Source organism: Ptychodera flava, chromosome 9 (assembly GCF_041260155.1).
Source record: "Ptychodera flava strain L36383 chromosome 9, AS_Pfla_20210202, whole genome shotgun sequence".
Lineage (NCBI taxonomy): Eukaryota > Metazoa > Hemichordata > Enteropneusta > Ptychoderidae > Ptychodera > Ptychodera flava.
Window position 1 is genome coordinate 3979338 of NC_091936.1, and position 129639 is coordinate 4108976.

The window sequence follows — 129639 nt, forward strand, 5'->3', positions numbered from 1 at the left end:
TGACATATGCAAATGAGCAATGTAAAAAATTGTCAAAAACTCAAAAACTGCTTGTCTTAGGGCTTAGACATTTGACAGGTATATTCCCAAGTTTGTGCTAAAGTTCATTTGACTTGAATAGAGAAAAGTTTGTCATCTTGATTGACAGCTGAAGAAAAATCAACTTTTTGTTTTGTGTAAGTGCACAGTCCCTCCATATGGACGACTGTGAGTGAGCATTATCAAACACATATGATTTGACTTTCAAATTTGATGGAAGGCAGACAGATACTTATTCTTAACAGTTATGATCATTTTGATGTTTTTTAATAATTTAAGAATGAATGTTTTGGAAAATCTACAAAAATGGCCAGCAACAGGTGTTTGCCTGTGGAATAATGTCTACAAAGCCTTTCCCTTCCCCCTCCCCCCCCCCCCCCCCCCAACAAAACTGCAAAAGTATTGTATCACCATTTCTGCACTATAGTTCCCCCGTAATTTTGTTTGTGGAAATTTATCAGACAGGAAAACTCTAAACGATATGACTGTTTTGATCTTTTCTAAAGCCCTAATAGCTGTGAATGTGTAATAAACTGATTTCTAAATATTCTGAGTTTTCCAAGAGTTTCCTTTGAATAAGACCCATTAAAACTGAAAAAGTGTACAACACTGTCATAAATGTCGAAAGTGGCACACAAATTCAAACGCTTTAACTTCATTTTAGATTTCCCGCCATTTTCAAAAACTAATGTGACAGAGAAAATAAAGATTACAACAACAAAATGTTGGCCATCATGTGTTGTGCATTCAAGTAAATGGCATCATGCCTGTTTTTTTTATGATTACAATGTGTATGTGCAGGAAATACTTTGTTTTTTGTACTTTTCTGTAGGGGTTCCATTTTGTTAGTGCGGCACCCATTTATTATTATTTATGCTGTGTTCACAAATAACAGTTTGAGGGGGGGGGGAGGAGGCTAGAGGAACTGCGATTGAAATCTTTTTTTTTCAGATACCCCCTCAATACCCTCAAAATTTTTCAAGTACCCCTGTCTATATGATCAAAAATTTTTCAAGTCCCCCAATTATTATATTGCCGCATATTTATTAGGTATGGAAGACCGTTCATGACCTGCAACATGCGACCTACGTCTTTAAACTGTGATCTATGACCTAACCCTAACCCTAACCCTAACCCTACCCTAACCCTAACCCTAACTGCAGATCGCAGTTTAAAAAACTCGCATGTCACATGTCTTGACCGGTCTTCCATAATTAGGGATGCACACACAAAAAAATAAACATGTATTGGTCAGTTCTGCTTGCAGATATTCAACACTATCTGTTATTAGCAGTTTGTAGAGCCATATTCCTAAGGCAAGTACTTAAATTGGTTCATTTTTTTAAACGCATCAGTGGACTTTTTTGTTATTAGTGAAAGCCAACTCTGGCCAGGTTGATGGCACCTGCTGAAGAACACACAATATGATAATCATGAGAGAGTATGCAAATTGTGAATTCCTGGCTTCATTAGATGCTACTCATAAGTTTTACAAAATTGAAAATGCTGGAAGGTTAAAATATTCCATCAAATAAACGTTTTAATCTCTGAAATGTTTGGTGTAATAATGGCAAATTTGGTAAAATTAAATAATTCCTTTTATTCACACATTTTTCCATAAGAAACTTTACTGTACAAAGTTTTACTTTTTTGTTATTTTCTAAAAGAAAATGTGAAAATTTAGAAAATCAAGGATGACAACCCCATCTCGTTTCTTTAATGTGTGATTATATTCTCATATGCAAGAATTCAAAAATCCCTGATAACTTTCAAGTCTCCTGGTCTTCCATATGTTCCTCTCTGGCCTGATCTTATGTACAAGTATTTTTCACTGTCATGAGCATCACATGGCCCAAACTCTTCTTCAACAACTTCATAGTCAGATCTATCTCTGTCACTGCTGGTATTCAGTGACAGTGACACTGCCCGTAGGCAGTAGCAGGGCAGTAGCTGTATATAACTTTGATAATTTTGACAATATTTTTGTTCAGTTTATACAACTGTGTTCTTGTTCTACTCCCTACAGCATGTTGAGCTGTCCAGTATTCAGCTTGCCAACACAGCCTGTGAATATGTACCCCGCATTTGTATCATTGACAAATGACTTCCAGTCTTGAATCTAATTCAATTATGATCCAATATTTATATAAACAGGCTTTGTCACCAAACTCAATATTGTATGTTTCAGCATGTTGTAGAAAGACAGCAAGAAACTGTTTTTGATATATTGCCTAGAAATATTGAAAACATTATCAACATTTGCAGCTTCTACCCTGATACTAGGCCTACTTGTTTGTTTTTTTTAACGAAAATTCATAAATTTTAGAGATAAAAGTAATGGTTCTAGATCTTTTTCAATTATAATTAACATTAGAACAATTGGATGATATTAAAATGTTACTAAATTTTCATTGAATTACCCACCAAACTTTGGAATTGTAAAAAGCAAAGGAGAACCAAAATATTTTCAGGCCCCCCTACAGGCAGAGCAAAACTTTCAAGTACGCCCCTTCTACTACCCCAAAAATTTTCGAATCCCTCCTGAAATCCTCCAGCCCCCCCTCCCTCATTTCTTTGTGAAATGCGTAGGCATGGTCGAAATTAGCGAGCAGTGATACTTCTATACATGTCCTTCAGTCAGCACATTTACACAAACCAACTTTGATTTATATAAAAATAAAATCATGAAAATAATGCATAAAATTTGCAGCTATTTGGGCCTCAAATACAACAAAATTTGTTTGTAATAAGCTTATATATTTCACAAAGTTTCAGCTTGGTATAAAGTTAAACTTTTCTTTTAGTAAATTTAAAAAATTCCCGGGTTTTTAACCACTTTTCCCGAGATTCAACGATCCCATTTAAATCATGTTATTGTCACTTGTTAATTGATAACTCCCATAAAAAGAACAGAGAGTCATAAAAACGGTTCGTTTCCTTGTCACTGGCGCGCAGGTTCGCCTCTCGCAGTTCAAAAGACTGCTTATACACTCGGATCTAATAGAAAGTGCGCCCGCTAACGATAAAATTGCAATTTTGCCGCTGTTTATGTCTGTGTACGGATTTGAACGCGGCGCATAGCTGGTGATGTGATATTCAACGGCTATGACTGTTCTTCCTGGGGTACGTTATTGTAGATTGCTCGAATATTTGATGACGTACCGAATGGATAAGAACTTTCTGACAAAATGACTGAATCTTTCACAATTTTGCTTTAAAAACGTTAAACGCAAATACTGATGACGCATTCGGGATCCTGTACACCCCTCCGGCAGGGCAGATACATGGTCTGTACCAACTGCTTCTGATTAAATCTTGCCATGCGCAGTTCAATATCTCTCGAAGTTTGTCAATGAAGTTTGAAGTTTACAAGTAACGAGCAGGGCAGGGTAGCTCGCTCTGTCGGAGAAAATGGATATTCTCACTCCGGTAAGTGATCGATATGTGTTTTACACAACAAATACAGTTTATTCAGTAGAAGAAAGTGTCATCGGAGGCATAGGTACGTTTATGTAGGGTTCAGTGACGTTGTTTTCAAAGTAACGACCGGTACACTGACTTAGATGCTGCCGGCGATTGGAGATTCTGTGGCCAGCGTTTCTCAGCCTTTATGGTTTTCTCAGTCTCTGCCATCCGATCGCCAGCCAGCTAGCTGTACACGCACAATACAAGTGGCAGACGGTGTGTTCACACTTCACCTCTCTTATCAGCACTGGATAGCTATCTATATATGAATGAACGGCGCGTCAAACAATCGAAGGTGACGGCACGGTTTCGGTACTGATCACACCTCACACCGCCGCACCTACGACTTGTTTACGTGTTACGCGTTTGTTGACGTGTTTACCGAAGAACCTCACACCAAACTTGCGAATGTAAAGACGTTTTCAATAACGGACTTTCAGTCCGGATAGTCAACCCTGCGTAGTATCACACTACTTCTTAGCTGCACCATGCATGTTTGTTAACTCAAAAGTTGTACATATATTTCGTACGACTATGCGTACTGATTCATACGCCCAGGCGGCAGTGACACTTCAGTCAGTTAGTAGAGTTGTAGTTGTACGATAGAGTTTGGTCTGGATGATGAAGTTTGTAGTGAAAAGATGTCGAAGTAAGTCAGTCTACCCTATATCGTAGACTGTCGTTGCACAGTCCCTCCTATGTTTTAGCTACTATGGAACACCGGTAAAGAAATTCAATCTCAAAGTATGCTGATCAAAAGCTGGTTTCGGCTCGCCAGCGCAAGTCTAGTCTACACCTTTACTTCTCAACCGTTGTTTTGACTGGATCAACTATGATCATCTGTGGGAAGAGTTGTTACTTCCGGGCATTGTAAATCATCTATGACAGACTGTGTCTATGGCATTGCTGTGCGATGATTCAGTCCTACTTTTCAATGACCGGAATCACTCCCACTGCGACATACCGTCTGATATGCGTGGGTGTCCGGCTTTATTGGACCCCCATTGGACCATAAAAGGCCAAGAGAATTAGAGAGCGAGAGGGGGAAACAGATAGGAGGAGGCGGGGCCGATTATTCAAGCTCCTATAATTGGTGTGTATCACTGTTTTTATGTAGTTTGATATTTTATATTATTACGTATAGAGGTAATAAAAGTAAAAAAGTGGCTGTGTAAGGTTGTTTTAGTTCTTTTTTATTCACTTGAGGCTTCATGATCTTGTGACTGATATATGAGCCACTGTGAGAAATATCTGTTCTCGCAGTACGTTTATAGCATGAACAAAAATATCTCAATGATTGACAAATGTCCAGTTACCAAAAATTACTTCATTTCTTTATTTAGATTGCATACCACTGTACCGGCTTATTGATCAAAGTGGGGAATATATGTATGATATTGATGTTTGGTTTTGCATAGAACCTGGAGCGTTTCGCTCCAGGGTCTATGGTTTATGTCAATTATGGGAATGTTTTCTGATGCGTTTGCTAATAGCATGCAATTACAAATATTGATTTGGACTTAAAAGAAGAAAAAACCCTGTAAGGTCGAGTTTTACAATATTTTCCATTGACTTCTGATGATTCTAGCATCAAAACAAACCATTTTGATTATAAAAAAATTGACATTGACAGTTAAGTTTGGCAAATTGCAATATTATATGATTGTCTTTTCTCCCATAAGGTTAACAGAGTGATGATAAATTAAAAATCTTGTATAAATACGACATTGACCCGAGTCAAAGCAATTACTTATAAATATTTGCCTATGACCTTGTGTATTCTTTTGTATAGCTCAAGGTCATATTGTTATAATGAAAAAAGTAAACCCAGTGGTTAAAAGATTGATTGCATGCATGTAGATGGATTGGAGTTTCCATAACAACCTGTAAACTACTAAAAAGTATGATTTCAACGGTGATAAGAAAGTAGGAAAGTTGATTAGGAAATTTCATTGTGGATCAAGGAAGGCTGTTTGAATAATCTGGCATTATCTGTGGTGACAAGATTTCAAAGTTAACTTGAGGATGTTCAGTTCCTTAATCTGAACTAAAGTGTGGCACAGAGTCATGATTTTAATTGACAAGCATTATATAAACAGCGCTACAGTTGATGACAAAGAAGGTTCAGGTACATGTAGGTTGACTGAAGTACTGTAATGGGTCTAAATGTAGGCCATGTTGAAAACACCAGTTGGCAGTACTTGTGAAATCCAGAGTGGAAAAGGATGTTTATAATATGTGAACAAAAACACTCACACCCATAAAACTATTTCACACTGTTCTTTAGGAAGGGGAGGGGGCGTAGCTGCTATTTATAAAAATAATGTTGTTTACAAGTGTCATATGGATAGGGCACTCTGTGTGGGTTTATTGTTGCATTTCATTCATTTCACTATGATCATGTCTTTGATATGGTAATCATGTATACTGTATACCTATATATGCTATCAAGCCATGAATTGTTAACAATGGAAAAAAAATCAATATTTTGTCAGTTGAAGAATGTGTTATACACATATTTAAAATTCTAAATCTACTGGTATAAATAAAGTTAGTGTCAATACTAAGGCCTACATTGGTTTGAGTGTACAAAAAGCTTCATATCATCACTCTATAGCTCCATAATATCAGGTATATGATAAGAAAGTAAGATTGAATTTGCAACTACTGTAAAAGTTTATACATGTCTGATTGGCATTTGCCCAAACTTTTGAAGCAGTACCATAAGAAGACCAGTATGTCATTTACTTCATCACTGAACATATAATGCAATCAAAATAACATAGTCAACAGTTGGCTCATAGAGAGTGCTTGCAATTCATATATTGTAAACTTTCTTTTTTTTTAATGAAAATCTAGGACCTGTGAAATAGATCTTAACACCAGAATCAAGAATATCAATTTCACATTTAATTTGTATGTACCTGGCAATCTTTGGCAAAAATCCAGAAAAAAATCGTAAGAACATGTTAGTGCAATGTTAACTTACATATAAGTACAGGGTGAAATCTCAATACAATGCATAAACTCTTTGCAAACAGCAACTTTATAAAAGAGCAATTCAGCATTTGCCTCACCTGGAAAAGAGTAAAAGGCTTTGATTATGAAAAATTCATATGATTACAACTGTTATATAATCATAAAGAGCAACAATGCTAGGTTATTCACAACATTGTACTTATTAGTTTTAGTAATTATACAGAAAAAGGATTTCATCCGGATTTTACTTTGTAAAGGATTGTGAAAGTATGTGATAATATAGGTCAACTTGTTGAAAGTAGAAATGTATTGATTTACAGCATTGTTGACAGAACCAGCTGGAGTTGATTTTCTGTTTAGTTTTCTGGGTTTACGTTTTCTTGTCAGGTCCAGGGTTGTTGCAAACATTGCTGAAAAGACATATGTGTAATCTTCATGTTTGACATAGTGCAGCAAGTATCAAGGCAAGGAACTGACATGTTGTACAGGAATCAGCAGATTAGATTGACAAATGGGAATGACAAACATTGAATGAATAGCTGAGAGTTGACAAAAGCAGTGAATGAATCAAAGAATGCCATGGCTATGGTATGTCACAGTGAACCAATGTCAGTGTTTGGAATCTGATAGATGTGAAATTGATCCATATAAAATATAACATGACTTGTTTCTGAAGTATTCATATATTCTGATGATCCTATTTGAAATCACTGTAACTTTGTCACCATGCCCTGTATTGAGGAGATACCCATGTAGTGCTGGCTGTACCACTGGACCCAAAGTTACCTACAAGTTACGGTTGAAGGATTTATTGGGGTATCTTTAATTGAACACTTCTTCATACTTGTTTTTGAATATTATACATATTGTAAATGTAGCAATTGGTGACTGATCATTTTATCAATATCATACAATCTTTTGGCATTATGATAATATTTATTGGTCAATCTTGCTGTATAATTCCATTTGCATATGACATTCACTTTGCTTATGTTTATCTTAATGCAACCTGTCAGCATTTATTAATTAAAGAGAATCTGTTTCTTTCTCCAGTTATCTGATTTTGCAGCATTTCTTTTTATTCCTTTCTGCAATGGGGTACATGTACCCTCTATTTCAAGAAAAGAAACAACTTTTTATTACCTTAATTTCTGTCAACTTTGCTAAACACAAGTGGATTTGTTTTTCCTCATTTGGTATAAAAGCATCTGTAACTGTCATTGATTATGGCTCATTGACTGTCATGGGAGTACACTGTGTCTTGGGTTAGTCCATTCTGCATATTATTTGAAAACACTCTAGAAACGGAACTGATAGGCCAGTGTTTGTACAAAGTTATTTTACAAGATTTGTTAGTGCTGTGATCATGAAGTGTATGAACACTTTGACATTGTGTAGTTGACTAAGCAGTATTGAAAATAAATGAATGTTAATTTATACAGAATATATAACATGAATACATCAGATTGTCACAGAAAATCTTTTAAATCAATTTTGTTCAGAGTGGTTGAACAGTAAGGTATGACACTTGGCTGTGCTCATTAAAACACAGTGGAGGACGGTCAGAGGAACTGTGATTAAAAGTTTTGTAAGAGGATACACGTAGCTCTGACAACCTTGCTGGATAATTGTCGCACTGAAAGGAAATATGAAGGATTATGTCATTTCAACCTTGACAAATTTATCCTGTTCATACTGTTTTACCATCATTGCCAGTAGTTTATTTTACTCACCAGGGTTCATCTCTGAAAGCAGGATGTTAAAAGCTTGGTGCATCAGCCAGACAATGTAGTTTCATGGTCAAGACTGATTGTCATGGTAACAGGTTCATTGTGGTTCATTGAATTGAAATTCATGGCATGTCCTTTGAGAGAGCTTGTTGCATGAGCTTTGTCTGATCAGTGAAGAGATTGTCAAGATGGAAGGTTATTTTCATTGCCAAGACATCTCCTGTGTCTAGTGCTTCAGGCGCTGTGTCAAGACTTCAGTTGTTATTCTCTCTTACTAAAATTACCAGTGACAAAGAAGCTTCCATTAAATCAGATTTCTGTAATCCAGTAAAATTAATCCATTCAACAGACTGCAACAAAAAGTCTAAGTTTGAGACATTTGGCCTTTCAAATTAATAAGCAAAGCTGATAGGTATACAATGATCAGGGATGCTAGCCCTATGTACCGGTAGATGAAGAGGACCTCCAATACATGTATGATGTAGCCCCTGTGATGTAGCCCTGACCCGTGCTTCCATCTCCTAAAACGTACAGTGACACAAAGTCAAATCCATGCTCAAATGACAAACTTTTTAAATTTACATTGATTGCGCTAGTTATTATTGCAGTCTACCAGTCCTGTAATTAGAATATTTCCTGTTTTGTTTTTCAACAGAAAATAAATAACAAAAAGTACACATTGTTTCTTTCACTTTTCAGTTAACAAAATTACCTTTTAAGGAGCAAAAATAAAGCATGAGTTCTGATTAATATTAGCATCTCCATTTGCATGTTCTCCAAAGCTGCTGAAATCTTACAAAATTAAAAAGTCACTGAAATGCCATTTATGCCGTATTTTTAAAGACAAGTCGGAATGTTTCATTTGTAAAAGATAATTTTTAGAAAACATATGTCAATGTTGAATTGCTTTTTGAAAAATTCAGGCCAGATTAGGATGCAGACAGCAAGAGAGAGTTTGATTGCCCATAATTTAATCATTACACGTAGACAAGTTACAGACATTAATACAGGGGTAGGTTGGCCTTATTGTCAGCGCTGTCACAGTAGTTATTGATGTCCCTTGATGCTCTATGAAACAGCTATGCTATTAATGTCTCAGGCTAAATAGTTTGACACAGGTTATGTGAAAATAACTGTATATGGTATTGTAGAATGGTGGCCATAACCAATTGATATGGTCATAAATGTGTGCTTTCTGTGTATGGTAGAGGTGGTATTATTAGGTATGAGGTCATAGCATTGGATGGCTAGCAACAGTTCTATGGGAGGTGTAACAAACAGTGATGGCATTATGACTCAGAAAATGGCAAGAATTGAAACCATTGTTTTTTTGCAGGGTAAAGATGTGAAAGTGTCATGCACATTGTCAGGTGTTTGTTTCAGATAGGGTCAGATACATCAGTACATGACTTATTGTGTTCCAGATTTAGAAATCTAGGGCTAACAACAACCATCTAAGGGACCGTTCAGTTTTTACGGCCGGGGGGGGGGGGGGGGGGGGGCGGCAAAATCTTGTCGCCGGTGTTCAAAAAAATGATGACCCCCCCTGCATTTTTCGCGAAAAAATGATGACCCCCCCCTTTGTCAGACGAAAAAATTTGATGACCCCCCCCCCCCCCCCCACTGAAAAATAGCCAAAACCCATATGTCAAATTTACCCGCACGGTTTGGATGTGAACTCCGTACGCGGCGCACTTTATTCGTGTAGCAGAGATGCCAGTGTACAAACTTCTCAGCCACATCCATGCAAACGTCTGTTAATTAGGACGACTGTAAGGCAATTTTTAACTTCATTTCCATAGACAACTTATGTCCATGGACATTGCATAAAGTAAACTTCATTGGAGTGGTTCGCCAAAGGCAGCCCTTCGGTTAAGAGGGTCATGGGCAACCTTATTCTAGTGGGCAACCAAAGGTGGCCCACTGGTAAAAAGAGGGTCGATCATGGCCATTGCATGAAGTAAACTTTACTGAACAGGGCCGCTGAAGGCGTCCGGCCGTTAAGATGGTCATGGGGTATTACAATAAAGTCAATTTATTGTAGTGGGCCGCCGCAGGCGGCCCGCCAGTAAAGAGGGTCGATCATGGCCATTGCATGAAGTAAACCTAATTGGAGTGGGCCGCCAAAGGCGTCTGCCCGCTAAGAGGTCATGGGTAATACATAAAGTATATTTATTGTATTGGGCCGCCGAAGGCGGCCCGCCGGTAAAGAGGGTCAATCATGGCCATGGCATAAAGTGGACTTTATTGTAGGTATTATGTTTTGAAAATGTGGTGACCCCCCCTTTCCTACCAGTGAAAAAGTGATGACCCCCCCTTCTTGGATTCCAAAATTATGATGACCCCCCCCTGGATTTTGCCGCCCCCCCCCCCCCCCCCTCCCCGGCTGTAAAAACTGAACGGTCCTAATGCTGTTTGTAACTGATAAAGAGGAGCTGACAAGCTGGCATTTGAACTTCAAGTTTTAATCTCCTTGGTGACTCACCTTGTAATAGGTTTTTTCATATCTGGTAAATGAATTTAACCAATCATTGATGATCTATTCAGCCACTAGCTCTTGAACATCTGTGTCATTGACCCAGGGAATATCCATTTATCAGCTGTTTTGAAGCAGAGAGATTGCTCACTTGTATCTATCCGAGTATTTATATTTGAAAGCACAGCCGTTCAGTAGATTTGAATCACATGCAGTAGTATACAACAATCTGTATCTTCAACTGTGCTGAATTCCTCCCTCCTACATCAGACAAATGACCAACACATTTTTAATCTTTAGCCGTAATTGTTTATCTTTATATCTTTCTTTGCTGAATATGCCATAGCCACTTCTTGAATTTATCAAATGAAGAATTTTAAACTTGGTTGTTACATTACATTACTCTGTGTATACACAGGAAGTTTCTTTCTGGCGAAGTAAAGTCATCTTCTATTTCACAATCCTACAGCCATGTTAAGAGACCTGTGTGGGCTCTAAAATAACTGTGTCTATTGTTATGCAGACACATTGATAGAGGAGTGTACATTCTTTTGCAGTACATCTACAAACAAGTCAGGTTGCAAACGTATTCAAGGACAGTTAATATTCTAATTGCAGTCACTGTACATGTACATCACTGTCTACATTGAGACATTGTCATGCATACACATTGCTTTTCAGTGATCATGTCATAGCTACTGTACATAAACATACTGCAATGCATGATCTCCACTTCCTACATAACAGTCTCCTATCCTGATGATTGATTTATGAAAAAGGAATTTTAAAAATCTTACTATAATCAGGAAAACTACCACTATTGTGCTGTTTTACAAATAGTATAAGTTAATGTTTACTATGAATCAGAAGTTTGCAACATTATTTCTGCAGGAAAAAAGGGCAATAAAAAAAATCAAAATGATCTTGTCATTTTAAACCAGATTATACATGTTATATTGAATGAGCCGTGTGAAAAGTAATGTTTGGTCTTTTCTACCATATTTGAAACAACTCCAGTTTACAAATATTGTATGGTTCTATGGGCACCTATAAATGAAAATGGAGTGGGGTTAAAGGTCACTGATAGTACAGAATTTATATCTAATATTGTCATGTATGTGTATAATAATTGTCACCAAAGGGATTTTAACATGCCAAATTCCTGTTTTAAATATGCAGTTATACATTTATCATGCATCCTTCCATCAACATTTCAGTGAAGACAAGCTGCCTATTATGTTACCACTAATTTAGATGCAGCAATTTAGATTCAGTATGGTGTAAACTAATTAATTAATTAATTAGTATTGCCACTACCTTAAAAATCAATTGCAGGGAACATGTGTTAATTTATTCTGCTCATCAGAATTTTTCAGTCCAGATTAAGATTTAAATTTTTTATTACATTACCTTCAAATAAGCTTTGAATAAAGTCTCACTGTGTTTCTGATTTTATCAGATGTTCACCAGTAACAGCGTCTCATATGTTTCTAAAATGTACACTTCAATACTCTAGTGAAATGGATACCCCTAATCAGAGAAACTCTGTAATCCAGGACTGAAAGAAACTAAGGAAATATTGGAATTTGTTGATGAAAACTCCTTCCATTGAATAATGCCATCAGAGATTACAAAGTGATTGAACATTGATAAATATCTTAATCCATTGTAATCTTTCTTTGTTGATTATCCTTCTCATAAGACAAATATTTGTAAACAGATTTGAATGTTGAAACAACAAAGGTTCAGTGACTTCTAAAATAGCAGCTCCATTTCAGTTTGAGTTGAAGTCCATATTAGTTTTGTCATTTTGGTGTGTGGAGTTTATTTTTATGAAGTTTTCCGCTCGAACGATTGTGTATCCAAGAATCTGTGCGTGATGCCATCGTTAAAAGGAAATAATAAGAGAGTTCAGTTTTTAAAGATATCACAGATTGCACAGCCATCTGAGCCCACAATGCATTAGCCTTGCTGTGCCAATTAGACAGGCAATTTTCCAAACGACGTCTCTGTTTTATTTTAGCCATGCATGCATGGTTCAGTTGTGTCTAATCAAGTAATTTTTGTCAGACAAGATCAGTGGATTCATCTGAATGGATAGCAAATGATGTGCTAAACCCAGAGTATTTTCTGACTTACAGTATAATAATGAACGTTTTATCATCATTTCCGCATGCTAGATTTCAAAATTATATTTAAATATGTTTCTATTAACTTGAGTCAGAGAAGACTTACACAAATGGATACCTTACTTTTTTTACCTCATTATGTCAGCTGTATGTCCTTATGTAAAACAAATTGCATTTTTAAAGGCCTGATTCCCCATTCCTGAAACAAGTTAAAGTTTTAAAGGCACAATTCACTGATCCTCATTGTTACATTAGTAGACATTAACCTCAGTTTTGAACTCTATGAAGTGTTACGGTTTCTGTGTAGTTTCAAATCAAATTATATTTACATATTTAAGCTAAGATAACATTTGAATATTTCATGCCTTAATATTTTTTTATTTGTTCTTTAATTTGAGAACATGTTGATAAAGGCAGAGCAGAAAAAAAACTCATAACTTACTCAACAAGAAAATAAAAAAAGCTAGACATACTCTTCACTTGGAACACAAGTACAGAAAGTTTAAAAACAGTCTGAGGAAATCTTGCGCCAAAAGTTGCTGTGTCGTATTATATCAAAAGATAAAGCTGCTGCTGCTGGTAAACTATTTTAAACTCGGGAAATTGAAATTTTGTATCGATAATAAGCATCAGTAAAATTAAAAAGGTACCAAGAAATGCTGAACACACCTGTAGCAAAGTAATAATTGTCTGTATTGATGTATAGCACAATGTCAATGAGTTTGTCTAAGTAATGTACTTTGATATCAGAATAGCTTTGATTGATAACATGGACAGCGTAATGTTAGCTTTGTGGGTTTGTTATTAGTGCTCATATTTTATCAGGTTGATGGAATGTTTATCCACAGAAGTAATTACCTTCAGCCTTACATTATCCTTCAGCTGTTGTGATCAAAGGATATATGTACAAGGTACCATATCCATTTTCAAATTCTCATTACATTGTGGTGTGTTTTACAGTGATGTTACAAGTTTTGGAACATACATTGATTATCTCAGAACCTTGAATGACAAGGTACATGTAACTACATGTACCTTCAATGACAAAGTGTATGAAACTGCTGTCCCTTTTAATGTATAAAAAGTATTAATAAAGTTTTGGAGCTGGGTAACCGAAACACCATGACCCTTTCCTCATTGTGTTGTTGAAACAACACAGAATTCCCTTGTATGGGTGTAAGATGCGATTTTTATTGGCATTTTCAAACTTGTCATTGTTTAGTTTCACATTTGTACATTTTGAAAGTTGGCAAATAGACAAGATCAGAAATACATGATGCAGAATTTTTATTAATTCTATGTAAATTTAACAGAAGCTATAAATCTGGATGGAAAATTGTTGTACTTTTAATGGTTTGTGAGTATGTGTATAGCCATAAGACATGACGCCATGTCTTTTGAAATTGAATGAATGCATATGACTTATGGTCAACAGTACAGAAGCCATTATAGTTGTTGTAAGAATTTCTTACTTTGAACAAGTTTGTATGTTTTAGAGAAGGTCTTAATCAATTCAGAGTTTGTAACTTGTATTACTTTGTACAAGATTGAAGTGAGCAAGGTGGAATACTGTATGATGACCAAAAAAAATGTGTTGTTCTGAAACATGGGATAGAACATAAGCATAGATGACAACATTTTAATGCATAAAGTACATAATGTATGAACCATAGTTACAACGTATAGATGTGAGAATTCCAATGTCACATTGGAAACTGCTTTACAGCTTAGTAAAGCTAGGCAGACAATGCAAAGAAATGTCAGCTTTGATCGTAGATCTTATGAAACGAAACTCAAGTAACGAAACTACGATAGTTTTGTAGGTCATCTCAATGATAGATGTACACTGTTACCCAGTACTGTTCCATATACATGTAGTCCCATGGATTATTTGTAAGCAACACTAGTACATGTACTCCTAAATTAGATCTGGGTGTGTACCAGACAGGTCAAGGTCAAAGGTCAAGGAGTGCAACAAATATATGTTTATCAGAAGGTAAATGTTTTATCCAGAATAAACTATTCCAGGTTTTATAGGAAATGTTGAATGGTCACTCCTTGATAATAGCCCAAAATACAGCAAGGAGGAATCTAAGCCATGGCAATTTATTGAAAGTACAGCTCCAAAATGCGTAAAACCATCTTCATGGTCTAACCAGGGATTTCATTCTTATTCTCATTAAGACAGACTTAACTGACATTTTGAAGATGTTGATTCTATGGTGCATACACTGAAATATACATACACTGCAATACAGTACATCATTTAACATTTTAAGACTTCTGATCTCTCTGAAAAATCAAAGTGGCATAGCCACAGGGGTTGAAAACTCAAGGTGAAAGGTCGTGACCTGTAAGATTTGCCCATGCAGAGTAGTAGACCTTTCACACATAGTGGTTCATTCACTCCCTACAGGAGCAAATTTTTGAGGTTTTACAGTAGAATTGGATATAATTCATCGTCCTTTATAATGAGAAAAGAGAAAAATAGTCTACGCTTTGTAAATTTGAAATAAACTTTCACAATGTACATTTACCATGTGTAAAGGATTTTTAAGGCCTGTGTTGGCATCAGATTGTCTTGCAAGGAAATGTTACTTACTAAAATGTAGATTACAATTTCAATGGAAAACAAAAGGCTATGACACTCCATAATCCTTTTACAGACTAGAACAAACTTGATCCCTGGGATCAAGTTCCTGGCCTTTAAGGCAGTGTATGGAGAGGACACATTCAGAAAAAGTGAATTGTTCTTTGCAAACCTCCTTTTACAACGTATAAGTATCGTTGCGTCTTGTCATTGCCAACAGAAGGAATATGCTGTAGCATGTGTACATATGCATTAAGATAGGGTTGACCATCGGCACATGGGCACATTGGGGTGGGGTTGGGGCAGTGTAATTTGCTGGTCTGGAAGGGAGTTCACATGACTTGATGATATGACATATCATATCAGTATCATAGAAATGAATCAGTGAAACCACACCTAGCGTTGAGCAGTGCATATAAATATTACAGCTCAGACCTGATGGCCATCATAAGGCTTGCATTATATATGATGATGACTTTTTTCTATTTATAAACCATATATATTATGAATTTATTTTGTTTTTTGTGATCACAGGGGAATCATGTGTGGCTGTTTGATGACAAGCTGTGCAAAGCTGCCACTGTGGAAAAGGTTGACAATAATGAAGTAACGCTTTCAACCAACTATGGTGAGGTAAGTCTTACACTTGACCTTCAAGTCAAGAATACTATGTACTGGTTCTATGATAAAAGAAACTGACTGTTTGCAAAGGTTTGCAGATTTTCATCACATATTCTTTCAATCTTTGCTCAGAGAAAAGTAAAATTTTGAAATAGAGAAAATGGTAGCAGATTTTATTTTTAGCAGCAATTTGTGAATGTTCAGTGATAGATTTCTGACAGGAATCTAGTAATATTATTTACAATATAGATGCTTACAATGTAGTGTAGTGCAATTGGATATAGGTTTCATTTCTTAGTTGTTAGTGATACTCTAGCTACACCGTTGTATAGTTTATGCATTGCTGAGAGTTTTAAATTACAATAGGTGTGACCAAGATGCATGAGTTTCAATAGGACTTGTGGTTGCCTGACACATTGCTCACAATGGTTGAAACCAAAAACCAGCAATAAGCCCTGCCTTTTGCACATAAACATTTGCAGAAATGCATAGAGGGGTATCTGAGCTAAATGTCAACAAGCACACAGCTGTGAATGCCTGCTGGCCAGGTTAATATAGGTATGAGTCACAGTAGGTTGTAAAACAAAGGCCAAATGCTGTACGGATAAAGTATTGTGTAAAACAGAGACAGGTTGTAACGCAAGTTTGTAGTAGGTTTCTCAAATTAGACACAATTTCACTCCCTTAAATTGTTATTCTTTATAGTACCAGTATACATATTGCTTTCTTATCAGTGTTCAAAACAGTTTGTTGCATTTATTTGCAGAATAGAAATCCTATTTGAAGTACTGTACAAACTGGCATCTGACAGATGCTTTCAAACATTTGAATTCAATGTAAATTATTAAAGAGGAAAGAAATCATCAGGAAAATCTATAAGTCATGTTTATAGCCTTTGGCAAAATGCGATACCATTGAGTCCATGGTCCAATGGTTTCTTTAGTATTTATAATAAAGAGTAGCAAAGCAGGCCAGTGTGTGGATAGATTACTTGTATCATTACATTATATGGAATATTTGTCTGGACCTTACCGTTGGTTGGTTGCTTCATTCATTCATTCATTCATTCATGGTGGGATTGTAGAATTCTGTAAATAAGTGTGCATGTACTGTGTTTTGTATTTTTTAGAGACTCATCGAGCCAGAGATCTATGATACAGTAAAGATGCCATGCATTGTGTCAGTTATCAAATATCATAGACCATCGATACAAAATTTTTAATGGAATTCTTTTGAAGTAGAATTGGCAAACAACTGTACATGTCACAGGTTTTTTCAAAGTTGTGTGTTCTTAATCTGAATCTGGATCAGTCTATCAGTTAAAGTTGTTGAAGTTCTGGTAGATTTCTCAGTCTGTATATACTGGATGAATATTTCACGTATTTATTTGTAGCCAACCATTTCAGTAGATACTGACACTTTGTTGTCTTTGCTGCAATTTATTGTGTACTGTTACCTCAGTCAATGTATATGATGAAAAATATTGCATTGATAACATTTCTGATAAATACATCTATTATGATGCATATTCCTCCATGCATACTTTACCATTAGATTCTAATGTGTGCTTTATAATAACCATTGGCATCTACTGATAAGGTGAAGCAGTGCACATTAGGTCAACAATAAACGGCAAATAACTGATTCTATTGTGATGTAAATTGAGGTCATGCCAGGTCAGGTCATGTGGGAACTAGTACAAGACTGATGTTCCAAAACAAAGCAAATAATGACTACAAGGTTAAGGTGTATGGTATAAAGCTATTGAGGGTATTCTGTGTGCTATTTATACTAATCCTTGATATTCAAAGCCAATATTTCCTCTCAGAATGCAAAGACCATTGTTCTTTACCGTTCATCATTGTTGAAAACTTTTTATTTTCATTGTCACTGCAGGAAGATAATTCCTTCAGACAAAATTCTTGTTATCATGTCACTTTGACTGAGCTGAAATGTGATGAAAAATACAGGAAAAGGCAGACTGTATATTACTAAATTTTATTGGATTAAAAAAAACAGATAGATCATCAGATGATCCTTAGAAAATGACACTGACTGGTGTAAGTGTTGATGTTTGTGTGAAGTTTAATCAAATGATTTCAAGGCGAGACAGAATTCACCATAGCATGCTCAGTAAAACATTAGAGTAGTGTTGTATGCTGTTTAGTGATTACTTTGTAATCCATGCGGTGGACAGTTGTCTGGCTTTCTTTATCTCAATAATACTGCTACATGTATCCTCTGAGGATGTGTAAATGGAACCCCTAGCCAAGTGACACATATCACTTTCCACTCATCAGCATCTTTGCCTCTCATATGCTTGCTTCTCAAGGTGAAATAAATAGTTTGAATGGCACCCAATTGTATACTCTACAGTACAAGAAACATATTATTCGTACTATTTTTTGTACCTGTATCTTAAATTTTTCATCAGAAAGTATGAAGCTGTTTTTGAAATGACCAACCTAATACTAATTTTTTGTGTCATGTGTTTCCATGGAATGCTGCCAGTCAAATGTGAACTGAAAATTTAGATATGTTACCAAACTATCCACCCAGAAAAGTTTTGTATGTACACTTCTATAGAAGTAAAATTCCCCAATAATTCAATAAAGATTATTCCTTGAAGGACACAAAACAAGTTTGGATATAATACCTATAGTTTCTATTTGCTATTGCTGTACTCTGTGTACAAATGGAAAGTAAGACTGACCACAAGGGAATTGTGAGTATGCTTTACTATGCAATCAATTTCTCACTTGGTAAGCAATAGGCAATGCTGGCCACTCGTACTTGACACATACTAATAGCATTGAAACATGTGCCTTGGTAATAGGCAATTTTACATTTGGTAGTGTTTGGATTGCAGATCTGTAAGTGTCTAGGTACAGGTGTGTCCCAATTTCTATTGCAAGAGATTGTATATCACAATAGCATCATTCCATGTGTACTTCCGTGTCTCACATGAGGATTAACCTTCTGACATGTGTGTCATCTCTGCACAGCAAAGCCTGGAGTGATCCTGGCATTTTATATGGCACAGCTTTCTCTTGAACTGGAAAATGAGGAAAATCAAGATTGGTTTTAATGATAAAGATTTGCAATGTCTGTGTCCACTGGTGTAATCTTGCTGTTTTTCCCTGATATATAATATGTATATGTATGATGTATATTCTTTTGTAAGGAGACAGAAAATTTTTGATCACAGTTACAGTTTTTTTACAATAACCTATACTGATTTTCATCTTTTTTCCCTCTTTGTAAAACTGCAATGGAAAAGTAAGTTTAAGATGAAATGACATTTCACTTTATCAGTTTAATGCATCATATCTGAGATACATGCATCTGCTAACTGTTCAGTTTTTGTTGTCTGCAAATGCAGTCGCCAGTAGACATTGGAGATGGTTGGATAGATATGATACCAAGGGCAAATGATGTTGTTGCTATGGATACTGGGGTTGTCATGGATACCAATCAATTTCCTGTGATTACAATGCTCTTGAGGGTCATTGGTGAAAACCTTTCTTTAGGAGGACTAATTGTGATCAGAAATTCTTGCAATTTTACCAAAATACAAAGATCATGCTATTTGAAAGAGAGCATTTTTCAAGAACTACTGTACATAATATTCTTTTATTTTTTACAAAAAAAGTAGTAAAATGATACAATGAATATTAAGGATACAAGAGAATAATAAAAATGCACGCTTTATGGACACACAAGATACTATTTTCTATTTACAGTAGTATGTTGTGTTTTGCTTTACCTGTTTCATCCTAATAATCTGATCATTTTGAGACTGACCAGCTCATGGTAGGTGGTGGGTGAATTACATTGATTTCAGGTAATGATTGGTTAAATCTTCAAATTTGTGTATTGGAATCTCAGTGATAGTTAAGGTATGCATGCAAATTTTAGGGTTTGATTTCTGATCAATTGTTATTTTAGGGTATGATTTCTGATCAATTATTATTTTAGGGAATGATTTCTGATCAATTATTATTTTAGGGTATGATTTCTGATCAATTATTATTTTAGGGAATGATTTCTGATCAATTATTATTTTAGGGAATGATTTCTGATCAATTATTATTTTAGGGAATGATTTCTGATCAATTATTATTTTATGGTATGATTTCTGATTAATTATTATTTTAGGGAATGATTTCTGATCAATTATTATTTTAGGGAATGATTTCTGATCAATTATTATTTTAGGGTATTGATTTCTGATCAATTATTATTTTAGGGTATGATTTCTGATCAATTATTATTTTAGGGAATGATTTCTGATCAATTATTATTTTAGGGAATGATTTCTGATCAATTATTATTTTAGGGTATGATTTCTGATCAATTATTATTTTAGGGAATGATTTCTGATCAATTATTATTTTAGGGTATGATTTCTGATCAATTATTATTTTAGGGAATGATTTCTGATCAATTATTATTTTAGGGAATGATTTCTGATCAATTATTATTTTATGGTATGATTTCTGATTAATTATTATTTTAGGGTATGATTTCTGATCAATTATAGGCATTAGCCATGGTATGTAAGATGAAACCATGCACCTTAGGCTGTCTGAAATGTTGCACATTCTGTGATGAAATCTGGTATTTGCTACCAATCAGTCATCTATACCACGGTTACTCTACCCCGTAACCGTGTCTATACCAGTCAGTAGTCACATCAGTGATGGGATTCGTCGTATTGTCTGCTTCACAACCAGGGTTCTTCATGCAGAGTCTGAAATTTGAGAGAAGAGAACAACTTACTTTGCATCTATAAATAATAAGAGACTTGATTTATGCATCAGCACTGTAAAATATATAAATTGTGTATTGATATGTTAATTTAACCCCACAAAAATCTGAAGTTCAAAAGAACACCTACTGTTGGTCATTTGAATGGTTCATTGCAATACTGGTAAAGTAAGCATGATTGCAATGGCATTGACTGGCATGACTAAACATAGTTAGATTAAATCAAAGTTTTATCGAAAGATTTATCTTCGCATGACAAAAATTCCAAACTCATGTTGGTATTTTATTTGCAAAATGACAAAGTAGAGTTTGGAAAGAGTTACCAACATTCATTCTCAGCTGTCATTTTATAACATGAAGTAAATCAGATATCCTCCATCTTGTTTCTTAGCCATCATTTCGACAATTCTGTACAGACTATATAATATTTCATGCTATTTGAAAACTGAAAAATACAACGGAAGAAGATCTACTTAGTTTCCTGTTAATTTCATTGTGCCTTTGTTCACTGTGTAAGACACATTGAATAATGTACAATAGAATGCAGGTCAATTCATCTGTGACACATGTACCCTGATAAGCGTGATAAGTTACATAGACTTTGTCAGTTTTCAGGAAATATTATTGTGTAGCAGATTGAGTGATGGAACTGCAACAAAATTGGAATACATGAACTGAAAGATACCATACAAATGTAATGGATTAATTTGAACTTCTTGAATAATTTTGAATCATAGACAGTCATCAGATGATCAAAGCACCATCAATTTCAAAGCATTGGATAGTGGGGACATAATTTCTAAAAACTAAGACTATATCAGAGATGCACAGTTTGGTCATGGTCTCAGTAGAGAACTGGTTCAATTAATTATACATTCTTTCATTTGTCTTTTTCACCAAAGTTGAGTTGTTATTATAGACAATATAATTTTTAGTTCAAGCTTTGTAGTAAAATGCAAGCATGCTTAGGAAAAGGAAACAATTGTACTGCATGCCGAGGTAATCTGTGCAAATCAGGATGCATCCAATCAGACAACAGTGATCACTGTTTCAATGTAACAATCAATGGACATCTTCCATTGGCTATGGTACTATCTTTTAAGGCATTGTATGTCAAGCAACAATCCATACATTAGAGTCATTTGGTCACCAATTTTATTTTGCCCTATTTTGCACAATGAATATCAAATTGTTTGAAAAATTGTTGCCAGAGACACTCAGTAAAGAGACAGTACATGTAGTCTTCAGCCATTGACTGTTACATAACTAGTAGCTAGTCAAAATTTTTGTGGAGGGACTGTGATAAAATTAACTGTAGAAATATTTTCTTCTATATTGATGTATTGACAGACATTTATTTTGACTTCAAACCAAAGCAACTTTGAAATCATGATTAATTCCATCAAACAGTGCACTATTTTGTACTGACAGAACTCCAATCGGAAAAGCAGAAAAGATACAGGTGAATTGCATCCTGGGGCATTGCTGATGTAATTACGCAGTATTGTCTGTAATAGAGTATACAGTTTGTGTGTTGGTTGATTTGAAGCCTATGAAGAGCACCATGATTTCAATTTAATCCATACATCGTACAATGATTTACTGTAATGTGAATGAGAAATGACACGGATTGTAATCATGCCAACAGAATTCCAAATGTAATTCTTAAACATGACACCACTGTGCGTCCTGATTAGTAACTTACAGTAAGTCTTGTCAAGCATGCCACTTTTTAAAGCCATAAATTTCACAATGCAATTTGGAAAGTAATCCACTCCCTGTTAAACCATGCATGAATATTTTGAAACAATGAGTCAGAAATTGGTAAAAATGCCACTGGTTGTACAACTGAAACAGAAATATAGATCCATTTCAAATCTTGTTAATACATGTAAATACTAAGGGGCCATGGATAATTGACACATGTGCATGGTAAACAAAACTAAGTGCGTTTGTCCTCAACCCCCCTCCCCTAAACGAAAGTTTGGAAGTGCGAAAATCCAACCAAACCTCGTTCGGTGATTACTTCGCTATGAAATCACACATATGCTACCCCCCCCTCCCCACATTCTCCCTCTAAAATCAATCTCTGTTCAGTCCCAACAATGATGCAACCAATAGAATGAAATGAAACAGTGTATCCAAAATGATTGTTATGTTATTTTACTCATGCACTGATTCACATGTTTTGCGATACAGAAAAACGTGTAGCGAGTTGTTGTGATAGGAAAACTTGTAGTGTGATTTTTGCGCATGGTAATCGAAATACAGCCACACCCCCAACCACAGAAGTTGCGTTTACCTTGCGAGTGTTTTAATTATCCACGTCTCCTAAGAGGAAGTGAGTGTCAACACATTTGGTTCAGGCTAATACCTCAAACACAGTAGTTACATGTACCAGTCCTGATCATACTACATGTACAATATTTTTAAAAAGCAGTATTATAATTACAAAAAAAACTGTACCAGTTGTAAACTATTCTTATCTCATACAATGATACAACACAATTTGAAATCACTTCTCTCATTATTGCATAGTACTATCTCTCAGAAGATTTGCTTTTCTTACATTGTGACAGGAAATTAAGATATTGTTCAACTTGACATATCCTTTATTTCCTATGAATGCGTAACTCACATCCTTTACTCCTACAGATTTAGAATATTTCCTCACAGTTTCCTTAGCTATTTCCAAGATACAGTTGTTGTTGCTGTTGCACTTCCAGGCTATACCACACCTTCTGGTATATCCCAGGGAGCACAAAATGATACAAAGTTAAAAAATCTCATTTGTTATGTTTGTGTTGACATTTCAATCTGAATCAAAACTTATTGAATAATAATCATCCCCTTCATAGTTCTGATAATACTCAATTTGTGTGTTCAATGTATTGGTATGAATGGAACAGTCTCTTCTTAGTCTGGTAGTGTTTTTAATAAATAATAGAATGAAAAAGAAAACAGTGGACGTTGGTGATTAATGTTATCCCAGGCTTGTCCAAACTAATCTGGTAGTGTTTTTGATAAATAATAGAATGAAAAAGAAAACAGTGGACATTGTTGATTAATATTATCCCAGACTTGTCCAAACTTTTCCAAGTGTCACATTTATCACAGCATACATGTATCAATTACTTCAGGAACATAATTTAACATTAAATCACCTATGTTAAAAACTACACACCATTTCCTATCATTTTCCTTGTTTGCTTCGCAGCCAGTGGTGACCTTTTGACCTCAGTGTCTTTCTCATCCAATACAGTTATTGGATGGCAATTACCGTAAATTTGAAACCACCCTGAGACACTGTGCCGTGCCATACTTGGATTGAATCTATTATGTGTCAGTACTAGTTCAGACAGAACACATTAAAATCTTCTCCCCAAGAGGTGACAAGTCAAGACTGCAGGGTCAAATTAAGTTGAAAGCCAGTCAAATAGTCAATGAATTTGCAGTTCAAAGTACCTCCCACAAGTTCCATTTGATATGTCATCCATCAACTGATCAATAATCTAAATATGGCATTATATGGCATTAATGCTATCAGCATTTCCCTCAATATTGTTGGGTGTTTTGCACTGTATGAAAGCTCTTGGGTGTTTGGAGCATAAAGCAGTTGTTCAGAGATTTTCATCTGGCCCAGAAGAGGGCCAATGCATGCATGGGTTTCCTGCACTAAACTTCAGAACCAAGGTTATTGTTTTCAGCGTAATTAATGCAGTTCTGTTTACCATGGGTGTACTGGTATGAAGGAAGTGTATTCCATTCTACCAATGTGTGATCAATTACAAATCACCTGAAAAAAAAGAATTACACAAATGCTAGTGAAGAATTCGATTTTTCTTTCGTATAAACTAGATTTGAAATAACCCTTGCAGTTGGCAAATTTTTAGTTTGGCACTGTTTAACATCAAACTTTTGTTGTTCCTATGCTTTACAAATTATTTGAAATTATCCTGTTTTTAAGAATAACATCTTCATGTATTTTAATCTCTCAGCACATGAATTCTGAATTCTGAATCGCCATTCTTTGCTCTATGCAAGTCATGTTCTAGCATACTACGGGTAGTTATTAGTTTTAAGACAAGGCAGGGTAAATCGGAAAGTGCCCTCTTGATGAAATGAAGATTTAGTAATTTTGGTGAAAAGAAGGAACAACTGTTCAAAAACCTCTGCTCTAGATATGATTAGTCATTTACTTCCTTCCTGACGTTTAACTGGAAAGCATGACAAAGATGGTGTATCCTAATGTACATATTGGAAGCTGCAAGTGTATTTGAAGAGTACATGTACAATGGTCTAGAAGTTACTGGTAGAAACGTTAGAAATGTGTTGACTACTGAACTACGTTGTATGCGTGTATGTAAAGGTGAAAGTTCACAGAACTATTCAAGCAAGTTAAGCGCAGTGGTCGTCGCGCTGCGCGTGCGTGATTTTTTTGTTGATAAACATAAATTTTTGTAAACATAAGTCTTCTCAACTTCAATCGGAGTGAGATGGGAGCAGTCCCCCACTTTGTTAAGGCCTTTGTAAGACTCAACATCATGCAATAGTAAAATATTAAGATCGGAAACGAACTTCAGTGGTGTATTTCTATCTATAAACTTGTGTAGAGCTACGAACATTGGGACACTACACTCAGCACATTATGTCGCTGAGTTTACTGCACGCAGACACAGTGAACAAAAAGCTTTGATCGCGCGCGATCACGCTGGTTGTACACAATGCTATGTACAGTACAGTGAAAATACATAACTAAATGATCAACATTGCCTATATATGTAGACCAGCAACAAGCACAATGCCTAACACAAAAATTACACCAAGACCATGATCGGCAAGCCAGAGCAGGACACGTGAGATGTTGGTGGGAGACGGTCACTGCGTTGACGTACACGGATATAGCTAGAGAATCCGGTCCCACAACGTACCGGCCCGCTACGACTTGGCCTGACAACCAACTGTTGATCACCATGTCTTACTTCTCCTAGTATTACGTGGTAAGAAATAGTAAAATGACAGGAAACAATAAACAAAACGAGCGGGTTTTCGCGGCATTTGGCAGGGAAATTGCACGGCTACGCCGTACATAGACGTATCGAGAGATCCTGTGCCCCGGTCCTGTGCAAGGTCATGGCAGTGATCCAACCGCTAGCTGGTGTAGGCCTACCGGTGCTGGGCAAACTTCGTTGTTGTACCTCCTGATTGCCGGGTAGGTCTGAATCCTCTTTCAAGTGAGATAACCCCTACATAACAAGAAGACCTATGAAAGGTCCTTCGCTTGACTTGATACCTGTACTCGGAATTCTCGTTTGCACCCCCAAACGGGGTAAACTTTGTAGTTGAGTTGGATTCTCCACAGCCGAGTGTAGCACGTCATATACCCGGTTTGACACGGACGTTCATACAGACCACGGAACGGAACAGATGCAGAGATGCTTCTTGCTGCAGCGGGCATTGCTCTGCGAGCTGTAGATTTCTGTAGTTTAGGTTGTTGTCTTTGTACTCCTGTCGGGCCTATTGAAATGAAAGCTCTCGTCCTTGCTAGCGATGTCGAAAACTAGAGCCCGGTTGTTGACGGTTGATAGTCTGTTGGCGTATACATGCGTACGTCTAGCTCTATGGCTCGAGCGATAACAGTAGCCGAGCCCCATTCAACTGATTCAAGAAAATCATGAGCAAATGTGATCTCAATCCAGCGTGCAATCATTGTTCAATATTCAGCAGATATTTAACTTAGATTAATTGACCTTTTATTGCGTGTTACATTTGGATAGTTGGTATGCTTGTGACAGATCAGCTGCCATTTTAACAAGCGGCAATATCGCAAACATTACAATCAACCCGTAACATGTGCGGCATTCTTGGATTTGTTTACAACAGAGGGGGACCCCCTCAGGAGGATGCGCAGCGCGACGACCACTGCGCTTTAACCTAAATGTTCTTAAAGTCAAATACTGTACGGGCAACTATGAAACTCAAATCCTGTATTTGTAAACTTTTGTCGGAAGCTTCAAAAGTTATCACTATGGTAACTTTAACATTAACTGTACGATGAAAGTGTAAAGTAAGTTTGACATATCATGAAATTAGATTTTGTAGCCAGGGAACAATATATCTTAGTATCATTTATAGCAATAGTTTACCCACCATATATATTTCAAAATTATGATGAAATTCAGATTCAACATTAAATCAAATTACATTACTATTTACTACCATGAGATAATTCTTGAAGGAAAATCTTATTGTGAGGTATTAGACGAAGGAATTGGAGATTTAAGATCAATGATCAGTGAAATTGAAATGTAATTTTCTAGTTTTATATGGTTCTTTCAGGGGGGAGGTCATTCATGCATGGAGAATTGCTTCATTCAACAAGGAGTATGAAATGTCTCTGTGTAATTTCAATGGTATTGGGTATGTTATGGATTTGGAAACGAATATGAATAATATTAGATTGGTGAAAGTTGAAATGTACGCTGTCAAGTGTCATTGTGTTCAGTATGTCGTAAAATCAGTCCAACTACAACAATTGAAGTTATCAGTGAGGGGTTCATGGGAAACAACCACAGAATCAATTATAACAGTGAGAGTAGAAAAAAGATGTCTGCAACTGGGTGCTCAAACTTGAAAAGCTTTTTAGACGTTATGAGTAAAAATCTGATAAATCTATTACTTTCATTCATAATATAGTGTTGAAGCTGTATTATGACAGAGCTCAATTTACTATGATTACTGTTCATAGATCACCTTCTGTATGACACAATTATGGACCTCCAAGTTCAAAGATTACTATAAAATGTTTTTTCACCATATGCATGCATGTTTGGTATGAGATACAAATGTAATTTAGCATTGATTGAAATTTTTCTGTACTTTTTATATTTAATTCCTTTGAATGGTGGTGATTGAATTCATTGAAAAACCCATTGACATATTTTACATATTTACTACAATATGGCACTGTGAAAGAAAGTGTACCTCCAACTTTGACAATATTTTCATCATTTTTGTCACAGAAAATAAGTACATTTCTACTCCTCCCCCAAAGCATTTGTTTTATATGTTGTAATGTAAAGTGTAACATAGTGTATTGTTTGCAATGTGCAATATTATCATTGACCAATGAATTCTGGTCAGGGCTGAAATTCATTTGTTGAGATTTACAGTGGACATGCATGCTATATTGACAAGTTGAACACAAGACATTTCTGCACTTTTTCAGTAGGACAACAATGTTTTCCAGTGAAAATAAAGTTCCAGCTACAGCCTGTAATGAGTTCAATGCTTTGAAGTGTTAGGTCCTTGCACTTCTTGTCATTTTTATCTTCAAGTTCAATGTCCCTTTGTATCATTTCAACATTCAGAAACTCGAGTCATAAATTTGAGACATATATATGTCAGACATGTGCTTATGAAAAATATATAGATTTTGTTCTGTACACCTTGAATAAGAAATTTTGAACATTTATGATATCATTTCCGTCAGTTTAAAACCTCCAAATGCTGTCAATGAATTATTAATTCCTTCAATAATTAAAATGGATTACTAACTTTATACTCTCCATTGTTACATAAAATCCCAAAACAACAAGAAAAGCACTGCATATCTCCACAGGAACCCTAATTTAGCAATAATTCATATCCTGTATCAAACATTTAACAGCTCTCTATGTATTGCTGTGTGTGGTCAGATAAGAGAGAGAGCAATGTATAACACCACATGTGGGATATGTAAAAGTTAGATTTCAAAATATTCAATTTCAGATATTGCACAAGATTTTTTCATGCAATTTTCATTTCTGGATTGCATTTGTAGAGTAAATCGGACTTAATAGTAATTCGTGTAAATATTAATATGGTCATACTTTTTAAACAGTGAAACATAAAATTTTATTGGTCTCTTTGGAGGCAACCAATGAGAAGTTAATAGTAGCAATACCCTTGAAATGTCTGAAATTTCATGAAGAATATCCCATAATCCAGTGCGGTCTTTGATGGATAGGGGTTTGACCCTAGAAGTTTATCAGTCAATAAGCTTGCTCAGTAGGGCTCTCACTTTCAATCAAGTACTGTGTAGGTCCTAGGGTTTTATCAGCGGCAAATGGAATGTTGCAATGCATTTTGTATTCACTGAAAAGTTGATAGTCCTCTACAATTGCATCTGTTGTTGGCTGATGTGGGTATTCTTTTTGGAAACAGGTTAGTGTACCATGTTGTGTAGTGTTTCTGTGTTAGATCATATCAGTGAATGGTCTTTTGAAGAGAATAGTGTAATATGCCTAATGTATACACTTATCATTGTACTGATAAAACATTGAAATGCCTATATATGTTATCATCCAGCAACACACTGTTTAAAATGGCTTTTAGTGCATATAAACTGATATGAACCACTACTCTTTCTGCTTGTGTTATTTCCAAGCTGCAACATGTGAGGCTTGCTTTTTCAGAAAATGAAAAGCAACGTTGCAGATGTTACTTTCACTTAAATCCATGTTTGAACTAGTAAATCATGTCATGCTCTTTGCATTTTCTAAATATCCACTCCTGTACTAACCTACATGTAAATTTCAGATGTCTTCACTTTGAAAGTACCATCCCATTGCAGTGTTTTAGGGAGAGATGTTCTCAGAACTCTGAAGGCTTTTTTCTTCATGTTGTGTACAAGCTGTCAAAGTTAAAGAAGAAAGTACATCTTAATCTTAATCTAAATCTTAATACGTACATCTTAATCTGTAATCTTAATCTCATTAGCTGAATGATAGATTATATATGCTAGAAAATGCAGAATTTACATAACCATGTAGCTTTACAATGTGGTTTCATAATTGGCTAAAACAATTATTGCTCTGTAAAAAGTGAATTCTAAAATATTGTAAATATATTACTGAATCATTCATGTGTATGTGTGTAAGAAGTATCATTATTATGGCCTGGATAAATTTGTGAATTAAAAAATTATTTTTGCCGTGTGCTGTAACCACAAAAGTACATGAGCGTGATGTTTTTGCAGCAATTCCTGATTTATGTGAAAAGTGAATAAATCTTTGAAAGCTATTTCGGCACACACATATTTGAGACCATTTCCAGAACGTGCGTAATGTACGTGTAAAAGCTATGTGATGTAAATTGTTGGCAGAAGGACATAAACTCAAGCCTAAAGTTTAGCCTCAAGTGAAACTCTAATTTACAAAAATGTGCTTGCAGAACGTGACAACTATAAAAGTCATCTTTTAAGATATTTATAATGAGAGCAACTTTTGATGGCGTTCATCAAAATATAAGATCTCTCGTAAAAAGTTGATTAACAATGCTAAAGTATGATTGGTTTGTCTTTAGGTCCTAATTCTGATATGTGTATGGTATACCGGTATGTATCCTATGATATGTCAATTTTATTCATCAATTTTGTCATTGAGTCATTGAAGATATTTTTAAAACTAAGAAATATCAATCAACTATATGATACATAGCTTCCGTAATAGATGGCTTTTCTGGCCTCATTACAAGAAATGGGTATAACAGACTTCTTAAAGTTGTGCCAGAAATTGACACTCTTTGACTCTGTGTTAAAGATATGAGTCACCTCTCTTGGAGGTAACCACAATGAAATTCTATATGCAAGCTGATGATGATAGTCCAAAATGTCATAACAGTGTCCTCAATATTTGAAAGACATTTCTTAAAGCATTTTCAAGCCTATTATGACTTAATATATTAGGCTATTGCTTGGTATAAATATATACAAGTCTCTCTATTCAGGCAGGTACATGTACATGTCTATCATAAAGTGTCTAATGAATAACATCTATAATGAGATTTTCTGGTGCTCATTAAATCTGACTGTATAATTGTTTACTAATGAGGATCACATTTCCATCTCATGTGAATTTAATTAATCTAATGAAATAAATGCTGCCATCGTTTCTACAAAAACAGAATATTTATTCTCCTTTATATGTAGTAATGGTATAGTAATGTTGACTTTCAGTGTTTTGTTGTTGTAAGATGGCGTACATTATCTTTTAATGCATCCTTTGTCATCTTGAAGTATTGAAATCAGCAATGTGAATGAACACAACTAAGGTCAGAAATACAATGTAATGTAATGCTGCCTTTGTAGTTGCTAAGTAACAAAGAATGTGGGCTTTGCAGTGCATTCTGGGAAAGTGTCAACTAATAGACAAAACACTACAAGTTTAACAATTGTGGTTTTCTTTAAGTTGCAAGGAAGCAACGCCTTTGTTCTGGTGCATTCTGGGAAGTAAAGTATTAAATGGCATGTATGACTATCACTTTCCATTACATTTGTCAGATACTGGTTATAAATAAAGCTATTGATATTTCATCTGATAGGCTTGAATTCTGCCAAGATTAGTAATGCTTTGACAGTGAGTGCCTTCAAGACATTGGTATTCCTCTTAGACTCTCCAATGATGTCATCGTACACAGAATAATTCTCCAATAAGATACCTTGATAAACATTGTTTTTGTGATCAATAGAGGGAAATGACACTGTAATTATCTTGCTCGTATACATTGTTTTTATAATCAGTTTGTAAAAATTATAATTGTGTGCTTGCCATCAATGCTGAGTCTTATCATAGAGAGAATTCCTGTGCTTGACATGAGCTAGACTTTCCATTCAAATTATTTTATGTTGTATGATCACAATTAATATTCGATGATCTTCACTATGTTATTATCACTGACAGGAACAATAGCCGTAGGGAAGTGTACCTGCTTATAAAATATTATATGGCAAAACTTAAGTTTTAGCTGTGTGTGATTCTTGACTGGACAGATTTTGGCAAGTGATCTGCCCTGAACAGAAATGTGTTTGGCAAAGTTATCCATCTTCTGAATCTCAACTTTGGTTCAAAGTATACATGATAATATTTTGATGGCTTTTGAGGCGGGAGGATAATAAATTGGAGAATGTTTCAAGAGGTTCATTCATGTACAGCTGTTGTCCTGAGATATCAAATGATGTATTTTCTAAAATTCACAACCATTAACTCTAATCTGATAAATTGTTTTGTCAGTAGTTGCAGCTGCTATGAGACATCTTCTGTAATCTTTTGAAAACTGGTATTATAGATTCCAGTGTACTTCACTGATAGCATTCTTCAAATTCCACAATTTGTAATCATATCTGTGTCTGACTCAGCGTACAATAAGACATCTTGTAAGTTGTGGTTAGTCTTTGTCTGCAGGTCTCACCAAGCAATTGACTGTAACTTGCAATGGCACTATTTTTGTGCCGTTTGTATAAAATAGTTTTTAATTCTTCTTCCTAAAATCCTGTCAAAATGCCTTGTGTTTAATGTGTTGATGCAGCCTGTATGTGTGTTTTATCAGACTGAATTTCAGGTCAGACAAAAATTCAATTTTTTTTATCAACAGTAGTACTGTATGTTGCATTCAATTTTTGTGTGTACAGGACTTGTACTGTGCATTTCAACAAATTTTGATCAGGGGAAAAAGAAAATCAGTGACAACTTGTTTTCTAAAACAAAGTTAAAGTATATTTAAAAGTTATATTATGAAAAATTACAGCTATAGGTATTGTTTCTATGTTAATGTCAAGACAATGCCAGTCTGTACAAAGCCCTAATAATGAATTCATTGCTATGGCTTCTGTGTTAGTGAATTGCACAGGATGCTTGCTGAATCATAGGATTAGTGTTGTACTTTTTTTATGAATTCACTGAAAAGGATTTTAGCAAAAACTGAAGAGTAATGATTGAAGATTTTGATTAAGAGTTGATACAAAGTAACGTTAGATGCAGATAATGTGATTGTATATTCATAATCAACCTTCTACGATGCACCTGCCCTCTATACTTCATATCATTTTACCATCCATGCAGCCCCAACAAGCTTACAAATCTAAACCTCAGTTCCTTCTGTTAAATTTTTTCCTGAAACAACCAAATGATCAGAACTTGCATATTTAGGAATATAGTTTTAAACATTCACAGTTTCATGCAATACATGTACATGACACTCTAGCCCTTTAAGATCCAACATAGAATTACTTTATTCATAACTTCATTGTACATCTGCTTGTATATTATCTCTGTTGGTATTCCCTGGTGGAATATCACATTTTGAATTTGCAATCAACTCCATATACCTGACAATAATTTCATTTTTGGATGATGATTACTGTCTGACTGTCTACCAAGTCATACAATATCCACAGTTCCTGGTACATTAATGTTTCAAAGGAAATGAGTTTAATGGTAGATGTTTTCACAGGAAGTGTATAGGCTTTCCAAAGACACTTCCTATGTGAAACAGCAGAATCTTTCAAAACACAGTTCCTACATTGCATGGAATAGAGTATCTCTTCCTTTCATAAAATATCAATAGAGGCATCATTACAGGTTAAATTTGTATCTGATTAGATAGTGATCATACTTCAGAATTTAAAGATAGTTTCCCAAAATAATATTTTTTATGTACTATGCATAGAATATACATGGAGAAAGAGTGAAAACCGAAACCAAAAAGACTGTGATTTCCTTCGAGTTTCATTCATTTGAATGATAAAGGTTCAGATGCTTGTCAGATGCTCACAAACTTTTGAACCATCATATAATTCAATTATTCATTGTACCTGGCTGTTGTATTTCCTTGTTATCAATGTCTATATATCAAGTAGCAGATTGTGCTTGGAATTCTCCCGTTCACTAGAAAATAAATCCTGTGCAAAAAAGGAAAGTACAAGGAGACTGATTCACATACAAGTGTGTAGAGTGTAAGCTATATGTAATGAGTATGTGATGTGATAATGAGAAAAAAGTATGTTAAAGTACAGTATTTATTGCATTCATTGATGTTAGCCGTTTGTGTTGGCTCCTGTCATTCATCACACAACATGCATCATGTACATTCCAATACCAGTTCCATACCAGTTTGTGAAATGACACTTCAAGATCTTCTTTGACCCATGACCTCGTCTTTCACGCATTGTTAATAATGAATTTGCATCTACTCCTGTGGAATTTAAATGCAGGAAATAGATGGTTGTTCACACTTCTTAAAGACAGCCAGTTTCAATTTCAATCTCACTTCATGTGTTAAATGCTGTTCCTCAAGTACCCTGTCTTGAATGAGAAAGATGGCATGTGTGGATTCAAAGTTTACATTGTACGCTGTTGTGGATCAAGATTATTTCCAGCTGTGTGACAGACTGCATTTTCCTTGATTTAGCCATGGTCCCTCTATCACTATGATTTAGCCTTTCATGTCCACTAGTTTCCATTTGTGCAAAGAAGTAATAGGATTGACGTTATGATTTTGCTTAAGTAGTCTGTATCATGTAATCGCTCCCTTCATTTCCATCCTGGGGTAGACTGAGCCGATCATTTGTGTCAAAATTTATCTCATCTGCTACTGCAAATGACCCTACCTCAAATTATTTTTGAGCACTTCAGTAAGAAAGTGGCTTCATTTTCAAAACACAGTCTTTCCCCTGAGGCTTTGAATCAAAGAGCGACTTTTAATTTCTTATTATGATATCAACATGGAGCATAATATCGAGTGATTGCAATTGACAATTTCCTAATGATGCTACTGTGTAATTCTTACATGATACGATATTTGGTACAATGGGCGGTAAGCAGGTAAATGTTACCATGGTTCCCACTTTACCCAGGCTGCCCCTGGTTTATCAGTGCAATCAGATAAGGGAACAGCAAAATGTTACCGTGGTTCGTAGATACCAATATTCCCCAACCTCTGTAGCAAAATTGTATACATGTAGATGGCAGTCTATCAACAAGAAAATTTGCTGATTGTTTTACTTCATGTCTGTGTTTTTGTACCAATCAATGGGTATTGAGATTTAAATTTCAATTTATTAAAATGCATCTCTTGGTATGCTGTTTTGTATAAATTAATTGTACAAGCACAAAGCATGGTTGCTATATTACCTTACATCATCAGTTATTTCACATCTTGGTCAACAAGAAATCTGATTAGTACAGTATATTCAAAGTTAATAAATCAGCTAACATAACCAATGACATTTTTCACATTGACAACAAAGAAAAATGTACATGTAGCTCAACGGTAAAATTTTTTTGTGTGTATTGCAAAGAAATGTCAGGCTAAAACTGAAACAGTTAATAAACTCAAACAGAATGCAAGCAGCTGTATGTTAAAGCGCAGTGGTCGTCGCGCTGCGCGTGCGTGATTTTTTTGTTGATAAACATAAATTTTTGTAAACATAAGTCTTCTCAACTTCAATAGGAGTGAGATGGGAGCAGTCCCCCACTTTGTTAAGGCCATTGTAAGACTCAACATCATGCAATAGTAAAATATTAAGATCGGAAACGAACTTCAGTGGTGTACTTCTATCTATAAACTCGTGTAGAGCTACGAACATTGGGACACTACACTCAGCAAATTTATTGTCGCTGAGTTTACTGCACGCAGACACAGTGAACAAAAAGCTTTGATCGCGCGCATTCACGCTGGTTGTACACAATGCTATGTACAGTACAGTGAAAATACATAACTAAAATGATCAACATTGCCTATACGCTATGTGTAGACCAGCAACAAGCACAATGCCTAACACAAAATTACACTCAAGACCATGATCGGCAAGCCAGAGCAGGACACGAGAGATGTTGTTGGGAGACGGTCACCACGTTGACGTACACGGATATAGAGAATCCGGTCCCACAACGTACCGGCCCGCGACGACTTGGCCCACAACCAACTGTTGATCACCATGTCTTACTTCTCCTAGTATTACGTGGTAAGAAATAGTAAAATGACAGGAAACAATAGACAAAACGAGCGGGTTTTCGCGGCATTTGGCAGGAAAATTGCACGGATACACCGTGCATAGACGTATCGAGAGATCCTGTGCCCCAGTCCTGTGCACGGTCATGGCAGTGATCCACTGAACCGCTAGCTGGTGTAGGCCTACCGGTGATGGGCAAACGTCTTTGTTGTACCTCCTGATTGCCGGGTAGGTCTAAATCCTCTTTCAAGTGAGATAACCCCCACATAACAAGAAGACCTATGAAAGGTCCTTCGCTTGACTTGATACCTGTACTCGGAATTCTCGTTTGCACCCCCAAACGGGGTAAACTTTGTAGTTGAGTTGGATTCTCCACAGCCGAGTGAAGCGCGCCATATACCCGGTTTGACACGGACGTTCATACATACCACGGAACGGAACAGATGCAGAGATGCTTCTTGCTGCAGCGGGCATTGCTCTGCGAGTTGTAGATTTCTGTAGCTTGGGTTGTTGTCTTTGTACTCCTGTCGGGCCTCTTGAAATGAAAGCTCTCGTCCTTGCTAGCGATGTCGAAACTAGAGCCCGGTCGTTGATATAGTCTGTTGGCGTATACATGCGTACGTCTAGCTCTATGGCTCGAGCGATAACAGTAGCCGAGCCCAATTCAACAGATTCAAGAAAATCGTGAGCAAATGTGATCTCAATCCAGCGTGCAATTATTGTTCAATATTCAGCAGATATTTAACTTTAGATTAATTGACCTTTTATCGCGTGTAACATTTGGTTAGTTGGTATACTTGTGACAGATCAGCCGCCATTTTAACAAGCGGCAATATCGCAAACATTACAATCAACCAGTAACATGTGCGGCGTTCTTGGATTTGTTTACAACAGAGGGGGGACCCCCTCAGGAGGATGTGCAGCGCGACGACCACTGCGCTTTAAGAATATTGACAATGTGTCCTTATTCCAGATTACAGAAGAATCTGGTCTTATCTAAACATACCAGTCTTTGGTAAACTAGGAATCTGTCCATATGTACTGTACAGTGTCCAGGGGCATGTCCTTAAATCGAAACATGGATAACATATTTATTCAGTGCAAAAAAATTGCACAAGAGTTTCACCAATGCTATGTTTTGACATATTTTAGTCAGCTAGGGATGTTTTGACATATTTTAGTCAGCCAAGGAGGTCAAAATCACAAAGTGGTTTTGTGATTTCTTGGTATCCCAAACTGCATGCTTGGCAATGTACAGGGTACCTTGAAATGTTCTTCCCCTTTCATCAAGGTCAAGTGCACACACTGTATACACATATCAGTGACACAGGGTCTCCTCAGTACAAGAGACATTCATAGATGATGACAAACAGATCTAAAAGAGACATTCGTAGATGATGACAAACAGATCTAGCCACTTTGAATTGGTAGAGCTTGTTAGTGTATGTGTACTGCTAATTGGATTCATGATATCATTTAAAATGTATGTCTTGTGAATGGTATTGCTTTTACTCATACTCGTACATGAAAATATCTATTTGAAAAATCTATAATCCTCCCATGCCCAAAATAAAGTTTTTTCTTGAATGTCTGATCACTGGGTACTCCTAAACAGGAACTTCCCCTTTAAAAGCCAGATTATCATAAATCTATGCAAATGTCAAAAAGCCATGCCACTAATCGGATATGTCGTGTTTGGTCCCAGAATCCCATAATTTTGACATGTTTCAGGCATTCATTGTTGTTGAATCTTGCATATGATGTCTTTCAATATATGCAACTGAAGTCGAGTCGAAAGTTAACTGAAAAAATGTTCCATGTTTTGTCAGAGAACACATGTGTTCCGAAATGTATTCCCTCTATGACCATTTGACCCTCTTTCCATATGTCACGAAAGTGTGCCTGTCATGATTATTCAAATTTATCATACAGTCAAAGCGATGTTATCAGGTTATGAGAATTCAAAAATTCCCGCCCAGTGTATGCAAATGACTGCATCATCAGAAATCCCCCTATTGTGCGCCCACAGTCCTGTAACTTCCTGTTTAAGGTACCTCAAAAATATTAGTCATTCATGTTGCAATAAACTGAATATTTTAAAGTGTAATTTTTGGTATTAAAACAAATTAGGAACATGATTACATAACAGTTGTTGCTCCGCACAATATGTCCACTCAGTATTTAACTTGAATGAATTGAAATAAAACTTGTAATGTTTGAGACTTAAAATTTTGAAGGAGGTGGTTTAACACTTTGTATTTTTTTCACTTTTTTCCAGACAAAAACATATCCAGTGAAAGTAGGCAAAGGAATTGTAACAGCCATGCACCAATCCAGTATTCAAGGTGTGGAAGACATGTCCCAGCTGGCAGATCTCCATGAGGCAGCTATTCTACACAATCTTCAAATAAGATACCAAAAGGATAAAATCTATGTAAGTGGAAAGGTGTATTGATAGATTTGTGTGTGTTTCTCATACCTTAGAGACTGGCCTCAACTTCTTCGCTTTGTTATCATGGATTTGCATCTCTGCTAATTACTTCTTTTGTCTTATCTGAGCTGTCGTTGGTTGATAGACATTTGCCTATCATGCTAGAAGTGCTGTGTGCACAATTTCTATCATGGGACGCTGTAAGGTTCTGATGGTATGGAAGTCGCTTAAATGAATTGATGCTACTCAGAAAGACAATGTATAGGTAAAGTGTAAAAAGGAAATTCAACAAAAAAATACATCTGAAATGTTGGAATAGTGAAAAGCAAAGAACACTTTTAGTTTTCTGAACTGTTACAGACTGAGGTGCTTGTATTTGTGTCTTTGTATGGCTGATATGATGGAGCAAACAAAAAGACTCTGAACTGAACCAAAAAGGGGCACTGCTCCCCATTTTAGACTGGACAGTGTACAGACATTGCAATGCATCTGGAGGCACATTTCATAACAAAAAAAAAAGACATGGGAGTCAAGTTTTTAAAATAGAGTGTCTTTGTCTTGTATTTGGATTTCCAAATTTCAAATACAGAAATCATCCCATCCATATGTGTGAAGGCAATGCCTATGTCATCTCACAGACTCTCTGTCTGTCATTTGTAGTCCACTGTGAGCAACATGTGTCTTTCTAAATATTGTATTCTCTGGCAGATTTTGCAACAGTGACACATCATGACCAGTCCAATGAATGTAAAGTACATTGTGATAAGTTTTTTAATCAGTCTTAAGATGCAGTCCTAGCATTGCCTGAACAGTGATACTTTCAGTGTTTCTTGTCAATATTGGTTAAACTATCAGAAGCAGTGTTGTTACAAAGCATACATATGTACATTCTAGGCTACTGCCAGATCAATTTATAACATGTATCATATTTATTGGCTTTAATAGTCCTGTAAATGTGAACAGGTTTACTAATAATCAAAGATTCTGAATTAATAATTCTTAATGTCCACTGATACTGCTACTGTTTCAATACCACATTCCATTCAGTAACATTTCTTGCCTCATGATGATAGATTTAAACCACACTTAGTTACGATGAATGTGATACAAATTGGAAAGTGACTTCTCACATTCTGACAATGCTCAATACAATTTTTACTAATGGAGTACACTGTATCTTAAAGGTGTAGTACACACCTTTGAAATTAGAAGACTTCAAATTTTACGCAAACTCTCCATGTTAAAACTTTAAATCTCTCCCTCTCAAAATATAGAAATGAAATCAAGGGTCATTACTGTAGAAACAAATTACACAATATTTACCAACTCCTGAAATTCAAAATGGCTGCCATCCCTGTGTTATCTCTATGGGGAATAAAATGAATTTTCACAAAACTAAGACAGTGAAAACTAGTTACTCCAGTGGCTTCAAAATGAGCCCCCACAAGTGATAGACCAAAAAGGTATGTAAAAGTTTGAGTGTCTGAATATCTGTCCCCAATGTACTGGTACTTTCTTCTTAATTAAGTCAGTTTAATTAGTGATAATATCACACATACTACAGTTCAAGTGGAATTTGTGGAAGTTCAAGTGGAACTTGCAGTGCTCTTCACTTCCTCCTTTGCAAAATTGGTCATATCAGAAAGTACTTGTCCAGAGATTCCTGTGCCACCCTCGTCCACACTGTTATATCTTCAAAGCTTGACTACTGCAATGCTCTACTATATAGCTTGCCCGATACACAATTACAGCGGTTACAACATGCCGAAAACACAGCAGCTGGAATTGTTACAAAGACCAAGAAATCAGACCACATTACCCCCATACTTATGCAGCTTTACTGGCTTCCAGTACGATCATCGCATTGTATACAAACTTTTTCTGATTACTTACAAAGCCCTGAATGGACAAGCTCCACAATATCTCAGGAATTTAACAACTACCTCATCATGTGTTCTTCATTCATCTGATAAATGTCTTCTGCACACGCCTAGATGGAATCTGACTACCTATGGTCGCCACTCCTTTTCAGCAGCAGCTCCTGTCCTTTAGACCTCTTTACCCTGAACATAAAACCCTCTCCTAATGTCAACATTTTCAAAAGACGCTTAAAAACTTATATCTTCCAGAGAACACTTTCATCGTAACTCTAAGTGTCACTTAGCATTGTTTAACTTTGGATATTTGGCGCTATACAAATTTTCTAGATAGATAGATTGATAGATTGATAGATAGAATAACCTTACATCACTTGTATAATCCATAATCAGTTACATATATGTAAAAGCAATACCTGGTGTGTAGACTTTATTATGGTCATTTTTCACTACCGAATAATACAATTTTCTCTTTTGGTATTTGATTGCAGACGTACATAAGTTCGATTCTAGTGGCTGTGAATCCATACAAAGTTATAGACAGTCTCTATGACTCCAAGGTAATGCAACACTATGACAAAAAACACATTGGAGATACTACACCACACATCTATGCAATAGCCAATGAGTGCTATTATTCCATGTGGAAAAGTCATGAAAATCAATGTGTCCTTATCAGGTAAGCTGTCAAAATGCCAGTCATCCTGTTAAATATTTATTGTGCCTTGTCCAACCCATTCCCAGCCCCCCATCCCCACCCCCCGGGTCCAACTTTGGAATAGCAAACAGTATGGATGGTACCAGAATTTACTGTGGAAGACTAAAGGAAAGTGGATGGGAATTAAGCAATCCAAGCAATAAAATACAACAACGGAATATCTTACAAACGTGTTTGTAAGAATGGAAATAAAAATACTTGACAGTTTAATAAAAGCTGTAGCTTTCAAATTCTAGCTGCCACAGAAATCATTTGATGGAACAGCAAAACTGTGAGTAATGGGATATAAAGGATTGAAGCCCATGGAATTGCCAAAGACACATACAACAGTAGTATTTTTGTTCTTGCTTTGTTAATAGGAACAGGATCTATATGCTCCTGGAAAATGCTTTGATTTTGAAGCAACCTGGAAAGTCCAGGAAATCCTTGAAATGAAATTTGGTGTGGAAAATTCCTGGAAAAATAAAAACACCCACAATTTCCTAAAATGGCGAGATGATAAGTCATATTGATTTGTGAAAAGATTCAAAAATGATATCAAGTGGTATTTTGGACCAATAAAATGTCCTTGAAAATTGTTGAAAAAGTCTTTTAATTGACATTGAGCATACTGGTATGGATCCTTAAGGAAGGAATGCAGGTCAAGTAAAATCTTAACTCTTTAGGTTAGATCAGGTACAATTCAACATTATCACTTTGTGGTTATATATCTTTATTAAAACCAGTTTAGACACAAACTTATCTCAATTTAAATATTTCAATGAAAAATAAAAATGTGCTCTCTCTTTCTTATTTGAAATGAATTTATGGTATTAAGAGAAAAAATAGAGAAGTATGATAGTGTAACTTAAATTACACGTCAAGTACCACTTGATCTATTCAAGGTAATCATGACATTTGCTGGCATTGCTGACATACCAGTATCTACTCTGATCAGGAAAATTCTGATTCCTGATAGAAACAGTAAAATGTAGGAATGGTAAAAATGAAGTGAAACACTGGAGCTTAGCCAGCTGTAATGAGTTAAATATGATCCCATGAGTTTCATATTTCATTGGTGATTACAGTTTTACAGCCCCGTTTCTGCTTGGCCTGGAGAAGTAATTGGCGATAAATATTGTCCATAAAAGTGAGTTTCATATGTCCACTTACAATGGCTACCATTGGAAATGGTTAGAAAAACAATTGTTTAGTGAAACAAATCCACAACCTGATTGCTGACAAGTTTCAGTTTTCACCAAACACCTCAATATTCGCAGTGTAGTTCCCATATAGACTGAGTGCCTTGAATGTGTTTCCATTGAGATGCAATACCCTGCATGTGGTTTCCATGGAGATCAAATACTCCAAATATGGTTTCCATGGACAACTACTACCGTGTGTATGGTTTCTGTAATAAATACCATTACAGTACTGACTTGACCAAAGTCACAAACTATGGATTCTGTAGCAAGAAATGGTGTTAAAATAAACCTAGAGTTTGAAAGGGATTTTAAGTACAGCAGGAAAGATTGCTCTGCCTTATAACTGATACAGGGCAAATGGTAGTTAAGGCATGGTGTATATCTCTCCCTTAGTACGTATACATCAACACTTCCATGTGCATTAACTTGAAATCAATGGTAAATAAATACCTCGTAACACGATGATGGAAGATAACAGCATTTCTCAATAAAATTTAAAATGAAACCATGTCACTTTACCACCAGTCTAACATTTAGGATTATTCATTTTCAATATTTATCTCAACAATGTCCTTGTTTATTTTGTATTATTTTTTATATCAAATATATCTCTGTCAATACAATCTCATCTCTGTTTGTGGAAAAATGCAACACACTAAGTCAAGTGGACTGTTCTAATGACTTGTTCTGTGTGGGTTTCAAGGGAAGTAATGTCAAACCTGTTTGATTGTTTGAATCTTTTACTCAACTTGAAGTGTGTAATGTCTTGGCAAATATGATGAATCTTACATTACATCCTGTGTTTCAATACCAAGGTCACAGTACATATCTGTGGAGTGATTAAGAAGTCAGATGGCAGTGAAATACTGAGAGTAGAATTGCTTAAATGTCGTAAAAGTCATATACCCTTCCACATAGAGATAAGATTTCTCCTGTTCTTACCTCCTGCCAATGTGACAGTTATTATTGTCATGTATTGTTGTTGTGACCTTGAAATACAAAACTGGCAGGAAACAGTGAGATCACATTTCCATGGTTACAAGATATTATTACCCCTTTAGATCAGGTGATACTCATTGACCTCAAATATCAGAAGTTTCTTGTCAATTCATGAATGTTTTTGTTGTTGTTTGATGTTAATTTTTTTCACTTGTTGATCTGATTCCAGTGGTGAAAGTGGTGCCGGCAAAACAGAGAGTACAAAATTTATCTTAAATTATTTATCAGAAATGAGCCAGCTAGCAGCACTGCATGACAATGAGAGTAGAGTCGTCAGTGTTGAACAAGCAATACTGCAGAGTAGGTGAGTAATTCAATATAAATCATGCGGAATTCTGGGTAAAGGGTAAGGGGATTCTCAAAAGTTACAAACTGAAGTGTTTCTTTCAGAACATGCAACCTTGTTGTATATTGCAGTGAAAGCCTATGGTGATGTGATGGACAAATGACCAAAATAAATGTTACTCAACTCGGCCATAAATTGTACAGTCAAGCAAACAATGCATACCACAAGCATGACACTTTCTCTAAATGCAATTGATATTGTCATCACATCTCAGTAGATGGGAAAATCAGCATGTTTCTAGTTCTTCATCTTGAACAAGAAACATCCCAGAAAGAAAAGAACAGAATTTGTCATGCATTTGTCAATCACAACATTGCATAACTATTTCTCTAAAAAATACTGATTCAGAATTACCTTGCTGTAATATGATGTCAATGCTGTTTTTCTTGCCCCCGAACAGTCAGTATGCTTTATTTGGGTGCTCTTGATTTTAAAAGATAGCACAGTCTTGTCTATGCCATAAAACCATGAGAAGTAATCTGCCTTGGAGTGTGTAAATGGCACATACACTGTACATATGCCGTAAATATGTGACTCTAATACAGAGCAGAGTCAGTTTAATTTTAGAATGTACTGATATGACTGGTTCGTGGCCTGAATGAATCATGATTTAACAGCCGATTAAAAGCTTACATGTGTGATATGTGTAAAGGGTGGCTTGCAATTTCTTTGACTTGATGAAATCAACAACAAATATAGAATACTGAATGCATTTATATTGAGTCAGGGGTTGATACCAAGGTATTCACTCTCTGTGAATCTCTCTGCATAAGCTGTCTTGTCAAGACTGCTGGCATTGCAGTGATATGAATGACCTAGAAAGAATACATGTACATGTCTTGTACCCTGTACCGGTATTTCATATGAGCTTCAAATAGTAGTGCATGCAATAAAATATCAAAGTAAATGATTTTTCTCTGCATCAGTTTCAAGAAGTTTTACCACACAAATACACCCAGTCATTACATTTTCCTAGAAAATATTGTTAGTGTTTCATTGTCATTAAATTTTAAATTTGTAGAGAAATATAATATTTATTTTTATGGCAATGTTTATGTCAATTTCTGATTGTATATCTTTGATATGTATAAGAGGAGTAAAGATTAGGGTATATGTAAATGAGTGGCAGATTGTTCACTCTCTTAGGTTCTACCCTGCTATAATTGTATCACAGTATACAAATGACCTGTAATTCTAATTTTTCAACATTTTATGAATCACTGCAATTTTGGTAATATTAACGTAATTTGAGAACATACACAGAATGAAGACAAGAATCAAAATCATAAGCATTTCATACTTGTGGCTTGATGACATCATTATGTCATAACTTTACTCTGTTGTTTTGTAAATGCATATTTTGTCTATGTTTTCTCCATTTCAGTCCAATTTTAGAAGCATTTGGTAATGCCAAGACAATCTACAACAATAATTCCAGTAGATTTGGAAAATTTATACAGTTGCAGTTTTCAGAACAGGGCAACATCACCAGTGGAAAGATAAAAGACTGTATCCTCTTACAAATCATTATTTAATGTTTTGTAATGTTTTTATGTGATTTGTGTAGTAATGTGATCTATCATTATTTTATGATTTTAGGTTATGGTATTCTGAAGGTAGTAACAAATGCAAAGCAAATAAAACAGCAATACTTGAGTAGCAACAGATTGGGAATGTGTGCGCCTTAGGATCAGTTATTATAATGAATTCTGAAAACTTGATTAAGTTACTGTGTATGTGTGTGTAACTATGCAAACATATAGATGAAGATACAAATGAAAACTTCCAGCAAGTCAGAAGGTCTAGATACTGATATGCAAGTGGCATTTTCATTTTCATTATATGATCATTAGAGAACAAACATTTATTATAATATACGGGCATACTTATGAACATTGTCAGCATAAATAAATTGTTTAAATAAATAAATTGCTAGTTTATAGTTACATGTACGTAAGATGTCCATTTCTCATATATTCTACAAGAGAAGAATAACAAATGAAAAAATACTATTCCATAATGCTTATAAACTAAAGAACCTCTTGCCTTAGTAAATCCTACATGTATTGTATCTCATGTCTTATGCAGGGCAATTGTATTAGCTACAAGCAGGTACAGTGTACACTGTACACATTGAGCTGACTTAGTATCATTTTTGACCAATAGCTGAAAATGTTTGAAGTTAACGTATGTACATTACTAAGCAAAGGTTACAAACTAAAGGCACATTTGGTGATCAAATAACGTACCTAGCAGTATGTATATCATTGTCAAATCAGGTATCTGTAGAAACACACGATACTTATAGAGAGATTGAGACAAGACAGACAGTAGATATCCAACCGTTTTGCAACATATATTCTTTGACAACACTATTGTTTTTTGCTGAAAAGTTCTCCTTGAGAAGGTAAGTTTAAGATCTTAAATATTACATTTTGGAATGTAGGGATTTCAGTATAATTGATCTGCTTGTAGTAATCTTAATAGCATTTGATATATACCATTCTTTGTTTGACAGACCCTGTTTTGTATTACGGTATTTAAAATTATATTAAAATCTCTCTTGATCCAGTTTTTTATTCTACAAGATTCAGTGCAACCTGTTCTGAAACTTAGAAACATGTTTTTGACCCAAAGGGACAGTAGCTATAACTTTTGATGCCATTTTCCTTATTTTTGTTCATTACAACAAATGCATTATACTTCTCACTAAACTCTACTGAACACAATGCATCATATACAATGCCGGTATGCAATGCTATTGTTAAACGAATTCTAATCAGACTAGGATTCCATTTTGACGACGATAAATATTGACATTATGCATACCGGTATACTAGCTGTATTTGCTATTTTGAAATGATGTTTTGAGTAATACCAATATGAATGAATGTAATGGACAGATAATATTGTATTTTAATATTAATTTTATTACACTACTATATTTTCTGTGGAGACAGTATAATGGTAAATGATAATGATAATAAAATTTAAGACAGGGAAAGAGGAAAAGGATAAGTGATAAGAAAATAATAATGTCAAAATATGAATTCCAATTTCAGAATCATAAGATATAAATTACTTGTTATGGATTGAGTGAATGAGTAATTTTATGTCAATTTGATGACATTGAGACATCGTTTCTGTTGAACAGCAAAGTTTGCATTGACATATATACTGGTACCATGATATGTGCTCTGTCAAAAGTACTTTGTGATAATGCCACAATTGTGCTCTGTGATCCTTTGTATATTCTGTGATTATTTTCCAGTTTAAATAAAATGTTTTATGAGGAAAAAATTTAATTGATGTGTAAATACACAAACTCTTCAATGCGTACACTCTTTGGCAATTATAGCTTGTCATTTTGACAGAAGTATCATGAATTGTCACACAAAATACTTCAAATAAACTGTAAAATTCCTGTATGGACCACAGTCATGTTGACTTCGAATTCCTGGCAGGGCTCGTATAATTTACAGTATAAAGACATAGCTCTATACTTTGTACACAGCATCAGGTTTAAAGGTAAATTTCTGATAGGGCTGTGTTCATATTAAGCCCTTCAAACAGCTTATAGGGGTAACTGTTAGCTAGGCATACATCCATGCGTGTGCTTAGATCAGTCAAATGATGTAGTACATATGCATAAGATAAGTTGGGTGCTGATAACTGTAGGTCTCTGGTTTTGATAAATCTAATTTTCACTTTTTAACCATGAAACAGCTGTCTACTTGAAAGGAATGTGGGCTTAAGATGGAGCCAGGAAGTTTGTTTTAACCCATGCAGTGGTGCGTGTGTGACTCCTGATCAGCAACAGCTTCAGGGTTGCAGCTAATAATAGATGACGCACCACACGTATAACCACACACTGAAATATAAGCTATTAATATTTTGCTGCCAACGGTTTGTTAAGAACATATTTCTGTCCAATCAGAATTTCACTGCATAAAATTTTTATGTTTTTAGACGTCTCTCAAACACAAGAGAATTGGTGATTTTTCTGATGCCAAGACCAAGAATCATTGGATTGAAAGTACACGATCATCTCAATTTTTGAAAGTCTCCATTACTCAATATTTTTAGTCTAAGAATTTAGAGAATGGACTTTAAAATCATCAAGATTGGTAAATTAGAGCTCTTATAGTTGATATGTCCCTGCAGAGGAAGTTGGTGGTTTTCCTGTTTGTTGGCAGCCTTGGTCGATTCATTATGCACAAAGTTCAGGATGTGGTTAGGGTAGGCCAGTGTGGATCATTTTGCTTAATGTTCCGTGGTTATTTGGTGAGATTTGGCAACTTTTCAAGTTCAGTATTATGTTGAATTGGAGAAACTTGTTGACATGGTGGTTTTAGCACATGTCATGTGTATTTGTATCAGAGAGAGAGAGAGAGAGAGAGAGAGAGAGAGAGAGAGAGACAGAGAGACAGAGAGAGAGAGAGAGAGATTTGCCATATTCCTTTTCATTCATTTGTTAACATCTGTCAAGTTATGCATTTTTGTATGTTCCTAAATGTTTGGTTTCATTGTAAACGGAAAAATTAGTCATGGAAACAAATAAATCACCATGCTGAACTGTGACTCTGTCTGTGTGTGTGTGTCTGTGTCTTTGCATGTGTGTGTGAGTGTGTGTGTGTTTGTTTGTTTGTTCATAGGTGAATGTGAGGAAGAGGATGGAGTGAAGAAAGAATTTATTACATGGTGGAATTTAGTAAATACACATTTATTGCAGTCATATTTTGACAATCTACTATTGTACAACCGCAATTAGCAAACCACCTAGAAATGAGAAAATGTTGAGATGAAAGGAATTAATGAGTTGTTTGATATAGGAGGTAAAATCTCTGTACATGATCTGCATTTTCCATTGTCAACGTGACCAGCACTATGTCAGATCCTGCATGTATTGTCAATTTAGTAAAATCACAATGTCTGCAATTCCACAGAGTCAAAACCATCAAATCATTTTACAATCATGATGTAAGATACACCGCACTCCCTGGAATTGCTAACCTTTGACTCCAGACTAAATTGCAATGTATTAGGATAAATTGACGGGAGTCGTATGTCTAGTTATATGGTTCAAGATGAATAAAAGAAATGCCAGCCAAGATTTTGCATTGCATTAATTCTGATTTATCTTGACTGATCCGTCACAAACTATTAAGTATGTGTTTTCAGGCTCTTTCCGTATTTTTTTCTCCCTTTCCAGAATCGTGTTGTGGGCCAGAATCCTGGTGAGAGAAACTATCATGTTTTTTACAGCCTTTTAGCTGGTGCACCAGAAGAATTAAAAGGTCAGCCAACTCAAAGGTCACCATTTTGGTTGGTGTGTTAGTCTATGTTACAGATTGTTTGAAATCTGTAGTCGGGAGAGAACCTCTCTGCTGATGTGAATTCGAAAGTTTGCAATTTGATGAGTGCAGAAAACACTGTTTCCCAACATTTCTTATCTTCTTTACAATTCCATTTCCCCTACTTCATTTCTCTGTTGTATCATTTTCATCAGCATGTCACTTCTTGTTGAAATTCAGCACAGATATATTGCACGCAGTCTTGTATCACGTTCTGGTGAAAATTTAGAATGAAGGTGATAATGCATGTAGAGATCTGTGAAATCAAGCACTGACTATATCTACATGTGTTCAATGATCATAAATATTTCATATCCATTGAGTTAGCATTGCGTATTTGACAGTCAACAGAAAGATTAGTCACTTTGAAAATCCTCATTTACTGTGGTATAATTGAAAACACAAATGACTCCATCTTTTTTATGTGCATGAAAGATTCAGATATGACAGGATTTTCTGAAAATCCACTGGGGTTAAAATATAGTAAAACAAATGCTTGTTATAACTGATGATACTGCATTATGAGAGAACTAGTTGAAATGCTTTCATTTGCTGGTATTCAAAATTACCACTGTATTATGAAAATGACTCTGAATGTCAAAGTTAGCTTGCGATACTCTGTTTGGTGGACACGTTGTACATGCTTTCTTGGGAATAAATCAGAGAGAAATACAGATATCTTTTTTGACATAGCAACAGTGAAATCAGAAATAAGATTCTCTTTTCTATTCAATTTTAGAATCACTGAAACTTAAAATACCGGAAGCATATCGTTATTTGAATCAAAGTGGGTGTATTGATGATCCCTCCATTGATGATCAAGGGAATTTTGAAAAAATCCAGGTAGGTAAATTTGTCAAACTTCTTGAAAATGTATAATTACCTGTAATTTTCTTGGACTCTACTTTTGTAACTTGTTAACCTCTTTCAAGCTAAATTTTCCTAGTTGAGTCATGGCAGGGAAAGTAATCATATCAACGAAGTATTCATATATGTGAAGTTTGTATTTTTTTGATGTTTAAAAGGAAGTAAAATTAGGGAGAATAACATGTTGATGCACACAATATCATTGACTGCAGTTTTCTTTTTTCCCTACAGGAAGCTATGAGAATAATGAAATTCAAAGAGAGTGACATTTCAGACATATTCAGTGTAATAGCTGCTGTCTTGCATCTTGGTAATATGGAGTTCATAACAGCTGGTGGTGCACAGCTCTCAAATAGATCAGGTGAGTGTTTGCCTTGAATTGGTCATTCTGATGTTGAATTGTTTGGCAAATATGGGACAATACCATACAAATGAAACATCTTTGTACATATGTGTAAAATTTAAATTTCTCTTTAAGACCAATATGAAGTTAAGTATGTGGCCTTGTAGAGACTTACATTTATTAGTATAAATGACTTATAAATACGTTTACTACATTTTGTATGTGTAGTAGTGGTCCTACACTATTTGATGTAAATTATTTTGGTATGTTAGGAAAAAAACCAAAGGTAATGAATTGAGTTAGACTTTTATAGAAGGAAGATATGTTCACAAAAAAGATACAATAATCAATCAAAGAAATGATTTTTGTCTCTGAAAATTTTTTTCTGTCATTTTACTTTCTCTCTCTCTCTCTCTCTCTCTCTCTCTCTCTCTCTCTCTCTCTCTCTCTCTCTCTCTCTCTCTCTCTCTCTCTCTGTCTCTCTCTCTGTCTCTCTGTCTCTCTGTCTCTCTGTCTCTCTCTCTCTCTCTCTCTCTCTCTCTCTCTCTCACCCCACCCACCCCCACTTTGTTCAACCATTCTCAGCTCTACAGATTGTATCCAAGTTACTTGGTCTTGATGAGTACCAGTTCAGTGATGCCATGACACAGAAATCAATGATCCTTAGAGGGGAGGAAATTCTCCAACCCCTTGAAATTGACCAGGTAAAATGACTGATGCATGCTGGGTAAATACTAAACATGTGGCTTTTGCAAATGTCAGTTGTGCACACATATCAAAAGTACATTTTCATCCTCATGTTAAATGCTATGAAATCTGTGACTGAAATGATCTTGTCGTGTAGCAGGCGGCAATTATCTTTGAGACACTATGGTGACCTTGTAGAAGAAAGCTGAAAGGTTCTTTTTAATCCTATGGATCACTGGTTTGTCAGGCTTCACAAGGTATTAGCAGACAAAAGACGAAAAACGATCATGTTTCTGTGCATCTGGGTTTATAATTTCTACAGTTGATATTTTAGCTTTTTTACATGTGTATAATAAATCCAATGGTATGTGATACCAGATGATGATAGAATGTGTTAATTATTAAGTTGCATATTTTTCTCATTCTCTGCTTGTCAGATATTTTTCCTTTTAACTCACAAGTAATCAGATGATCTACAAAGAGCAACTTGTCCTCAATTTTTCATATTACCTGAAGTGCTATTGTTTGACAAACAGATAATGCTAGTTTTCAAAAAATTATTGTTAAACCTGACTTCAGGAAGAGAAGTGACTACACATATGTGTTTCATAATTCTATGATATGACAACATGGACTACTACTCCAAAACAATTTTTTGTAACAAGGTAGAAAAAAGGAATACCATCTTATGTGATTTTAATAATTTTCCATTCTTTGCTAAGTAGTGTTTACATTTTCAGTACCTGACATAAATATCGGAAAATTTAATGCAGAACCATTAATGGAAGATTTCAATGATAAGGAAAATGCATCCAGGCTCTTCAGATAATCAATATTATCTTTCTTCTTTTTTTTATTGCTTCTTCAGGCTGAAGCTTCGCGTGACTCACTGGCTATGAATCTCTATGCCAGATGCTTTCAATGGATTATCAGCAAAATTAATAGCTGTGTCCGGGGAGCTGATAATTTCTGTTTGATCGGAGTGCTTGATATATTTGGCTTTGAAAACTTTGAGGTAAGAGGTATTTAAGAAGAACAAAATATGCTGATTATAAATTATGTAGAGTTCAGTGTCAGAATATTCAAATCATCTGCATCAGTATTATTATCAGCATTAGTAAACAGTGATCGCGCTAGATTTTTTTACTCTGCGTACATTGCACGCATCATGCCATTGAAATGCGTAGAAGTAAAATTTCATGCGTAACGTAAAAAATAGCTTATCTCATCTCAATACACACTGTAACAAAATAAAGTACACTGTATAGGCTATAGTCACTCACGTTGGCTGAAGTGTTTCCGTGTTCATTTAAAATTTGCGGCGATCTTTCTTTTCACGATACAAGGCGATTGCGCGTTCAAAGTTGAAATGCTCTGTACTGCCACCATGCATTGATATTAGCATAAGGTCATCAACGTGTTTTTCATTCAGACGAGATCGTCGTGAGTTTTTTATTCGGTTTTGAGTTGAAAACCCACGCTCACATGGCACACTAGTTACCGGAACAACAAGTGCAGCTGAAGCCAGTGATGCAAAGGCTGGGTACACGTCACGGTATTCCGTAATTAGTAACCTGCAGGTTTCATCAAAGTTTGGGTGTCCGTGCCCACGTAAGGTAAACTTCATTTGCCGGAAGTTCTGACGCAAAGAATCAACATCGATGAGCGGATCGCCGGCATGCTCGTTGCCAAAAAAATCGGCCAGTACTTGTAAGGATTCAACGCCATGTTCATCAAGCAATCTGTCGACTCTGGGATATTTGCTGGCATTCAATACCGCGTCGAAGCTTGCCAATAAAGACAGGTCTTCATCGGGAAAGCGACCGCGTAAATTGTCAATGAGATGTTGAATGAACTGAACCCGTGTTGACGCATGAGCATTGATATTTACCTGCGCGCAGTAACTTAGCGAAATTCCTAAATACGTCTTCGCCGCAGCACCAAAATTTCCAATGAATTCCCTTTCGCTGTCACCGCTAAATTCTGTGTCTCGAAGTCGTTTAAGCTCTCTTACGGTGGATTCGACCATAGGACGAATAGTTGACAAGTTGACGTCCTCTCGCTGAAATATGAGATTGAGTCTGTCAACAATGGGCAATACATCCCGGAGCATTTTCATCGTCGCAACAAATGAAAATGTTTGAATTATTCGCTGCAGGCCTTCAGCTTTGGCGTTTTTTCGGGCCGATTCTTCTCCAAGTTCGAGACACAAAATATTCCAGGTTTTGTCTAAACTAGAAACACATCGTGACAAGGAAAGCCATCGTACTGTACACGGCTCTTTGAGACTCGTAAAATCGTCGTCAGACATGGCTTCAGTAAGTTCGCGTAATCGACCATATCGCGCTGCCGAATGTTGAAAGAAATGAAATATACTGTTTGCCGTATCCCGAAAGTCGCGAACTTTGTCGGTTTGTTTAGCTGCACCTGAGCTGCTAGTGCTATACGGTGAGCGACACAATGTACGTGAATACAGAAAGGAGATGTCTGCTTCAAACGCATGCCAACGCCGCTGAGTCGTCCCATCATCACGCTCGCGCCGTCGGAGCCTAAGCCCACCAACCGCCTCGCTTCAATGCCTTTTTCGTTCATAACTTCTTCAATCTTATTAAATATTGTCTCGGCATCACCACTCTGCACTGTGTAATTTCCTCCAAAAATAGTTTCAGCTTTTCCGTTCTTATTCAACACTCTGAAGAATACAATTAATTTCTTGAATACAGTGATGTTCACAGTTTCATCACAAGCATTCCGACATACGGACTTTCCTGTATTTTTACTTTATATCCTCGCGTATTGTGTCTGCGATTGCGGCCTGCATTTCGGTGACGTTTGTGTGGTGTGTTGGAATTGCGTAATCTTTTGACGTGAAAGCTTGGCATCCGTTTTCTTGCTGTAAGCGAATAAGTCCCTCGTAAACGTCATTAGGCAACTCCTGCTTGGATAAAAATATACTGTGCGGAATATAGCTCTACGAGTTTCGTCTGTCTGTATTTTGCTGGCTTGAACGGCGGAGTGAAGTAGATTCTGACTACTCCTTTCACTATATATCGCTCTCCTATGTCCGGGGCTGTCCACGTGTCGTTTTAGGCAGATTTTTGTAGGTCTCCACAACCTTTGGTAAAAGCATTGTTTTCGCCCCGTTTTTCACACAGTTTACAAAACATTACGGTGTTACTTTTGCCTTTTGTGTTTTCAGCCCGTAACCAAGTAAATTCAATCTCCCAATCTGCCCTGTATATTTTCTGCCTAGCGATCTTAGACCTCTTCTCTGGATGAGTTTTTTCGCTTTCCGTACTGTCCCGCGTTTCAACATCTGCATTGCCCAAAACATCACTCGAGGTGGAGGCCACAGCAGAATCCATTTTATCAGACGACCCTCCAGAGCAGTCTGTTGTTGTGGTGCTGCTGTAGGCCTGGGGAGGTTGATTGCCATCACTTTCCCTGGCTCGCTTACCAGAAATATCAGAAAAGTATTGGGAAATTTGACGCTGCATGTTTGTACAACTACAAGCTATACGCAACTGATGCTGCTCTCGGGTTAATCTGCCATGTGCCGTGGGAACAATGCGCCACTTCAGTAATTTTCGATACATTGTTTCACGAAATGCAAATTTTCAAGTCCATTGCACGTGTTTGCCCTGTTCATGAAAGCTATATGAATAGCGTTGCTACACGACATCTCAAGTGACAGTCCTGTCAAGTTTTGCGCCCTGTCTAGCGTCTCCAAAGTTAGTCAAAACAACTAACAGGGTGATGGCAGGGTGGTCGCTTAGCGACAGCGTAACTGATCAGCTTCGTCAAACTTGTGCGTACACGTGTACGCATGCCGCTAGTAATTTTGCGTAATTTTTTTTTCTATGCGTAATATACGCATATATTTGCGTTAACGCGATCTCTGAGTAAAATTTTCTCATCTCAACTTAAACATACTATGTTCCATCTGATAAGTTTATGAAGGTGTAGAAAAAAGAAGTCAAGACTTAGCAAATGTCAGGAAATTCCTTTCTTGATGATAGATGTCTATGAAATGACAAAATACATGCAATTCTTAGAAGAAACTTCGAAAGTGATCTCACAATGTATGTATCAACAGGACTATATACATTTAAGTAACCATTTATAAATATATTACCTTATAGGTGAACCGCTTTGAGCAGTTTAACATCAACTATGCCAATGAAAAGTTACAGGAGTATTTCAACAAGCACATATTTTCACTGGAGCAGCATGAGTACAATACAGAAGGGCTGACCTGGGTTGACATTGATTGGTCTGATAATGGAGAATGTCTGGATCTCATTGAAAGGGTGGGTTGTCATCTTATGCTTGCTGATTGTTACATTTCCTGGTTGACTGTTCAACCACTGACTGAAATGGATTTCCTTTGTAGAACTGAAAGCAGACTGTTCTCTCAAATTACTTGCACCTTTGGCATCAGATTCACAAGATTTAACATTTAACCTGAGTAACTGTAACTTTGGAAATTTCAAGCTAGATCTGGCATTATCTAGAGTCAGTTGGTCTTCTACCAAAGGCATGTTGAATACCCAGTATTTGGCTTGTTAACACAGTGTGCATGTGAATAACAGGCATTGTTATCATTGGCAATTGAATTAATCAGGTAGATGTAGCAATTAACTGTCAGCAATATTAATGCTGGCTATATGTCTGCAGAGGGCATTGATAAGTAGCCTAGAATCCTATTCCGTCTGCTTGCCTCCGTACCTCCGACCCAGTGGGACGGGAGTGGGTCGGAGGTACAGCGGCAAGTGGAGGGAATAGGATTCTAGGCTAATTGATAAGTGGAATACTTGGTATTCAAACATGTTGACCAAGTAACATAACAGTGGTACGTACCTATGATAACAACAATTCTACCGGTGCTCTTCCAGAGACCTCCCATCTGAAACATTTGCAACATTGTTCTTTCACAAGTTTATTCTGACCTCTATACTGCTTGCTAAGAGTTGAAGAGCTTGCGTATTCTGGTTGATGTCACCCAGAGAAAAAGATATAATTCATTTATTTATTTATTTATTTATTTATGTATTTATTTATTTATTAACAGTCTGGATCATCCACTTTTAGTCCTTTACATTTGTGGCATAGAGAAATTTTACATTAGTAATAGTTTTCAATATTACCTCTGATAAAATAATACTAATACCTGGCTGTATTATTGTCAAAAGGATGATGTACGTGTAGTTACTTTGCATTTAAGATCATTTCTGTCGAATATTTCATTATTCCCTGTGCCATCACACTAATAGGATGGAGATATTGAAATTAAGTTTCCTACCTCGCCTTGCTGTTTTAATGACACTGTGAAATAATAAAAAAATGTTAATGAACAAGAAAGATAGGAACAATGTTGTGAAGGATGTAGTTATCCATCACAGCTTTCATTTAATTTCATAATTTGTATGTATATTTCATGAATGGCGTTGTGTTCATCTACATCATACACTGCCAAAGCTGTGAATTAAAATTTGAAAACATTGAGATAGTTGACCTAATTATAGATATCTGCAATCTGCAGAGATGGTGACAGGCTATGAAAGTGACAAGAATCTTTGTAGCAAATGATTGTGACAGCTACTTCGTAAGGTTATTAGGATATTTATATCAAAATTTGAGATAAAAATTGTCAATGATGCCATCTGTAAAGTACATGGTACTTTCATCATACTTAACCCACTTTAACTTTTTTAATCCTTCTCAGCTGGGTAAACGACATGATCTAAAATGTAGCACCTGATTGCAAGTTTCCCATTCCACGTTTATAAATGAGAAATATTATTTACCTTTTTAATAACATTTAATAAGAAATGTCATTTTTCAAAATTCTGCACTTCAAGTTGAGATTAGTCTTAAAATGATTTGAATGATGGCTACACCTCTGGGCATTTATACAAAGACTGACATTCTTCTGAAGTTGAATAATCTCAGATTTGTTCTCTCATTTAAAGAATTTTAAAAAAGAAAAAGGTAGCCCTGGCCATTGTGGCATAAAATGAGTAATTATCTAGTGTCATTCATACTTTCACGCTTCACACGTTACACCTATTTTATTAAGCTGGGTGATGATTCATACACATAGCTAGCAATACAAACCAATTTACACATATTCAAATATTCCCTGATGAATTATCAGTGTTTTGCATAACATCTGGGTGCGTGGTTTAATTTGTCACGGTGGAGGGGAGGGGGCTTTCTTGGCACTTTATATTTCAGATTTTAGGAATGGTATGTAGATAGAAAATTGCCTGTGTACAAGGTTATCAGCTTAAGAATGGAGATTTTTTGCTCACTACTGAAAGAAGTTTGAGAAAAATTTGGAAAAAGAAGAAATCAGATATCTAAAACATCAAATAAGGAAACATAGAATAGCCATAGTAAAATATTACCAGTTAAAATTTGATATTAGGTGAATAAAAACAGAGAATAATTTTCTTTGTATTACAAACAACTGTCTACAGGAAAAATGTCAACACTACATTTGAAAATGTAAAAATTGCCTCTTATTGAAATAATTTCTTTCTATTAGTTAAGATATGAATCCTATGTAAGAATGATGAATGATGTTACACTTTCAAAAATGTAATTATTTTCCTATGTTTATTTAATATTGGATATAGATTTTGTAATTTACACCATTCCCCAGTGCAGCAGATATTGTTATTGCAAGTTTCAGCGAAGGATTCTTGCTGTCATGGAAACGGAGATCACCTAAATGTGTACACTACAGAAACTGGACAAACATCAACAAGGGAATGTTGATTTGATGTTAGGATAATTCTGACGTTAAATCACTGTCCTTCAACACACAAATTGACAAAATGCATGTTTACTTGCTATTGAAAGGTCACAGCTTTCATCTGGGGATGCTGGATTGATTTATATTATGTAATTTCCTTCATGAAGTCAATGTGGTATTACTTTAATTTGCAGATAAAAACCCTGGAAACAAGCAATGCAGAGCTTTGCAATACGCTGTACTGTGAACTCTCACCTTTACTATTTATTCATAAGCAATTGCTACGCAGGAAACAAAACACTCAATATGTTGCAAAGTCTTCATTCAAAATGTCTTTTATTGAGTGTTATTAATGGCTAAGCTTTTCAAGTATTCTAACAATTTTTGGATTATGACATGGCATCCAAATTCACCAGTTAAAACTTCGAATTGAAAATGATGTAAACTGTTCTTAACATTAAGACAGTGGAGGCTATTGTTTTTAGTTTCCATATATGCATATGTATATATGCAAATAGGAGGTATTCGTACAAGGTGGAAAAATGTCGTCTGTATGTATGTATGTATGTATGTATGTATGTATGTATGTATGTATGTATGTCCGTCCATATCAAAAACTCCTAAACCGTAGCACCTACTGTCTTAGTATTTGGTGTACAGGTGCACCTAGGGGTGGAGATGTGAATTTGTTCAAATGAACGTGTCAGTGCCAAAAATATGCAAATGAGGGGAAAAAAGGAAAAATCCTGCAAATGGCTAAAACTCAGTGAGCTTGGTCAGATTTGGTTGAAACTTGGTATGCAGATTTCTTTAGGTATTCTGTATTATGTGTGCAAAAATTGGGATGAAATTTGCATGTTTGTATTTTTAGGGTACTTTTTCCGTTTTTAGTCAAAAATCTTGTTCTCTGAAATCGCTCGTCTGATTGCTATGAAACTTAATATTCATGTCCTCAGGATGACCTCAGTCATGTTTGTACAAATTGTATTGATATTGTCATAGTTGTAATTTTGGGAGCAATTTTCCCAATTTTTGATAAAAAAAATTTTTATCCAAAAACTACTGATTTGATAGCTTTGATATTTGGTATACAGGTATCAAAGATTAATCTCAATATAATGTATTGAAGGTATGTTGAAACTGGCAATTTTTTATTTTTGGGGCAATTTTTGCCTTTTTTGGTCAAAAAATTTTTCTCCTAAAACTTCTGATCTGGTAGCTTTGATATCTAGTGTACAGGTTCCTAGGGTTTATGTTAATTAGATATATTCAAAATTAGGATGAAATCTGCAATTTTGTATTTTGGGGGCAATTTTTCTCATTTTTGGTCAAAAAATTTGTTTCTCAAAATTTACTAGTCTGATTGCTTTGATATTTAGTAACCGGTTACGGTTCTAGGGTTTTTGTTAATAAGATATATTGAAGTTAAGTTGAAATCTGGAATTTTGAATTTGGGGGCAACTTTGCGAAACTGTCAGTTTTACTAGGATATCTTTCATTTTGTATTTTTAAGATTTTTTTTGTAATCTTATACCTACTGGAACTAAGAGTATATAATGTGGTGATTTAGTAAGCATTTGATATGGTAACTGTATTTGGTGTTGAAATGCGGTAAAAAAATCCTGGCAGATTTTGAAAAATTCCAAACAAATGCCAATAAAAAATTCAGCCAGAGAAGGTTTGACAAAAGAGAAAAGGTGGGAGAGTGGGGAAAAAAGAATGTACAATGGATCGGATGAAAAGATAATGTACCTCATCAATCTTCCAGACACCGTCCCTTATCAAATGGTCCACCCCGATGTATTTTTGTGCGCAATTAACCATGCAGTGTATTTTAGTTTAAGATGTCAAGTTAGGTAAGGATTTGAAAGGAATAGTCAAGTTCACCACAGTTTAACTTTATCTCTTGTGTCATCATCCTTGTGTAATTGGTTAAGTTTGTAAATTGTTCCTGATGTGGATGCACCAGCTGTTCTGGAAGAAAACAATGTTTAATTTTCCTGTAGGGTTTCTGAGTTGATGATTGTATGTTGAAATTTCTCCATGTATCTGGTGTATGGGCAAAGTGTAAACATTGGTTGCATGTTATGTATTTCAGTCTATGTCAAATATTGTAAATGAAAAATCAAGAACAGTTTACTGTGTGCTTGTAAAAGATAACATATTTGTCAATACATATACTGCCTTGCAGATTGATTGTCTTAAAGATTATCACAGAAGTAGAAAAGGAAAAGAAACTAATCAAATTGCTGTAACATATTCACTCTCAGTGCCTGTATAGGCCTATACTTAACTATTTTATCATTACATTCAGCTGTTTGTTATATCTTTATCACTCTCCATGGGCCAAGGCACACTTGGGGTCAATGTCATCACTCTGTGCCAGTCTGTGTATGTCAGTCTGTCTGTATATGTATGTCCATGTTTCATACAATTGTTGACTTGTTTTGATAACTATATGGGATGAACAGTGATGTTGTCACTATTTTTTTTTTGCTGGTCTTAAAGGGAAGTTCAATCAAAACCTGGAAACATATATTGCCAAAGTCGCAAACTGTATACTAATTTGGAATGATAAAAATAATCATTCACTATTTGGCTGTGAGTTGGAGTTATTGTTGACGCTTGAGAAGATGTATCTCCTATAGCATTAAAGAAATCTCATCAAAATGCAAGATATATCAAGATAACCAATTGTACTACTGTAACAGCAATTTTGTATGTAAACATTGGGATAACTGAAGCTTTGGGGATTGTATTTGTCCTGTCACTAAGATACTGAGTATATCACTTATGATCTATGTTGTTATTTGCACAAAATTGAAAGCAGGCATTTTGAAGTGAAACTGAATATCTATTTTAGGTCTTATTTGTAATAATTTTGCATGATCAGTTTGTATGCTAGTGACAGAATCAAAACTAGTAATAGAAAATTGTGAAAAGTGTCTTTTGAAAAGTGTTCGGTGAGATTAACATCTCCCTGTAAAATTAATTTTATTATCATCACTGCCGGCAAAAAATTAGCCATGTCTTTGCTAGTTTATTTATTATATGTATAAAACTGAATCAATTCTTCAATAACTTATCAAATCACATTTGCTTTCTACTTTCTTGCAAATTAAAAAAAATTACAAATGACTGCTATTCTGTGGGTTCTCCATTTTCCGTATCTAATTTCTAATGATTTCCAATGCCAACAGTCAAAGTAACTGCATCACTACTTCAGTACTCCCAGTTAATGCTAAGTTTTATGTCTGCAGCCAACACATAGGTCAAGCTTTCTGTTCCTTTCATGGCTTAACACTGTGTTCTCTCAACACAATGTACATGTCAGTTTTCCTATCATAAATGAAGTCATATTTTGTTTTCTAATTTCCTGTAAGCTGAAAAGATAGTCAATAAGTACTAGAATGTATATTATTCTTTTTTCATCTCTACTTCAGCAAAGTTTCACCACTGGCAGTCAAGTTGATCACACTATTGTTCTTGTTAGACTTGTTATCTCAAACCTTGGCATTAAAATTGAAGTACATCAGAGTCTTTTGTTTAGATATTGATTTGATAATTCTGCTAATGACATGCATTATTGCATACTGGTTATTGATCTCAGATGGCTTAATGACTAATTATCTCCATTTGCAAAGGATTTGATTGAAATGGTTGCATAAACATTACTGCAATTTCATCCATGGGTATTTTTGAAAGCTACATTTACAATGCTAATGACAATTGATTGTTACTGTTGATTTATTGCCACGGTTGTTGGATTTTCCTCTTCGTCAGTTTTGATCATGTGATTGAATAACTGGTATTTCAAAACATACTTGCTAAATGGGAGAGGAATGGAAAGGAAAACGAACAAGTATAGTGTTAGTTTTCCTTGAAATGTAATCAGCTGTGATATAAAAATCCAAGAAGTGCATGTCTGTGATTGCACAACTGTCAGCAAAGCTTCAAAATGAAAAATCATTTTTTTTGTCAAAAATTAAAGCAAAGTACAATGCAATACTGACATGGAACACCATTTTCTCAGTCAGTATATGAAAATGGAGTAATACACTTCCTGTGAAATATTGACAGAGGAAATGCATTTGATTAGATAACTTCCATATTTAAATTAAGCATGTCTTTGCAGTATAACAGAACTCTGTGATCGTTAATAACATATTGAAATAGAACAGGAATGCAGTGAAGAAGAGAAAATTGTATGATTTTATTTCTAAATGAAAATAGCAAGGAAGTATGCAAACATAGAAAAAACAAATTAGAGTTATTGGCAGGATTTAAAAATCCCTGATAGATTTCATGTTGTATTTCATGTTGTATTCAGTGATCTCTCACAATTTACTTCAATTTAGCATGGTAACTTAACAAACTCTGCATTAAGTGTGTGCAGGTGGAGCCTCACAAATGCTTTTATCAGCAACAACTCTGGGCCATACAGCCAGAGGGGTAATTTTCCAAATTTCCGGCAATTTAGATGGTCAAAGTTGTCCATTTTGCTAAGATCATCCCTCACAGATGAACAGCTGTTTGTGCTGGCATAGTGCTTCCACTGTGATATCTGGGTGCCATAGGTGTTCCAATCATATTGTGGAATGCATGTCATTTGAATGAAAGCTATGCTCAGAGCATTATAGGGCTGAAGGAACTTTGTCAGTGTATATAGTTTAGAATTTCAGTTCATATTCTGTTTATGTTCAGTGCTTCTTTCAAGAGAAATGTGTTTTTGATGCAATCTTGAGACAGTAAATAGCAGATGGAAAATAGCAAAACTCTTACGCTGATGAAAGCAGTAAGTCAGTGCACCGTACATATACATGAACCTCTTTGTAACAGGCAGTGTACATGTACATGTACAATGTATGTTCTTTTACAGCACATTGTGTGATATTGCTTCTGGATGCAGTGATGTAGTCTTAAATTTTCTTGTTCAATAATAGTGCCTTCAGCATCTGAGATAAGAATAGAATCTGTCAACTAATCCACTTTTGCTTAGTCATAATACTACATTCTTGTGAGTTGTGTTTCCTGAAGCTGTTTGTCTTCATTTTTTGGGCAAATCTTAGTTGAATACAAAAGATCTTGGAGAGACTTTGTGTAGCGACATTGGATGAATCATCGTTTTTGCCCAAATTAGTTTTTACCGAGACATCAACCTGTGCGCACGTCATCGTACAACATTTCCTACTTTGTTTCCATAGAAACTTGGTATTTTGGCCCTGATAGACGAGGAAAGCAGATTCCCAAAGGGAACTGATCAGTCGATGCTGACAAAGTTACATCGTGCACACTTTGTAAGTATACCTTACACGTTTCCAATGCACATAACCCTGAACAGTGTGACTGGCAGTGACAATGGCTGTATGAGACAAGAGGAAGGTGCAAGCTAACAAACAGATGCAAACTGCTAATAGTCATTGTAACCATAGCTACAGTTCAAGTAGACATATCCATAAAAATGTCTAGAAACATGTCTTCATCTGGAATGAAATTTCAAATGACAGGTATTTAGTGGGATTTTGTGAATGGATTTTACATTAGTTTATTCTTGCAACATTAATGGTAACCCTTCATATAGAAATTACACTGAAATAGAGCCAAGTTTATCAAAATGTAAAGCAATTGCCGTTGTAAGTTTGGTAGACATCTTGGAAAATTGTTTCGTAATATATATTGTAATACATCAGTTCTCCATAGAATATATAATTATACATTACATGTGAGTGAGATTTCTTTCTAGAAAACTATTTTTGAAATTTTGTCATCTAAGTTGATGTAATTGTATCACTGATAATATGCGTAGAAAAAATTAACAAAATTGATGAGTTTTATAGAAAGCAAAAAGGAGAGCATCAGTGTTTAATACAGGGATGTGAAATTTTGGTTGGATTAAAATTCTAAATGGAAAGGTCATCATTTTTTTCAGTGAATAAACAATGTTAATTATGGATGAATTGAACTCAAAATACTCTCTGCTTCGTATCTTTGTCTTCTGTTAATGTTTTCATCCTAGAGCCACATTAAAATCTAATGATGTCAGCCATTTTGAAATTCTTCATTATAATGGAGTCTGCAATTGGTGTTCACATTACATCATCTAAAATAGTCGGATTGGTTTTAGATAAAAATAATAGTTTACTGACAAACATGTATCAAAACAAAGTCTATGAAATTCCTTTTTCAAATATTTGCAAGACTGTCTCTCACATTAATAGTTGTCTTTGTAGTACATATATCTATGTCTTAGTATTGTCATATATGAAAATTTGCAAGTGAAGTAAAATCATTGTGTTAATGTTTGTTATTTCAAGCACAGTAGCATCTACAGAATATGAATAAATATTTTTAAAAGATAACATTTGCCCAGGCTGTCACAAATGTCTCTCTATAGCCTGTAACATTTATGCCACTGTCAGTGAATAGTACAATTATAGAAATCTTAAAAAGTGAGAAAATTTAATATTTTAGGACATATTCCTATTTTCAATGATTTTATGATCAGCCAGTATAATCACATTTCCTTTGAGGTTTTAAATATCTTAATATGATATTGAATAATGTTGTGTCTGAATTTTTCTGAAATTCTATAAAATGGTCATTGAAAGTCAATGTTTTTTTTTTCCACCATTCCAATCTCTGACAGGAAAATGCATTTTACACCAAACCAAGAATTACCAACACAAAGTTCGGCATCAAGCACTATGCAGGAGAGGTGTTTTATGACAGCGTTGGTTTCCTGGAAAAAAACAGAGATACATTCCGTGATGATTTATTGATGCTCTTAAAGGAGAGTAGGTAGGTTGCATTCTGGGAAGAGTTGATGGCTCTGAAATCTCGCTGTAATGTTTATATGTAATTGTCAAAGGAATGATGTTTTTGCAGTCAGTAAACCCTCAAGTATCTGACAAAAAACATTATTTTTTGACACAAAACCTGATGATGCACTTTTTGGCAAATATTCCAGCTTTATTTCACTGTTCTTCTGTTCATTGTGGTGATACAAATAATCATTGGAGCAGTGGGGTCTATGATGCATTTTAATATACATGGAAATGGTATTTGGAATTAATACCATCAGAGGGCAAGGTAGATGTGCACTTTTTAGCCACTGCTTTTATTACTTACAACATATTAACACTTTTACCATACTTAACTAGAATGTGATGAACATTTCAGCATTGTTTTCAACTATCAGTATAAACTGAGGCAAAATTATTTGACGTGAGACAATAGTCTTTCGTTCAAATACAGGCACAAAAAACTTTGAAATATCACCAATTGAATTACAGATTCTGTTCTTTTATGATATGTATGTAATACAATATTTGTGTATCCACAATTTAAGTCATTATTTTTGAATCTGTGTCCATACCTTAATAAATACATTTCCATTAACCGATCATTATGTGCCACTACAAATCTATTCAGCAAACATTGTGATATATTCCAACATCCATTAACTCAAATTTATGTCAAATCAAATCATTTTGGTCACACATTGCAATATATTATTCTGCAAATTGTTTATAAAGGAGAAATATTACATGCAGATGATTGTTAAAGGGAGTATGTTTACAACTGTAGAGTGTGAACAAGGTCAAGGTGTCTAACAATAAGTAATCAAATTTTCATCTTATTTTTTCAGGTCAGACTTTGTGTATGATATGTTTGAATCAGTGAAAGCCATGAAAGCAAATGACACTAAAACAATCAGAAAGAAAGCCACTGTTAGTTTTCAATTCAAGGTAATTATCGTCATTTTCTCTGCGTCAGTGTTCTGTAATTATTTCTACCAGTCTTTCATAAAATTAGCTTAATTAAAATAATGATGTTTCACTGTATTGATGCACAGTAATTAGGCCTCAAGAATGTTTTTTTTGTCTAGTTCAAAATCTGGAAGGGACACTAGGCCACATGAAGTATTGCTCTTTACAGCAATGAAACATAAAAAGATGTTGAAAAAACTGTTTTGTCGCTTTGGGTCAATCTTGACAGGTGCAGCTTGCTGGCAGGGTACACTTACCCATTCCGGACACCTGGTACCACCATTTCGTGGTTCAAGATGACCCCATTGCCTTTGTCATTTCGATATATTCCTTGGACCTGGTAACTTTCATAGTTACCTTGAATGATAATGATTATGGACCTGATTTGATGTCTATTGTTACCCTAAAATGTCACCCAGCATTAAATGCCTTTACCCTTGTGTTAAAACTGACAGACTTGATGAAGAAATCTGATTTTTCAGATTGTTGATGCTTGCTAATTGGCTCCAATAGATTGGATTACTTAGATTTGCCAGTGGGTTGTATTTCATGGTCAATGCTTTGATGACACAGCTGAATAATTCTATTGATATCTTGTGTTACAGGATTCACTCCATTCTCTGATGAACACATTAAGTACCTGTAATCCTTACTTTGTACGATGTGTCAAGCCAAACTCTGCCAAGGTGAGAATCAAATTTCATTTTGTTCAGAAACTGTCAAGCAGGTCACACAGCATAACAAAGTCTTATTCCAAAGTGTAAGGATATCATGAATGATGCAGTCAGAGTACTCTCAAACCAATAACTAGTGTAGACTATTGAACAGTCTGTGTCTCTGGTATCAAAGATATGACAAATACTGGCCACCATTGTCTCATAGCTACTTTACATTTCTTATAATCGTATTCAATCTGATTTTGATTAATTTTTTTTCTCAATCAAAAGTCTTTTGAAAAGGACCAAGAGAAAACACGAATGGTATTGGCTCTTTTCTGTTTTGGAGTTCAAAGCTTACCTGTCAGTGGTTAACATTTACTTTCAATGAAAATGTTTAAACTAGTTTTCTGACTTCTTTCATGAAAGGATTTTTGCATTTTGGCAATTTTTGTAATCACCCTCAACAGAAGTTTCATGGCAATGAAACACATGTAATTTGATTTGTGGAAATATAGCAATATAAAAGCATGTGCACCTGTGGGTATACGTTGTGTTGAACAGAAAGTTCAAGGGACATTAACACTGAATTCAGCATATGTGTGGCGCCCTCATGTGGACAGAAAGAAAAATTCACATGTCTACTACTACTGTACATCGTGTATATGTTCTCTGTGAAATATAACTGCTATTGTAAAAACAAAAACTTTGGCTACCAATAATATACACGGCGACTGACAGTCTTACAGTTTTTGTAGAAAATAATCAAAATTGATTAGCACAAGGTTTACTTAATGAATGAAAAGCAGTCTTAATTAATACCAGCTGTATCTGGAAATGCATTTAAAAAACAAATATGTGGGATATCTAAATCTTTTGGAAGTGTCTCACATCCTGGCTTGCATCTCTTACAGCTACCAGAACAGTTTGATGCTCAGCTTGTTATGAATCAACTGAAATATTCTGGAATGTTAGAAACAGTCAAGATAAGGAGAGCAGGCTTTCCTGTACGCAGATTATTTGAAGATTTTATCAAGAGGTAAGTGATTGTGAAGTTTGACTTCTAGATAATGTGCTTAGTCATGTAGCTAGTATCATGTTATGCAGTTTTAATGTCAGATAAATAACTCAAAACATTACTTCCATGTGTTTGATTACGAATCCACAATAGCTCCCAGTCTTTAAGCATGGTCCTGCCTACATCTTAGTGTGTTCCTTTGCATAGCTGCCAAGTTATTATGTACAGCCCAGCTTGACTTGAGGGGAGGCCAAGTACCGCCACTCTCCATTCAAATACTATTTCAATCTTCATATATCACCAGATACCACAAACTAGTCAACATCTCAAAGTATTCTCTGGATATCAGGCGATATATTTTGAATATAGTCTGTGATTTGGAATAACAGCACCTTAAGATCCACCGTCATGGAAACTGTGCAGACATCATTTTCATGCCACATAGTTTACATGTAAATTGTGAATCTTAGCAGTTTGTTGAGTAATATCACAGTGGAAAGGTCACTTCCTTGTAGTGATCAATTTCCTGGGATAGTCCCCTACATGTTTGGTGTCAAATTACAGCTGGTTATACAGTGCTTACTGCGAATGAAATGATATTTATATGGTATTCACTGGCTCATTCAGTGAGTCTAGTATGTATGTTCTGAAGTGATATTGTTCTCATAGTTGTCTAGGATAGTGAGTGTTATATAAATTCACCACAGTGGAGTGCAGTTGTTTTGCTTTCTAAATACTTATTTTTGGTAAAAAGACAGGAACTTGTGGAAGGCAGAATAAACATAACAATTTTACTCGTGGAGCAAAAGCAACTTTTACACCAAGTCTCAAATGTCTGTTTTTCAACTTCACATTTGACCCCAAAGGATCCTGCTCTTTAGACACTGAGATTTCATGAAAAGTTGTCAATCCTTGAACAGAGTGATACCATCAAATGTTTTTACAAACCACCTTTGTCTCTTTGTATATGGACCAAAGGCCTTGAAATGCAAATAAAACAATTTCATACTTAGTGACAACCCAATACTGTCAATAGTTACATGTTATGTCATTTACAACAGTCTAAGGCATTAACTATTTTTGGAACATTGTGAAACATCATCGTTTTCATCTAACTAATCAACCCTGCGTATGAGGAAAACTGATTTCAAACAAATAAACATAGTCTAACAGTTTATTTTGTTTACGGTTTTGTTGTGAATGGTAAGGTGCAACAGGAGAAATCTTGTGGCTTTTGAATCAAACAAGAATGTTTTATATTTTGTTTGCAATGTAATAAATTTTTCAAAAAAAAAACGAGTTACCCCTACTACTACTTGTCTTAGTGCAGAGATGCAAATATCATCCATGTTTTAAATAAATCTCAAATATTCATAATGAGCAATGTCCAGATTATCATGTAACAGGGTTCGTACGCTCCTGGAAAGTCCTGGAAAGTCCTGGAATTTAAAACCACTCCTGGAAACTCCTGGAAACTCCTGGAAAATCAAAATTTACTCCTGGAAAACTCCTGGAAAATCGCTAGTTACGATCGCACACGGTCGAGAACGGCCTGATCGTAAAGGCGAACGTCAAACAGTATAATTGTCGAACGTCAAAATTGCAAAAATGCGAAAAGATGTTTTGCGACAGGTGGGGAGCCCTCCCGAGACAAAATTTGGAAAGCGTAGTAGTGTTTCTTAAAATGTCGTAAAGGGGTACCCTTGTACTAGCGTGGGCGAGACCATGTTGTGTATTCCATTATCCATGGTTTTGCACGCACGTACAGTGACATCGAAGTATGCATGAGTAGGTTGTGGAGGGACCGTGTTGAAATTTAAAGCTTGTTCGGGTCACCAGTCACAGCAATGCCTCCTGCAAAGTGTTTATTCAGCGATCATTGGTTGAAACAGCCCGAGTACGTAGGATGGCTTGAGCGGGCGCAAGATAAATTCGCGGCAAGATGCAAACTTTGTGAAAAGACTTTCGATGTATCGGAAAGCCTAGCACTACGTATGATGCTCCGTGTTCCCGTGGCTTGCCATTCGGCACATTCATGCGAGATATTGCCGGCCTTTGTGCCCTTCACCGTGCATTACCAGCAAACTTATGGTTTTTGACGTCATGCGAACAGTTCTTTTTGCAGTCTGTGAGCGGTTGAGTGATTCGGGTAGGCATAGATTGGAATCGAGTTGATTTCGGCCGAAAGTAGTTAGAAAAGTAGTTTTTTGTGTGCGGTCCAAAGTGGGACCGCGTGTCTATGGACCTCAGCAGGGCTGTAGTGGGACGCTTTATAATATAATGCAGGGAACACATAGCATCATACGCGGAGCTATGAAAAGCCATGCTATAGCTACAGGAGCAAAACATCGAGCTCTGGTAGGAGAAAAACAGGAGCAAGTAAATAAAAATAATGATTTCTTTGCCCGATCTTCATCAAATGTAAAGTCGTCGACTAATTCTAAGCCTTCCCTGAGTTTATCTTTCCTGACACCACACTCGCAACTGCACAGTAAGTGAGGCTACCCACAATTCCCCTTGATTTGTTCACTCAGACATTTTTTACTCAAGGCTTTTTCAATTTTATCACTTTCTTAACAATTTTTAACTTACAATTTAAATTCAGGATTATTTGTTGACATTGTGTTCCTAAATTATTGATTATGTTTAAAATTCAAGAGTAAATTGAATGAGAAGTCGATGTTTGGAGGTGTTAAAAATTGCACACTTGTCAAGATAAAGTTATCAGCAACTAAGATGGTCTCATCATACCACCTGTCAGACATGCAAATTTCCTTTGTTACGAACATTAAAAAAATCAATACTCTTTCTTTTGCCAACACAGATGCAACTTATTCTCTCAGTTTCCTTGAAAATATTGTGTATGGCTGTCAAAAATCTATGTCGACAAAATTACAAATTGCTATCTCCTCCGAGGAAAAGGGGTTTATCATCTCATTATTCAAAGTGAAAAATCAGAAAATTATGATGATCAGAACTATGTTGCCAGAATTTTTAAATATTGTTCTGTGTACAGAAGAAATTTGCTTCAGTTCAGTGAGTGATCTACGTGTGTACAGATCATGGAGAATTGTGGGTAGCCTCACTTACTGTCTCAATCGTCAGCGATGTTATTCAAGATGTCATCACCGTCAAAACCTGTCAACTCGTCATTGACTGCATTTGTCAGCAAAATGATGTCTTATGGGCTGAAGTTTTGTGGACAAGGAAAACATTAGAAACAATTAGTATATGATTCTTATTAAAATTGCAAGCTTTATTGTGCAAACACTCCTGGAAAATGGCATTTTCAACCACAAATACTCCTGGAAAATGGCAAAAAAACTCCTGGAAAGTCCTGGAATTTTGATTTACTTGAAGTGTATGAACCCTGTGTAAGTTTTAATTCATTTAGAAGATATCTATAACGTAGTGAGGTCGTTCCCTGTAATCAGGTATGGACAATGTTATTGTGAAATTATGCATCACAAGGCATTTCAGCCATGAAGTTGTATTCACATTTACGTATTTCTTCAGGTTGTGAGACTTTAAAAGATGGAATCTTTATCTAGATGAGGTAGAGTTTGTTCCAATGACAAATTATTACCCAATACTGACTCAAAAAAGTGTATTTGTTATCTGTGCAGATACAAGGTGCTTATTCCCCGGGGTGTGACAGAAGATGACAAAGAGAAATGTGTTTCCATCATGGTCAAGTATGATGAAAGTAAGAAAAACTGGCAACTGGGAAAAACCAAGGTGTTCCTGAGAGAACAGTTGGAATACCAGCTGGAAGCAGAGAGACAAGAACATCTAAACAGATATGCCACACGGATACAGGCATATGTCAAGGCATATGTAGCTAAGTATGTACTGGAACTGTGTATAGTAGTAAAGTTTTGGTACCTTATAACCATTAATCCTGGTTTCATATTTTTGCAACTTAAGTACACAAACTTTTCATTACTGTGCTGTTAAAGGTGCAAATAATCCAATTAATGCATTTAGTCAAAATGTACCTCAGAGATCTGCAGGAAAAAAAATTAACTTATTGGTAGTCTGGTAAAATTTTCATTGAATTCTAAACATAAAAACGTAGTTGTAAAAGCCTGATTTTCATCAAAATCAATAACTTTTTACTTCTCTGTCAAGTTTGCAGAAAACTTCCCTTTTCCTGTTTTTTGATGAGACAGTGGTTCAAATTGTTGTCAGTAAAATATTAGCACAACACCAGCATAAAATTAATTCTTTTCGACCCATACTGGTACCATATTTATTGTAATTTAGTAGCATAGCATGACCTAGCAGTGTTTCTCAGGTTGTGTGAAAGTTTTGCATGGAAATAAATTTCCTATTTAGAAATATTAAGAGGAGATAATAATTTCAGTAAAAGTGGAGAAAATGCACCTTGGTATTTTTCTCTCTCATGGCTTCATTGTTTCCGCTTCTGAACCTGAAAATTTGGCAATATCATATTCTTAAATCAAAGACAAATGAAACATGTCAGATCTATTTTCACGGAAGAAATTTAAAACATGATGACCATGCATGTTTACCAGATGGTTTAAAACTCTGTTTAGATTAGATCACTATGATTTATCTGTTCTGTCCTGACTTTAAAAGGTCCTGACCTACGCATGCTTTGTAGTGTGGTCCTGACCTATGCATGCTATGTAGTGTGGTCATGGCCACATGTGTTCTAGTAATCAGTCGCTAATTTAGTCTTAGTCAAGCATTCACATAAACATTTGGTATCAATAAACTCTGGAATCAGTGTAACCAATTGAGTTTGATAAATGATTTGAAAAGAATTGATGCTTTTGCCTCCGTGGTTCTTGGCAGTAAATTTTACTTTTCCCATTATTACAGCAGCAATAAAATATGTGTTTTCTGTAATTGTGTGTGTACTTATTATAATATATACACACATAAATTACAGAAAACACAGAAATACCATCAAATTTTCTTACAAACCCCCTTTGTATATTGACCAAAGGCCTTGAAATGCAGATAAAACAATGTCATACTTAGTGACAAACAAATACTTTCAATAGTTACATGTTATGTCATTTACAACAGTCTAAGGCATTTACTGTTTTTGGAACATTTGTGAAACTTCATCGTTTTCATCTAACTAATCAACACTGCGTATGAGAAAAACTGGTTTTAAACAAATTAACGTAATCTAACAGTTTATTTTGTTTAGGGTTTTGTTGTGAATGGTAAGGTGCAACAGGAGAAATTTGGGGCCTTTTGAATTAAACAAGAATGTTTTATTTTTGTTTGCAATGTAATGTGATTAATGTGTCATATGTCAACTTTTACAAATAGTTATTGATCAAATATAATCGTGAAATAATTATCAAATGCAGTGATGTCAGATTATTGTTTGTGTAAACACATTGAAAAGATACAATGTAATCAACATGACACTACAATGAAAAACTCATCACATCTCATTTATATAAATATTGTTTTGCTTTACAGAAAGAAGTACAAGAGAATTGTTCAGTTTATAGTAGTCATTCAGAAAACCTACAAGGTAAGCCATTCCAGTTCAACTGTGGCTGCAAATCAGCTTGACCTCATGTGTATATTTTTTTAGCTTCTATAGACTATAGTCTATAGAAGCTATTGGGATGGGTATCCGTCCGGCGTATGTATGTATGTCCGTTTGTGAGGCGTCCGTCCACTCAAATATCTTGAGAACCGCAGTACTTACTGATTTGGTATTTGTTGTGTAGATGAAAAATATGATTTTGAGAAACTTTTTTTTTAATTTTTTGATATTGTTGAAAATATGCAATTTAGTGCCAAAAAAGGCATTTTGGGTAAAAAATTTTCTTCTTCATAACTGCTAGTCAGACAGCTTTGTTATTTAGTATACAGGTCCCTAGGGATAATCCAACGTAGATTTCTTCAAATTGTGATGAAATATGCAAATCTGTATTTTTAAGGAATTTTTTTGTCATTTTTGGTCAAAACTTTATTTCATCTGACAGCTTTGATATTTGGTATACAGGTTCCTACAGATGAACTAAATATGATGTATTGAATATATGACGAAATCTGCAATTTTGTATTTTTGGTGCAATTTTTGCCATTTTTGGTCAAAAAATGTGTTCCTCAAAAACTGCTTGTCTGATGCCTTTGATATTTGGTATACAGGTTCCTCGGGATTGTCTAAGTGTGATATATCGAAATTTGATGAAATCGTCAATTTTTGCTCACGTGTTCACACACGTGAGCATATGGTTTAGCCATGTCTGTCTGTGTGTGTGTCTGTGTGTCTGTGTGTGTGTCCGTGTGTCTGTATCCCCATTATCTCAAAAACGGCTGAACGTATTTCAGTCAAATTTGGTAGACATCTTCAGAATTCAAATGGCTAGAACTGAAAAGGTTTTGGTGGGCGTGGCTTGCATACTCTTTGTTAATTTGCATAATTAATGATTTTAGAGAAACAGATATACATTAAAACAACTGCACACAATTTGATGAGATTTGCTACAAATGTTGATCACACCAAGATATATCAGCAGTGGGAACCATTAAGGGGTGACGTGAAAGATAGTTGCTAATTTGCATATTTAATGAACTTTCCTAATTAGGGATATATATCTGATTTGACACGATCAAAATTGACCAAACTTGCTACATGTATTGAAGATACTATGATACAATATTATTGAAAGTCATTTAGCATTTTCTCTTCAGACAATTCCTAATTTGCATATTTAATGAACTTTCCTAATTAGGGATATATATCTGAATTGACTTGACCAAAGTTGACAAAACTTGCTACATGTATTGGAGATATTATAATACAACATTATTGAAAATCATAAAGCATTTTTACTTCAGCTAATTCCTAATTTACATATTTGATGAACTTTGCTAATTAGGGATGTATATCTGAATTGACTGGACCAAAATTTATGAAACTTGCTATATACATTAAAGACACTATGATACAACATTATTGAAAGTCATTTAACAGTTTTACTTCAGCCAATTCAGAATTTGCATATTTAATGAATTTTCCTAATTAGGGATATATATCTGAATTAACTTGATTGTAGTGGTTGAAACTTGCTGTATACATCAAAGATACTGTGATATAACATTATTGAAAGTCAAAAGACAATTTAACTTCGGCCAATTCCTAATTTACATATTTAATGAACTTTGCTAATTAGGGATATATATTTGAATAGACGGGACCAAAGTTGATGAATCTTTCTACATGTATTGAAGCTACTATGATACAACATTTTTTGAAAGTCATTAAGCATTTTTACTTCAGCCAATTCCAAATTTGCATATTAATAAACTTTCCCAATTAGGGATATATATCTGAATTAAATTGATTGTAGTTGTTGAAACTTGCTATATACATCAAAGATACTGTGATATAACATATTGAAAGTCAAAAGACATATTTTTACTTCAGCCAATTCCTAATTTGCATATTAAATGAATTTTCATAATTTGGGATATTTATCTGTATTGACTTGATGAAACTTGCTATGTACATTAAAGACAGTCATTAAGCATTTTCTCTTCAGCAATTCCTAATTTGCATATTTAATGAACTTTCCTAATTAGGGATATATATCTGAATCGACTTGACCAAAGTTTACAAAACTTGCTACTTTTATTGCATATACCATGATACAACATTATTGAAAATCATTAAGCATTTTTACTGAAGCCAATTCCTAATTTACATATTTAATGAACTTTGCTTATTAGGATATATACCGAGATTTACTTGATCAAAGTTGGCAAAACATGCTATGTACATTGATGATTATAACAGGTTAAAACAATATCAAAAGTCATTTCACATTTTCATGTCAGCTAATTTATAATTTGCATGTCTAATGAGCTTTCACAGCTCGGCATATATGGCTTGAAGGACTTGGCCAATGGTAATTACACTTGCTATATAAAGTGGAGATACAATGACAGCAGTCAAAGAACTTTAATATTTTTATTTCAGCTTATTACATATTTGTATACTTCATGACCTAATCGGCAGTGATTATTGTTCATCATGTTGATCATAATACTTTCAATGAAGTTGTAAACATGTGGCAAAGGTTCAATTTTACACAACTGCAATATATAATGAAACACGTGAGCATTTTCAGTTCATATCTGGTTGTATTTTTGGGTCAATTTTTGCCATTTTTGGTCAAAATATTTGTTTCTCAAAAGTTACTCATGTGATAGCCTTGATATTTGGTATACAGGTTCCTAGGCTTTATCTTAATGTAAAGTATTGAAATTATGATGAAATCTTCAATTTTGTATTTTTGCAGCTAATTTTGCCTTTTTTGGTCAGGCCATCCTGAAATGAGCTATCAAAGATATCCACCTTCTTCATCAATACGTGTATCACAAAAAGTTATTCTGTACATAACACAGCAGAGCTCTGTCAACTGTTGGGTCACTTGTTTTTTCAAAACCGCTGGTCAGACAGCTTTAATCTTTGGTTTACAGGTCCCTCGGATGACCTTAGTGAGATAATTTCATACAGTCAGGAAATACTTAATTTTGTATCCATGTTTATAGTAGCTTCAGGGACTTTGGCCCTATGTTTGTTCGATGTGGTAGTACTTTTTGTACTCAATGTCCACTAATGTCATACCTTCACAGTTTACCCTCAGTCATTTTTGTTGGCAACATGTTTCAACCAATGTGCAGTGTCAATTATTTCATTGTATGTATAGTCTTAACCATAAATTTTTATGTAATCCTTATCAAACTTTACTCACAATTAATTGATAAATATAAATTAATGAAGTATCTGTTTGAGAGCAGAAGGACATTTGAATTATTACAACTTTTGATTTAAAACCACTATGTGGTAAAGTAGCAGTATTCAGTTTGTTCACACAGTCCATGTGCAAGACGAACTCTGATGATTGACAAACATGTCAGTGAGTTACCAAAAGCTAGAATGAATTCCTCTACTGTGTTTACAGCATTCATACAATCATTACGTGGGTAAGGTGCATCACAATAAATGTGGAAAAATCATCATATAGCACAGCTGCTGGGATATTAGATCTTCCTCCATGTTCTGTTGTAATAACTTGCTTCCTGTTATGCCCTAAACAACGAAATTTCTGCCACAATCAAATCCCATCTATCCAGATTCATAACTGTGAAATGTTAATTCTTTTCTCTCTGAACATCAACAGGCACACTTCTACAAAATGAAGTATTTACACATCAGGAAGGCCATCATTAAATTGCAAGCATTTGCCAGGAGGATCATTGCTAAGAATATTTATGCTCAGAAACTTGAAGAAAAAAGAATTGAAGAAGAGAGGCTGAGAGAAGAACAAAGACGAAGAGAGGAAGAAGAACGAAAGTAATTATGTCATATTTGTCTTGATAAGAGGAAAAAATGCTTTAATACTCAGTAAAAGTGAATGTGATATTTTAGCCAATTTCAGTTTGAATTTGACAGTGTCATTCATGAATGTTTTGCACAATGATTGATTTTGGGTGTATACTTTGTATTGGCTTTGCTAAATACTGTCTGCTAGCATAAGAATGCCAGAGGTGAGAAAGTCTTCAAGGTTTTTGTAAACCTCAATAAATGCTCCCACCATTATCATCTGAGTAGCAGTGTCTAATCAGCACAATCTTATAGGAGGCAATTCTCACAGTGTAAGCACATCAACTGGATTCATTCATTAATCGTATCGCTTTATAGATCTTACAGCTGGCAAGCTGTATTGAAAGTAACCTTACATTTACAAACAAAGTTTACAACCTAGATAATTGAGTGGCAAGGTATTAATCTCATTCTCAAATTTATTTTTAATTCGTCAAAAAAAAAAATTTGAACACTGTTTATTACTGTGTGTTGGGAGTTTATGACCAGAGTCTGTAGATTGTTACATCATTAAAATGTGTAACCTGACAATCTTCACCTGACATTTTTAAGTTAAAAAGTCACTGCACAGGTTAAGAAATAACCTTAAAAGCATCATTACACAAATTGGCAATTACCACAGTCATCAAGCACTTACTCTTTGGGGAATTCAAGTCAAGTCATCCTGTGGTCTAAATGTGTCCTACAGTCCAGGAACACAACATTAATATTCATGTCTCCTGCTATCTGAGAGATCTACTATCGAGAAGATGTTTGAAGAAGTTATCTTGAATTCATGCTATCAATGATTATCATTATGTCATTCATTATGTCAAAATTGAAAAGATATCCCATATCAGTAATGTACAACCATGTGTCAGATATACATCCACAATCCTACAAGCATGTCATTTTCAGTTCAGGATTATAAAAATGTCACTGAGAAGGAGTTGTTGCAAATGTTGCATGAAAATGTCTGATTCATCCAATTTCTGTGTTGCCATGCACCCCTTTAAGCAATATTAAGTAGAATCTATTAATGTTGAATACAGTGCTGTTCAATATTGTATGTTCCATCACTCACTGATTTCCTGTTCCAAAGAGACATTTTAATGAAGTCTTTCTTCAAACCAAAATGCAAGGTAGTTTGATTGACAGTGTGACAGATCAGTAACCATCCTTTCATGTTATTCATGAATGCATGTCAGATTTCACCCCAAGCTGTTCATTTTTGCAATGAATACAGCAATTAAGTTTGAACGTTTTCCAACTGGAAGTGGAGCATTTACAGTTTCAGAAGAGAAAATAAAAGGCAGCTTGTGCAAAGCCCCTATTGCATATAGAAGGATTGTGTTTGTAAAATGTGTCAATATACATGTGTTAAATAGTGTAAAATGTACAGTAATTACAAAAATATCAAAAAACCGACTATTAGGAGGACATGTTTGCATTGATCTTCAATGTGACACACTATGTTATGTACATGTAGTTGTGTAGACAGTAACATAGACAGGACAGAACATTGTAGTAATGGTTCAGTTGTACTTATAGTAATGATTGATAGAGCAGAATTAACTGTTCACATTACAGTGTGATTACAAATTGTAAAACAAGGGATTTTAGAAGTAAACAAGCAGTCAGAGAGACACACAGACATAAATTCTTCTGTTCTTCTCTTCAACTTGAAAGTCTAATGGGACAATGGATGTTTGTTGCAGATTTGAAATGCCTAGTCGTAGTCTATTTACTGTGATTTGTATAACTGTGATATTTGATTGGTCAGATTAACTCCTTTTTGTGTATTATTGAGGTCAACTTTGTGTTCATTTTCACTCAGTCTTTCCATTTTATAATTTTTAGGGAATTGGAGAGACTTGAACAAGAGAAGAAAATGAGAGAGTTGGAAGAACTGAAAAGAAAACTTGATGAGGAAGCCAGACTGAAGAGAGAAAGAGAAGAGGCACAGAGACTCAAAGAAGAAGCTGAAAGACAGGCAGCTCTTGCAAAAGCCAGAGAACTTGAAGAAGCAAGAAGATTAGAAGAAGAGGAAGCTAGGAGAAAGGTCAGACTTTCAAGAATTTTTAGTTTAACCGATAATAATTACAAATTTTTAATACTTATTTTGTTCATCAGGAAAAAGTACAGCAGCAGCAGATAGGAACATCAATAAAAAATGACAGAGTTGAAAAGAATGAAAATTGTGTTTACAAAAAATCTGAATCTTTGCTTTGAAATTATTTGTAAGAACACAGTAGTCTTCTACTCATCAATTGTACTGAACTGTTCTTATAAGCAATATTTCTCACAATCATATGTTCCTGTTTGACTTCATTATGAATAAATACTAGTAGAATAGAAGTTTTGTGTTTTCTCACATTAAATCTTACATTTATAAAAGAAGTGTTTCTGTAATTTAAGACAGTATTCTGTATCAGTATCAGATCAAATCAGTATCTAGAATTCTTCCAATGCTTTGTTTACCCTTCATAATATTAAGTCACATTGGTAGCAGAAATAAATGAGTTATGCTTAGTTTCCATGGTTGCTGTCTTGTCTCTGAAATGAGTCACCCTTAGTTTCCATGGTTGCTGTCTTGTCTCTTTTCAGTCAGCATTTTCTGTTTTTGAAAAATAAGTTTGTACACCACTTTTCATTTTCACATCTTTTCACCCTCAAGGCTGAAGAGGAACGGAAGAGGAGGGAGGAAGAATTAGCCAGGTAATCTTATTCTCTCACTTACTATTTAATGAATTATTTTTGAACAAATTATCAGAAAATAGAAGAATTACTACTTTGATATTTAGACAGTTTCCCCTGATTAATGATGCCATGGTCTTTAATGCAATTGAAATGATATCACTATCACTGACACATGGAATCAACTCATCTGCCAAGTTACTTTTCTGAGAGGAAAGTCAAGACTGATAAAAATCTGATTCAGTATTTTCAGAATAATATTTCCTTTCATGAATAGCACCGTATGTTGATTGAAGTTCCCGATATAATGGAGTACTTTATTTGACAGACAAAAAGCTGAGGAGGCAGAACGGAAGAGACAAGAGGAGGAAAGAAAGCGTCTTGAAGAAGAAAGACTTCGAGAAGAAGCTGAAGAAATGAGAAGACAGGAGGAATTGAGAATTGCAGAGTTACAAGCATTGAATGAATTTGACAGCTCATTGGCTCTGGTGAGTGATAGATGCAATTAAAAACCGTAGACATAACAATGGCAATAGTGACCTTGACTTTATCTTGCAATGGGGCAAAGTCACTTGAAGATACGGTCTCAATAATGCAGCATTCAAACTTCAACAAAATCACTTTGTTCACAGCCTTTAATGTACATACATAACAAATTATCTCTCTCTGTGCAGATTCACCATTGTACCTGTTACATGGTAGAAAGCATTGTCAGTAAAAACATCAGATCTTTCAATGTTCAGATTAATTGAATTTGATCAATCTGATCCACTGAAATCTTCATGATGTAGTTGCAATATCACAGCTTTGACATCTCAGTTCCTGTAATCTCACAGTCTACTACATACTCAGCATGGTGTGACACTCTTACAGGGTGTGATACTATGCAGATGAAGAATTTGCTATTTTGATTTATTTTTCTGTGTAGTACGATGAAGATGCAGCATTCCATGATGAAGAGGATGAAGATACAACAAAGAGGATGCAAGAATCAGCGTTTAATGAAGGTTATCTCACTATGAAAGGTAAGTTACCATGGCAACATTCTGGAAAGAAAGATATTACTCACCATGAAGCATTTGGCATTTCATTTTAAAACTTACAACATTAAAGCAAATTTCATGGAATTTAGAAACTATAACCTTACAAGACTTGTCACTGTCTTCAATATTTATCCATTTTCAGTGCTTTTTCATTGCAATTCTTGCAGCGAATTTTGTAACTTAAATGCCGGCAGGTTTAATTTTCAAACAGATTTATTTGTAGTGATGAACTTGTCATGAAGTAATTCATTAGAAAAAAAAGCAATGGAACCAATATATTGACATTCAACAAAGCATCAGAGCTTGCAGTTTTGCAAGAATGTGTACATCTAATACTTAGAACTGTGTTGTCATCAAGCAAATGTAAATATAGTGTATGCATAATGTGGTATGTTGATCCATATGGCAGCAGTTGATCTTAATAACCATGGTAACTGTTTCAGGTGGTGTAATGAACACTTGGAAGAAGAGATGGTTTGTTCTGCGTGACAACACATTGATGTGGTTTAAAGCAAAACAGGTCAGTAAATGTAAACTTCTCTTCAATAACATGGATAAGTTTGTTGCTTTGCAAGGGCTGATCCCATATTTCTCAACTGAATTCATCCAACTTCCAACTATTTCAATTCAAGTTATAATCTGGAGATAGAGTTCCAATGAATGAGGCTTATTCCTTGTTCATAAATCACAATTGTTGCCAAATGAAAGGCAAATATAAAATTAACTACATCATTGTTGGTCATTATTTTGTCTCTCAATTCTCAAATTCTGTAAGTTCTATGTAAATTTGCCTCTTGACCACCAATTATTGATGTTCAGCATCATTTTCCATTGACCCACCGGGTTATTCTTGTCAATAGGAAGCGCTGAAATCTGGTTGGTTGTTGAAGAAGGGAGGTGGTACAGGGACTTTATCAAGGTAAGAATGTGTCACAGCCCAATACTTGTCAATTTATATTGTCCCTATCACAGTCCCTGTCATGGCCTCCGTCACAGTCTTTGACACAGTCTCTACCACAGTCACTGTCACAGTCTCTGTCACAGTGTCTGTCATGGTCTCTGTCATGGTCTACCACATTCTATCACTGCCAGTGTTACAGTTTGCAATTGCATAGCTTTATCTGTACTTCCTGTACCAGACAGTGTTTGTACCTAGACTGTGATGCGTAGTACACTCTCATTGTACTCAGACTATTTTGCCATCATTCTTTCCATTTTGATAGTTGTGATATAAGGTGAAAATAGGCAGATATTATGTTACAGTCATTACAAAGAAATATTTTGCCTGAACATCTATTCAGCTCCAGAATTGTGTGTCAAAGGTCTCATAGATAAGAATGTTGCTGTATCTGATCTGATGGCAGTACATTAACCCTTGATTTTGTTTTTGTTTCATTTTTAGACGCAACTGGAAGAAGCGTTGGTTTGTTCTGAAAGACACAATACTTTCATACTATGATTCTGATGCAGAGAATGCTAAGCAGCTTGGTAGAATTGACATCAGAGCTGCCAAGTAAGTCTGAACAGAATGACTGACACCACACCACTCTCCATGATCAGTTTTGATTGGTTAGGGGAAGTTATAGTTTGATACACCACTAAAATTGAAAAAATCTTGCCCATGATGTGGAAATGGAATACCTGTCAAACAATAAAATTATGTCAAATATACAGACAAAATGAATGACTAAAATAGTTTAGGAAAAACAAGATTGCTATATCCAAAAGCAAAATGTCATTAACATGAAATTCAAATATTTCACAAACTTAAAAAAATTTGATATTTCGACAAAGACTGATACTTAGTGTAGATGGTAAGTTATCATGCAGCTTGTGATTGTTGTATCATATTCCAATTTTATATCTTATCTCGTTTATTCTAACAGAGACATTGTAGACGCCAGCAGTGACAGAGAAAATGCATTGAACATAGTGACATACAGTAGAACCTACTACCTAGTGGCTGATACAGCAGATGATTGCAGGTAAAGGAAAGGATGGATGGAAATGAAAATGAATATTGATTGGAACTTGACTTTGGTTTTGTTGTGTTCATCAAAGTGTTGTGAGTGAAAGCATCTGTGATGACTTTGAAATGATTCTTGTTGACAAAATGTCATCCAATTTGTCTTTTACTTCAAATTATAAACAGTTATGTTCTTGTGTTTTGTTGCAGTGAGTGGTATGCTATCCTGATGAAAGTATTGAAATGTAAATATGATGAGTTGAAAGATTTAGAAGATGAGCAGGCCAATCCTAAGAATGCTATTGGTTCATTGGATGTTGCTCTGATTGATTCATTGGCTCCTGTCAATTTACCATCCAGGTAGGACAAACTTTAAATGCTAGGTATCACTTTCTGAAATACTGTCAATGCCGTATGCCATATTGAAGTCACCAGGGCATAAAAGTAGAGTTCAAATTTGCCATTTGATCGCTGGTTAGAATTAGTTTTCTTCCCAGAAAAGTGAGGTTTATTTGTATTGCTTCCAATTGTTGCATAAGGAGAAGAGCACTCAGTGACAATTGTTACCATACACTTAACCATCACCAGTGTTGGACGGTGCTCGCTATGTTACTTGGTCTGTTGATTTCTTTGGATACAAAGCTGGAAGTATCATGAAAGATAGAGTGTGACCTTTCACCCTTTTACTTAAAGACTGATATCTGCATCCAGATTGCCAGGAATAATGACGCTTGAAACCAACTTGACATCAAATCAATTTTCATTGATATTTTCTCATTATATGAAACCACTACATCAGGATTCATCTGGTAGTCACACAACACATGTTGATCCATCCTTCCTTTTGAAAAAAAATTATTCTTGTTATTCTCATTCTAAGGTATCATTGTGAACTTTGCACAATCTGATCTAGAGGCAAAATTAAAAAGCTTAAAGATTTTGAAATTGAATGTAAGTGATTTTGAAATTTTGGGAAAATCTGGCTGACTTCAGTATGGTATACTCCTGTGACCTTGTCTATGAAATGCATGATTTTTGACTTTGTGAAATACATGATTTGTGATCTAGTATATGAAGAACAGATTGAAGAGAACCATCAAAACTTGACATTTCCATGCTGGTTGTGATGTCATCATAAGAACTCAACAACTTACTGCCAATGTTGTGCTGGCAAAAGCTATAAAATCGCATTTGTGCTATTATAATAACATGGGCTGCCAGTAGAGGGCGCTGTTCCAACTTGCTGTATCTTCCATCTGTCAATCTGAGTCTGCTTCAGTGTCAGCGCTTGGCTTTCATTACAGCTGTAAATAAATCACTAGAAAATTACAGTTTACATTAATACTGAAAAGACTCAGCTTGCTTCCATGTTTTTACTTTTAAAGTGATATGTACATCAACATAAGTTGTACTCCATATCCATGCGATTAGGTCATTCCTTTGCATAAATGTTATTATAACAGGTTAAAATACAGCCAGTGTAACATTTGGTATTTTTGTCGGTATATCTGTGTGATGCTAAAGTAAAGAGCAGCATTTTTAATCATGAATAATGGTCAAATGATTGAAACATGGATGTCTGATCTGTAATTTTTGCAATTTTAATTTCAACAATTGTACTATCAAAATAAACTATTAAGTCCAGACTGACCTCAGTTGACTTTATCTATGAGTACTACTGATGTTTAGCTGATGTTGAAAACGTGAATACTGGATATTTCACCATGCTTTCTTTAGTAGAACTAAACCTACTCACAACACAGAGACTAAAGAATGAAATACCAAGAGTTGGAGATGGTCTTCAACTCAGCATCCTGATAACATGATAAAAGAAAATGAATTCAAACATTCTGCTACATTTCAGAAAATAATGAAATCTCATTTGATTTACGTTTGCTTTTTTCCATTGTGTTTCTACTCCCTGCTTGCATAAAAGAGCTTTTCTGTTTTTTCAACACTAAAGATGTAAAGCATGATTTTTCATGGCAGTTCCATACATTAATATTGACACCCCAAAAATGCTATGGATGCATCATTATGTTTTAGAAATAGTGACAAGTTTGCCATTTTTTGTAGTGTACATACAACTGCAACCCCCCTTTTTAACATTTTATTTATTTCGCATGTTTTCCTATCCTTTCCTTAAAGCTATAGATGGTTGCATGCCAAACAAAATCTGAGGTAATTAATTCCTGGTGTCATTTTAATCCAAATACAGTACTTTACTGATAATCTCAACACTGACACAAAATAGAATAGAATGCTTTGGTTACTAACCATGCTAATATATCTTGTGCTGTGTACAGCTGTTTATAGCATCATGAACATACATTTTACTGTTATGGAGTACCAGTTAGAAAACCCTGGTGCAGTCTAGTAAGATACTTCAGAGAGCACGTACAGTAAAGATACTGTTAATTTAAAGTGTAAGTGTAGTTGTTGGTCATTGGCTCATGAATTCAAAATTGGCGACGTCTCATTCACAGAGTGATGTTCCTCTTTCTAATTCTTGCACTCTTTGCCCTGATAAGTGCAAAGGTCATTTTCAGTGATAATTGAGCCAATTTACTTCAGTGGTAAAGCAACTTCAAATCCTTGCTAAATTTTCTTTGTATGAAGGGGTGGGGTATTTATGAAATTTACCAAGTTCTTGAATGACCAGCAGTATGCAATGTACAGTCAACCCCTTGACTACTACAATTTACAGTAAAATTGCTGTAGCAAACGTACTGTGAAAATGTAAAGGATCTGTCCAGAATTTTCTGGCGTTCAAGGGGGTTATCTAGAACAACTCAGGTACCTTTATGTGACGGTCCAATTCTGTGAAATTGTTGTTCTGACTCAACAGCTCTATCCTATCAAGTCATTTCATCTTTCAAATACCAGGTACAGTATAGGCATCAATATTATGTCTGAACCATGTTATTGAAAGATGAAGACAAAGAAGTGATCATGTTTCATAAACTGAAATATTCCATGGTATCCTGGTATTAATGACTGGGATTGTTGATATTAGTAACAGTACTTTGGTGTAAAATAAGATACAGGATTTTGTGGATTATTATTTTATATTTCCTCATCAGATTGGTGTGTGTGCGTACACTCTTACTAAATGTTAACACCAAGAAACTAGATAACTTGAATATATCATTACAGGATGAAATAATAAACTGGTAAAGAGTCTTACTGTAAAAAATTGCAATTATTTTTAAGTGTAACAGACTGAGCTGCTAACACTACTAATCGGTACATGTATGATAATTTCTAAAAGTTCTATCAAGTAAGCTTTCTTCTTGAAACTAATGCATAAATAAGTTTTTACCATCCTTTGACTGTATTGTCATTTCTTTGTCTTTATACAGACCTAATGCCTTTGCCATGGTGACAGCTGGCAGAGTCTACAATCTGATTGCAAACTCACCTGAAGAAATGAACACATGGTTGACAGGTATGTCTTAACACTGTCATGACCTTCAACTCTTGTACTGGCAAAGACATGAGAGACGATAATATCATCTGATGGAATTGTGATTTATGCAATGATTAGAGACACTCCTTTAATCAGTACACCTTCTTTAAAGAACATGTTTTTCAAACTAAAACATGACATGTTTTTCAAACTAAAACATGACATGTTTTTCAAATAAAACATGACATGTTTTTCAAATAAAACATGACATGTTTTTCAAATTAAAACATGACATGTTTTTCAAACTAAAACATGACATGTTTTTCAAATAAAACATGACATGTTGAAGAGAATGTTGTTTTTGTTTTAAGAATATTTATTCTTGTGCACACTCATGATGTTCTCAAAAGTGTCTTTAATATATGTTTCACGATTCACTGAGTACAATATAGGTTCTAATGTATGATTTGTGAAAAGTAGATGAAATGTTTTACTGTTATTGTACACACTAATATGAATGTCTTACTTGTTAGACCAAAGTTTATTTATATTCACATTGAGATTTATACAGATATTATATCATATCATATCATAACTTGTAACTTTATCAAAGTCCTGCATGACTGAGTATAAACAATGGTTTTGTATTTTTAAAAGTTGTATGCTCATTGGAGCATCCGAAACTGAACACTAGAATTAGAAAATTTGGTGAGATTTCATTTATACCATCAACCTTCATATTGTGACATAAATGTGCTGCAGGATGCGCGTACAATAAAGTGGCCACGAAAGAGAAAATGTGACTGAAAAAGATTTAAATGATGACTTCAGAACTTTCACAGTATTTGGCTTTTGACTGGAAATATTAATTCAGTTGTCATTGCTTGATTTCAAAGCCTTGTACCACCATAGAGCACAGAGAGGTTACAAGAAGGAAGACGTTTTGATGAGTGGATGGTTGAGTAAAGAATCTCCTGGATCTCTGACCAAAGCAGGTTCTAGCAAGAAAAAGAGATACTTTGAACTGACCAGTAACACCATGGATTTCTACAAGAGTGTAGATTCACAACAAAAACTTGGCACAATTGTTCTCAACAGTTTGTGTTCTGTCATTCCACCTGATGAAAAGGCATTCCGTGATATCGGTAGGCACACAACACTTGTTACATTTTACTTTATGACATCGTGTTTCAAGTCACATGACCGTCAGCTGACTGATCAATTGATACTCTAAACCTGTTTTCCTTCAATATTGCTTGTGTACACCCTAATCACCAATGCTTTCACGCCAGAATGTATTTTTCAAAATGTACATTAGCTTGTTGAAAACCACATCTACCAGTCACAAAGACTTTCTCAATCAATTTAATAAGAAATTTTTTAGGGTTGAACTTTCAAATATCGAATCATGTATTATGATTTTCAGTTAGGAAAGTTGTTGAAACTAAGATTTCAATCATTTAGAAAGAACTCTGTGATAACTTCATTCAGATTTGAAGTAAAATATTGATTTGAATCAGATGTTTATCAAATCAAATGAGACAGCAGAAGAGGTCACTTAATTAGATTGTAAAGTATCATGTTAGAATTGTTGAATTGATTGACCTGTGTCATTAAGTTACAGCAATGCAATACTGACACCCATCATTTAACCTTTGTGCTAAATAAGTCATGCTTTTGAATGAACTCCATGCTTTGTATGAATGCTGTTTGATTTGTATTGCTAATCACACTCATTCATCTGCATGGGTTTCAAACAGACTCTACACAACAAACAAAAAAGCTCAACATGATATTTGGAGGAAAATCTGTTTTACATCAAAATGAGGCTTTAACCAACACACGCACATTTTACCGTTTGTTTACAAATGATTGGCTGAAAATCTCCCTCGCACTGTGTGCTCACCCCAGGTCCATGTATCATTAATGTGAAGATGGTTTGTTTTGTGAATTTGTTCCTGAATCTAATCTGCATTAATCCAAATTTAAACCAAATCTAATTCACTTTTGTCTATGTTAGACAAAAAGAAACTTGTTTAGACCAAAGAATATTCAAGGCATGTGTAAACTTGATAGTTTTGCTACTTTATTTTTGATTTTTGATATTGTCATCATTGATTATTCATGATCCATTTCTGTTACAAATTGTCAAAAGAGCGTGTCAACTTATTGAACACTCACTAAAGCCACTGTGACATTGACACTTCTAAGATCACAATTCATGGACATGGTCACTCACTTGAAGTATCACACAGTTTGTTTACATGTGTTGTTTACTTGTTTTGTCATAGTCTTTATTGTCTCTATAGCGATTCTTTCTCCTTGACAACGTGTTCTAAGTTTTCAATGTTACAAATTCGTTGGTGAATTCTTCAATCTTTTCCCCAGTTAGTCAAAAGAACTTCATCTCAGCATTACGTCCATTTCCAAGTAGTAAGTTTATCACACAGTCCCTCCGCATGGAAGGACGATAGTTCATACTTTCATGTCATTGAGTTTACCAACAAGGTCTGAGTTCTTGCATTTTGATGGACACACATTGAGTCTATTAGAACAAATACATATAACATATTCATTAGGGCAGGAATAGAGCAACTTTATGAATACCAAAACCTTTCATGATCCAAAATGCCCTCCAATAGTACATGATATCAAGATACTGTATGTTGTTGAAATATGGAGATTGCCTTTATCTCCATGGAGATGAAGGTTATTTTCCAGTAATACCGCTGTATTCTGCCTCTGGCTTACACTTTCTCATAGATAGATGGAATGCAACGTTCCAAAGATCTATATTCTTTTACTCGAAAGCAATATGAGTGTAACTACCATTATGATTATTATGACAAGCCAAATGTCATAGCCTGGTCAAACTGTAGGCCATTTATGACATTTGGCAAGTCTCTAGATCCAGGCTATCAATGCTTGTGTGTACATGATAAGAACTCATACCTTGTCAGTACAAATCTCACACATACTGATTCTCCATACTTTTCCACTCTACATGACAAATATAACTTACTCTAGGTAAAAGGCGGCGACATCATTCCTTTAGTGGGTGTGAACTCCTCAAAACTTATAACTCATACCCAAGGCTTAGTCTTACCCTTACTGGCTCCAATAGTTTTAAACAATCTCATTCACCTAAAAAGAAGGGTAGGTGGCTGTCTTCAACAATTACTACATGTTTAATGTCATCAAGTATATCAAATGTAGTACGTATTTCATGCTTTGAATGCATGGCAGCTTGTCTGCATGCAATTAGAGTGGAGTAATGCATGCTACAAGTACAGTAGACAGTAATACAGAGAAATCTCATCAAAATTATAGTGAAGTTGATCATCTGATCAAATTTGTGAAAAAGGTATTGTACGTACTGAACTGAATTAATTGTTATATTTGCAAAATGATGTAATTCAGATTATTGTATGCCATAGTACTTTGCATTATACTGTTTGTTTGTATACAAGGAGATTGTTTATAGTGAATGGATTCTGGAAAATTTGAAAAACATTGAAAATTTCAAAAATTAAATTAATTTTGAACAAAAACTGACTCTGTGTTACTTTTTACTGTACATAATATGTAATGTGTGTGCAGGGATTAGTAAGGTTTGATATCATTCATTGAATCTTCATCAATTCAATAAGAAAGAGCATCTGTATCACGCATCTATGTCACTCATCTGTGTCACAGCAAATCATGAACCATCATTCTGCAGCGGTGAAATGTTATCAGATGTTAAATGTTTATGAATGTTAAATTGGCATATTTGTTGGGTAACTGTCTGTGCCTGCTGTTTACATATCAATTTGCAAGTGAGTCAAAATGCTGCACCATTTTGCCTGTTTCTACTGCCATCTCTGCCCTTTTAAAATGAAGTCTGCAAAATAAAAAACCTACATGAGTCCTGACCATGGACGTATATAGTATCAGTAACAGCTGATCATGTATCGTCATGACCTTGGCAGGAATAGATGTGGCAATGTATCAGGGAAGGAAGGTGCTCGGACAGAATTCTGAACTTGAATATGGATTCAGGCTTCAAAGCCTCAGTTACCCTGACAAATATGGTATCTGTATTATTATGCTAAATTTTATTACCGTGAACAGTCTGAAGTACATTTTATTCTGGCTGTATTAATAGAGTTAAAATGTGTTTTGCAAAATTTAGAATTAGAATATTTTAAAAAACAAAAATACTGGTAAGATAAATTGTGCTGCATGCTTCAAACTTTGTCAAAAGTCATATTTGCTGTGCACTTATGATTATAAGTGCCGTTGTCAGCGTTCTTTTCCATGAACAATATCTTCAGTTACTGTTTCATATCTTTATACAAATATCCTGCAAACACCTTACATCCTTACGTACCTTCACTGTTACAAACATCATGGCTAAACTGGTCTCACAAATTAGACATTATATTCTAGATCTGTACAGCCAGTTTTCCCAATAAAGCCATCATTGTCACTCTGTAGGGAGGGGGTGGGGAGTACATGTAGTTTTATTCAACAGTACTGGTAGTTTAACAACATCTGATTGGCTATTCCAAAGGCCATGGTGATAACTGCAGCCAATCAGCAGGAGTTTGACAAATCAGGTCCAATGCTATCTGCTATCCTGGCTGTATGTTGTCTCTATGGTCTTACGTAACTTACATGTATCCCCGTGTGGTAACATACATGAATAAAGCATTTGATGGTTTCACATTGAGGACAGTGCATTAACAGACTAGATATGTTTGCTGCTTGTATTTAGTGTAACATCATACCGTACTATTTTTCTGTCATTTCTACCGATAATGTACACTCAAAATTCAGCTACTTTACTACTTGTACAGTGCATGACATAGTTGTTGTAGCATACACTGTAGAATATTGTATGCATGACTTTGTAAATATCGTGTAATTATGATACACATTGCTGCTATAACATTGTCTTAGCTAAAGACTGCTTTCTCTTTTACATTACAATCATGATGTAGAGTTTACAAGCGGTACGTATTTTGAACAATTGTCATGAATTGAATTAAAAATGGGTGATAATAAGATAAAGATACCAGTAACGAAGTCGTGGATGTTGTGAATTTCGTCCCACTATCATTTCTACTTAAGAAAATTAGTTTAAAAACATTCCATCATCATGTGTCATCACAATATAAAAAGTGTAATTTCTTTCCTCTATGCCCCTAGCAAGTGTATTTTTTGATAATTTTCTCATGACTTTTGTTTCCACAATAAACTGCAGATTCTAAGTGTGTTCTCTAAAACACAACAAAATAGCTGTTGTAAACAGCAGTGTTAATCTGTTATGTATTATTGTTATTGTTGAACCATGAATTCATATAGGCCAAGGAACTAGTAAAGATGCTGAAAACACATCAAAAGTTACAGTTACTGGGGCGTTAATTTCAAATGAATTATACTGGAATGATGCTCTCTATTATCTGTTGTCTTTATCTAATCATCATTATATTGTTTCAAATCACATTCATTGCAAAGTCAAATCCAGGGGAACATTTAGTCATGAAATCACACAAATCTCCAGTTTGGATAGTGAGCATACAGTTTACAAAAGTTTTTGTTCTCAAATTTTATTTCTACCATAACTAACTTTCTCTTTGGTTGTCCATTGTAATATGCATGTAGCTTTGAACTCACGGTGTCAAGAAAGACCTTTTGCAACCAGCTGAAATTTCAAAAGAACCCTTTCATGATAATTTAAAGCACAAAACCAGCAGCCTATAAAGGCCACTTATAGGAAGTCAATACAGGTGATTCTACGGTAATATGTGGTATTTGTCAATTCATTATGGTCACTATTTGACTTTTATTTTACCACTTTATTTTAGGTGCTTGGAGGTTCATGGTTCATGGTCGTAAACATTCCTACAATCTACACACCTTGTCATATGATGAGGCTTGGAGATGGGTTTGTGCCGTTCAAGATGTTATTGACAGCAAACCACAAATTGAAACCCCAACACAACAACTGTTCAATGACATAAAAGTTAGTAAACAACAATTATAATTCTTCTTACAAATAGTTATGTCATCATAATCATCAGTGTAAAATAATCGTCATTGTGATCAACAGAGTTGTGATCATCGTCATCATCATCACCCTTCCATCATCATCATCATCATCATCGTCATCATCATCACCCTTCCATCATCATCATCATCATCACTGTCTTCATCATCACTCTTCCATCATCATCATCCCTCCATGATTCTATAAATCAATATTATGTTTGCATTTAGAATTTGAACTTGGATTATTTTATTGAATTTCAAAAATAATCATGTCATTTGTTTATTTAATACAACGGGAATGATATAAAGACGTATAATAGTGGTTACAACATTGAACTCTACATTGAAGTGCCGAGGTATTTATATCTGAACATTCTAGGATGTTGTGATGTACCTTGTCACCAATCAGTAATGCCAAGTACAGAGTACAAAGTGATTACATGTAATTTCTGACTTTCATATGTCCTAGGCCCCATGATATACTGGAGAACACGTGGAAACACTGATTTTGATTGGCAATACAGCTAGCTGTTTGAATTGCAATATTACAGTTTCCCCAATGGCATCCATACACATCAGTATATTTGAACTTGGTTTTGAAATCTGCTATTGGGTAGGCTGTAACTGGATTGTATCTCAAATGTCATCCCACACAGTCTGTCATTCAGACTATCAATTTCCAAAACATTCAGTTTTTTGGAATTGTGTCTGAGTAACAAGCAAGGCTTGATGCAAATTTTGAAAACTTTGGGATAAATTACAGTATGCAATGTGAAAATAACCAAGTATGATATGTTTATATTTGTAGGAGGCTGCAGCATCTGGAGATACAGCATTAATAGATCAGATTTACACCAGGAATCCAATACTGAGAAACACTCCACACACATTGAAAGCACCTTTACTGCCATTACCTTACGGACAACTTACCTCAACAGGTATTAGTTTTTTGTTTCTTCATTCCTCCTTCCTTTACCATTTCTTTATCACAAATTTAGAGAGTGTGTTGTCGTGTCATGTATTCTAGGGTGTTGGTAACTTCCAATCATTTCTCAATGTCATAAATAACTGATAAATATTTGTAATCAAGAAATGAATGATACCTTGTATACTTTGTCATATGTGGAGAGATTCATATTCTGCTTAAGTATGCGATATCAGAAATTATATCATAACAGTATATTGATGGTGCAAATGCAGCGATCTGATTGGTCGAGACGCGAAAAGAACCGTGGTAAATTGGCGATATACCACGGCTGGCATACGCGAGAGCTCTCAGCTTGAGCAAAAATCCGTTTTTGACGTTCCACACCAGAATTTCAATATACTAGTATGATATAATAGCAATAAATCACACCCAGCGATGGTATACCACGAGATTTTGACCAGTTTACTTCATATATGCACTTGCTATCGCTCGTGCATATATGTCGTAAACTGGTCAAAATCTTGTGGTATACCATTGCTGGGTATACTTTATTGCTTAAGTAAAACACAGTATATGTGTGTTCTAACAATGCAACAATTGTAGCTTTGATCCATTCATATGTGCACATACTGGCACATTAACACAGATTTGTTCAAAAAAAAAGGTTTTTCATGAGTTTTTTAAGATAGGAGTGAAGGTTGTATAAAAGTGAGTTTACCACTTTCATGTACCGGTATAGCCACACATTTCTACAGTTTGTTGTTATCACAACTGGAAGTTGTGATATAGAGGTGGTTTCAACCGGTGTTTGATGTCGTCCATTTCCGTAAACGACAAAAAGTCAAAAACTGCTGAACAGACTGCGTTGATATTTGGTACCGATACATAGACTGGTTCCAAGGTTCCAATTCGGAAAAATGGAGCCAAACGGAGCGGAGGTTATATAGTTTTGGGAAATTTCTAACCCCCCTTTTTAACTAATTGATTTTAGGGGTCTTTCATATATGTAGTTTTGGAATGTACACCAATCCTGCATTGTGGACTGTTTTATGAGTTGTGGAACAGAAATGAGGTTTTGATGAATGTTAGAAATATGCAGGATGGCTGATTCAAAGTATAAGAGATTTCTATGCTCTTTTGGGTATCAAAAGCAATAAAAAAAACCTATTTCATAGTTTAGATTCTCACTTTTGAGATGACCCTAAGCATTTGTTATGTAACATCCTTGAGTCAATATACAGACTTTGACATTCCTGAGATTAAGTATCCATGACCTCACATGTTACAGTCTTTCACTACAATGGTATGGCCCAAACCCATCGTTATCAATGGTGAGTGTGGACCTGTCTACAGGAAATTGGGGTGAACAGGTTATACAATGCCATGACAAGTTGCAAGGTAGCACCAGCATAGAGTCCATGTCCATGTGTTTTCACAGGAAATTACAGGGAAAAAATTATTTGAGATGTTTCTCTCCTTTAAATAGAAGTATATAACAATTTAAACCTGTCATGGATGGATTGCTCTCAAATGATCTGAAACACAGTTATTGCCCATTAGCAACAAATCTATAGCAAGATTTATGTAAAGATCATGAACTTACACAAGGTATTAGACAAAAGATGACCATGACTTTGCTACTTTCAACATTTATTTCATTCAGATTTCCTCAGCTTAGTGTATAATTTTGTAATCTTAATTACTGTCAACTTAGCTTTACTAACTTATTCTAACCTCATTATTCTTACACAACTGTTATACCTTATAACCACAAATTTCAAGAGATGCATATATGATTGTCACTTAACAAACAATTTACAAATATGTCTTCTGCTGTTTTCTCCATATACATATACATGTCCCTTTTCTCATAAAAATGGGCTTAAAATCGCAATGTGAAAAATAGTCTTTCAGCTGTATGTTGCTCATTGACTTCGTGGTCTGTCTAATTAGTCTCCACGGACACCATCCGGGGGGACTTATAGGTTTGGTCATGTCCATGTGTGCGTGCCTGCGTCCGTGTGTGCATCCGTCCGTCTGTTCACGCAGATATCTCAGACATGCCCAGGTCAATTTCTTTCAAACTTTGCACAAGGATAGTACCCTACCCCATACAGATGCACGTCCATTTGGCCATGTTAGAGGACTTTTTAGTTTACACCACCATAGACTACCATGTATAAGTCAGCTGTCTATAGAATCCCATGTATAAGGGCAAGTAAAATAAAATTTAGTTTGTCATCATATTCATATTGCAAAAAGGATTCAGTGACACAGTTTTTAGTCCCCATGGATGAAGTCCAGGGCCTTATAGATTGGGTCATGTCCCTCCGTTCACGCAGATATATAAAATATTTTGACAAAATCTCCCGTGACCTCGGTGACCTTGACCTCAAATATACATATTTGTCCATAACTCAGTAACCACAAGTGCTACACCCTTCATATATGGTATGATGGGACACCTTATGACGCCACATATTGTACCTCATTAATTATGTGCATATCTAATTTTGAGCGAGCCAATAGAGCTAGGTCTGATTTTTGGTATATAGGGATGACTTAGCAATTCAATTTTATTTGACAAAATGTCACATGACCTCAGTGACATTGGACCTGAAATATACATATTTGTCCATAACCACAAGTGCTACACCCTTCATATATGGTATGATGGGACACCGCATGACGCCACATATTGTACCTCATTAATTATGAGTAGTTTCACAATGTGCCAGTTGTGATCAAGTGCCATTGGCGCTATTTTTGATAAGAGAACTTAACCAAAGTGTCTTTTGTCTGGATTTTTTGTGCTCGGTGAGAGCTGTGCTGTCTGTTGGTTTCCACTGTGTTTTTATAAACATCATTTCATTTTCACTAGATCCAGAAAAGGGATACACAAGTTTACAAGAAGAAGCAGTGAAAGTTTTCAGTACTTTACAAGGCTCAGAAAATGTTGGAGACCCCGTACCAGTCATACAGGTAAAGATGTCATCATGGATGTCATGTGACTGGAAAAATGTTTGTAATTGCTATTTTACGACGTCATGAAGATGTAGATGTCTAGTAAAGGGCTACAGATGTTATCTGTAGAATTGTATTTTTCTGTCAACTCTCAGGCTAGGCCATTTGGAGAATGTCAGTTTTCTCAAAGCCATCCAAAGTAACTACACTGTGAATTCTTCTGCACTTGTCACATAGTAATGTGGTACTTTCATTCTCCCAATCTGCCGTCAACCATATGTAGATGGTATCTGAGCCATGATCTTCTATTCTAAAATCTTTGTCATGTTTACACTTGGCAACCACGGCAACCATCAACGTATTTCCACTTTCCGATAATTTGCAAAATTGCCGCTCAGGAAGAGACATCTTCACAAGATGAGACAATACTGAGAATGTCAGTTTCATACATTTACATCATTTAATTCTGAAAAAATATGAAGACCATAATATAAATAATACTAGAAAGATGTGGATGTCTTAAATTAGTTGACATATTTTTCTGTTTGACATTGCAGGGTATCATGCAGACGTGCCATGATTTGAGACCATTACGAGATGAAGTGTACTGTCAATTAATGAAACAAACCACTGGAATACAGGATCCAGACAGTCTGAATAATCTGAGGAATTGGCAAATCATGGCTTGCATGTCATGTACATTTGTACCAAGTAGAAAGATACTTAGACATCTGAAGTTCCATCTGAAAAGGTAAGCTTCAAGGGTCATGTGGTATGGTCAATTTAAGCTCCAAAGGTCATGTGGTATGGTCAATTTTAAGCTTCAAGGGTCATGTGGTATGGTCAATTTTAAGCTTCAAGGGTCATATGGTTTTGTAAATTTTAAGCGCTAAGAGTCATGTGGTATGGTCAATTTTAAGCGCTAAGATTAATGTGGTATGGTCAGTTTTAAAGCCCCAATAGCTGCAAATTTTATGCATTATTTTCAAGATTTTACTTTTAAACCAAAGTTGACTCGGGTAAATGTTCTAACTGAAGGACATGTATAGAAGTATCACTTCTGGCGGAGTTGGACCATGCCTACACGTTTTAACAGGCTGAATAATAAACAGGTGCTGCACTCATAAAATGGCGCCCCATGGAAAAGTAAAAAAAAACGTATTTCCTGCGCATACACATCGTGATCATACCAAGAACAAGCATGATGCCACTTATTTGAATGCACAACACGTGATGGCCAACATTGTGTTGTTGTAATCTTTATTTTCTTTGTCGTATGATTAATTTTTGAAAATGGCGGGAAATCTAAAATGATGTTGAAACATTTGAATTTACATGCCACTTTCGAAGCTTATGACAGTGTTATACATGTACACTTTTTCAGTCTTTAATGGATCTTATTTAAAGAAAACTCTTGATAAACTGAGGATATTTTGAGATAAGTTTATTATGCATTGACAGCTATTGGGGCTTTCAGCTCTAAGGGTCATGTGGTATGGTCAATTTATGAGACATCTCTGCAATTCATGGTTTCTTATAGCAAGAACAATTCGCAAGCAAAAAATTGTCAACAAAAAATGTAAGTGCTGTTGAAAGCACTTCTGTGTGTCTCTGCTTGGATAATTTATGAAACATCAACTGTAATGATTATAGATGCCTTGGAACAAAGGAAGTCATCTCTCTGTTTTGTATGATAAGTTATCTGATGTCAGTTTTGTTGTCAAACCAATGAAATATTGCAAGTTTATGTTGGGACAGTTACTCTCCAATTCATTGTGTATTATCTTTAAATTTTCAGACAAGTAGAACTGTATCCAGAGAGTCAGATGGCAAAATATGCACAGTACGCACTTCAAACAATCAAGAGAACACGGAGTAGAGAGTTTGTACCATCTAGGGAAGAGATTATAGCCTGCTTGGTGAGTTCATTGTTCTGGAATCTTTTGTGTATATAGGTTTTAATGTCACATTAGGGATCAGTAATTTTCATTCATTATATCACTGAATACATATTTTTCTCAGAGATCTATATAGCTTTAACTTTACGGAAGACAGAATTGATCTGAGTATTTATTTGCTATTCTTAGAGTGAAAAAGTACTCATGATAAATGTATTTGAATAATGGTACAGAGATGTACCACATGATTGTATCCTCTACGTCTTCCCCAGCATTTCTAAAATTGAGTTCAAATATTGTGTGAAAGACAGAATTTTGAAATGAAAATTAAAAACATTAATTTTGTAATTTTCTGTATTAGGGACAGTTAGCCATCATCTCAGTCAGGTCATCCTAATATTTCTAAACAATGATTAAACTGTAATATTTTCTGAATGGCACAATCTGGAGTGGTTCATTTCTGTAAGTTAATATGCAGACATTGAATTTGCATATACTTTTTTTAAGGCTCGACGTGAGATGAATGCAACAGTGTTTTGCTATGGTGGAGGATCTTGCCAGATTTCTATCAATTCAGCAACCACTACAGGAGAGGTTAGTATTTTTTCTTTGTTCTCAACAAAGGCAACTAGACCTAGGCATAAAATTGGCAAATGTAATTCTTAATATAACTCATAAAGAAACATATTAAAACTTTAGCGATGAGGAATGCACCGTGAAGTGGTACTTTTGACCACGTAGACATTGTAGTGTCTCAAAATATGTATGTTGATCCTCTCTACATCAGCAAATATTGCTTGAAAACTGTACAGCATACTGCAAGGCAGTCAGTTCCTACAGTTTTCTGTGTGTAACTATTTGATAGGAGTGTGGATGTATGGATAGACAGCAAATATAGTAATTGCTTTCTACTGTAATCTCAATAAGTTGTGAAATTTCAAAGTCATTTTTCCTCTCGACAACATATTACATGTACTTGAGAAATATACACAGCTACGATCTAAAATATTTACATTACAAATCTGATTGATAATTATTTATTTTTGTGTACAGGTGATTAAAACTTTGTTGAAAGGAATGAGTCTAGACAAATCACCAAACAAGTTTGCATTGTTTGAAAAGTCTTCACCATCTGAAAAAGTGATTGAAGAGCGGACCATCTTGGCTGACATCTTAGCAAAGTTTGAACAATACAAAGCACAGGGAATTGGTAATCCTAAAGAACCGTGGAAACTGTTTTTCAAGATCCACTGCTTTATGGAGACGGTGGCAGTTGACAGGGACAGTGTTGAATATGCATTCATGTTTGAACAGGTAAGATAATTGTGTAGCTAGAGTTTGACCTCAAATTATAAGTTGATTTTATTTATGACATGCACATTCCAATGAAGACACATTCTGTATGCATGCTTGCCAATAGAGATTGTACTGAATGGAAATGATATACAGATCCAAGTGGCATGACGTCTTGATCAAAGTTTATCAAGATGCTGACCCAAATGTGAAGAAGATACTCTACACGAAATACTGGTAAATTTTTAAAACTCTGTATGAACATATGTGCCCCAAGTGTATTCAAATTTGAAGCTTTAGTCATCACACTTTGTTCTCAAATTTTGTGATCAAAAAGTGCACTGCCTCTGATACCATGACTGTACAAGCACTTCAATTTCCTAGCCAAATCAATCTAAGTAAAACATCAGTCATACTGTAAATGTGTGATTAGATTTGTGGACAGATCGTCATCTAGACTTGTCAGTGCTCACTGTTATTGAGTGTCTTTTCAATCCTCCATCATGCTACAGCAGGACTATGAACTAAAAATGAGTTATTTGTGTTTGTAATGTCAACTTGACAGGCACATGAACAAGTATTACATGGACAGTTTCCAGCATCAGAAGAGACACTTCTATACTTGGCAGCATTACGACTTCAATATGTCAAAGGAAATTACATCAATGGTATTTGGATGTAAGTCAATATGATTCATGTTGTATAGCTAAATACATTTGATATCAGACATACTGTCATGTTGTGAAAAAATGATAAGTGCAAGAAGTGTATTGATTATAGGAGTTTGAACCAGCACTACAACTGCAAAGAATTCCGTCTTTCTTCAATTGCATCATTTTGATGTGAAACTGATGTGTCTCTTTAAAGTTTTTTCTAGGTCTTTTCATCATCATGTGACTATTACTACTCATGGTAGCTTGTTTCTCAATGCAAAATTCCAGTGATGATGTTTTGTTTATTCCAAAAATGATATATGAAATGTCATAAACCAACAACATATACCAAGCTTGGTAAAAGTGTTGTAACATGAATTTTATCTTTGTATATTGTCCAGTGATGACCTGGGTTCATACTACTGTCTAAACAGACTGAAATCAAACAAACCTCCAAAAGAGAAAGAGAATGAATCTCCAGTCAAAACACAGGAAAAGAGAGAGAACATTATTGTGGTGAGTTACAGTGGTTTTCTTGATTTCCATGTATGTATGTACTGCAGTAACAGTAATGCCATTGAAGCAGTTGTTGTGGTGTGAAAGGATAGGTCATCGGGAATTCTTGTGGCAGGACATCATTCACTTTTTCCAGCAACTCAGGACAAACTCTGTACTAACTGTAAACTTGCCATGTCAGATTACAGAGATAGAAACCTGCAACGTACAGTTACCAGAACATTCTACAAGTCATGTGTTGCAGTAGATTCTAATCACTTTGTTCTCAATAAATTAATGAGACAAATCGCAAAATTATTTCTGTGTACATCAGTATATCCTTTGTGTGAGAGCTTCGCGTGATTTTAATCATGGGAATAAAAAAATGAGTAATATTATCAGGATGTTAATGAATTAAGCTGGTTATATCTTTTTTGTTACATTTCAGGGAACACTCAGAGGACTTGGAAGAGGAACATTACGTAAATTACAGAAAGCATGTAAGCAAAGATTTATTACATTGACCAACTTCTTTCGAGAATGTTTGTCATCATACAATAGTGCTTATGGTATGGTTCCTCACAATGTTAGATCTTGACATGTCTTGATGTTCAGTCATTATGATAATGTTGTCAGTTGTAAGGGCATGTGAAAACTAATCAATTTTTGTGTGAGGGTTTGCCATCCGTATAGCTTGACTGAAATTGGTAATGTTTTGCCATCTGCAACACTTTCCATGATGGCGCGATGATGATTTTCTGTTAAAAATTATGCAAGATTTAATTAAGTGATGTTGAAATTTAGCATGTTTAAATAACTTGCACCATTGCTACTGAATTCAAAGCCAAGACTGTCATTTGCCATCATTGCAATTCTTACAGTGTTGCAAGAGTATACATGCACATATTTTAGATGATGAAAATTGGAATAAAATGTCATTTTCAAAACCCGAGAAGAATGTATGTGATTTTTTTCCCTTTCAACAGCGAATGTTAGAAGACTATTTCATGCACTGTGACATAGTCTTCTGATATTTTGGTTCTGTTAGCAGTGTTGTCCTTATTTTTAAAAGTAGCCGGGTAATTCAAGAAAGTAGACGGGTGGACTGCGAGGGAGCGAAGCGACCGAACGGCGAGGTGAGCGTAGCGAACGAGAGGGGAGAGCGCGAGAGGGGGTGTCCCCCCTCTCGCAAGGCGAAAAATGAAATTTTGGAATGCAAATGGTGTTCTCTGGTGGCATCTGAGGTGACATTCAGCTGAGACTGAAACAGTACTTTTGTTTTGTGTCTTAGACGATGACATTCAACAAAACAAACACACATGATTTTGTTTTGTTTTTGAATATTTAACATTTAATATTAAATCACCTGCAGTCTGCTCATTTCATTGCTCATTTCCCAAAATCAGGATGGATAATTCAAAATACCGACAGTATTCTAATAAAAACACATTCGCTTTTGTTTAAAAACATCGGTAAGATAATTCACTGTAACAGTGTTCGCATTTACGCAAAAAATGCGTATATAGAAAACTCATAACAATTTAAAAATGCGTAGAGAGTCGATCCAATGCGTAATAATATTACGCATTGGAGATCTCTACGCATTCTTTCATTGTTATGAGTTATAATAAGCGAACGATAATAGTAAAATGTTTGCGAAAGCACTCTCCGCGACTGAGCTTAGGCGACAACCAGACGAGATGAGTGTCCGCTTGACATTAAATGTGTTGCAACATTTCTGTCAATCACTCATTTTGTGTGGAAAGTTTCGGATTCTCTGGGTGTAGTCTGAAAAATTGGCATCGTAGCTCAGAGGCACGTTATCATGTCGGCTGTGCCTATGAACTTACTACGTTGCTAATTTTCAGGCGAGCGATAGTTTCTGAAACTTGTGACACAAAGTGAGTGATTGACAGAAATGTTGCAACAAATTAAATGCAAACCGTGCGCGATCATTGCTGTCCCCAACTTTGATCAAAGCAGATATGCAGCATGGCGTCGGAAGGAAACAACTCTATTTTTTTTCAAATTTGCTCCACGAGTCCGTGAAAAAAAATGAAAGACACTATCGGGCAATCAAACATGGAGAACATGGAGAGGTGCAGTGAAATTGAACCCATGCCAAAATCCACGACGTATAACAACAGGAGATCAGCACCACCACAGTGCTAGTGAAGCCGTGAGGCGTGACGATGATCGATGATGCGCCGGTCGGCAACGGTCGGAAACACACATGCCTGTGACCGTGGATTCTAGACTGTACGTAAAAATAATCAATGAAAATAATACCCATTCAAATAAACAGTTGGTTCTAAAAAAAGCAGTTCTCGCTCATTGTTTTTAAATCTAGAAAATGCGTCGGTATTGCTCTGAGAATAACTCGATTTGTTGAGAAGATCATACTCGTAGTGACGTTGGCAGCCAGCGCGGCGGCCGAAAACTAGCTGCAGTCTCATGAACTTCGAATCGTCGATCAAAATCACATCTTTTCGGCGCTTTTCTCTCACAAATTCAGCCAAATTGAAGTTTTTCATACATAAACTAAATGTATTGTTGGAATCAAGTATACTTTTCGAACGGGCTTTCTTCGGGAAAAATATTCCATCGGCAAGGTGCCAGTGGCCGACGCCACATTTCTCACGCCATCGTTAAAAATGACCTAAGATGACCTTCATACGAATTAAACCAATTACACTGCTCGTAACAAAGACAACACCATAGGCGCGTCCATCAGCCAATCACACTATTTAACAAATAAAAGATCGGGCTCAAAAAGCCACAAACGGGTATTCAGAAACTGTTTTATGTTTGTGCAGTTCATGCGGGGAAAGGGCTGAAAGGGGTCGCGAAACTGCTAATCGTACGTGTGCCGTCTGACAAGCTGGCAGTGCAATCCCGAAATTACAGGACTAATTACATTAAAAGTAGCCGGGAAAAAATGCAAACAGCCGGGTTATTTACCCGGCACCCGGCTTCTAAGGACAACACTGTGTTAGTGCAGGACAGTTTATTGTTCTACAAAATCATATCAAAGTGCCTAAGCTTGTCAACACAATGTTAATGAGTGGCATTCAATGTTACAGTTGACAAACAGAGTTTGAGTTCAGACTAGAATTCCCTCATTAACAGTAACACTGCATATTGGACTCAATACATTGTGATGGCAAGGCTAAAAATTTCAATGTATGTAAGGGAGAAGGAGATAACACTCAGCTTGGTTTTTAAGAACACATAATTAAAGTGTTGTCAGAAGTTGCAGCTGTTTTTCCTTTACAATCTTGTAGTTTCACATATTGAATCACTGTTCACTTTCTCAGCCTCCAGTCTTGTGAAATACACCTTAGTCTTCGGACATTTCTTGCAAGAGTATGTATACCAGAAATCATTAACAACAAATGCAGCCATAGGGATTCACAAATCACTTACTTTCACTGTTTTTCTGTCCTCAGCTTCCGATGACTCTCTCTTACTTGATGAAGTCTTTAAAGAGGATTTATCAGCAACAACTACCTCAGTTATAGAGAAATGGAAAAGCGTTATGGTGAGTCAAGTTTGAATAGGATGAGAAAGGCACGCAATGTGCTGTAAAAATTGTTACCATTTTACAGAGCTTTGCGGGTAAATACTCCAAAGCAAAGTACACTATGACCATTCAAGTTGAGATGATTACTGTCACTGTTGATTCATGTGTTTGATAACTGCTATGAATATGACCTATCATTGGATTGAGTGAATGAAAAATTCTATGAATTTCTGTGTGCATCCAAGAAAATGAAAAGTAAACTGTCTGTGACAACATGGTTTATGGAATTTCCTTTTACAGGGCTTGACGGCAGAGGAAGCCCAGGAGAAATATATGAATGTGATTAGAAGATGGCCAGGCTATGGCTCCACCATCTTTGATGTGGAAGGCAAGGAAGGACTATTCCTGGGTGAATTATGGATTGGTGTCAGTGGTAGAACTATTGCATTCTTCAGACGGGGAGACACCAAGCCTATCGATGAATTCTCCTATGAAAAGTACGTATCGTATGCATTCAATTGAATACTATTCTAGGGTGACTAGAACTGTATTAGTGTGTTTTTGCATTGCTAATAGATTTCATGTGTGCAACTTCACCTCCTTGAGTCTGCCACCTCACTGACACTGTGAGTCTGCTAACTCACTTAGTCCATCACATCACAGAGTCTGCCAACCCATTGAATGTAAATCTATCAGAGAGTAAGGCTGGTGTTAGACCTTACCATTGATATCAGAGAGTAAGGCTGATGTTAGACCTTACCATTGATATCAGAGAGTAAGGCTGGTGTTGGACCTTACCATTGATATCAGAGAGTAAGGCTGATGTTAGACCTTACCATTGATATCAGAGAGTATATTTGGTGATAGACCTTACCATTGATATCAGAGAGTAAGGCTGATGTTAGACCTTACCATTGATATCAGAGAGTAAGGCTGGTGTTGGACCTTACCATTGATATCAGAGAGTAAGGCTGATGTTAGACCTTACCATTGATATCAGAGAGTATATTTGGTGATAGACCTTACCATTGATATCAGAGAGTAAGGCTGATGTTAGACCTTACCATTGATATCAGAGAGTAAGGCTGATGTTAGACCTTACCATTGATATCAGAGAGTATATTTGGTGATAGACTTTTATAGTGGATGGAATGTTCAGGTTTGTCAGCATGACATAACTTTTTTGTACTCTGCCAAACAAGTTAAGTGTATAAACCATTCATATACCATTTTCAGAGTTATTATAAGTAGATCCTCAGTCCCTTTTCATTGTAAGCAGTAAAGTCTACATTTTCTCATGGATGGTTTCATCAATGTGGTTTTTGTTTCAGAATCATGTCATTTGGTGCTCCTCTTGCTAATGAATACAAGATAGTTGTAGAAGGACACAAGACACCATTTATATTTGAGACAAGTCAGGTCAGTATCTTTCATTGTTTGTCAACTTCTCACACACAAACACTGAAACCTTGTTCTGGTTTTTTAAGTACTCAATATGCTCTCAGAACACTTTTCATAGAATGAAATTTGTAGTAAATTGTTCAAGCTACTGAAGTGTTATGGGAAGAGACAATGATGTCAAACAATAATTTATATAGCTTTATTTCTGTATTCATTCGTATCTTACCGATATCAGGTTATGATATATTTGTGTTTCATATCGGTCAGAAATATGATTGCAGAATAATTATACCTGACATTGACATTGCATTTTTATGAAATGCAGATAAGAATGGACAGTGAAATTGATCTAGATGTTATCACACTTTCGTAATTGGTTTGTAAAGTTATTTCAAAATTTACTACAGGATCGGTAATATTAAGTTGCAGTAAACACCAGGGGGATGATAGTGTTGTTTCACAGTAGGCTTCCACTGTAATTGTTGATAAAGCAACAAAGCCTGTCTGCTGGTAGGAACTGATTAGTGTCTGTGTGTGTAGGGTAAAGATTTCCTGACTTTCCATCCCCGTACATTTCAACAACTCATGTACACCTCTTTTCCCGCGTATCGTGATTATTAGTCCCCGCGGACGAAGTCCGGCGGGGACTTATAGATTGGGTCCCGTCTGTGCGTCCGTCCGTCCGTCATCAACAGTTTCTCAGACACTGCTGAACCAATTTCGTTCAAACTTGGCACAAAGGCATAGCACTATGACCTACAGATGCACGTCGATTTATTTTGTGATACGATCGAATTTGGCCGCGAGGCGGCCATTTTGTTGCGATTTTTCATGTCTTTGGACCACAACTCAGACATCCTTGAGCAGATTATGTTCAAACTTGGCACAAAGGCATAACACTATGGATGTCAAATAATTTTGCGATATAATCCAATATGGGCGCGAGGCGGCCATTTTGTTGCGATTTTTCGTGTCTTTGGACCATAACTCAGACATCCTTGAACAGATTCTGTTCAAACTTGGCACAAAGGCATAACACTATGGCCTACATGTGCATGTCAAATAAGTTTGCGATACGATCCAATATGGCCGCGAGGCGGCCATTTTGTTTGCGATTTTTCGTGTCTTTGAACCATAACTCAAACATCCTCAAACTGATTCTGTTCAAACTTGGCACAAAGGCATAACACTATGGCCTACACATGCATGTCAAATTATATTGCGATACGATCCAATATGGGCGTGAGGCGGCCATTTTGTTGCAATTTTTCATGTCTATGGACCATAACTCAGACATTCTTGAACCAATTCTGTTCAAATTTGGCACAAAAGCAAAATAGTATGCCCTTCATATGAACACCAATTTATTTTGTGAAATGATCCAATATGGCTGACAGGTGGCCATTTTGTTCGCGATTTTTTCATGTCTTTGAACCGTAACTCAAACAACCTTGAACCGATTTGTTCAAACTTGGCACAAAGGCAAAGCACGTACTATGGCATGCATATGCATGTATCAATTAACCTTGCGATAGGATCCAATATGGCTGCAGAACTGCCATTTTGTTGGAATTTTGCATGTCTTTGAAGCATAATTCAAAGGTCATTACACCCATTTTGTCCAAACTTGGCACAAAGATCAAGCATCTATGGCATACATGTCAATTTACTTCGTGACATGTTCCAATATGGCTGCCAGATTGTAAATTTTTTCCAATATCTCTGCCCGATGGTCATTTTTGGATTTTTTCATGTCTTTGAGGCTTAATCATATGCAAATATTCCTTAACCAATGTTGTTGAGACTTGGTACAAAGATAAAGTACCATGGCATACATATGCATGTCTACTAATTTGTGCTATGATCCATATGGTCAAGAGACAGCCATTTGATTTCAATTTTGGTGTGATTTTTTTATGTCTTTGAAACATAAACATAGGTCACTGTCCCTCGATGGACTGATTTTGTTCAAACGTGATACGAAGATAAAATACTATGGCTGCATTCTTGTGCACATTAAATTGTTTCATTATATGATCCGAAATGGCAGATGGCTGATTACAACAACATACCCAATCCCATAGCATTTCGAAAATTCCACCAAACCATGTGTATAGTATGTGCCGTCATGACACTAGAGGCAGTGAGGGCATCGTTATGTGTGATGTAATCAAAAGTTCCTTCAGTGGTCATTACCGGCAGAGATGAGTCATTTATTGAACGTTCCTCAGATTACTTCATTATGCAAGTCACAGGCCTGATGCACCCGTTGCATCATGTCATTCCACAGCGACCTAGACCACAGCTTCCTAGACACCAAAGATTATAACAAAATGGACAAGCGGGGACTGTGTCATCAACGATGACTTGTTTTTGTCAAAGAACTTCACACAATGCAAAGACAACACATGTTTAATGGCAACTAGACTCTGATTCTGCTATGATACAATGTAACTCAGGGCAGCGGTAAGGAATGTAATATGAGTCTGTGTATGTGAAGTGCACTGCAAAGTGTGCTCCCTGGTGTGTGTTTATTATGGGTTCATGAAAGCTCTTTGGTTTTCACCAAAGTTGCAACAAGTCTGTGCAACTTTTGAGACAAGTTTTGGAACAACTCTACAAACCAATTACACAAGTGTGACAACATTTAGATCAATTTCACTGTCCATTCTTATCTGGATTTTACCCTAATAATTATACCTGACATTGACATGTATTACCGGTAACAATTATTCCTGACATTGACGTGGTACACAGTATTGTCTATGAATAAATACTTCATGAGTTCGATACTTAATCAATACACAGATACTGATTTAACAATCTTTTCTCCATTGTTTGCACTTTCAGGTCTTTGAAATTGCAAAACTGATGAAAGCCTACATCAACGAGATTGTCCGGAAGAGGCACAGTGTAGCAATGGATGAGTTTGCTATGAGTCGGTCACCCATTGCTCTCAGTGACAATGATCTCATCTGAAACATAATCCCAATCACATAGTACTTTTAGTGTCAATGATCTCATCTGAAACACAATCTCAATCTCATAATGCTGTCATCTTCACAGTCTTCACTGATGAGAATCACAGAGATAGAATTAAGTATCTGTAGCAGGTCTACTAACACACTACTTCTTTTACTTTTAGAAAGCACTGTGCAACTGTATAATGAATTCTGACATTTATAGTTGTATAATTTGTAAAGTTATACATATTCAGCTGTTATATAAATAATCATTTTGTTTCATTTTCTGTCATGCATTGTTCAGATAGCTTTTGAAGAAAAATGTTTTAAAGTTTTTAGTAAAAAGTGACGTTGCTTGAGAATGTATTAACTACAGTCAGGAAGACTGCATATAAATAAGGGAAAATTATTGCATTTTCATTCCAAGTTGATCATTTTTTCTCACAATTTTTTGATATTTAGTCACGTGGATTTTTTTAATGTAGTCAATGTAATGTCGCAGTTATAATATGTCGATTGAGGCTGCTGGAGTGAATACCAAATGTTGCACACATAATTGTATTTCTCATATATTTCACTGGTATATGCAGAACTTCAAGTTAACCCATAGCTAATCAGTATTAAAAAGCAAAATTAAGAATCATTTAGGTCAGACAGTTAAAATGTCAGTACCTTTGACCCTTTTGCCCCATTTCTATGTACTCATGTCCAATTTCACAGTTGAAAACAATAGTGTTGGACCAAACCATTGACGGTGAAAGGGTAAAACTTGAAAATCATGTGTCAGAGTTGAACAAGTATACTTTGAGTGTTACGACACATGCAGTAGGTGTTTGTAAATAGAGATGTGGATTAATGTAATGATTGTATAGGTTTTAAAAGTGATAGAAAGTGTCTATGGCGAGAGTGTTTCCACATCAAGAATTCAAAAATTGCTGAATGGTATTAGGAAATATTATCCAGTATCATACACCTTGGCCATTGTATCGACTAAACTAACAAAATTGACAGATTTCATGGTTAAATTGTCTTTGTCTTCTTCTCCTGTCTAAATGCATCTATACTGTATTGGAAGGTGACTATTTGAAGTCTGGTTTGATTTTAATAAGAGAATAATATTTACATCACCACTTAGCATGGCTATTCAAGATTTCTAAATATGATGACAACAAAATGAATAGGTCACCAAATACATGACAGAGTTCAAGTTTCTGAAATTCTCTGAAATTCAAATATTGTGTCATCTCCCAGGAGTCCATGTGACAGATGAACCAATAGAAAAAAGTGTTAATAAAAGAATTTGTAACCACCACTACATTTTACATTTACAAGCAAAATATGAATTTTCATGGTAAATGAAATTTTCACAGAGAAAAAAAATCATGTGAGCTACAATATTTTGCACAAGCACATTGTAAATTTTATATGTTCTATTCAGCGTCCTTGTGAAAGAAACCAAAATGAGCATCATATTGCAACCTGAGAATCGAGTTTTATGAAAGTGTCATGGTGTAGAAATAGGTACAAAACTAAAGTGTAATTAATATTCAAGTGCCTACCACAACAACAAAGTGAGAAGAATGGATGCACTTTCACAGCAGTAAAATATTTGTAATTCCTACATCAGCCGACTTCAGTTTTCAATCACAGCAATCATCATCATCTTCTATTTTTGTACAAAAGTTTGATACATTTTGTAAGCAAGTGTTTGACAGCACAGGATCACCTGGCTGTGGTCAACTTTTTGAAATCTTTTCTAAACTACATCAAATAAGCAGATAGCTTTTTATGGTGCTGTCCAGTCATTCATCATACTGTATTTCCCATTTTGTAAACTTGCCACAAACGCAGTTAATGTATTACTAATATAAACATGTGTGATGTTGTCAAATAATGTGAACAAATGGAAACTACAGTTGACAAATTTCAGAGAAAATCGATGTTCTATAAAAGCAGCCATTCTTATGATACTCAAGGAAGTGTCTTGATATATCAAAACCAAAGAAAACTCTGGTATCATATCTGTTCGATCAACATCTTTCCCAGTGTTAGCATGAAGAAATGCAACCAGCTGTGAATGTCAAATATTTGTAAATTCAGGCAATATTGCCTCAAACCCAAAGATGTTGTCAGGGACACCTATTTTCCCTTTATTATTTGAAAATACTCCTTATGTTTGAAGTCTAAAGAGTGATGAAATATTTCAGTAACTATGTTGTCAGTAGCATTTGAGACTTTGACAACAAATCTTGATTTGATATTTATTTCCTGAATGGATGTTCACACATGACAGATATTGTAGAGTTTCAAACAAGTCCACTGTCAACAGTCCATAGTCTGGAATCTTATAAACAGCAGTGTGAATTTGACGTTACTTTTTTTAATAAATAAATAAAGAAGATAAAAATAAAAGGCTGGTTTGAGTTGTTACAACACGTGATATCTCCTCTCTCTCTCATGTTAGCCCTCCAAATGAAAAAGTGTGTTTGTGAAATACTAAAACAAGTTGTCCACTCCTTGTGCATAGATTGACTCATCATTATCGCTCAACACAATTGTTGAACTGAATTTAGTAAAATGAAACAGTATTTTCTCTGAATCATATGCAAGAAGAAGTCATCGAGTTCTGTCTAGCCTGGCAATTGTACCTCTGAAGTTCTCTCTCCCCACAGGAGCAACTCTCATGACCCTTTCAACCTTTACCCTCTGGTAACATGAACATCATACAGAAATTCCATTGGAGCAGAGTGCAAAGCCTCTAGCATATTTTAGCCAATGTTTCACTCGTTTTTTGTCGTGTTTCAACTACGAATCTGCAGATTCATAATTGAAATAGGTTCATTTGGTTCTTTCAGCAACCTACACACATCCATACCTTATTCTGTATCATTGACTGGAGTTATCCAGTAAATATCCGATGTATATCAACCATCTACGGTTTTCCTGAAACAAGTACACAAAAACAATCAAAGCACTGTTCGGATATCGACACTTCCAATCACAATGACAAACATAGGCTCCCCTATGTATTGCACCCTGCCTATTCATTCTCAAGGCCAGTCCCCAGCTCCAAGCATGCCCTTAATACTACAAATTATTCCACAATATTTTCGAAAGATATCACCTAATTCCACGAACATTTAGATTAGCATTTGCCGTTATATTTGAATTATAAACTATCAGCTATATTTGCCGATGATACAACTATTTAATTTATACCTTTGGTAAAATATTCTCGAAATAATCTTGGGAGTATTGGTCAGCGGTCCTTCATAGGCAGGCTGTGTTGATGCAAACAAAAACACAATGCTAATTACATCTACACACGTGCGATTGCACTTGCATACGCAGTTGTCTTGCTGCTTCTACAAATAAACTTAGATTGTGTCACATGTGAAAATAAATACTTGGTATCATGCTCCATCATATCTCTAGATTTGTCTGATTATATACGGTACAATAAATCCCAGGTCCAGCCGTAATTGTGCGTTATAGAGAGTGACACGTTACCTTACGGTGCGTTCTAGAAAGATATTTTATTGTATCTTTATTTTACCTTATCTGTGTTGTTGTTCTGTTTGGGGCACCACATCGGTTGCAAATATTCAAGTTCTAGAGCTTATACAAAGACGTTCAATTCGATTAATTCAAGACGCAGACTCTACAGTACTATTCAAGGATCTTTACTCAAAATTACATTTGTTAGGCTGCATTCACAAACACCTCTGGAAGGGGGAATTGAGGATGAATGTGGAAATATCAAGGATATGATGGGGGGGGGGGGGGCATTTGAAAAGATTTGGGGACTTAACGGGGGGTCCGAAACTGTCTTTGATCAGTATGAAGTGTTGGATTGTCCATTTATAGCTGCAACTTTTGACAGATTCTTTGGTGGTTTTGTGTACTTACTATGGTTTTTTGTATTACTCATAAGCGTAATGAAAAGTCCAGTTTTTAAACTTCTCAACACAGCCATATGAGTACTGTATTGTTATTCTTTAAAATGGAATTCAATTCCGGGACTAGATTTCATTTGTCGTCAATAAAAATGATTGCAATCTTTACACGTATACAGCGTATTTGACCAAACAGAATGTTTATTCTCATATAAGCTAGGAGAAGAACAATAAACTGAAGTTGTTACCCAGAGCAAACCGTACTGAGAAATTGGCCAAAAGGTACAGCTAATGTCCCTTTTATACAATTATGTTAATTATGTTTAGTTTTCCTGAAAGATTAGGCAAGTCCCCTATTTCCAAATCTTTGTGATCGCTGTTTTTCTGTTTTACAAGATTAAATTTTCCTGAAAGAGAAAATATGTAAAAACAGCGCCTTCCTTCTCTGGAAGACCCATAGGAGATTAGCATTTTGACAGTTTACCTTTGCATTTTATAAAAAAAGTGTTGATAGAGGAATCTCCTTAATGTCATTTGTTATTTTATTTCCCTTTGGCGTGTTTTTAGTCTTTCTTGTATACTGAGTTTTGTAACGTACAGCATGTATTGTCCTTGTCTTGTGACCTTCATGAAAAGGTTTTCGAAACCTATATGAAGCTATCGATTAAGAAATAAAGATTAAAAATAATATTCATGATAATATATACTTTTCAGTTTTTGCGCTGTTTCATTGAAGAGGAAAGCATAGGGAGCTTGTTAAGAAATTGAGGATCATTGGAGCGCTTTCTTGACTAATACTTTGGTAGAGGGGAGGGAAAATACACAAGGACTACTTTTTCACGTTTACCTTTCAAATTTTCAAGTTGTTCAAAATGCTGTAGAATGATATATGAACATTTAAAACTTTTAATAGCAACTTCTGTCAATCGAAGTATTTGCGGTATCTAAGACGTACTGACCCTTCTGACATTTTCAAACCACCCCCCCCCCCAAAAAAAAAAAACTGCGTGTAATTTTCTCAATGCTGTTTAATAATCCACATAAGGATGCTATGCAAAGATGAACAATGTCACACTTGAAAATGACAAGCATTGACTTTAGACATTTATTAATGAATTTATTTCATTCGTGCTAGTAGCTATGCGGAGAAAATATGTACTTACACAAGATGGCGACTTTGTTCTGACAAATGCGATACAGAGAAATAGAAAAAAAAAACCAGTCAGAATACACACTCCTTTTATCTGTCAATCACCTGTACTTTAAATCGGCTTTGATGCCTTTGGTAAGTGGATGAAACGAGAAGGGAAGTATTTTTTGAATAAATGCACTAGTTGAAAGTATCAGACTTGTGTGTGATCTTTGTCGAAACTACCTATAGTATAGCAAAAATATACATAACTGTAATTCAATCATTATTTTACGTAAAAATAAAGAACAGGTAAGCTTTATAGATATGAAATAATCTGAAATGAAATGACTTCAACTGTGTTATATCTGATAATATTGGTTACATTCGGTATGTTCTACATCTCAAATTAACGCCAGGGAAGGGACATTTTAAAAATTTACCCTAAATTGAAATTTGAAATGGTATTCCGTTCGCATGAAATATCGGATATATCCAATAAATTAACGGCACACGATTTTCTTTAAAACGGAACTTTCTAAACTTTGGCTAATTTCGAAATTTTGATATAAGAAGATAATCTCCGTGAAAGATAACGTGTATCCAAGTATTCTGTTGCATCAACCAAACTAAATATGCAGAGCAACTACCACATTGTCATTTATTTACACTTTCGTAAAGCGGCCGAATTACTGATAAAAGTCATTTTCATCAAGGATAATAAAACATCAAGATAAAAACTAGATAACCCACCAAAAATAAAGTAAATCACAAAGGTATATTGCTTTTGATATATTATTTCAATTGACATTTGAATATACTCAGGCTGAATAATTATTTGACTTCAGTATGTAATGAATTCCAAACTGGTGGCACGGAATTGAAAACTACGTCGTTGTCCAATATTTAAAACACACAGGTAAATAGGTAAATAGCAATTCTGAATAGAGGTAGAGCGTGTAAACGGGCTATTTCTAATTGTTAACCTTTTTACAGTCGACAACAGTACTGTAATTGTCTTTGAAAGTGGACGTGCTGAAGATGTAAACAGATTAAGGCAAGCTGTGGCTAAAATTGCTCAAGTCGTCGTCTACAGGATGTATGAAAAGCATGCAGGTTCAAATTCGTTCAACACTGAAATTATCACCAAAGTAACATGAACAGTATAAATGTACAGCGAGTCTCAGGCATTTGGCGTATAATAGAGAAGGACGAAGAGCACAGCGATATTTTCTTTCAGACAAATATCTGTTGAAAAAAAACATGGGGACAGAAAAATATACATGTTGGCTCCATGCACCGCAAGTCGAGTCTCCTTTAATAATGCATTGGCACAGATGCGGTAATTTGTTGTTAATGGTCCCTCAAAGTCTCCGCCAAATCAGTGCGTCCACTTTTCTTCAGAGCACTGGCAAGCCTGTCAACTTTATCCTCCGAACTTGGACATGTATTTCTCCATTTTATAAGCATGTTGTAAATTTGATTCTCAGTGTTATATGGGTTGTCGCCTTTTATTTTCTGGATATTGACGTGTGAAATACCGAGGTACGTCCCCAGTGTTTCGAACTCGCTTCCAATGCCTTGAGCTAGATCTCGCAGAGATGAGTCGCATAGAGGGTCTGGGAGAGAGAGAGAGAGAGAGAGAGAGAGAGAGAGAGAGAGAGAGAGAGAGAGAGAGAGAGAGAGAGAGAGAGAGAGAGAGAGAGAGAATACATACTGGTTCATAGATATTTTATATTCGGTGGTTATCGTTTTGATGAAGGGAAGTCAAAGACGTAATGACAACACTATGTAACACTATGATAGACATTTTCGTGAATACGAAGGCATACCGGAATCGTTGATCTCTAAACGTTGCAGTCCACCGTCGACGACATCATCGAGAGCTGTAAAACAGACGAACAAAGAATTTAAGACATGTTAAAAACAGGAGCGGATGAAAAGTCGTATCTCTCTTCACATTGTTCGCGCACTTTCCAATAAAGGAATTCATAGCAACACGAAAAGTGGACAAATTTAAATAAAAATCGCCCATTTGACAAGTTGCAAACTGATAAAACTAATGAATTATATGCAGCACGGTAATACTAAGGAATTGAAAGTGATCTAGGAATTGTCCTCTTGAAACACAACCTTATCATCGAGAACGTTGTGTTCTGTTACAGGCATTAGGCTGCGTTCACAAATAATGGTGGGGTAGGGGGCTGGAGGAATCGCGATTTGACTTAATCCAACTCTGGCCAGGCCAATAGCACATGCTAAAGAGCACACAAGATGACGATCATGAGTATGTAAATTGTGTATTCCTGGCTACATTTTGCCACATTGTGAAAAACTGAGCACAGTGACCTACCAAATTTCTTTTTGCAAAAATGTGAGACATATATGACATAGAGTCTACTCAAAATTGACAATACTCGAAGATTAAATATTCTACAAAATGAACGTTTTAGTCTCTAACATTTTTGGTGTAATAATGGCAAATTTGGTAGGAAACAATTCCATTGAGTCACATTTTTTTCATTAAAATTACTGGTACTACTCTAAACAAAGTTTTACCTTTGCGTTATTTTATGATGAGGTGAAAATTTATAAAATCAAGCATGGTGACCCCATCTTTTTCCTTTAATATTGATGATTTAACATATGCCAGAATTCAAAAATCCCCGATAACTTTCAAGTTTCCTAGTCTTCCATATCAAATGTTGCTCTCTGGTATGATCTTATGTACAAGTATATTTCACTGTCATGAGCGCCATTTGACCAAAAATCTTCTTCAACTACATCAGAGTCAGGGCTTTCTCTGTAACTGCCCATATGCAGTGACAGTGAAACTGCAGTGGCAAGGCAGAAGCTGTATTAGCTTTGTTTACTTTGACAATATTTTTGTTTAGTTTATACAACTGTGTTCTTGTTCTACTCCCTACAACATGTTGAACTGTCCAGTATTCACCTTACCAACACAGCCTGTTAATATGTACCACGCATTTGTATCACTGACAAAGAATGACTTTCAGTCTAGACTCTAATTCAATTGTCATAAAATATATACAGGGTTTGTCGACTATCTTAATATTGTGGTTTCAGCATACTGTAGGGAGACAGCAAGAAACTGTATTTGATATGCTGCATAGAAATATTGAAAAAAATTATCAACAGTTGCAGCTTCTGCCCCGTTATTAGGCCTACTTGTTTGTTTTTATGCGAAAAATCATACTGTTTAGTTTTTTTCGAGATAAAAGTCATGAAATGTGACAAAATGGTTCTAGATTTTGTCTAATTATTACTAACATCAGAACAGTTGAACGACATTAAAATGTTATTCATTTCTCATTGACAAAACTTTGAATTGGAAAAAGTAAAGGTAAAAGGGAACAAAAAACTTTTCAGGTCCCCCTTACAGGCAGTGAAAAACTTTCAAATCCCCCTCCACTACCCCTAAAACTTTCGAATCTTCTCGGAATTCCTGCAGCCCCCCCCCCCTCATTGTTTTTTATGAACACGGCCTTAACATTTGATTTTGTTTGGTAAGATAATGCAATCTTGTTTATTAGTATTTAGTCAAAATGAAATAGTAGATTTAAGGGTTGCAGGTAATTTTTAAGACTTTTGCTCTTATTCGCCCTGAAAAGAAGTGCTGTGTGCGATGAATTATCAGGTTTCGCAAACTTGAAATCTACCACCGCCCAAACCCGCTCATTTTTAGGTTCCGATCTCTTAGTTTTTGCAAGTCATCACAGAAAACATTTGGATACCATGAAAACAAAATTCAATAATGATCTACGGGTACACATACTTTTAATTTAGTGTATAGCCTACACTTCAACTTTCAAAACATTATTTTAGATGATTTTATGGCTGCTTAGCAAAAATTAAATGTGCAGGATCTAAATTGATTGAACAGACGTCTTCAAATTTGAAAGCCCCCCCAATATCAACTTACTGCTCTCCTCGATAATCTTCTTTGCAATATGCGGATGAATTTTCTCACAAACTTTTACAAACTGTTGAAAAGCTGTCGGGCCTTTACGAAGAAGAGTGTCCATGAATCTATTTGCCTTTTCAGGAAATGTTAGCGATTGATGAGTGATCCATTGTTCATCCTCTTCGCTGAATAGCTGTCGTTATCACCGTGAATATCACCATTGACGTCATCATTTTCCACACCGGAGGAAGAAACGAATAATTAAAATCACCATGTGAAATGCAAGTAATCAAGTATCGTTCAATGTAATTTTAAAGGCCCTGTAAAAATTATTTAGATCAGCATTACATTTAGTAACATACTGTTAAGACGAAGATACTGAATATCACCATCGACGTCATAATTTTGCACACCTATTAGAGCTTAGATAATTGAAATCGTTGACAATAGTCATAAGATGACGTCTTATGATACCTCAAGTGATCATTATGGCAGCTGCTGGCCTGTAAGATATTTCAGAAATCACCAATTGAGATTTTGACGAATTAGTCTACTCAAATTTTGTGAATTTCTGAGGAAATGTATAGTTAAGTCCACGGTACAAGTCCTTTGTCGATTCAACGCCCCATACATGGTAGTGTTGGCATAGGCCGTAGACATTGACTAATTGGATGGTACACTCTCAATGTGATCTTCAAAGTTTTGTGACATCTGACATTGATGAAATAATGTAGTGATATTCGAAAGCGATACATAATACAATTCTACAAATAGGTTTTAAAGTCGTTGCTTTTAACAAAGCGTTGTATTCAACCAAATGACAACGCTTCTGTAAAATGGTCAACGTTTTAAACATTTTCTTTGTAAACAATGGATGTAATGACCGTCTTGTTGTAAGCAAGAGCGACAAAGTTCCGTTACAGAAACTTGTATGTAAACAAATGTACACGATTTTAATCGTAGACCACAACTGTCTTTCAAAATGGTTTAACAGAATACAGGTTTAACAGAATACAGGTTTAACAGAATACAGGTTTCATCCGAGGATTTCAACCATATGCATGTTGGAGTCTAACGAAATCACTGGCAAAAGAGTTGAAATTAATATAATTTAGTCGGAAATTTTTGTCACGGATGATTCTGTGTAATAAGTTTCTCTACTTTTGGAACAAGAGAACGTCCATGGATTGTAAAGTTTGTAATAAGATAGATACCCTCGAACACAGATTTTTACGATGTCAAAGTTGTCAGGAATAATATAGAATGTATCCTTAGTAAACTGTTGAAAACGCCAATGTATATAAAAGAAAAACACGTTGTACTTGATTTTTTTCGGAACAATTTTTTCTCAAGATGATGAAAATTTAGTTAATTTTCTTATACTGATCGGTAAATGGACATTTACAAATATTGGCAAACAGAGGAAAATATTTCAATCGGTGGTCTAGTAAAAAACGAGCTTACTTGCAGAATTAAATACAGGTTTTACTCTGAAATGTACAATTATCCGATGAAATTCATACAGTCATATTATAAATGTAATTAACTTGCTATTTGGAAACTTTACTTGTGCTTAATGCAAATGTTTGTTTTTTGGAGTCTGTTTTTTAATAAAAGATAAAAATAGACAATGAATAATTCATGCATTGATATGTAGCGATCAATCGATTAACTGTACGATGTCGTCCGTCTACAGCGGTAGTTGTTGTGGTTGCACTTTGACCTGCTGCTATAACAGTCGGCTCTGATTTGTCGAAGTGTCTTGTATTCTACCCTAGCTACCGGCGAATGACAATATGCAAGTGCCAGTCTTGCCACACATTTGTTCCCAGGAGCAGCGCACAAATTGCAGCGAATGAGGTGGTCAATGCGACATAGCGATGGTTTTAGGAGGACGAACGCTCTATCATGATGATGGTTTTGGATGCCTGGAGACACGGCATGGTGATAGTTTGAATGTGCAGACTCGTGGGAAAATACATTTTCAAGAAGTCAATTGAAAGGGCAATGTTTGGCGGTAGCAGTGGATAGTGTATTGCAATGATCGATGTGACTGACCATGAACATAAATGGGACAATCGTGAAACTGTAACTGCCAATAATTGGGCATAAAGTGGAGAACTGCGACTGACATGTAGGTCTACAGCAACATGTGCACGCAACTATAGGCGGAGAGTCAGTCTCACGACATAAAAGTTGCCTTTATTTTTTAGATAAATGAAAAGCTGAAAACCTTTTAAGTTAGTGTGTCTCGGGGCGTGTCTCTCACTATTATACTCTTCTAAGACAGTGTCTGGAGACAGCGCTTTCGAAAGTTATTCAGGCTATTCAATGGGTTACCCACCAATAAGGTTCCCACCAATCAAAGAAAAGCGACGTCATGTGATCTGTACTCGGTACACTTCGTGCATTTTAAGGGATTGTACAAACAGACATTAACGGGGATAAATTGTACAATGGGGAATTTGGAAGTACTACACTATAACAGCCGTTTATATTATGTGTTCTACGAGACGTGGTGCTATGACAGATCATTATTTTTGGTTTGTGTATAGTCAGTCGGTACATATAAACACTGTTGCAGTGTACGACTTACATGGGTCATCTCGGAAACGGCTTTCTTAGCATCTAAATCCTTACAAATCTGAGATTTCAAGCGTCTAAGAAGTTCTCTGTGTTCTGTCTTCATTCCAATATCTGGGGAATCCATATTTCGTCTTACGTGAATACAGACAGTTGTACAAATTTCAGGATATCCGAGGCGGAAGTTACGTACCGTAAATTTTATCCAGTCTTGTTTTACCTGCGGTGACCTTTCACCCTATTCTTTGTACCGATAAGGTCACCGTGTCGGTGTCTTTTCTCACTCTTTGACAATCAGCAAACGATCATCATAGTAATTCTTTAGAAGACAGCTATATTTAAGGATCTCCTATCTCATACTTGCTATTGGAAGGTGATTAAAGCAAGCAAAATTTTCATCTTTTCCCTAGACTTTAGACTTCGAACATCGATATCCGCGAGTCAGTTGATTGAGTAGAACAGTTTGCCGCTTGTGAGACACAAAAACTGTTCCAAATCTGGTTCATAGATCGTCAGATGATCGCACGTCGTCTCTTCAAGTTGTGTTTAATGTTTTCATTTGTCCGAAAGCTTTCACTTAGAAAGCTTGCACTTAGCATTTTATTTAGTTCTCGAGAACCCCATTCAGGTTTGATCAGAGAATGATGACGTATACATTTGCAGCTTTGAATTTCCGTCGAAACACCATCTTCTCATAAACGACTGGCCTTGTAATTTTTAATTTGGCTGGTAGATTTCCTGATATATCGTAATACATAATCGTTAAAATGACGATTCAATTTGTATGCACTTCTTTTTTAGGACGTTTTCCCGATATTTTGGTAAAAAATCTCAGAGGTGGATCATCCAAGAACTCTATTTTGGATAAGTGATTCCCAGGAAGAACTGCCACTAGGAATACGCATTTTATGGATTCTTTTACCTGCTGACAGTACTCTGTCAAAACAGGAAAAAGCTTGCATGATGGGTTTGCTTTCCATTCATGTAGGCCTACATCTCATTCGTTTTCTCATTCATCGAAATGGCTGACATAACACACTTGGTATTTGTTTCGTAGCCTTTATAGACTCTTTTAATGCAGATTTACTTCACATCGTACACATGAAATGTTTTTAGTCAAAGCATAGTCAGTCAGATAAGTTCTTCAGTTTTGCTTCAAATCTGCCTTTCTGGGGCTTGAAGCTAGTGTCACATTGCTAAGAAGTTACAAACGCTTTTAACTTCATGCAGTGTCAGTTAGATAGCATTAACTCTATGACTTGAGTACCACATTGAAACTTATTCATCTGTAGAAAATATAATGTGGGCATTTTAGCGTGTCAGAGTTAACTTTTGTGTTATACCTGTGTTCACTGTGAGTATGTTTTGTGTTATACCTGTGTTCACTGTATGTTTTGTGTTATACCTGTGTTCACTGTGAGTATGTTTTGTGTTATACCTGTGTTCACTGTGAGTATGTTTTGTGTTATACCTGTGTTCACTGTGAGTATGTTTTGTGTTATACCTGTGTTCACTGTGAGTATGTTTTGTGTAATACCTGTGTTCACTGTGAGTATGTTTTGTGTTATACCTGTGTTCACAGTGAGTATGTTTTGTGTTATACCTGTGTTCACTGTGAGTATATTTTGTGTAAACGTCGATGAGATAGTAATTATCACAGTTGTTCTCACAAAGATTGGAAAGTGTCACTAGAATGTGGTAGATTGTTTTAATAAAGAATAGTAGTTGAGAAACACTTTAATACGAGTACATGGAGGGTACGTTTGGATAAACTCAGGGTCAGCCAACAAAACAGTTCATGCAAAAAACTGTTCGTGAGCGGTTTCCAAGCGGAAGAGCAATTTTACACGCATCAGCGGGACAGGAACGAGCCAGAGGACAAACATTTCTCCTTGCAAATGAAGAAATGAGTTGTATTGCTCTAGCGGGAAACTTGAACATAAAGGGTGACAACGGGCGGGTTGGAGTATGATTTGGTTGTTTCGTTTATTCTAATAGTGAGAGGAAAAGTATATGACAAAAATGGCAGTGGGAAATTGTGTAGTGGGAAAATGCACTTAAAGATTTTAGTGCGAGAAGGGAAGCGTAGAGGTCTACAGCAGTGGTGCCTTTTTCAAATCATAAGGGGCAGGTAGTTAAAAAAATGCACAATATTTTCCTCCATATTTCGATTTCATTCAAAATACGTTTGAATAGCATATTTACATATGGAATCACCTCTGCGTAGCATATCTCAAAATCGGCTGGTTGGCTGCCCCTGTATACTTCAGAATATTCGAACTTCGACCACTTCATTATAATAAATAATATGGCACTTGTTTTAAATTTTATAAATGCAATTTCTGATACCGCCAATAACAGGTTCGCCGACATGTCTCTGAAATCAGGTAAACTGCACCTCGGGGACCGATACTCTAACTTTCAATTTTTAAAAATAATTTCCAGGTCTACTGTAGGGGTAAATTCAAAGCTTGTAAATAAAATTTCCACTGTCTAATTTTTTTTTGAAAGTCGAAATTTAATTTTCCCCATGATAGAGTTAACAGGGATGGCGGCCATTTTGAATTTCAAATATTGCTAAATGTTTGATCAAATACCAATACTTGCACGGTGATCCATACTCATCATTTTTGATTGCGAAAGGGAATGGTTTCAAATTTCCTTTAGAAAAGTCTGAGCGGAAGTGCGTTTTTCAATTTCGTGACGCGTACTCGTTTTTTTAATGATTTGATGTTATGCACCAACGGATGGATATATTACCGGCCGCAAGGATGGACAAATTATGTGTCGAGGAGAGGGCAATTGATAACTCTAATAATGAACAGATACCATTAGCAGATTTGTCAAGGTTTTATGTGTAGAACAACGATAATTACCAGCCCGTCGATAATTCCTAACCTCATACAAAACATTCTCAAAGTAAATCCATATGTTAGTCAAGTTTTCACCATTTGTTGATTGATAGCGCCACCACGAAAACACACAGATTATGGATATTAAGATCAATTTAGATACATCCATGCACTTATCAGATTTGACCAACATGTCCTGTCAAATTACCAATTGCTATCGATCCAACCACCGTTTCTCTTGAGTTCATGAACATGAAAGTTTAATATAAGCCTAAGGCTTGAATTTTGAATCTAACCAGAAAAATGAAGATCACACAAAAAATTCGGCATCTATTACATAATACTTTCTCTTCACTTTCAGTACCTTCCCATATAGATTCGTTGATTAGTACCACAGCCCAAGACAACCGAAAATTCGCTCTCATATCAAAAACGCAATGTTATAGCAAAATATCACCGTAACTTACAATTTCTTGTCATGGTGGTTCTAGAGTTTATCAAAAAGATGCACTCGGACAAACGAAATACAAGAACAGTGATCTATTATGGGTGTCTCCCCGTTTACTTGTTCAAAATCCAATGTCAGGGGATTAAAACTAGTATCTACTTAATTTCCCCAGATTATCAAGAATGGCATAGATCAGGAAATCGTCACCAAGGCTCTGTTGTCAGGCTCCTTGTCTCCAGGTTCATTCATTCTAGGCTATTCAAATTCTGTCACGCTACCCTCCATCAACCATCTTTTCCTTGGCTTCACCAGTCTGCTTCCCCTTCCTAAACATGTACCCCTGGTCACCACCGGCCTGGCGGAATCACTTTCACTTTCGGCTTTCAAAAGGTCTGCAAACTCAAGTTTGCAACCCAAATATTTGCCCTAGAAGCAGACTGACGGAGACTCCTAGCCCAATCTTTGAGTTGTTTTGTTTACCTAGTTATTGATGTAGTACCTATACTTAGTTTTTAGTTTAGGTAGATTTTTCGACAAAGTGCTTATTGGTATTCAAGTTCAAGTCAATTGACATGTTTACTATATTAATGCTTTATTATGTTATCATTGCTAGTTTAATTGATTTTGAATTGTTCATTTGCTTTGCTTCTCATTCTGTTTCATATTAAATATTCTCTTGGCTCCACATCCTGCGTAGCGGCGTGTACGTATACTTACAAACATAAAATTGCACTAGTATCCATGTAGACTGAGCTGCAACTACGTCGTTGGCTGTTCTTTTCTGCGTACACTCTAATTCATGCAATCAACCAATCAATTAGTCAATCAATCAATCAATCAATCAATCAATCAATCAATCAAACATAATTTATATAGCGCCAGAATCCAAGAAAAAATATTTGTTCAATGGCGCTTGGTCCGCACAGTAAGCTAGTTTGAAGAGATGTATCTTCAATTTGGTTTTTTAATGTTTCCAGACTTGATGATTGACGATATTTCATGTTGTAAGTCATTCCACAGTTTTGGAGCACAAATAGAGAAAGCACGACTGCCATATGTCTTGTTGTTGTATGTTGTTGTGGCCAACAAGCCCTTGTTCGCCGATCAGAGAGAGCGTTAAGGTGTGTATCTTAATTAAATCATTGATATATCCTGGGGTTTTATTATGGAGAGCTTTGTAGGTAAGCAGCAGAATCTTGTAATTTATCCTGAAGCAGACTGGCAAACAATGTAGATGCTGAAGGATTGGTGAAATATGTGTGAATTTCTTTGAACGAGTGATTATTCTAGCAGCAGTGTTCTGAGCACGTTGGAGAAAAAAGATGGAGTTGTAGGGAAGTCCTGAGAGTAAAGCATTGCCATAGTCCAATTTGGTTGACAGAACAGCATGAATTAGTGTATGACAGGTATCATTCTTCTTGAGGTATTTCCTGATAGATCTAATTCGGCGGAGATGATGGTATATTGAATTGCAAGTACTTTTGATGTGATGGTTAAACATATGGAATTCGTCAAAGGTAACACCAATGTACTGAAGATGACCCAATCATTAGATGGCGAACTGGTTCAGGAACTGTGTTGAATTTGGAACGGGTTAGGAGAATCTCGGGCTTTGTATCATTTACTTATAACGGCGCCTTGTTTATTGCATCCATGCTTTTATGTCACCGACGCAGGTTTCAACAGAATGCACGGCTGATAAAGCATCGCTGTATGAGAAAGCCAAGTTTCGGTTACTGTCATCTGCATATTGATGAAACTGAAGGTTATGCTTGCGAATAAGTTTGCCAAGGGGAGATATGTATAATGTGAAGAACAAGGGGCCCAGCACTGACCCCTGAGGTACACCAAACGCAACGTAACGGTAACGGGCGACATTTTGCCTTTTCCGGGGGAGTTTTATGACCAGAAAGGACATTTAATTTGCGGGTCACTAAACGATGGGCCTGGGTAACTCTCAAGTATGTCTTTGCTTGCTATGTTTTGTACGCGATTTCGCGCTGTCAGTAACTTTTTCAGGGCAGACAATGTCTCGAAATGCGCAATTAGCGCAATTGCGCAGTCGGGAGAACATACTGGAATATTAGATGGAGTGAAAGTGAAAAGAAGATAGGTAAGGGACTGGACATAAATTACAGGGGGGGTGGTGGGTGGGCCGGTATTTTTCGAAACACCGCTGTGACCCTTCAAAAGTTCATGCACAAAAATTAGTGACCCTCCCCCTTATCCGTGCATGAAAATAAGTGACCCTCCCTTGTTAATCAATACCCCCCAACAAACACGCAATGTGTTCAAGACCCCCTTCTGACTTGCTATACTTTTTAAGTCGCCCTCCCGAAAGGAAGGCAAAACGAGGCCGATATAACGCGTTGTCCAAAAATTATCAAATCATATGTGTGTGATAATTCGTGTAAATGTACTTTGCTTGAAGTGGCAGGTAAAAAGTGCATGCCTGTACAAAAAATGTAATTTTTAGATTTAATCGATAATGTTGATTCACTATACATGGTAGTCGACTATAAGAAAACAACGAACGTGTATTTTCCAGTACAAAACTATCAATATCTGTTCATATATAGACGTTTAATAACTGATATAGATATACTTGATTAGCATGGGTTGTTTACAAGTGTATATGTGAACAAGATATTTGATTTTGGAATTTCGCTCAAAATGTTGATCCACTATACATGGGAGTCAATGACAAAACTATACATGGGAGTCTATGACAAAACTGTAAAAAAAAATTTTCAGAATTAAAAATTTGCACTGTTTTTGCATATATGAACCCTGAATAATTGACATAATTGTGCTTGATTAGAAGAGGGTGGTAACACGCGCATCTGTGCACAATAACTTTGTTTTTGGAATTTCGCATAAAATGTTGATCCACTATACATGGGAGTCTATGACAAAACTGTAAAAAAAAATTTTCAGAATAAAAAATATGCACTATTTGTGCATATATGGACCCTGAATAATTGACATAATTGTGCTTGATTAGAAGAGGGTGGTAACACGCGCATCTGTGCACAATAACTTTGTTTTTGGAATTTCACATAAAATGTTGATCCACTATACATGGGATTCTATGACAAAACTGTAAAAAAAATTTTTCAGAATTAAAAATATGCACTATTTGTGCATATATGGACCCTGAATAATTGACATAATTGTGCTTGATTAGAAGAGGGTGGTAACACGTGCATCTGTGTACAATAACTTTGTTTTTGGAATTTCGCATAAAATGTTGACCCATTATACATTGTAGTCTATGACAAAACTATGAATAACTTTTTTAAAATACCAAACTTGGCAAATCTGTGTATTTATGTATGCTTGGTTATTGATATTTATGTTCTTGATTACACTAGAGTGGTTACAAGTCCATGTGTGTGCAAGAAATTTGATTTTGGAATTTCACCGAAATGTTGATTCACTATACATGGCAGTCTATGATGAAACCATATGAATAATTTTTTTCAAATACAAAAATAGGAAAATCTGTGCATTTATGTACACTCAATTATTGGTAATAATGTTTATGATTAGACTAGAGTGGTTTCAAGTCAATGGGTGTGCAAGAAATTTGATTTTGGCATATCATTGAAATGTCGATTCACTATACATGGTAGTCTATGATGAAACTATGAATAATTTTTTTACAATACAAAACTAGGTAAATCTGTGCATTTATGTACACTTGATTATTGGTATTAATGTTCGTGATTAGACTAGAGTGGTTTCAAGTCAATGGGTGTGCAAGAAATTTGATTTTGGAATTTCACTGAAATGTCGATTCACTATACATGGCAGTCTATGATGAAACTATGAATAATTTTTTTACAATACACAAATAGGTAAACCTGTGCATTTATGTACACCTAATTATTAGTATTAATATTCGTGATTAGACTAGAGTGGTTTCAAGTCAATGGTTGTGCAAGAAATCTGATTTTTGAATTTCACCGAAATGTTGATTCACTATACATTGTAGGCTATGAGGAAACTACAAATAACTCATAGGTTATCTGATCCTAAATTGTTATTCAAAAGTTGTTCGACTTGAAGCTTCCAGTTGTTATTGATGACACTATGCATTATTCTGAATAGTTTGTATTCTGTCAATGTCGTCAAAAAAAAAAAATTACATACAGCGATATGAACGTTTGACACTGACCTATACCCAATGTATTGTCAATGGGAGAATGATGTCAAATAAGTGATCTCCCAAATTGTTATTGAAAGAGTCATTATAGGGGACAGTTATGCACAATAGAGGAGTTGAATAAGTAGAAATCATGACAACTTAAATTAATGTGGCTGCTTGGATCATCAATACATTGTTTATTATACCTGAAATTTGTGCCCGAAGGGCGCGCCGAAAATGGTAATGGCAGAAAATGAAAGTGCCAGGAGGTATTTTTTCTTTTTTCAGTATTCCATATTCTTCAATACGTGCACATGCAATTTCAGCTTTGATGCATGAAAAAAGGTGACCCTCCCCCATAGGCTTGCACGAAATTTTATGACCCTTCAAAAATGCTTGCGCGAAAAATGACGACCCACCCCCCCAAAAACACCGGCCCACCCCCCTGTAATTTATGTCTAGTCCCTAAATTCCGATTAGTGATAGGAAAATTCTCTTTAGTGATAGAGAGTCAAAAAGGTCGTTCCAGTCCACGTTTTCGATCTGCATTTTTTAAAAAACAGGTGTGGGGCAGCTAGTAATATGACATTAAACTGGTCAAATAATCATTTCCATTCATAGCAATACATTACCAGGTCCATGGGACATTTGTGATTTACAAATTTAAGTAGGACCATCCTGATCCACTGATAGTTAGTGGTGGTACCAGGTGTCCGGAATGGGTAAGCGTACCCTGCTAGCATGCTGCACTCGTCAGGATTGGTCCCAAAATTGTCTGAATATTGTATGAAATAATACAGGATATGAATCACTGTAATAAGTCAAAGCCGGGAATGCTTTCGTTAATCATTTGAATGACCGAGGTGTCATATTTGGCCACAATGTCGTCATATCGACTGTAGAACTTTTTGAAAGTCCTAACGAGTCTTTTGTTGTGTATCCCAGTCTCACTAATTTTAATGCCAATGAGCTGTGTCTTAGTTGAAAATCAGCGTAGGAATCACAAGCCCTACAATACCTGAGAAATTGCGACACGTACACACCATAAGCAGGTGCAGACGGAATATTACTTGACAAGTGGGGATAATTTATGATTTCAAAATCGAAATCATCCCTTTTCTCATACAGCTTAGTGTGTAGCCCATTAGTACTCACTTGTAGGAACAGATCAAGATATGAAGCAGAGTTCCTACCCTCTGTTGTTTCTTTGGTTTCCAACTCATCAGGGTAAATATGATGTAAGTAATTTGATATGTCTGGATTGTCTAGACTAATCATATCATCAATCTATCTGTGCGTGTTGTTAAAACGCCTTGCAAGTTTATTAGACCCTGCTTTGTAGAGAGATTGTTGGAACTCTGCTTCATATGAATACAGAAATAAGTCAGCAAGAATTAAGAGGTACACAATTTGTACCAGGGCTCGAAATTAACTTTTTAACCTGGTAGTCCACTTGGGCTACCATTTTCTGAAGTTGGTAGCCCAATGACAATGGCTGGTAGTCCATGAATATTTTACACGTACTTTAGGGATACTGTACTCGTCCGAGTATAAGCCCAGGTTCAGCAACACAAAATAGCAGTAAAACTAGGGGCTTCAACTCGAGAAACCTCATGTTATGTGTCACGACCGCTTAATTTATGCCAATTTATGTACATTTTAACACTTTCTATCACTTTCAAAATCGGCTTACACATCCAAAGAAATTGTAACTTGAGCAAAGAAAAACTGACAAAAAATATTCTCATGATCTTTATGAACTGGCATGCCTTGTTACACCCGAGCCTCTCTATATACAGAACGTAATACATTGATACTGATCGACAACCACAAATAAAAGACAGCGAAACTCAGTGTTTTATATTACTATTTCAAATCAAACTGATTACACAATCGCTTGATACAGAAGTGACAGTTTTGTGAAATTTCAGCATCAAAACCCCAAAATTTGACACAAGTATTGTATGCTGCCGACCAACAGCATAGTGTGAACTGGCATGCAAAGATTACACACGGAAAAGCATCTCAACATTCTGGTATCAAACGCTCGGCATCTTGTGAAAATAACAACATAACAATAAAAAAACTCTTCACAGATGAAAGGATAATTGCTTCAAATAAATGAAACTGCATGTTGACTGAATTTAGCTCGTCCCAAAGTGGCGGACATCGCACGCCAAGTATTTCATGTCCAAGGCTTTGGTAGTCCGTGTGGGCTACCATTTCATGGACTTTGGTAGCCCCAGGGAAAAGTTGGTAGTCTGTGGACGCGGGACTACCGCTAATTTCGAGCCCTGTGTACGCATTTGTATGCCGATAGATTGTTGAAATGTCATACCACCAAACTTAACAAATATGTTGTCGATTAAGAAATTAAGCATTTTAATCATTTCTTCATCTGTGTATTTATGCTGGGCATCCATGTTGTTACTGAAATAACCTGACCTATGTTTGATGGTAATGTATTGGTACCTTCTACTGCCATTTTTATGCAGGAAAGCTTGTTTAACAAGAGATGACAGCCTTGTTTTAAGTTTATCGTGGGGAATTGTGGTGTATAATGTGGAAAAGTCAAATGCTGAACTTGTTTTTTGACTTTTAAATCAAGCAACAATTCCTTCGAATTTTTTAGTATACACATTTGATTCAACCCACTTGTTTCATACACTTTGTCACAATATCGAAAAAGACCAATTTTGATGGTTGTTAAAATGATAGTCAATAATTGTGACAGATGTTTGGTAGCGCCATTGCTTGATCCTGCAATAAAACGTTGTTTGTAAGGGTTCTTGTGCAGTTTAGGTATCCAATACAACATATAGGCAGTTTTTTGTCCTTCCCTTTCAAAGGAATGTCAAATTCATTGAGCACAGATGAATGGTTTGAAAAAATGTCTTCTTCAGTGAGGGAGGAAAGAGTGTAGGTTATATTACTCTTATCTGAATGAAGGTTTAATTCATCTATTATACACTGGATATAATAATTCCTACAGACAAAGATAATGTTGTTTGAAGCTTTGTCTGCAAGAACTACAACATATTCGTTGTGTAAAGCGTCGAGGCATGCTTTGACCGATGAGTCATCTAATACTGAGGAAGTATTTACATCTTTACTGTGAGAACGGAAATGTGAAAAAACGAGATTTTGATTTATCTATGACTTTGCTCAGCCTGTCAGAGAGGCATTCCACATCAACTTCCTCAACTGCAGCCCACTGTCTTGCATATTTTTCAGCGGCATCCATAATAATTCTGAAATTAAATTTCCAATTAATATTTTGTGGCTCTCGATATATTGGGCCATTTTGAAAGACTTGCAGAAGTTTATTGTTGGTAATGATGGTCAGGTCACAAGTTATTATGTGACCAAGTGGTTTATAGCAAAAGGGGGGTGACAAGCAATTGCAAGTTCTGCTGTTGTTTAAAGGCAAGATGAAATT

General features: G+C 35.6%; 2 protein-coding genes across 2 annotated transcripts; one reads left to right on the forward strand and one right to left on the reverse strand.

The window, feature by feature from the left end:
* The first annotated feature begins 3331 nt into the window (after positions 1-3331).
* LOC139139796 (unconventional myosin-X-like) lies at positions 3332-109629 on the forward strand. Its single transcript, XM_070708716.1, has 46 exons — positions 3332-3468; positions 15943-16041; positions 37848-38003; positions 40369-40556; positions 42948-43082; positions 44509-44633; positions 45518-45531; positions 48337-48421; positions 49218-49321; positions 49577-49706; positions 50274-50392; positions 51244-51390; positions 54518-54685; positions 62340-62432; positions 63782-63933; positions 64784-64883; positions 65510-65590; positions 66475-66599; positions 70205-70423; positions 72045-72099; positions 75767-75939; positions 77809-78010; positions 78626-78666; positions 78974-79133; positions 79574-79670; positions 80132-80208; positions 80549-80607; positions 81091-81201; positions 81575-81673; positions 81865-82014; positions 85017-85102; positions 85960-86208; positions 90916-91073; positions 91908-92037; positions 94909-95009; positions 95549-95742; positions 96790-96910; positions 97397-97483; positions 97943-98203; positions 98748-98860; positions 99237-99351; positions 99779-99830; positions 102780-102871; positions 103154-103350; positions 104185-104272; positions 107105-109629. Exons 1-46 carry the CDS (start codon positions 3451-3453, stop codon positions 107231-107233), a joined length of 5655 nt encoding a protein of 1884 aa, XP_070564817.1. The 5' UTR covers positions 3332-3450; the 3' UTR covers positions 107234-109629.
* A 2580-nt stretch (positions 109630-112209) lies between these two features.
* LOC139139795 (death domain-containing protein CRADD-like) lies at positions 112210-118974 on the reverse strand. The gene is made up of 4 exons (XM_070708714.1): positions 118764-118974; positions 116186-116360; positions 114075-114128; positions 112210-113861 (listed from the first exon to the last, which is right to left on the reverse strand). Exons 1-4 carry the CDS (start codon positions 118875-118877, stop codon positions 113596-113598), a joined length of 609 nt encoding a protein of 202 aa, XP_070564815.1. The 5' UTR covers positions 118878-118974; the 3' UTR covers positions 112210-113595.
* Between the last annotated feature and the right edge of the window lie 10665 nt (positions 118975-129639).

Coding starts and splice junctions, on each gene's coding strand:
- LOC139139796 (XM_070708716.1), top strand. Junction 75,940..77,808: donor AGAGAGGAAGAAGAACGAAA/GTAATTATGTCA, acceptor TATAATTTTTAG/GGAATTGGAGAGACTTGAAC. Junction 81,202..81,574: donor ATTGACATCAGAGCTGCCAA/GTAAGTCTGAAC, acceptor TTATTCTAACAG/AGACATTGTAGACGCCAGCA.
- LOC139139795 (XM_070708714.1), bottom strand. CDS start 118,877: ATGGATTCCCCAGATATTGGAATGAAGACAGAACACAGAGAACTTCTT. Junction 116,361..118,763: donor CCGTTTCCGAGATGACCCAT/GTAAGTCGTACA, acceptor TGATAACGACAG/CTATTCAGCGAAGAGGATGA. Junction 113,862..114,074: donor TTTAGAGATCAACGATTCCG/GTATGCCTTCGT, acceptor TCTCTCTCCCAG/ACCCTCTATGCGACTCATCT.